Source organism: Eleginops maclovinus, chromosome 23 (genome assembly GCF_036324505.1).
Source record: "Eleginops maclovinus isolate JMC-PN-2008 ecotype Puerto Natales chromosome 23, JC_Emac_rtc_rv5, whole genome shotgun sequence".
Classification (NCBI taxonomy): Eukaryota; Metazoa; Chordata; class Actinopteri; order Perciformes; family Eleginopidae; genus Eleginops; species Eleginops maclovinus.
In genome coordinates, this window is record NC_086371.1 from 13339416 (window position 1) to 13483594 (window position 144179).

Below are 144179 nucleotides of genomic sequence, written 5' to 3' on the forward strand. Positions count from 1 at the left end.
GTTTTATGTATATATTATTGCTATACATGTATATGGTTGTGCTTTAACTAATGTATTCTCTTCTGGGTAGTTAAATATACAGAACTGCATTATACTACATACGTATATCATATGTTTGTTGCGCTACTGTCTTCTCAGAACCACTTATTGGTAAAAAGTCAACTTCTTAAGAACTCAGAAAAGTAGCCTTTCATGAGTGAACAATTTCTTTACACATCGAAAGATCTAAAGTTACACAAAACACAAGTTCTTGAAATCTATACTTAACTATAGAGTTTGATTAAGGTACTTAGTAGCATTCAATAATTTGTCAGTGGAAGACAATATATTAGCTACTTGTCCTGTAAGTGGTAAGCTTCCTAAAAAAGCTAAAAGGCTGTGATTTAAAGATACAAAGGCTATTTCAAACGTTTAACAATTTCATAGCTTGAAGAACATGTGTTTCCTATTTGTGTTTTCAATAGTTAATGTAATGATAACATGTAATATTATTGTGTAATGTTTAAGTTAAGCTATTTTGTGGTGTTGCCTCCTGTCCATTTCCTTCCATTTTGTAACAGGCTGGCTCCCTGCGCGCGCACTCTGTGCTCTCTAATTAGTGCGCGCACTCTTGTGTGAAGGTGGATGTTCGGCTTGTCGAGCTGTGCGGCAGAAGAAACTTGTGCAGTTAAAACTTTGATAAACCTCGTTAAAATTCTCCCACATACCCAGACATATATGCTTCTCAAGAACTCTCCCAATGTTTGACGAAGGAGAGGAAAACGACAACGGCGAGAGACCCCGTCTCCCTGAGTCTCCCTCCCCGCCTCTGACTGTCTGTCTTCCCGGAGGATCTCCTTCCTCACCGCGGCCCCTGGACCTCTTCTCCTCCGCCTGTCCGCTGCTGGGGGACACAGACCAGCATTACCTCGCCACTCCGGAGTGTCTTCACCTGTCCCCGGAGAAGCGGACCGGGGATTCCCCGGACTTCTCGCCGCCAAAGTTCTGCCAGAGCATCGGGGACACAGACTCTCCGTTTGGTTCGCGGCACGAGTTGCGGATAGATGATTTGTACGACCGCCATGACCCGTTACCCAAGTGGAGAGGACGAGGCGCAGCGAACGCTGAGCGCCTTCAGCACCGCGGACAGAGACTGCAACGGGCTCCGGAGCTCTCGGACCATGGGAACCACTCCACTGAGCACATCGACACCGGGTTCAACTCCGAGACCAGGCAAACGTGAGTCATCCTGTCATATCACCCACAACTTTTGTTCATCCCCCAAAATACTTGATAAATGAGTAAAGTCGCCAGTTTTCAGGCCTTGTGTAGAATCTATGTGTTTATTTATGAAGTCTGCAATTTGCTGTTATGCAGAGAGATTGCTGAGTATTGGTTTAGAAATGCCAAAGCCGTTTTGGGTTGAAAGGATTCAATCAACAACTAATCCACCTTGGTGTCAACCATAGACTGTTGGTCAACAAGTAGAGGTCAGGGTTAGAGTGAGTAGAGTAAAGCAGCTGCATTCACCTGTCTGTGCATGGGTCACTGATCTGCTCTCAGCAGGTCCTTTATGGATTAAATGGACCTGTAAGCAGTGTATAGAATAAAGAATGGATCATTCTTATAAGAAGGCTGTCATGCTCTCATGCACTGCTCTCATTAAATCAGATGTCCCTTTTAAATTGAACATCTGGCATACAGTGAAGTTTGTGTGTTTTGGGTTTTTCAGTGCTGGGATCTTCCTTATGTTGATAGAAAGGTTATTGATTGGTTCAGGTGCACAAATTCATAAGCAGCAATCAGTGGGGAGTGTGGTCATGTGTGCATTGTTGTGCAGTGTTAGTCTGAGTAATGTAGACAACAAGGTGAAACCATGTGTCACTGAAAGGACTATAGAAATGATTGCAAAGCCCTAACCCTAATCACACACACTTTGCAAATTGCTGATGTGTCCTATATCATTTATTTCTATCTTTTTCTATTCATTTAACTTCCTTACAGTAAGATATGTGATGATAAGAGAATTTGGTGGATGCTGTCCATTGCATTCAGGAAACATAAGCAAGGAAAATGGGGACACTTAATGGATATTCATGTCGCACTGCCAGCTCAATTTTGACTTTCAGATATTGAGAATGGCAGGACTCAGAGTTGGCTCTTTGATCTTCCCTGGTCTGTTACTTTGATACGCCAGTGTTCAACTTAAAAGGCTTTGCATGGAAAATAAGCATGTATGCTCTCATCACAGATGCCTGACTAAATGTCGGACGCCTTTTTGTGTGTCTGTGTGTGAAGGAGAGCACAAGAGAGAGTGAACATGCCTGTTTCTCATTAGCAGTGAAATATGGTGAGCAGCTCACCTTTGATCTTAAAATTGGCAATTTACTGCTTGAAAGAGTATCCATGTGTGCCTGGGTGAAAAAAAGAAAGAGCTGAGTGGGTAACTCTTCTAAGATTCCACTCACATCCTGATAATGTAGTCACCCCCTTCCATAAAATAAAGACAACAGTTATTTTTCACCTTTATCCCTCAAATTTTGATTTCAAACCTGATTCGATTTCTGTTCACTCTTTCCATTTCTCTAGTTCACCGGTAACTGACCTAACCTACTTGATTGCTTGAACTGAAAAGAATGAACGTAGTGGCCCGACCTTCAGCTCTGGGGTGAACTGATTGTACAGTTCATGACAGAAAAGCTCACAGCTAGTGATACATCTTTTATTCCACTACATGTTTCTGTGCTCTTAAAACTATTTTCCCATCACTAGAATGTATTGATTTTTAAAAGCACTTTCTACATGCTCATATTCCTCGATTGGAGTAAGACCGTAAAAGAACGCAACTGCACCTTTTGTTAGAGTCAACGTTTATTTGATGGGGAAAATATGTAGACGGTTGCACTACATGTATGATATTCAATGTATTTGAGCATTTATAGATACTGCTAATCCAGGGCCCATCCCTGTGAGGGCCCAAGAACTAGCATGGCCCATGTTTCTATAGATGGGTGTACAATCCCCCATCTAAGTATGTTTTACAATCATTTTACTGCAACGTTTATTTTGCAAGTGGCCACTCAAAGTTTTCTTGGCTTGATACTTTCACAACATAGCTTATGATAGCAATTACCTTCTGACTGTCAGCTCAAAAGCTGTAACCAGAGGCATGGCTGTCGTTCTTTCATGCATTTAAATCCTAAAGTATTAAAAACCAGAACTAAACACTAATATTACCCCATATTGAAGTCATATAAATCAAAGTTAAGCCCGTATAAAATAACATCAAATACAATTACATTGATATAAAAGAACTACAGTCAGCTGAGTGAGAGGGTGTTCTGCCACTGTGTTGGAATTGAGTTGTGGCAGCAGCAGGGGTGCAGGGTAGGTTCTCCTTTCTCTGACAGTTTGTGTTGTTAATAGAAGAGGGAGCTGCTTGCTTGGACAGGGTCTCTGAGTGATTTGCAGCAGCCTCTGCCTTAGATAAGGCATCACAACGAGAGCTGTGCAGTAACAGAGTGAGTTGGTGCAGTGTGTGGTTTAGGGATTAAAGATGTTGCCACATAATCACAGTGCAAGTTCGCATCAAACCAGTCCATTAACGGTGAATCAAATGAGATATGAAAAGGATTGTTTCCCCCCAGGTGTTTGTGGAAAAGCAGGGATTAAAGCCGGCTGAATATTGGACTAATATTCAACAGGTAGGCCGAGAGGGATTGCATATAATGTAGGTTCATTTTGTAGTGAAAGGTCTCTTCTCCCTGTAGCGTCAAAGTCTGGTCATCCTGGTCGCAACAATAGTTTTATATGACAATTAATTTAGTCTTAAGAACAATATATCATGTAAGAATACAAACAAGCAGGCAACACATGCACACTCATACACATACAGATACAATATGTAAACAATCCCTCCTCCCTTCTTTCACTCTATTGTCTTCTAGTTCCTCTATCCATCTTCTACACACACACACACACACACACACACACACACACACACACACACACACACACACACACACACACACACACACACACACACACACACACACACACACACACACACACACACACCCTTGTTATCCATCCATCTCCATTATGTCTGCCTCCTCCTGTCTTTGCCACTGTAATTCTGCACAGACACGATGCAGGTAAATTCTATTTGAGATCAGAATCACAAGCAGTCAGAGATGGATGGAGAGGAAGATGGAGAGGGATGGAAGATGGCAATTGATTGCCGGGCTATAAGGTTATCTAAATGGGCTGGCAGCCAGGCTGTCCCTATCGTGTATGAGGAATATTCCAGATGCTAACAAACATATCTGTGAGTGTGTGGGTGGGTTGGGGTTGGGGGGGGATATAAGGTACAACCAACAGCATTGTGCATTATAATACACCAACTCAAACTCTGGCTTTAAAGACAGATACCTTTCAAATACTATATATTATTTAAAGCAGTATTCACTGGTTGATGGGTTAGTTTGCGTGAATAGTGATGGTGTCACACACACGTTTGTCCATGGGTTCAGGACAAACATTTCTATTGTTTTATTGGTCGTATGAGTGGTTATGAAGACATCTTGATTGGCAGCTTAAGGCTCACAGCTGATTGTATAAATCGAAAATCAAAACTGCAGACCTTTCTATACCACTTCATCTCACATTGGCAATGACTCTGAATCTATCTCTCTCTCACACACACACACACACACACACACACACACACACACACACACACACACACACACACACACACACACACACACACACACACACACACACACACACACACACACACACACACACACACACTCTCCTATAGTGACTTGCCTTGGTGAGCTCTTTTCATCATCTCAGTTCCACATCCTTTCACGCCCCCAGGGAATATTTCCACCATGAACAGGTTTCCATTTTCACCTTTCTCTCAAATGGACACATGTGTGTGAGTAGGCCTTCAGTGCATACACACACACACACACACACACACACACACACACACACACACACACACACACACACACACACACACACACACATAACATTTAAACAACTAAAATAGGTCTTATCCTTTGTAAGGTCACTGCGCAATTCAGATTGCCTACAAGGAATGAAAGCCATTTGATGGACAATGCTCGGACAAATACGAGCACATTGCTTTTAAAGTTCTTCCAGACAGCAAGTCGTTTTGATATAATATATAACGTTTTGATTTTCTTAATAGCATTCTATATAATTGATCTCAAGTCTCATTTGTTAGTTATTTCCAGAACCAAAGTGTTATGGGTAATCATTTCCACCAATACTGTAAATGTTCCATTCCCACTTTTTATTTTAAAGCTTACCCATATTCAGTTTGTTATCCTCTGCTCAAACACAGTCTTTTTCCCCTCTCATTTTTCCAGCTTTGGGAGACATCAAGGCATTTGTTCAGTGTGTGGGTGGGTCAGAGTGTCAGGCCACACAGCAGTAGCAGACATTGTGGCTCTCTGTGTCTCTGAAATACAATAGGAATACAACCATCAGACAGAAATGTGTTTTTCAGTGTGACGTGTGATTACCGCGGGTTCTTGCTTTGAAAGGTACAGCTGGACCTATTGATAAAGCAGATTTTTACCTGCCCTGACTTGCTGAGATGTGTCACTTAAAAGGAGCTTCACGGTCGTGAGAAAAACAAATAAAGATATATTGAACTGATCTGGAAGTGCGTGTTCATGCCTGTGTGTGTTAATAGATAATGACAGATTGACCTCGGACCAAAGAGGGGGATGACCACTCAGTCTCACTGTAGTGTGAGTTTGATATGCCAGAGCCAATTACGGTGACAGCCTTATCTCTCTTTTGCATAAGAGCTGACGACCTGAGATGGCCCCACGGTAAGCTTTGACCCTGCGAAGAGCTTATTGATTTGACTGGAGACCAATATATCACCGATGTCTTGGGGTGGCTTTCTCTGGGGGGTATTGACTTTTGTTATTATCCCCAGCAGATAATGTTTCTTCTTTTTCTCAAATATTAGCTTTTTAGCCCTTCGCTTTATCTTTTCCTCACCCTCCATCTCTTCATCATCGTTTCTCTGATTCAACCTTTATCTCCTGCTTCCCTTTTTATATCAATGTCATCCTTGTTTTGATTGATTCTCCCCCCTCTTTGCTCTCTTTACTGTCTCCAGGGAAGCCATGCATCGCCGTCACACAACTTTGAGAGAAAAGGGGCGTCGCCAAGCCATACGGGGCCCGGCGTACATGTTCAATGAGCGCGGCTCGGCCCTCACTGCAGAAGAGGAGCGTTTTCTGGATGCTGCTGAATATGGAAACATTCCTGTGGTCCGCAAAATGCTAGAAGAGTCCAAAACCCTTAACTTCAATTGTGTCGACTACATGGGCCAGAATGCTTTGCAGCTCGCAGTGGGCAACGAGCACCTAGAAGTGACCGAGCTGCTCCTGAAGAAGAACGGTTTGGCCCGAATCGGAGACGGCCTGCTTCTGGCTATCTCCAAAGGTTACGTTCGGATTGTTGAAGCTATTCTTGCCCACCCTGCTTTTGGCGGAGGTCTCCGACTGACTCTGAGTCCTCTGGAGCAGGAGATGCGCGATGATGACTTTTACGCTTACGACGAGGATGGAACGCGTTTTTCCCACGACGTCACCCCCGTCATCCTCGCCGCTCACTGCCAGGAGTACGAGATCGTCCACATCCTTTTGACGAAGGGGGCCCGCATAGAAAGGCCTCATGACTACTTCTGTAAGTGTTTAGAATGCGAGGAGAAGCAGAAGCAAGACTCGTTCAGTCACTCTCGCTCCAGGATGAATGCGTATAAGGGCCTGGCCAGTGCGGCGTACCTGTCGCTCAGCAGTGAAGACCCCGTGCTCACCGCCCTCGAGCTCAGCAATGAGCTGGCACGGCTGGCCAACATCGAGACAGAGTTCAAGGTAAGGCGTTTTTATTTTCTCAAAATCTCTGCCCCTTGGTTTTTAGTTTAGTAATAAAACAGATAAAATGTAAATCTATGTCCAGTTTTTGCAAACTCTTTTGTCATCTAGTCCACCTTTTTTTGTACTGCTTTACTCTTTCATGAAGTCCAGGCAGAAAAGGGACAGAATAGAGATTGTTTGATCTTTCTCCGCCAATGTTTTTATCTACTGCTGCAAACGCTTGGGCTTATTGAATAGATGTCCCAGGCCCTTCTTTTTATAACTCCTCTGATCCACCTATTACCCAGGCAATCTCTCCTCGGGATGTGGTGAAATAAGAAATTTGAAATAGATAACCCTGGTATCTGATGGAAAATGTATGAGATTTGTGTGTTTCTACTGAGAAAGGATTGCATACTTATTCCTGCAATCGTGCTGCTGTTGGAACAACAGTATTATAGAGTGTGTGTATTCAAAAGTTAACTAATTTATGTAAATCTAAATAATGTTTTTTGAGTGGTTAAATCTAAGGGCTTTACTTTATTACTTATTGCAGGCCTTCTGTACTGAAGCTGAAAAATGTACCCTTAAAAAGTGTTATTCACCGGGAATCTAAACTACGTAGACGGGTCAATGACGTGACGCAATTTTTTTTGTGTTCCTATGGTTTAGTTAAATTTAAAAAGGTTACTCACAAATTGCTTTAATACATTCTCTTTTTGAAGATCTAGTCTAAAATTTCTGGATTTGATCCATTTTGAGAGAATATTCAGGGAATGGTAAAAATGTCAATGTGGTGTAACCATAAAAACATTGTACCAAATACTTAAACTTGTCCAAAAAAGGTGAAATTCTCAATAAAATACATTATCAACTAGTTTGGCACAATCCTACATTTGTGTTGTGTTAGAAATGAATAAAATAAGTGGAACACCATTGTACTGAATATTATAACTTATTTGGGGAATTGTGTCTGTCAAGTCAACTTCCTTAATTGTCAAGGCGGTGTAACCAATATTCAAGGAACATTTTGTTCATTTGTGCAAGACCTTTTGGCGGGAAATTGTATCACAAAAATGGACCCCTGATCAGCCTAACTGCTGCATGCCAAGGTTAGTATCCCTCTTTAAAATTTTGATAATTTGACAGTTTTAGGGTATGGTCAGGTGTGCTTAGAGTTACATGTCAAATGGTATGACCTTAGGGAAACATTTATAATTCATAGTAACTGTAAAAATAAGTATTTATTATAAAAAATGTGTTTGAAATCTTCACATCAAGGCTATGTGCTTACATAGCTGTCCATCATGATGCCAGTTCAATTTGATTTTAAATGTAAATGTCAAATGGTGTAACCGGTTACACCATTTGACATTTATTACATTCCTTTCGGTTAGAGGCTGATTTTGTCAAATATCAGAAGTTTTTGATGCAGATTAAAGATGTAATGTGAACTAACTTACTAAGTGGAACTGTTTTGAAGTGTTAAGTGTTATAGAAAAAAGTGGCAATTTATCCACAACTTTATTATCCAAGCTCTGGAAGTTTAGGATAAAGTCATTATTTTTGTTTTCATTGAAAATAATAAAAAACACAAGTTCAATGGACCTTGTTGACCATCATGCTTGATTTTTAGTGTCAGTTTTTTTCTGTGAAAGCAACATTGTTAGATGAAAAATATTGGTGTAACCAGTATTTTTCATAAAATGTTCAAAAGCTATTTGAAATTACATGAAACCAACAGAAATACAAACTATACATTTTTGCAAAACTGGTGCAAGCTTTTAAAACTATTTATTACAACATGTTTTAATTGCTTATAATGCAAACTGTTATCTGTCACTGACCCAGATATGATGGAAACTGTCTGGAAGCAGGTTGATTGGCTCGGGCCGCTCCCTCGTACTGTGAGACCAGTTTGGGCCAGTTTGGGCATGCTTTGGTTGCAATTAGAGGAAGATGATTTCCTCATCTGTGCCAGCTGGTACACTTGTCCAGAACCCTCACCAAGTGATTCAACCAAGAAAAAGTATGAGCCACAGATTTAAGAAAAAGCTTAAGTTAAAAAAGTCATCATTCAATTCTGTTTGATACAATTTGAATGTTGCTTAGTTAACTTCAATTCAAATTATATTTTTAAAAAATCTAGTTTTTCGCCAAAAAGGAAATGTTACAAAATCACATTCAAACACTATTATCATTCCAACATTATGGTTTACCTTGGCCAAATACGCAACGCCCGACCTGCTGACTGCTAATAGCTTACGTACTAGATCTCAACCAGCTGACTTCAAAACTGTTTCATCCTTTACAATGAGTTCCCTGGACTTATCGTAACTGAGCTACTGCTAAATAATCACTCAAAGTAAAGTGTGGAGAAAGTGTTTGCTTGAGTAAAAGACAGAAAGAGGTTGATGTGCTCCCTGTCTATATGCTAGGGAAACCTGTAACAAGCCATTCTACTGTCCTGTATGCATTGGTCATTTGTGGGTCCAATGTCATATTGTCTTCAAGGTCTGCCACTCTTCCACAGGGCTTATTTGCCCATCATTTATTGCCCGAATACTGCAGTGTGTTTGTTTTCCATCAGTTCCTACAGTCTGTATATTGCATATACTGTTTGTGATGCGGCTCTTTTTTTAATTAGCATCTGGAGAGGCCAGAAGTGCTCGGCTCACGTTGATGACATATTGAATTACATTTATAGCCGAGATCATTAAAAGTGAAAGCATGATCATGCAATGAAACCAATCAGTTAACAATAGTCTGATAACAATACAATTTCCGTCGCTTATTTGTCTCCCTTTGTTTGCCCATCTGTTGCTGCATTCTTTTCTCCGCTCTCTGTTCATTTCTGTCCTCTCTTCCCCGGTCTTTCTGCCCACTTTTGTATTTTCCAGGCTTTTCTGCTTGTCATTCTGTTCCCTGTCTCCAGACGAGTTAATGAGGAGGGCTCACCTGAGGGACTGGAGTTGTGTTGAAGCTCACCGGTCTCATTAACATCTCATTATCACCCCCTGTCTTCTGTCTTTATATGTCTCCTAGCCCCTCTTCACATCATCTCCTTATTACATCAACAATCTAAATAGCCTGAGACATTCTTCTTCATAAGGGGACCTTAAAATGGAGATTAAAAACTAGGGTGTAGATCACATTGTACTAATAATTACACCAATGTTTACTTGTTGTTCAGTTGTTATTGTTTTCTGTGTTTGATGATCTGACAGTATCCTTTGGAATCAGAAATATCTTAGCAGCTTTAAGATATTTAAAAGCACATGAATACACAGTCAGTCATACAAAACAACCTTTGATCTCCCTTTGTTTTTATTGATTTAAAGCATTCCTCCACAGCTCCAGGTAATGTGGGTTGTTCCCAGAGATAAAGTCAGATCAGAGCATGAATTACTGGGTCCAGGCCTCCTGCTGTGTGTGCTCATCGACACAAGAGCATCGTGGCTCTGAAAATGGTAATTGCAGCAGCCATGCCATTACATTTGGTACAAAATTCACTTTCCCTAAAAACATATATTTTGTTTTAATCTTTGGTAATGTTTTTTCCTTCACAATTGAGCTCTCACAATTTGTTCACTTCATTAATCTACTCTATTTTAAACTAATAGTCAAGGTTGCATGCGTTATCATGTAGGAGTTGTTGACATGCAAATACATTCAATGCATGTCCTTTTTAGAAATACAAATACATCCCTGAAGCACAACTTAAATTTAATGAAATTAGGCTAAGAATTATTTCGGAATATCCCTTTGCTGCTTACCCCCGCCACCAAGTGTTCAAAATAATATGGCAAGATAAATGTGTACAAAACAAATTGACAGGCCAACAATACACATACAGTGGGGCAAAAAAGTATTTAGTCAGCCACCAATTGTGCAAGTTCTCCCATTTAAAAAGATGAGAGAGGCCTGTCATTTTCATCATAGGTATACCTCAACTATGAGAGACAGAATGAGAAAAAAAAATCCAGAAAATCACATTGTAGGATTTTTAAAGAATTTATTTTCAAATTATTGTGGAAAATAAGTATTTGGTCAATAATAAAAGTTCATCTCAATACTTTGTTATATACCCTTTGCTGGCAATGACAGAGGTCCAACGTTTTCTGTAAGTCTTCACAAGGTTTTCACACACTGTTGCTGGTATTTTGGCCCATTCCTCCATGCAGATCTCCTCTAAAGCAGTGATGTTTTGGGGCTGTCGCTGGGCAACACGGACTTTCAACTCCCTCCAAAGATTTTCTATGGGGTTGAGATCTGGAGACTGGCTAGGCCACTCCAGGACCTTGAAATGCTTCTTACGAAGCCACTCCTTCGTTGCCCTGGCGGTGTGTTTGGGATCATTGTCATGCTGAAAGACCCAGCCACGCTTCATCTTCAGTGCCCTTGCTGATGGAAGGAGGTTTTCACTCAAAATCTCACGATACATGGCCCCATTCATTCTTTCTTTACACGGATCAGTCGTCCTGGTCCCTTTGCAGAAAAACAGCCCCAAAGCATGATGTTTCCACCCCCATGCTTCACAGTAGGTATGGTGTTCTTTGGATGCAACTCTGCATTCTTTCTCCTCCAAACACGACGAGTTGAGTTTTTACCAAAAAGTTCTATTTTGGTTTCATCTGACCATATGACATTCTCCCAATCCTCTTCTGGATCATCCAAATGCCCTCTAGCAAACTTCAGACGGGCCTGGACATGTACTGGCTTAAGCAGGGGGACACGTCTGGAACTGCAGGATGTAAGTCCCTGGCGGCGTAGTGTGTTACTGATGGTAGCCTCTGTTACTTTGGTCCCAGCTCTCTGCAGGTCATTCACTAGGTCCCCCCGTGTGGTTCTGGGATTTTTGCTCACCGTTCTTGTGATCATTTTGACCCCACGGGGTGAGATCTTGCGTGGAGCCTCAGATCGAGGGAGATTAGCAGTGGTTTTATATGTCTTCCATTTTCGAATAATTGCTCCCACAGTTGATTTCTTCACACCAAGCTGCTTACCTATTGCAGATTCAGTTTTCCCAGCCTGGTGAAGGTCTACAATTTTGTCTCTGGTCTCCTTTGACAGCTCTTTGGTCTTGGCCATAGTGGAGTTTGGAGTATGACTGTTTGAGGTTGTGGACAGGTGTCTTTTATACTGATAACGAGTTCAAAAAGGTGCCATTAATACAGGTAACGAGTGGAGGACAGAGGAGCCTCTTAAAGAAGAAGTTACAGGTCTGTGAGAGCCAGACATCTTGCTTGTTTGTAGGTGACCAAATACTTATTTTACCGAGGAATTTAACAATTAATTCATTAAAAATCCTACAATGTGATTTCCTGGATTTTTTTCCCCATTCTGTCTCTCATAGTTGAAGTGTACCTATGATGGAAATTACAGGCCTCTCTCATCTTTTTCAAATGGGAGAACTTGCACAATTGGTGGCTGACTAAATACTTTTTTGCCCCACTGTAAATGGCTCTTACACTGAGAAAACTGAAAGGTTGTCTGTATTAGGTTAGTTGAAAGCAATAATATTGAGTTAAAATGAAAAATATTAGGTTCAACTTAATATTATTGCTTTCAACTAACCTAATACAGACATGTGGCATCTGTTGACAAAATACATTTAATTAAAGTCAACGTTTCAGTTTTTCTCAGTGTGGACTTCTAAAAGTAAACAATAGGATACAAATGTTAATTGTTTTCAAGCTCAGACATGTGGCGCCCGAATAAAAATCTGTTCCCGTTTTAATATGCTAAGTGTATGAATTGAGAATTTGCAGATGTATCCAGTTGTGCTTACAGAAAATAAAATATAAACACAAAAAAATATAAATGAAATGTATATAAAAATCTAAACGCATATTCCCTCACACAGCACCTTTTAAACCTTTGGCGCACATACGCAGCCCGTCGGTGTGCAGAGATAAGTGTGCTGCTTGTGATGCACGTTGGCTGCTTGTGTGGAGACCGCTAAAGGCATATCTCCCTCACAGCCTCACATTCATCTTAAAACATCTTGCCTTTTAGGACAGCCCATCAATTTCTCAAAAGAGCATTTGGACACACACAGACACACACATACACAAGCCCTTGGGACAAAAGAAGAGAGAGGAGGAGAGATATTACCATTTAATGTATTCTAAATCATTTCTTTATCTATTCTTCTGTTGCACCGATTTCAGTTTAATTATCTGTAAATGAAGATGAGCAGTCATCAAGAAATGTCCACTGGAGTGCAGAAATACAAACTTTTAATTCAATTTTAGTTTAATTTGCTTTGTCTGCACCTTTGTTGCCAAAGCAGAACAATCGATAATATATTTAACGCCTCTCATTACATCCAACTATAACACATCCTTTGCTTTTAACTGATGAACTGTTAACTGAAGTGAAAAATAAATGACATTTAAATCAATAATTTGCTTATACTCAAATCTGACCTGGATGGTTTTAATTTAGGATTTGATTTAATATGTTAAGTGTTACAGACTGTGCGGCCGGATAATAAGAATTGTGGTTTTTCTGCTAAACAGACTTTTATCAGGTTATCTTACTACTCCCCCCCCCCCCTCCCTCAGTGCTACACGCTGGGCTCCTGCCCCCTCAGTTCACTGTTCTGTAACCATTCGCACTCTGCTTCACGCTGCTCTGTCCCCATTTTCAATCTCGCTACATCATTCCCTCTCCTTTATCTCAGCCTCCAAGGCACAAACCAAATACTCCGAATTGTGATTGGATTTCCACATCTAGCCTACTGCATGTGTGTGGCGGGTGTCCTCTGATGTTTTATGCCATGGTGTCTTGATGGATTAAGAAAACATTCTTGTACATTTCCTACCCTTAAGCGTGCCTCTCCCTGAATGTTACCAGACACAGGTTTGTTCTGGATTTCTTTCGCTTATCATCCTAAAGGTCAAACACACCAAATGCAACCTTCTCCTTCACGTTCCCGACGGGCCAATAGACGCTTGCTGCCGTTTCTTGATGCCAGGGATTTGCTTTTTAATTTGCAGATACCGATGAGACTTTTTAACAAGCTTATCTAACATGCTGTTCATATTTTTTACATATGATAAATCCAAAGCCTGAATGGCTGGATTTTAAAATGTATGACTCGCATCACAGGTATTTGGGTTTAGAGCATGAATGCACTGTGATTTCACAAAAGGATTAAACCCTTTTAAATTCAAGACAGACTCTCTCCAAGTCATACCGGAACTACCTTACTTAAAGGGTCAAACACTGGAGGAATGCAAATCGTGCTCCAAACTACAGGACATACTTTACATACATATTTCTATCATACCTGCTGTCACACTGGCTCCAACAAAGGCAGGTGAACAATTGGTAATTTCCCACTGTGTTAAATATTGCTGAATGGATAATATTACTGGGAAATCCTGTGTAAAAGTTGGTTTGAGAGCAGGCCCTATTAACATATTGTATGGTGATGGAACACAGAGCAAACACGGCTGTGAATGCACAATGAGAATTACTCCCTGGGGACTGAAAGCCTGCCAGAAGCTCCAGTCCACTGACTGCTTACCTCCTCGGCCAAATGTTCAAACAGAACAAGCCAGAAGGGAAAGGGGTAATGGTGTAGGAAACAAGGGGGCTACATGATGGGGGAAGACAGAGAGGCAAAGGGTTGAAAACTGGAAGTAAAGGAAAATATTGGAGGAAAAGGCTGGACAGAGTTTTATCCAACTACTAGGCTTCAATAAATAAGAGTCCAATTGCATTTTAGTGTTTGATAACGGTAATTGACTCTGTGAGCCGTTTCCAACATTCGGAAGAGGAAGTAAAGAGACTCCTTTTCATATCATATTTTGTATCTGGTTTCTAAGAGTTATTATCTTGTGTGCACAAGGGAGGGGGGGTTTAAGTGCCCTTCTGGTTTTGTTCCTTTTTCTCAAAATGCACATCTTCTTCATGACTTAAGAAATGTGTGGCTTTCATTTTAGCTTCAATCCATCAGGATCAACTAATAAAAAAAACCCTAGAGAAAACATGTTTCCAGTAAAGTACAGTACTGGCAGGCAGACATCTAAATACAAGTGTAAGGCCACAAACTACTACTACTAATACATTTGTTTCAGCATTTAAAGTAATCCTTTAGATATTCATCAATTTGTCAATGTTTTTGACGTCATACGTTTCAGGTTTTCTTGTGTTCTTGATGCTTTTTGAAATGTTTTAGGCTTTCAGAGGGATTGCCCTTATCACAAGTCTAGTCAAAATGATCAAAATCAGTATTAATATTGAAACAGTTACAGTATGTCAGAGATTACTTTGCTAAACATACATGTATTGTGTTCCTGTGTTCACATTGTCTTTCTTCTCCTTCTGTGTTTTCTGTCTTTCTTTATTTCTCTTATTTTTACTTCTTGTTATTTTTGGCGGTCACCACGCAATATTGGGAATTTTTCTAAAGTTTCATCCATTCACAATGATAGATTTTTATAAATTCGCAGAAAAACAAGTTGGATGGGAGTGTACTTAATGAGCATTTAAAATGAGCACAACCAAAGCAAAGTGCATCCTTTAATTTAGCTATTTTGTGGGGTTTGAGTCTATTCTGTTGTACCAGTGGCGTTTCTGGTGATGTTAGCATTTGGGGATGTAACAGATATTTACCAATGTGAAATTATTGTGCAGATGACAATTTTTGATTTGTTTTATTAATTTGCTTGACGACTAGGATAAGGCAGGTCAAATGTACACTCTTCATAGGAAAACTACAATTATTAAGGCTAATAATACACTGACTATATTTGCAGAGTCAAGCTTATTTATTTAAGAGGAAAAGTCATGAACAAAATAACAGTATCAACCTTTCAACATCAAACTCAAGACGTATTATAATTGCTAATAAATGTCTGTATGAGGTTGACATTTCTCAAGCCTTAACAAAGACGCACGTAAGGTGAGGAGCACACAGCCTGGCTGGCACAGAAGACAGGAAAATGATTTTCAAGAGATTTAGAAAGGACATGACAGCATGACACACAAAGAGTGTTTTGTTAAAGTTTGATAAAGGCCTGACGTGAGAACTTCTGAGGTGCAGGGAACATGTCAAAAGTTTTGGGGGAAAATCAAGAGCGAACGAGGACAACTAAAAAAGACAGAAACAGGAGGCAGCTGAACGCTCATTCATATTTGTCTAAATCTTTCCTCCCCTGTTGCTTACATGTATACATTTTAGAATGCTGCAAAACACATTGTTTAAATGGTAATCTCAAAGTCAAACTCAATTCCATTTGGTGTCTAGCTTCTCCTTCCCTCTGTCCTCTCTTCCTGACAGAATGACTACCGTAAGTTGTCGATGCAGTGTAAGGACTTTGTGGTGGGTGTGTTGGATCTTTGTCGGAACACAGAGGAGGTGGAAGCCATACTGAACGGCGACGTGGACCTGTGCCCCCCGAGCGCCTACAACCGACCATGCCTCAGCCGCGTCATACTGGCCATCAAGTACGAAGTCAAGAAGGTAAGATGACCAAAAAACAACTGATGATTCAACTATCTGCTGCACGTAAAGACCAGTGGTAGTTTCGGTTATTTGTTTTTCTTCACAGGCTGTTAAACAAGACAACATAAAAAAAGTCAAGAATCTATTCCTTTAGGACGATTAATAACCCTCTGTGAATCTCAACTGCGTAAATCTGACATTAGCAGTCCTAACACTGGGCCTGATGTAAGATAGGTGCCTTTCTCTCAAAAAACAAATCAAGCACCAAACACTGGGTCCTTCTTTCCTATAATGCAGCTTGAGGCGAACCCTGCGTGTTTGATAAATTCCCTTTCAAACTCAAGGTTGTGACATACTGTAGTCTGTCTGTTAGAAATGTATTGTAAATCTCAAGCTCAGGCAAGCCGAGATAACCCTGATGGAATCAATATGATCTCATCATGGGTTATTCCTTCAGGCGTTTGTACGCTCTTCCAAAACCACAGGATGTTGTACGACTCTTTTCAAAAGCTGAGTAGTACTCCCCACAGCAAATTTGAGACAGTGTTTTAAAAATAACCTTCACGTTTTGTGTGTGTGACTGTGTTTTGCGTGTACAGTATGGTTTTGTATTTTTGTGCGTGGCCTCAGAGGGCCCCTCTAAAAACAACAAATGGGCCCCTGTTTCAAAGAGCTTATCTCCGCTTAGCAGAGGTGTGCTAACTAAATGTCAAACAGAATGTTGTCTCCCCATTTCTCTCCACCATACTCTTCCTCACTCACACACACACACACACACACACACACACACACACACACACACACACACACACACACACACACACACACACACACACACCTGTTTGACCTTCATGTACTGCATGTTTTCTCTAGTGTGTGTGTGTGTGTGTGAGTTGGGGCTGTGTGTTTGTCCTGTACAAGAGAGCGTGACCAGGGGGCTAATTACCCAGGAGGCTGGGAAAGAGGGAGGGAAGGATTGCCATGGAAACCAGGTGATGCCTGACTATGTGGTGCATGTGGCCGGATGCAGGCAGGGTTCATTGAAGGGGTCATGGGATTGATAGACTGGTCACTGCACACTAGTGGGAAACTATGTTAACTGCAATTTAGTGTGCATGGGGGAGCTTTATGGCTGTGTGAGGTTTCTCTCTGAATGTACAAATGATTGAGTGCAGACAAACACACACACACACACACACACACACACACACATTATTCGTGTGTGTGTTTCGATTGGCGGATGGGAGCAAAGGGTTGTCATACATCAGCTCAGATAAAAGCTCCCTGAACACGATGGCCAGGGCTGATTGGTGAAGGGGAGAGAAGGATTGATGGTGGGAGAAACAAAGAGGCTAACGTAAATCAAGGTAGAGCAGATTTGAGTCGATGTAATCTGTTGCTCACATCTTTCAAAAAAAAACGCACAAACAGTGTTTGATTGCTAGACTAGTTGACCTCCTACTGAGCATCGATTGCCCGCTTGTCCACATCCTTCCTGCAGCTGGAACAAAAAGATCCATCCTTTCCTTCCCCAAGAGATCAGTTTTCATTTATCACTTCCTTTCTTGGAGTTATGTCAGCAACAAGACCAGACCAAGCCTTATTTATGCAAGTGAATCCTCTTGAGTAATGAATGTAAACTCTTAGTGCTGCCTTCTTTCTTTTTGCATACTGTATTTTAAATTGATTTCACAACCTGCTTGTTGACATTTTTTTTATTCTGAATGAAAAGTGGCACCGTGAATACAAAGGTGTTTGGAATAATATATATTTATTCTACTGAAAACACAATATACAGTATGTGCTCTGAATTGAAAAGCATGTTGCACACTCTGCTACTTAAGATGATCTCGACCACCATTTTTTTTATTTACACACATTGCATTGATCCTCTTGAAAAGAACAAGAAAGCAGGTGTGGCAAATGGTTCTTTATGTTTAATACTGTACAGAAATGGAATAAATACATCCAATCTGCTGCTTTTCACAGGATTCTGGAGTGGGACGATATAAGTGAAAATATTGTCTAAAAGATAGTGCATGGACCACAAAACAACAACATCTGGAAGAAATACACAGGCATACCATAACACTTACTTCAACTTTGGTTACGTTTTTTTTTATTGATGTAAAAACAAACTGTAGTGGAAGATATATTGCGATTGTTTTCAAAACTTTCATAGAAGAACAACACCACAATGTAAATATCTTTATTAAATCAAAAGTCATATATGTACTTCTGTTTTATCTGCAGGAAATTATTGTTCTGAATATTGAACCCCCAGACAGTAAGCCTCTGCAGTCAGATTTTCCTATAAGCCACGTCCTTTCGTCTGACGCTGCTAGACTATTTCAGTGTGTCTGCCAGTGTTGCCCATGCACAATGTGCTGCTGCTGTAAACAAACCCCTCGAGAGATCAGTTCAACAAAGAAAAACCTTCCCCGTGTGTTATGTAGATAGGAAAGCAAATGTGTATGGTTTCTATGAAAATCTCCATTTTGATGATTTCCTGCTAATTCCTCCCTCTTCCCCCTTCTGACTTTCTCCTCTCTCACATTTCCTCCCCTCTGTCCCCATCTCGTCTTTGTTTTTGCACATTGATTTGAACTTACTGTCCCTCTCTCCTTCCAGTTTGTGGCCCATCCTAACTGCCAGCAGCAGCTGCTGACTATCTGGTACGAGAACCTGCCTGATCTGAGGCAGCAGTCCGTCGGCGTGAAGTGCTGGACGGTGATTGGTGTCGCTGCAGGTCTGCCCTTTCTGGCTGTTGCCTTACTGGATTATGCCATGCAGCAAGGTATAAACACCCATCCGTCCTCCCTGTGCCCTGATCTCCAGCTCTTTGTCCTACCAGCAAAACTACTAGCAAAAATGTCAGCCTGTTGAAATGTGCTTAAGAGAATTCTGTGGCTTGCTCCCTCCTTAGAGAGTTTGAGGTTATTTTGGATTCACCTCAGCCACAATAGTTAAAATAAATTATGATAAAAAAAGAAAAAATGTTCCAAACTCCACAGACAGTTCTCCAAACACTGTCGCTGCATACTGTACTCACTCTGCTGGGAATATGTGTGTTTACATGTCTAAAAGACTATTCATTAAAGGTATTGAGATTCTTTATCTGGGCACCATGAGAATGTAGACATCGGAGCTAGAAACACAACTGTTTTATGATTTTAAAAGAACTGTTAAATCACTATTTGATTATAGGGCCATAAGACCCTCTACTACATGTTGTTAATACTCCATCAGGAATATTATAATCGGGAAAGTGACACAGACTGGCGCTCAGCGGGCTGTTATGCAAATCTGCTCATTAACCTGGATAATCCTCCACCTCATCAGGGTGTGTGTGTGTGGTGTGTGTGTGTGTGTGTTGTTGTTGGTGTGTAAAGGTAGACTCAGAAGCAGTATTGAGGTTCCTCTTTAGTGTGACTGATGAATTAGTCATTTTGTGGAGTAAGAGAGAGAGAGAGCAGCTGGTGTCAAGTGTAAGAGGATGGAGAGCATCACAAACCGCTCCTGATCACGAATACACCTGTGTATGTTAATTTGTGCACATGCCAGCATGCGTACATTTAATTATGAAATGTTGTTCAGGAAGTGGAGTGGTTGTTCATCAATCAGAAGTTCTATGGTTCAATCCCCAGAACTGTAGTCAACATGTCAATGTACCCTTGGGCAGAATACTTAACCCGATAATGGCTGCCCATGGCTGACAGTGTGTGTGTGATGTGAGTTCCCCTGAGCAGGCTACACTTTGTATGGCAGTCTCTGTGTGCATTCATGTGTGAATAAACAGGTGAATGCTGACATATATGAAAGGGCTATGAGTGATCGCAAATACTGTAAAAGCGCTAACTATATATGCAGTCCAATTAATTTACCACAAACCGATGAGCCAGCCATGCTATTTTGTGACGCAGCACAAAAATTAAGGAATTGATAATGAAATAGATAAATACTTAATTGCAGGTTTCAGAGAAGAAGTGGAAGTGTTTTGGTCGAGTGTGTGTAGCGTGCCCTCCTAACCCTGACACTAGTTGTGTAATAACTCGGTTTATCTCTTCAGTTACTCATCTCTTACAGCTCTTGATGTTATCCATTTTAAGGTCATCCCAACAAACTATAATCTGAACCCCAAACTAAATTACATTTCATATCAGTGGGAAGGGATGAATAAGATATTCATTCTTGGGTTTCACAAAAAAGGGTAGTAAATCAGAAGGCAGACAGAAAAAAACAGATATAATGGCCTTTGAAATCTCTTTGAGAGCTTTGGAGGCGATAGAAAAACTAATGCAAATGATAATAATGAATGTTCTTTCGATTGAAAAGGGTAAAAAATAAGGAAACATGCATGGTGATGCACACCTGCACACACAGCACCTGAGAGACAGAAACATGAAACCTTCTGAAAATATTCTTGAAAAATAACCTCGGGAGCTTCTGTCAGGATGCTCTCTTTAGGGAGTAAGCTTCATGCTTCTGTAAAGGAATAACTCGATCAATATTTGATTTCATTTATGCAGCGAAGCATACAGCTTCCCTTGAACGGTCAGTACTTGTATCATTTCATTATTGAATTAACTATTGCTGAACGTATTAGTGATTCAGTCAGTGATATAGCTTAACTCAAGAACTGTACACAAGGGCAGTTTTGAGTTACTACCTATCTTTTTAGATATTTCCATGTTAAGACACTTTATACTTCTGCTTTCCTGCATTTTAAAGCTTAATGATATACTATGTTTAATACGATACAGCTGTAGTTAGTAGTTACTTTTCAAAATGAGTGCTCTATACACGCACACAGGTGTTTAATTGCTGGGGCTGATTAGCCTTCTAGTCAGGGTGCAGTCGGTGAAGCTGTGAGTGAAGGACGTGTTTAATCAAACTCTATGCTCCAAGAATGAGGATCAAATCCATAGAGATCTGACGGAGATGCTGGTCAAACAGCCCTGATGAGGCATCAGTGGTTATGATACCCACAGCAAAACGTATATTTTATTATTGATTGATCATCAAAACAGTATATTAGATGGTGTGCATTTGGTCCACCATCTCAAGCTACTAAATGATTATGATGCTTAACTTGTATCAGTCGTAACTAACCTATGATATTTAAAAATACAACACACAGGGTCCACTCTGCATAAAGAGTGCTTTTGCTTTTAATTGTCTAAATGTTTGTTAATGTGCCACACTAAAACCACTTTTACTTCTAACTAAGTATTTTTACAATGTGGTGTCACTACCTTTACTTCATTCAAAAAATCTAAATCAGTTAATGCCACCTGGATAAGCAATTATTTCTAGTTTTGAACTAAGACAATGTCCTTAAGGGATAGACTAATGCAGAGGAAGGGGAAACCTGTTCTGAATGTTTTGGTTAACAATCCAGCTCTGCTATACAGTGTAGGGCTACTGATAGTAATCAGCTTTCATATTCACTTCTGCCAAGAAGGGTATGTTTTTGCCGCGTTTAGTCTATCTTATGTCTGTTTGTCTAAGTCACAGATTTAGAGTGAGACATTGCAGATGTATGTGAATCAAGTGTATTAAATAAAAACATACTAAACTCACAATGCAGAAATGATGGGGAATGTGGTCGAACTTTTAGGACACACCAGGTCTTTATTTATGGTAACCACACTCGCTATCACAATCAATTTGACAATTGGTGAATTTGATTCAATAATAGTCAATCAGAAGATTTCTAAATGCCACATGCTGTTCTCACACTGATCCATCCTCTTTAAATCCTGTTTTGCAGTCTGTCATCCATTTAATTTGCGCAAAAAAAGGGAAAGAAATGAAAATAGATGGAAAGGAACAGAAAGAAGTCCCAGTAAAAAAGGGATAATGCATATGCTTATTAAGACAACATTTCATTTTGATGTCTCTCAGGATGAAATGATTGAGTGATCAACTTCGCTGAGACATCAAAATGTTCTAAAACCATATTTTTTGGACACCATCACTCAGGAACAAAAGGAGGAGATTGTGACAATATGTAACATTTAGCAGAATACTGAATTATCGACTGAGACACACTGTGAAACTGGGTGATTATACAGGTGTTATTTGCTGGTGGATTGAAGATGTGTGTGACCACATTTTAAAATGTGTAGTTTCTTTGCTGTAACGTAGCATTATCTGTTTCGACTTGGCAGAAAAAGTTAATGCATACAAGCTATTGACTTCGTTTTAATAAATTGCTAGAAGCGGCTTCATAATCTGCACAGCAAATGGCATCATCCACCCTCAGACCCTGGACTCCGATGAGGAAAAACTCCTAGTCATTGAGCTTGTCCTTCATTCTTCTCCCTGCATAGAGCTGCCGTAATTTATTGTAGAGAGGGTGAGAAATGTTATCTGAGATGGATTTAACTTAATCGTCCTTCTCTCTGCCACTCCCTACAAACTATTCCCTTCCAACATAGTCAACCTTGCTTTATAGCTTGTTGAGACTGCTGACCTCCAAGCCTTGCTGCCACCACCACAATAAAAAGAGTAATGGATGCTACAGTCTGCTGCAGATCTGTAAAGAAAAGTCTGGAAGTGAAGATGGCTATGGCTCAGGGGCAGTGGTTCAGTCCCCCCCCCCCCCCCCCCCCCCCCCCGCAGTCGACATGACGGTGTGTCCTTGGGCAAGATACCTTACCCCAAACTGCTCCTGTAAGCATGTCTACGGTTTGAAGTGTATCTTAGTTGATTTAAATAAAGGGGTTCTCTAAATACCATGTATTATGATGTAAAGACAGCATCACAATGGGAATTTTGCCATTCTGTACCTGTGTATATGGGATGGCAAGTAAATAATCCTTATTGGTTAATGGGATATTGTGTCAGTTCTTTTAGTCACAGACAAAATAACAAACTCAAAAAATTATGAAAATGTCCCAAATGATCTATTGTCATTTAATTACAAACAAGACATACATTATGGTTTTGGTTCATATAGATAATAAATTATTAACAGCTGATATCTATCCGCACACAGTCAGGCTTGCTTTTCCCAGGTGGGAAGATGTTAGGAAGAAAAGACACAGCAACTCTATCCTGGCTTTGTGAGATTTCATTTCTTACCTTCCTTCTTGTATTAAGTCTGGCGGTGCATTGCTTCCAGTGGCCACAGTTTTGTTGGAAGAGAGAAGATCAGCTTTTGTCACCATCACACAGATAAAAAAAAGTTCTCACACAGCAGTGGGCCTCACCTAGGATGACCATCTCGTTTAAGCTGAGGCGTGAAATGGATGGTCCTTATCAGCACAGAGGCAGAGTCGTCCCTGTGGCAGGAGGAGGTTTAGAGATGTCGCAGCGTTGAGATTCACCAGACGACCTCTTTTCCCCACGGTTGAGGAGTGTGTGTGTGCCACGTGGAATGCTATTACACTTTCAGTGCCACTGTGCTCCCAGAGAGTAGAGATATCCTGTGGGTAGTTAATATTGAACCCAGCAGGTTTAGAGAGCAGCAAATGTTGGCATGTTAAATGTCTGTATGAGGTTGGCTGTGTGTGTGTGTGTGTGTGTGTGTGTGTGTGTGTAGGGGGTTGTGTGTGCATTTGTGAGTTTTGGCATATTTCTCTGTTATATTAAAAGGGTGGTGGCATATGTACCTGCTCCTTGTGCAGACCACCTCGCATTCCGTTCTCCCCATATGGTGCAAACTCCGCTGATTGTTTGGCATCTCGTTACCCTGGCATTATTTTTCACTCTCCTGATTCAACAGCTGCTGTTTGCCTGTTAAGATGGTTGTGAAGTGATGCTGCTCAGTTTTGTCTATTTATCTCTGAGGACCACCATATTGGGAACTTTCCATGAATGCTGATTTATCCCTGTAAATAAAAACAGATGTTTTGTTTGCCTGCAATTTTACTCTTGAGTATTGTCACTTTTTTTAACTGTTCAAAGAAGAATCAACTCAAAGATGTTTCAACAGCCTGATTCCCTGACAAGAAAACAGGTTGTGGTAATGGCGGAATCAAAGAAACTCAATAATATACAATAAATATTAATAATAATAATGTGTGTTGTCATTGTACACCACTGCTGTTGGTGACCAAATCCACTTTTGACAGCTAGTTGTGCAGCCTCCGAATGTTCACAACTACAAAAAGTGCATGCGTAGACAAACATTACTAATCTCTTTATCCTTCTTTTATCACGATCACACAAACAGTGAAACATGCATGTTATTTTTATGCCCTCAATCTTCTCCCTTCCAGATTGGTCAGATCCTGAGAAGCCCCTTCATGAAGTTCGTGGCTCACGCTGTGTCCTTCACCATCTTCTTGGGTCTGCTGGTTGTAAACGCCTCCGACCGTTTTGAGGGGGTCAAGAACCTGCCCAATGAGACCATCACAGACCACCCACGACAGGTGTTCAGGGTCAAGACCACCCAGTTCTCCTGGACAGAGATGTTGATCATGAAGTGGGTTTTGGGTGAGTCGTCTTATCCAATATGGTAGTGTTCAAGTTCTTCAAAGTTCCAGTTGTTTAATATGCAAATAGATTTAACATAGCCACTGTCGAGGCAGATGTTCCATCATGATAAGAAATAACGTTGATACAGTAGCGTCAATGCTTTACATTTCCTGGTGGATTTTCTTTATACATTTACTTTCAAATCAATGTTTATAAACTTCATCCAGATGCAAGTTTATATTGATTCTACCACCGAGGTTATCCAAAGGAGAAGCTACAATGCAACCTTTCCCCATTAATCACTGGAAAGGGTCTGTGAACCTTTTTTGCTCAACTTTGATATCACGCAGAATTACAGATGAATGCAGCACTGTACCAACTGAGTGAATGAAAGTCAAGGCTAATAATAATTATTTATTTTGTATTCATTCTTTTATATCTTCAACAGATTAAAAACAGTGATTCCCTAGTTGGTTGCAGCACCGTTCAGAAAAAGCAGTGTCCATACTGAGGCCACTTTAAGCAGTGAGAACATTCGGAAGTGGCTGAGGACATATAAGAGGATGGGATAACTACACAAAAAAAAGGAAGAAAGGCGGGAGCTCTTGAGGCAGATGGATGAAAGCAAGGGGGGGGGGGGTTGTGGAGTGTATGAAGCAGAGAGTAGACAGCGGTGACAGAGAGACAAAGACAAACTCAACAGATAAATAGCCCATGGCAATATCTGTCAGACCTCAGCTGCCTCCCATCTGCTAATGTTCTTCCTTTCATCTACACAAACACACACACACACACACACACACACACACACATAATATCATTATATGAGTTGTCTGTTTATGTTGGAGCACATATGGTTCTGTTTTTATTTGTTTACGTTCAATGGCATCATTTTCTGCCCGTCCATGGTAATTCTTGCATGTGTGTGTGCATGTGCGTGTGTGCGCAGGTAGAACTGGGGAATTGTAATTCCAGCAGCATGCTTGGAAGGCCCAGTAATTGCTACAGAGATGATACTGATCAGGGCGCCTTTTCAATAAGCAATTTTCTCCTTGTTTTGGCTCCAAATAGAGAATGACAGAGGTTGCGTAGGAGGAATGTGTGTGAGTGTTGAGATGCACCTGAGCTATAAGTGGAGATGAATGAATGGTATAAATTATAGTCTTTGTGGACCACAACTGTGCACATGTGTGAGTGTCAGTTGAGTGCCTGTTAAAGCCTCCATGTTATTTTGATCTTTATTACGCATATTTTCCATCTCTTCACGATGTATCCATGTGTTTATTTGTGTGGTTCTTCAGGTATGATTTGGTCAGAATGCAAGGAGATCTGGACTGACGGGCCCAGAGAGTACATCATGCACCTGTGGAACGTTCTGGACTTCGGGATGTTGTCCATCTTCGTTGCTTCCTTCACTGCACGCTTCATGGCGTTCCTGAAGGCGTCCAAAGCCCAGCAGTATGTGGACATGCACGTTCCAGACGATGACATCAGCAATGCGTCTCTACCCGAGGAAGTCGCCTACTTTACTTACGGTCAGCATTTATTCCAGGAATAAGATGGAAGGTTTTGGGCAGCTCATTTTTCATTTGACCAATTTATCTTGTATGGCCCGTTTTGATTTGTTTTTGTAGATCTTGTGTCTGCCACTAATCATAATAACAGAACAAATCTTTTTTTAATCTGAAAGAAAATATATTTTGCTCCTCAAAATGTGAACCCTCACTTCTTATCATCATACATTTTTCATGGAAAAGGCCAATTTGACACCACATGATGAAATGTGTTAGCTTTTATGAGTTTCTTGAATCATTGTTTTGCGAGTATCTGTCATCTGATAAGGTAATTCAAAATAAGGACCTCAATGATTCGAATCCCCTACCCTCTTTTTCAAAAATGTTCGTGATATTTTGTTTTGTACACTCAAAGTTCACAAATATCATAAACTTTGAATTCACTTCCAGAACCAAATCTGCCGCAGGTTACTGAACTGTACTCTTCTTATTAGCTCACCAAGGTAACCTTCATCAGTGCTGTCATCTGGTGGTGTGACTCTGTCATGACACATAAGCAAATATAGATTTCAATTTGTATTACTGGAGTGTCAGTTTTTAGTCCATCGGCCTGCTGAGCCGTTCTGCATACTTCCCTTTATATGCACTGAACTGTGCACACATTTTGTTAGATTAATGTATTCCTTGTCCTATAGTGTCACAGTTTAACCGTTCTTCTTTTGTCCTTTATTTTTCTCTGTCTCTGTTCTTACTTGATTTATCCTTAGTGTATCTAATTTTAGCTGAATTATCCTCTGCGTTTAAATGTCTGACTCTTCCTCATTAGCTTCCATACCTGTCCTCTCTTTATATCGTACTTCTCCTGTGGCACACCATCCCTTCATCCTTTTTCTTTGCCTTCCCTTCTCCCTCATCCTCTTCCATCCTCACTTAATCCATGTCATTAATGTCCTTTTTCCTCCGTCCAAGCACATGTTGTTATAAATCCAGATTATGCTTTCTAAGAACGTCTTTTAGAAACATTTAAGAAGAAGAAGAAGACATGCTTTTATTAATCCCTTACAGGGAAATTGCTTTCTCTACTCTGTTGTGTTGACACACATTAAACACACAGAGGATATACATGCACAAACACAGAGGAAATACATGCACACACAACCACATGCAGAGGAGAGGTGGCAGAGCAGAGAGGCAGCCAGGTACCCGGCGCCAAGGGAGCAGATAGAGGTTAGGTGCCTTGCTCAAGGGCACCTCGGCAGTGACCTAGGAGGAGAACTGGCACCTCTCCAGCTACCAGCTCACTCCATATATATATTTTTTTTTGGTCCGATCGGGACGTGAACCGGCGACCCTTCGGTCCCAAGACCAAATCCCTACTGACTGAGCCACTGCCGCCCCATTTAGATCCCGACGTTACAAAAACTATGCTTTGTACATATCCAGTATCAGGATAATAGAAACCAATCATACCAATTGTTTCACTCTGATATCAGATAGACATTTATATCCTAAATCCACTAATGCAAATGTAATTTCAACATGCATTTTGAAGCTATTCTTCCATACCTGATGAATCAGATGGTATTTAGTGTGAAATGTGAGCTAGATCAAATCTGAACCGGGGACCTCTTTTATTGTCCAATGGAACCAGTTTCCCTCAAAATCTGAGAATTACTCGACCATCCTTGTTGGATTATGGAGTAGCTTGTTCGGATGAAATATTCACAGCTTCTCTGCCGCTTGTGCTCTCTCTTTCTTCTCCTCCAGCCAGGAACAAGTGGCGCCCCTCAGACCCCCAGATCATCTCAGAAGGCCTGTACGCCATCGCTGTGGTGCTGAGCTTCTCCCGCATCGCCTACATCCTGCCCGCCAACGAGAGCTTCGGCCCTCTGCAGATCTCACTGGGGCGCACGGTCAAAGATATCTTCAAGTTCATGGTCATCTTCATTATGGTGTTTGTGGCCTTCATGATCGGCATGTTCAACCTGTACTCGTACTACCTGGGAGCCAAGTACAACCCTGCCTTCACCACGTGAGTTGTTGTTATTCATTAATTTAAGAAGGAAACGTGCATATTCATTAACATGAGCATTTGGGTCCATCATTTAAAAGTAGCAGATGTAGTTGTACAGGCTCATTTTCATCTGCAGTCCCCCGATAGGCTGGCTGCCGGAGTGTTTTGGCAAATGTGTATGACAGCGTGATTAGATGGTGGTTGTGTTTACATCCTCATGCCTCCATCATCATTAACTATCTTACAAACATCGTAATTAACTTAAAAAGGGAAGCACAGTGTGGCGGCAGGATGGCCTCACTTTAATTATGTATCATATACAGTCCATCGATATACAATCATATCCAAAGGGTCTTCATCTGGTTTCCTTGCTAATGCAATTGTGAGATAAGACCATACAACGTGAATAGAGACAGTCAGATGTCCTCCTTTAAGACTGTTTGCCGGGATTATTGGATCCTCAGAGATCGAACTTTAATCTCGCTTTATGAAGGCAATCATTCTATTGGTTAAACAGCTCCAATACGGTGATTGAATACTGGTGAGTTGTGTTTCCAGCTCACAGCTTTAACCATGTTATGGGTAGTAAATGTAGCACGCCCCCCCCCTGCAGCATTTTTTGTTTCTTGTACTTTGGAAGATAGATCTACTCTGCTGTAACTCCCACATGAAGGAGCAACCATTTCTAACTGTATTTATAATAATAAGAGAGACGGGAAGTGTTCGTAAAAAGTGTCAATCTGTCTGAGCTTTGGAAAAAATGAATCAATTTTGATTCGGTTAAATGCCTAGCCTTTGATTAAAAACATCTTTACATCCTGTAATGAGGAAGCAAATAATCTTGGCCTATTGATTTGAAATCCATTTAATTTTAGATCAATATAGATGTTAATGAACCTAAAGAGCAAAAGGAGCTTCGGGACGCTGTGTCAAAGTTTTGATGCCAGTCCAAACTATTGGGTAAAGTTTCTCTGAAGCATGAGAACTAAAGAGCTGGGCTACAGTCAGTGAATTCCATCGGATCTGAAACAGGATTTAACACGCCACCAAAGTCGTTGACAGCGATATGATGGAGCCCATTGTACCAAATGAAAAAAGTCGACCATCTGGGCTGACTGCTGACGAGTGTCAAAGGAAAGTTAACGATTGCCAAGGCCACAGTAAGCCCCATGGAGACAGTATCCACGACCGGATGTCTCTGGCTCATTCAACGCAGTCAGATGCTAAGAGAAGTTCTGTAAAGCTCAGCAAGATTCCATATTTAAACACATAGACCTCATTCAGCACATAGTGGACCCTTCCTAAATAGGTTCACATTTTTTCCAAGTCTATCTTTATACAATGTTCACTTCCCATATTACATCATAGTTGAGAGAACAATATCAAGTCCAAGGGAAAATAGGGTATTCATAGCTCCCAGAACTCCTATATTACCTCAACCTGCTAAAGGACTGCATTTAATCGAATAGTCCATTTCACATTTGAACTGAGGAGTCATTATGTATCTATAGGCTGCAGTGCCTTCAATATATTCCTTTAATTTAACTTTAACATCAGTAATGAGACATTCAAAGTGTGTTCTATGAATTGAACTGCTGCATTGTTACTGACAAATTGTTGTGTCTTATATCAACCTGCATGTAAAAAAACAAACCCATCCAAAATGTCCCACAACACATCAGTCTGAATATCACTGCCTCTCCCTTCTTCATTCATTTGAGCTTATCCTTGTTCCTGTGTTTCTCACATGAGATGCAGTGATGATGGATCTTTCTGTCATAGTCTGATGTATGTAGGAAGGCTTTCCATTTCTGGCTGCTGACAGAGTCTTTCAGCAAGTCTGTTGATCGTCATTCATCTCAAATTGAAAACCCTCTCTGAGGTCTCTCCCTGTCGCTTATCAGTATTAGTCTTCTCAGAGGGAGACATCTACAGATTTAAACAGATGACATAACACAATTTCTGTTCAATCCAATAGAGCAAAGCATTGCTTTACAAGTTAGTCAGTATTTAAGTTGTCATATACTGTTCTCTGTGCTGGAAACATATACAGCTCCGGAAAAAAATGAAGAGACCACTCTACATGTATGGCAATCTTTCCAGTGTCTGTTGAATTCCAACACAGAGAAAAAATGTCAGTAGTTTAAAGAATACAATAACAAAATAATAATAATTAACTCAAAGACATATCTATAAACAATAAAAAGAGAGGAAATTATAATGCTATAATGTCTTACGCGACTGTATGTTAATGCCGTCTTTACTCTGATATGTTTAGGTTCAAATGTTAGGGTTTGTTAAGGGAAGAAGTCACCGCATCAGATGAGAGTGATGGACAGATTCAAACCAACTTGTACCTTTAGTGGAGCATGATGTTCATGCTGATTTGCATAATTCACATTACATGTTTTTGATGTCAGTGCAGAATAGTGAGACTTGAATTCTTGTCCTCAGATAGTGTTTTATTAACAGGCTTTCCAACCATGAACAACTGCCTCCAGGTGTCAACATCTGTCTCCTCATAAGCATAAACCTTTTGCTGTTGACTTGCTTGCTGTTTTTGGTTTAGAGTCCTCCCATTAAACCAGGAGTCTGATGCCTGCTTTGTGACTAAGAACTGCCTTTTATAAAGATTCATTTTGTTCAGTTGTATGTCTTTCATCTCAGTTCCCCATCCACAATAGAACCAAACTAAATGATCAAATAACATCAGATCAAAATGACCAGGGAGCATTGCCATCGTTTGTATGTCTCTAGTTGTTTTGGAAAGCTTTGTAGTAATTGTGATTCAGTTTTCTTATCAGACATTACCGAGCCTTACTGCTTGCCTATTCATCTGTCTGCCTGCCCATTCCCTTAATGTGGTTATACACCTGCCCGCGCTGGGGTCTTTATGTCTCCTTCATACTGTGCCATTTCTCTCTAGCATCGCTAAGCTTAGTCTTTAAACAGTGTTACATTTTAGACTGTGTAGTATAACACACTTACAGTTCATATGCAAGTAGATGGGGTCGAATACCAGATGCAAGAAAATACAATTCTATTTTATATTCCTGCAGCCTCAGTTGTTTCATTTAAATGCATCAGATGTTTATCCTTACATATTCAATCACCTTGGAGTTATGGGAACCCTGGGAGCAATTTCCATGTTTATGACCTGCTGAACCATCACCCAAAGATACAAAAAAATCACTGGTCATAAAAGGTGTTATTGGACTTCCGCTGTGAGTACTCGTTTGCTTTGATCCTCTGCTGTGCATATAGTTCCTCTGCTGAGCGGCAGCACAGGGATCTTAGAGGCTGTGAGTTCTGCTCGGCTGCCCACATTGAGCCACGGATCCAGGAAACGTGATGTGCAGACAGACAGTAGTAATGAGACGGAGTTAACTTGCAGAAAGACAGTAAGAAGCAGAGAGTAACGGCGACGGAATGGAAAATCAGACTGATTGCGATCACAACCCGAGAAGCAGACAAGATGAAGCAGAAGGACAAGTACAGAAAAGACCCCGGGCCTGGCACAAAGACGTGCCTCATCATCTTCATCACACACTCATTCCTATCATGAATTCATCCAGCTTTGAACGATGTCCCCTTACCCCTTCTACTCTGTGCTTTAGAAATACACATCCAGGCTGGTTTCAAAAATCAGCATTAGACCAGCTGTAACAAAAACAAGTATATATATACCCTATTTATAGTCATATAGAAAACCTCGACTGCATCTTTTGTCACGGTGTTATTTTCAACAACAACATGTCGCTGCCTCTAAATGAGCCACACTAATGTTCCTCTGGCAGTTTTTCAATTTGCTTACTGAGCTGCATAGAGCAATGGTTCTAGCAGGACTGAACTGAACCCCTTACACTGTGTTGTTGTTGTCAGTCTTGCCAGCAGGGGTCAGTGTGGCTCTAAATCCAGACCTGTCTGTATAGTGGTTACAGAGCGAAAGACTTGACTGAACCATGATATGAGACAGTATTGGATTTATTTTTATTTAATTTTGGTGTAAATCTAGTCAAACCTCTTGTCCAGTAAGTGTGTGGTGAAGTCCGTGCACTGTTTGTCCCTGTTTGGTTTCTGCATGTTTATTTTTCCGTTCCATTCATTTATAATTTGTAGGAGTGACTGCACCTTGTTTAGAATGTTTATTGAGAATAGTCTAGCCTGCTGTATGATGTACACAAATTGTGAATTCACAAAAGCTGAATCTCCAGTCCATCGGTTTTTCCTCCGTCACAGCAGAGAAAATTAGCCTGTGTGTGTGTGTGTGTGTGTGTGTGTGTGTGTGTGTGTGTGTGTGTGTGTGTGTGTGTGTGTGTGTGTGTGTGTGTGTGTGTGTGTGTGTGTGTGTGTGTGTGTGTGTGTGTGTGTGTGTGTGTGTGTGTGTGTGTGTGTGTGTGTGTGTGTGTGTGTGTGTGTGTGTGTGTGTGTGTCTGGGCTTTGTGACTTTAACTGTTTGATGGAGGGCAGAAGAAAGGGCTGGTATTATGGCTCTCATAGTGGAAGATGAGGAGGGAGCCAGGTGTAGGAATTAATGATAGCCTAGGAGGAGCCACTCAGGCTGATGGGTCGAGGGAGGGATGTGAGGGGACAGAGGGTGGGGGTACGGTAAAGGATAGAAGAAGAGGATATAACTCCCTCTCACACTTAAGGCTCACAAGATAAAACGTGCGCACACACACACACACACACACAAACATGCTTGCACAGCTGGATAGGGCTTAATGAAGACTGAGCAGTAATAGCCATACAAACCCAATCCCTGAGGCGCAAAGACACAGACAGCTCTCTGACTCACACACTTTAAAAAAAGGAACACACACCACATGGCCTTTGTTGAGTACCCACGCATTAACGTGCAAACACGCTTAAGCAGTGACACAGACAAGGGGCGCACACGTACCCACATCCTTTCTCTCACTGTTTGTTCTTGCATAAGCTCTAACAGATGCTCAGGTGGACGTCCAAACATCTATGTACAGATCAATTTTCACCCGCTTATCAGGGGTATAGTTTGGACAGAAGTGGACCTGTCTAGGCCAACAATGCATGACAAATTCGCACAGAGAAAGAGCGATGGAGAGGACAGGGGAGGTACGGCCAGGACATAAGGATAGTTGAAAGAAAAAGCTGTGTTTTTAAAATAGTCAGTGGTGGGAGATGGGCATGTTTTGGGGCAGAGAAAAAAAGAAAAGGACACAGCAGGGGTGTCAAGGACCTTTTTTAGGTGAAGTGAAATCAGAAATAATACTTAATAAATGCAGTACAATCAAAGGAACAGCTACAAACACTGCAACAACACGTCAGGAGATAAAGTCAATCGGGATTAGGAGGAGGAGGACGGAGGATATGGAGGGAATGAGGGAGGAACAGAGAACCACAGGGAGCGATGTGTATATGCAGGGGAGGATGTTTCTGGTTCAGGTGTTTGTTCAGGCAAAATATGGGAGAGCAGCCAGAATGCAGAGACAAAGGAGGGAGAAGGAGGGAGAGATAGAGAGAGAGGATGAGAGAAGGTCAGGCAGACAGAATCACAGCCACAATGGCTCAGCACAGATTCAAACTGCACACATTTTACATGTAACTATTTGAAAGGGTGGTAGGAAAAAGCAAATATCTCTCATAGTAAGTTTGGATAATCTGTGTGTTTTTTCCAGCTGTTAATTATTGTGCCTCTTAACTTAACTGCTGTCTATGTTTTATTCTATGTTACTTTGGATGAACATTTTTCATGGCACTGTTTGAGCACTGAGACCATGCTGGCTATACGGTAGACATATCTGGTTAAAGCCAAGGACAAAGCAGTGGAATGCAATGTGAATGGAGCGAGACAGAGAGAGAACACTGATGCTAATACAGACAAAAGAGAAGAGAGGAGCGGATAAATGATGGCACACAGAAATGCAGCTGATAAAGATTCAGACTGAAATATAAAGTGGAAGTGAAGACTGAGCGGAAGAAGAAAAAGCCAAGAGTGTGTGTTGTTGAGTCTAAAGTGACAGATACAGTAACTCGAAGTGAACAAAAGAGAGAATTCATGAGCTCTGAAGGCGAGGCAGAGGTGTCGGGCTCAGCCTTTTCCTCTCAGGCACATCTGAATGTCAAAATGAGGAGAGGAGGCACAATTACAATTAAGGCGAGACAGATGGAGATAAGAGCAGATAACAGGGTGAAAAAGTGCATTCATTTGTTGTGGCCAATATGGACTCAGTGCTTGGACCAGTAGCTTCAGGATTTGGGCCATTATTCAGTATTTTTCAATCCATCCTTTCCTTATCATGACAAATGATGTCAAGCATTCAATTTCCCTCTTGGAGTGATGAAACCCCCCTGAAATAGCACTAAGTCTTTGAGTAAAAATGCATTCCTTTAGATACAGTTAGAGTAAAGAGGCTCCACAGTAGAGAGATCCCCCGCATGTGGTCATTAACATACTTCAATCCTGTTTATTGCACCATCACATGAAGAATTAATTAACTGTAGAGATATTGAAAATGAATATAGTAGATTTTTTTTAAGAAAAGATCTTTCAGTTTAGAGAAATGTAGATATTTGTATGATTCTAATTTTCCTGTCTGCAACTTTCATGAGCAGATGTTATCGGTTTTACAAAGTACTTGGTACTTTTACACAAGTCAAAGTCGTACAACCACAATGTAGAAATACTCTGTTACAACTGATAGTGATAAAGTGATATAGTAAAAGTATTAGCAACAAAATGTTTTTTAAAACACCAAAAAGTACTAATTACTACAACATTTCAAAATGATTATATTACGTATTATATAATTATCATTTATATATATTATAAATTATAATTATTCATGCATGGATGTGTTTATCACTTTGAGGATTCAGCTTATTGTTTTATTTATAGTAATGAAATCCATGACATTTGATTAAGGAATAAATTAAGTCTAATAAAGGAGTATAAATCACACCAGTGTAAATACAATGTGCTTCTGAATTGTAGTGCAGTAGAAGTATAAAGTAGCAGGAATTGAGAATACTCAAGTAAAGTGGCTTCAGATTGTATTGAATGACTGTACTTGAGTAAATCTGCTTAGTTAATATCCTCTAGCTATAGCTAATAAAGCTAACATTAGCTCCTTACTAGCTTATGAAAACACTGTTTTGAATATTCCCAGTAAAGGGGTCTTAAATATACACACAACAAATATTTGTATGGCTATACTGTAGAACTCACACTCCTTTATCAAGTAGAATCCCAGCCAAGCAATCTTTGAACAACTTCTGTGTGCTGCGGAGGTGTTTGATGAATGGCCTGTCCACACTTTAATTCATAGATGGAAGTTTCATCAACAAAAACCCCCCTTTCCATCTGCTTTTCTCGAGGGCCTCAGCGTGACCGGCTGATATCACACATAATAATATCCAAAGTAAAGAATCAGCCCACCACGATGGTGTAGTGTTTGTTTATGTAAAATGAACTCAGAAAGATTGAAGACAACACATAGACAACAGAAACCGGCTGACACCGCGGAGCAGGCTCTATTAAAAAAAAAGTTGATGTCCTGCTTGAATTAGTATCAAAACACTCTTAATTGCTCTTCTTGTGGAGTGGTATTCCCTGCTTAATAAGATTTCTCTCACAACTTGCCTGAAGACACACACCAAAACTGTCTCCTTTCACATTCCTCTCTTTCCCTGCCTCCTTCTGACCCCGCTGTCTGTCACACAAAAATGCACACACACATAAACAGGCACGCCATGAGACACACACATCTCATTCAGTTCCTCTTTTCCCTTTTCCTACTTTTGTTTCTTTATCAAACACACACACACACACACACACACACACACACACACACAGGCGGGCAAGCCTCTCTCAGGAGCAACATTCATTCATTCATTCATTCATTCATTTAAATGCGAAATGGGGAAGGCCCAACCCCTGCTGTCACCATGGTGACTGTTCCTTTGGTGCGATAGATAGAAAGTTAAACTCAATTCAATATTTGAAGACGTTTTGACCAAAGTTGCCTGTCCTTCGGACTACCTGTCTGTCTGCAGGAGAAGAGAGGAAGAGCAGAGAGGAGGGGATGGAGAAGGGACATTTTAATATCTTGCTAATGACTGAAGGGCAGAAGGCAGAGTCACAAAGTCTATTTACGTTCGACCAATGTGAGAAAATTGCTGCACATTAAACAAAGAGGAGAAAAATATGAGGGGAAAAGTAATGAAAAAACCATAAATATAAATCTTAGGAATAGATTGAGTGACAGAAATAGCTAAAAGCTGTTCAGAGGAAAGATGGAAAGGGCTTGAGGGAGGGAGGAAGGAGGGAGGGAGGGTGATGCTTTGAAAGATATAAAAGCAACAGCAATGGGAATATAATGAGAAAATGCGTGAGAGAGAAAGAGATGGAGGAAACGAACAAGAGGCAAAGAAGATAGTGAGAGAGAGAGAAAGACAGCTAATAAGACAGAGAGAAAAAAAAAAGACAGACAGAGTCTCTAGGGGGCGGGGTGGGGGGGTGATTTGGGTCTGTTGGTGATTGGGTTTGGACTGCTCCTGCAGAGCCGGGTGACTCACCAGTCCCCCTGTGTGTGTGTGTGTGTGTGTGTGTGTGTGTGTGTGTGTGTGTGTGTGTGTGTGTGTGTGTGTGTGTGTGTGTGTGTGTGTGTGTGTGTGTGTGTGTGTGTGTGTGTGTGTGTGTGTGTGTGTGTGTGTGTGTGTGTGTGTGTGTGTGTGTGTGTGTGTGTGTGTGTGAGTGAAGCATGCAGCCTATCGGGGAATGTCAATCTTAATAACACACTGTCCACCTCTGTCTCCAGATGCACAGTCCCTGCTGATTCACTGCCTATTGTACAATAATGTTATCACACACACACACACACCCACATACACACACACACACACACACACACACACACACACACACACACACACACACACACACACACACAAGTTTCAAATGAAATAATCTGATGCTTACATTGTAAAAAAGAATCCCAGTGCCCGGTGCATCCAGCATCTCATTCGTCTCACTTACAGGTTATTGCATAATACAAATATGTCCAGTACCTGGGCTCACATTAGCAGAAGACAAATTTAAATTAATCAATGTTACTGATCTCCAAGGATGAGTTTTAGATTTTGTATAATTGCACTCCCTCCCAGAGAGGCCTCTCGAACACATTTAAGTGAATGAAATAAGCCGAAAACAAGGTGAGCTAAAACAAATGATGGTGCACAACAGCGCCGGCTGCTCATGCATCAGCATCATCCAGAGGGGGGGAAGACCTCCTGTTTGCATGTGTGCAGGAATAGTTCATCTGTAAAAACAGCTATCTCCATTTTTCTGTGTTACTTTATTACTTTTTGTGCTCTAAGATGTATCTCCCCATATATAAGAACACAGGTGACTTGGCCGGTGCTGTAAGGAGAGTTCACTTCAATTAAAGCTGCTTACACATAAAACAAATGTTGAATCATTATTATGCTATCAATCTGCCAAAGCTACCAGATGAACAGTGGGTAAAAATAGCCAGAGGAGTGGTGAGTGTATAATTGTAATTGTGTGTGAGCGTTTGTCCCTGCCAGTGTCTGGTTTAATGGAACATTAATGTTGCCTGGAACCAAGCCCTCCGTCATTATCTGCTCTCACTTGTTTTTTTTTGGGAACATAAAAATGTAAATTGGGTGAGCATCTCACACGGGTAGGAAGGAGAGCTGGGAGACAGATTAATTTGATTTAAAAGATAATTTGGATAGATGGTAATAGAGACCAGATAATTTTCCCCCTTTTTGTTTTGTTTCATTTTTCAAAGCCACAGGAAATCTACTTTATCTTTTAAGAGACGCTTCAGATATGTGACAAGACATTATTTAAAGAAGGCTCAAAATAACAGCTCTTCAAGGCAAGGCAACCAAAATCCCCTTTCCTCCGCGCTCCTGATTGCATGACAGGCTGGATGTGCGTGATGTGAATAGTGAGACGGCATTGTTGATATCAGCTTTTGGTCGCTGCTGGTTTCTCAGTATTGGTCTGTCTGTTGCCTGGGCCATTTTAAAGACAAACACAAAGAAGAAATACTATTAACACTTGTGAATTTGTTCCTGTGTACAGATGCCTCCAGTGTTGAATGTCTCACATTAAAAGGCTTGTTTTCAAATTCGTCATTAAGTAGCATAACCCGATCAGGTGTTTTTTTAACAACTGTTATTCTAGTTCAGAACAACATGTAAAACATCTCAGTTTGAAGCACTTGTTGGAGCAGTTAATTGACGAAGAAGAAGAAGAAGAAGAAGACATACTTTTATTAATCCCTTACAGGGAAATTGCTTTCTCTACTCTGTTGTGTTGACACACATTAAACACCCAGAGGATATACATGCACAAACACAGAGGAAATACATGCACACACAACCACATGCAGAGGAGAGGTGGCAGAGCAGAGAGGCAGCCAGGTACCCGGCGCCAAGGGAGCAGATAGAGGTTAGGTGCCTTGCTCAAGGGCACCTTGGTCCGATATTAATGACTAAGAAAACTGGCTCATGTCCTTACCTTCAGCTAAGTGGTGGTCCAAGGGTTAACAGGGATCCGTTCATCTTAAAATAAGATAAGATAAGATGTACCTTTATTGATCCCCGTGGGGAAATTCAGTAGTTTATGCAGCAACACAGAGAGAAAGAAAAACAGTACAGATTTACACAAGGATAAATGAAACAAACTGTTAGAACCAAAACAATTAAGAATTAAGTGAGCATATTTACATTTTGTATTGTTATATACAGTATATATTTACAATTTTGGTTCCGGACCCCATCACTCATAGTAAGACAATGATTGAGAACATAACTTTTCAAGGCTTTTGAGTGTGAGTAAAATCTAAATAGTTACTGATTTATGGTAGCAAGTGTGCCTTTTGTATGTTCAATATTTCATATTTGAAGGTGAGCAGATTGTCAAAATGGAGAATACATTGAATACCTTTTCGTGTGAGAGTCATAGAAAATGTTGTATTCGGGGGTTAAAAGCTGTAATACAAGGTACCATTAATCATGCCACAAAGTTCAGGGACGCACCGAGAATACTGTCTGCAGGTACAGCAAGGCCACTGTGACGCAGGGTTTCTAAAGAGCAGCACCAGTGAATCAGGTTGTTATACGCTTAATCTGGTGTGAGGAAAAGACTGCTAATGGGTTTTCATTATCTAAGTAATTACATAGTTTTACCTGTATGTGCATAGCTTGGAAAAGCATTAAAGCAATGCATTTTTCAAGTGCATGTGTTTAAAGGTACCACATATTCTTGGATGCTATGCGAGTGAACACACACACACAAACAGGTCTGCTCTGAAAGGTTAAAGAGTGTTTCGCTTTCTGCCAGAAAGGTTAAAGCTGAAGTACCCAGAAGTATTTCAGTTTTCAAGTGTTTTTGTGAGAGAAGGAGGTGAGCGTCTGTACCTAGTGTGTTTTTTGTGTGTGAGGTTGTGTTTCTGCGCCTTCACCCACCTCTCTGCCTGTCAATGCTGTTTCTCTCTGAAAGTTGAGAGACACAAAGAAACTCAGACCAGGAGCCTATAGATGTTCACTCCCCACAGCCTCCCTCCATCTCCAGCCCCTCAAGCAATCCACCCAGGCGGCTTCTTCCTCCCTACTGAGCCCGCTGTCCTTTCAGGCCCATGCCTTCCGCTCATGGAATATTTAAAGACAGACATGTACCTGAATGTCAATGTTGACAGGTCTTCCAGGTTCATGCAGTTTCACCTTGGGTCAGTGTCAGGCTGAGCAGTGACTTTACTTTAGTCCTCCAGGGAGAGAACACTTCATTTTTTTTTGGATGTAACAATATTTTCTGAGTTTTATATTTCATATCTTAAAGACAGGGGGGACAGAACAATACATGTGAATGTGTGAAACATGTTTAATATCCTATTAATGGGTTTGATGGGTTGAAATCTTTCTCCATTCACCTTTTACCCCAAGAAGTAAACATTAAGGTTTACACGGATAAATGAAGTCAAAAACCAACCTGTTTTGTTTCTTAATGAACAGCAGTGACTTTTTAGTTCAACATAAGAAAAGGCTACAGGCTTGAGTCTCTTAAAAGCTGAAGTCGAGTCACTTCCTATCTTTTCAGATTCGCAGGAGTCACCCATGTCTTTATGCACGTGTATGTGCAGCAAATGTGTTTGTGTGTAATGGGGATAAAAGGCATAATGTGTTCAAATTGGACATGAGTCATCAGCTATCTCATCAGTGCTACCTCATAAACTGCTCCACAGTGAAATGCTTTTTGTGTTTTTGTATGTTGGTGTGTTTGACTGAGAGAGCAGTTAGCTGCTAACACGGTGGGCTTTTATGTGTATTCACTGTCACGTTGTATGTTATTCCTGCCAAAGCTTTCTCTCTCTTACCTTGCAGGGTGGAGGAGAGTTTTAAGACTCTTTTCTGGTCGATTTTCGGGCTGTCTGAAGTGATCTCAGTGGTGCTGAAGTACGATCATAAGTTCATTGAGAACATCGGCTACGTGCTGTACGGAGTCTACAATGTCACCATGGTGGTCGTCCTTCTCAACATGCTCATTGCTATGATCAACAACTCCTACCAGGAGATAGAGGTACATAAATAAGATGGTTAGTCAATACAGAAAGGTTATGATGTTGTCAACAAGTCAATAGGAATCATTGTATGATCACCTCTGAGCCTGGAGGAGAATTAGAGAGTGAGTTGAAATACCACCATCCTTACAAAATCAATTCGCTGAACACCAAAAAAAAGGCTCAGAATACAAAGTAAAAGCTTGAGCCACACTGGGAGGTGGTCACTGAATCGTATAAGAACTAGAAGTAATAAATAAGTAACTTCTTTTTTCAAAGGTTTCTACAATATGTTGTGTTTTTGCAAGTCCTCCCAAGCCCTGCTCATTTCTAATCCCCTCTCTGTCTCTGCAGGAGGATGCCGACGTGGAGTGGAAGTTTGCCCGAGCAAAGCTGTGGCTCTCCTACTTTGACGAGGGCCGAACCCTGCCCGCGCCCTTCAACCTGGTCCCCAGCCCAAAGTCTTTCTACTACATGGTCCTTCGCATCAAGTCCTGCCTGATACACCTCTGCAAGGCCAACAGCCGTCGCCATAACAACGAGCTGGAGCTGGGCATGCTCAACTCCCAGGTTAGTCCACTGTCTGATTCCTTTTCTGGTGACGGTTGCAGAAAGAAACCCAAAAGTATTTATTTATCTTGAATTCATTACCCTTTATGACAACTTGGGTTGATACTATTTTCCAAAATGTGATAGCTAATGATTTTCGCAGTGGTAACTTCATTATCTTCACATCATTATTATTATTGTTATTATCTCTCTAAGTGCTTTGAGTCAACTATTCCTCCATTTCTGAGAAAGTGTGGTGGGAGCCAATAATTACAAGCTAATTAATGACAACATGTAACTTGTTTTTCTTGCCTTCCATTCAGTAAATTACAGTGTCAGCAGGAAAAGGGTATTATGAAGTGACAGTTTACACAGAGTAAGCAAGTTACAATCAGCACACTGACACACTGATTACCAGGAGATTTATTTCCCTCCAGATATTCCTCTTTTGCAGGCTCTTTCCTAGTTTAATGTTATCCTTTTTTCCCCCATGAGGCTTTAGTGAAACAACTGCTGTAATTAGAAAAGGGGCAAAGGACAAGCTCAATAATTGCCCCCACATACATCTGCAGTAGTCTTCCCTTTCACACTATACAATATGACCAGCAGCTGGGATGGCCTTCGCTTAAGACCCTGGATGCATGCAACTGTCATGTTCACACGTTCTTCCTCTCAAGGATTGTCCATCTAAATAAAATCCCTTTTAATTAAAAGAAAGTATTGCGTGAAGAAAATTGTATAGGTCATTTAACACAGAATCAATCTTGGCACCGGCCTTGTCCTCGGGCATTTCCTCTATCTGATTCCTCGGCTCATATTGCTCGCTCCATCGCCTCGGCTAAGCTATTAGCCAGGCCATTGGCTCTGCCTGTGCCTCCTCAAAAGCCTGGGCAGGTTTCGTATGGGGACAAGATGCGTTACACCCCACTGCCTCTCTGAGCTCCTGAAGTTCTCTGCAGCCCTGACAGTTTAACTGCAGAGCCAAGCAGGTCCAGCAAACAATCGATACATAAACTCACAGTGCAGCGCCGAGAATGTCAAGAGAGATCTGGAGAAGACAGCATGCTCTTTCTAAATCAGTAATTATTTCATGCTAGTGTTTCGGTCCATGTTTATCATGTGGGATACCCACTGTTTGTGATGAGTAATACATTTGATTAAAGCTAATGTGAAAGCTAAAAGCGGCTTATGTTCAGTAAGATAACGAAGTCATGGTTTGTGAAATAGAAAGAGGATCTGACTCAGCCTGTGGTTATATCGTTTTAATTAACATTTGGTTTTATAAATAAGTAGTTCACGTTTGTTCAGTTAATATTACTGCCTGTGTGTGTGTGTGTGTGTGTGTGTGTGTGTGTGTGTGTGTGTGTGTGTGTGTGTGATGATTAAACACGGAAAGTACACATGTGCCTGTGTGTCTTTGCTTGTCTGCAATAGTTGCATGCTCAAGACTTTTAGTGAATGTGTCTTCCATACACTTACTGTAGTTAATATCTGGCCAAAAGCAAGTGAATTAAATTTCAGTTGAATGGAGGCAGCAGGGTATTCTGAGTGACTACATCTATTCTCTGTGCAGCACAAATACATTTAAGCTTGTAGGTTTGGCTTTGATTAACTTTTGCATGAAATTTGTGTTGCTAAAATTCATTTGAAGTTGAAACAGTAGTTACCATCTGGTTGTGTGGTATAATAAACCGTGACTACACGTGGACCCCTCTTTGTTTTCCATAGTTTGTACTCGCAGAATGTGCTCTCTGTTCTACAAATCATAAACAGTGAGTGTACATTTTGTTCTTTCAGAGGGCACACGTTTCCCTGCAAAACGAGAAATATGATAATATAAACCCAATGAGAGTCCAAATGAATAGGGTCTGTCCTTTATGTGTCTCCATTTAACTACCGCCCAGTGGCAATAACTTCCATCATCATCAAGGGCTTTGAGCGGCGTAGTCAAATCCAACATCATCTCCACCCTCTCTGACACACTGCCCTCTCCCAACTGAACCAGAGAAACACATATGTGAGAATGCACTTCATTCAACTACAGTTCATCTTTCAACACTGTTGTGTCCTCCAAGCTCGTCACCAAGCTCAGGGACCTCCGCCTCAGCAGCACCCTCTGTAATTGGATCCTGAACTTCATGACGGGCAGACCCCAGGTAGTGCGGGTGGAAAAAATCACATCTTCCACCCTGAACCCTCAACACCGGAGCCCCTGAGGGCTGTGTCCTCAGTCCTCTCCTCTACTCCCTGTTCACACACAACTGCCTGCCCACCGATCGACAAACAACCTTCATCTCAACGTCAGCAAAACCAAGGAGCTGATTGTAGACTACAGGAAGCAGCAGAGAGAGGGGCACGCCCCCATCACCATCAACGGGATTACTGTAGTGTCAGCCGCTTCAGGTTCCACAGTGTTCATATCACAAAGAACCTGTTATGGACTAATCACACAAACACCATCACCAAACCAGCTCGACAGCGGCTCTTCCTTTAACCTGGTGCACCTGTAGAAGATCAGGATACTATATCCTGACCGGCTGCCTCACTGGTATGGCACTTGCGCTCAACCATAAGACTCTTCAGAGGGTGGTGAAAACTGCCCGGCACATCAGCAGAACAGAGCTGCCATCCATGGAGGACATCTACACCCAGCGGCTCAGGAAGAAGCCCACCGGATTGCAAATGTCCTCTTTGACATTAAAGAGGCCTAAAACCACCAGACTCAGAGACAGTTTTACCCCACAGCTCATAACACTGCTACACTCCTGAGCTTGCACTATTATTTTATTGTTTTTTTATATTTTCTTTATACATTTGTACCGCATTGTTGAGAAACCTGTGACCCAAGTGTTTCATTAGACAACGACACTGTAGTGTGTATGACATTAAACCTTTGAAATCTGGAAATCTTATAAATGACTATTATTATATTATATTAATGATTGATTCTCTTTACATCATGTAGAAATGTTATAGCATAAACTTGAGTCACATTAAGAAATACATCTGTTTTTGGTTAAGTGTAAACACAGTTGTGTTTTTTTACATAGATACAGTGCTCAGCGTAAATGAGTACACCCCCTTCAAAAAGTAACATTTTAAACAATATCTCAATGAACACAAAAACAATTTCCAAAATGTTGACTAAGTTTTATATAACATCTGTTTAACTTTTAACATGAACACATTTTTCAGTTTTACTCAAATAAGGGAGATGCAAAAATGAGTACACCCTACTGAAAGTCTCTGGAGCAAAGCTAAATTTTAGACTTCAAATGTCTAATTTAACAATAATCAACCACGGGTGAGTCTACTTATTCATAATATAAAAACTATAAATGGGTGCTACTTAAAGAAAACCCCTTCCCATTTCATGTTAGCAATGGAAATACATGGAAGAGAAATGTCACAAGACCTGAGAAAGAAAATCATTTCTTTGCACCGCAAAGGTGAAGGCTACAAGAAGATCAGCAAAGCTGTACTTATCAGTCAGAATACTGTAGCAAAAGTGGTACAAAAACGTAGAAAAGATGGAACTGCAACCATCTCACAGAGACGTCCAGGTCATCCACGGAAGTTAACACCTCGACAGGAGCGTCTTCTGATGAGAAGGGTTGAAGAAAATCGGCATGCAAGTTCACTGTAGTTATCTAAGGAAGTAGAAAGCCAAACTGGGGTGACTATTTCCTGTGACACAATACGGCGTACACTCCAGAGGAATGGCATGCATGGGTGCCGTCCACGAAGGAAGCCTCTCCTAAAGCCCTGGCACAAATAAGCCCGCCTAGAGTTTGCCAGGGCCCATGATGACAAAGATGAAGACTACTGGGACTCTATACTCTGGAGTGATGAGACCAAGATAAATGTTTTTGAACTGATGGCTTCAAAACTGTATGGCGTTGCAAAGGTGAGGAATACAAAGAAAAATGTATGGTGCCTACAGGGAAACATGGTGGTGGCAGTGTCCTTATGTGGGGTTGCATGAGTGCTGCTGGTGTCGGGGAGCTGCATTTCATTGATGGCATGAATTCACAGATGTGTTGCTCTAGTCTATACTGAAAGAGAAGATGCTACCATCACTGTGCCCCTGGTCGTCATGCACTTTTCCAACATGACAATGATCCTAAACACACATCTAAGGCCACTGTTGGATTTCTGAAGAAGAACAGGGTGAAAAGTGATTCGGTGGCCAAGTATGTCTCCTGATTTGAACCCAATTGAACACCTATGGGGAATTCTGAAGAGACAAGTTGAGCATCACTCTCCATCCAGCATCCGGTCTCTAAAAGAGGTCATTCTTGAAGAATGGAAAAAGATTGATGTAGCAAAATGTTTCCAACTTGTTCATTCCATGCCTAGAAGACTTGATGCTGTCATTAAAAATCATAGAGGCCATACAAAGTATAGATGTAGTAGCTTTTGTTGTGGGGTGTAGGCCTACTCATTTTTGCATCGCCCTTATTTGAGTAAAACTGAATAATGTGTAATCTAAGTTATATTATTAACCTTACTTTCATGTTATAAGTTAAATAGATGTTATATTAAACTTAGTCTTTGCAACATTTTGGAAATTGTTTTTGTGTTCATTGAGATATTGTTTAAAATGTTACTTTTCGAAGGGGGTGTACTCATTTACGCTGAGCACTGTACAGTATGTTGTATATTCCTAAATGTAAACAATTCAAATTGAGAATTATGTAATTAGGCGTTAGCTTAAACTGTTAAACTTAATAAGTTATTCTTCAGAAAAAACTCAAATGTGTATGTTTCTTATTCATTATTAAACTTGTATATAATACAGCTCTAAAGTTGATATGGCATCATGCCTCAGCAGCTTTGGAGCCTTTTAATCGCAGCTGGTTGTGTGTGACCACACTTAAGTTAAAACTCATTTTGACACTGCAGCGCTGCAATGACACACAAGCTACAAAGCAAGGTCATGGACGTGAACGGCATCTAGAGATGAGTTAACAGAGTTTTACTTAGTGATTTTCTTTGAAAACATCTGTGAGCACTAGACACAAAAACTAGTGGTGTCTTTTCCCTGACGTTTTGTTTGTCAATGTGTTGCCTTTTCTGATGCTTTCAAATGCTTTCAATATAAAACATTAATCAAACCTGAAAGGTGACCTTGACACTATGTGTTTCTCCCTTTTGCATCAGGATGAACACCTCAGGACTTATCCCCGCCCCGGTGAAGAGTTCATCCACAAAAAATCGAGAAAACACCCGACCAGATACCAGGTAAAAGAGAGAGTGAATTATATGTGGAGCAAAGTTTAACCAAGCAGATCAGGAAGTCTGAGTAATTGAGGAGGAGGATAGAAAAATGGAAGGATAAAAGGATGACAGGAAGAGATGTGAAGCAAGAACATTTGATTGATGGAAGAGGTAAGACAGAGGTAAGGATGAGATAGTGAGAGAGTTAGGGAGACAAAAGGAAATCATATTACAAGAGTGTAGACGAAACACATCAACCGAAAAGAAGGAAACAAGAAACAGAGTAATGGAGCAAGGCTGAAACTGCCTCTAATGAGCTGTTTCAGGGAGATGGAAAGCAAGCACTCAGTAAATGAGCTCAAAGTATCACACTGAGGAGGGCAGACATGCTCCTCCCGCGTCTGCCCCCTCACTCATTTCCTTCACTGTTCCTTTTTTTTCAACATCCATCAGACAATTACACAAGATCACACAGACGCCAAGCATCATGATGCTACTTGATCAGACATTTTATTGTGAAGTGAAATATAAAGGCTTATATCCAGAGAGCCTACATGTTTGAGGACCCTTTTCGGTACATATCAATACTCCACATTTCACACAGTCTCCAACACAGAGCTGTTATGTATGTTGCTACATCACCCCATCACCTACTCTCTATATGATGTTATCTTTTCCTCTCCCCTGCCTAGAATATCATGAAGCGCCTGATCAAGCGCTATGTGCTGAAGGCTCAAGTGGACAGAGAGAACGATGAAGTGAATGAAGGTAAAATGTGCTGTTCATTAAGGCCCATTCACATTGTGTCATTATTTGCTCAGGGCGTGTGTGCGCTTCAGACGTGCGGGACAAGAGGTAGGGGTTTGTGTGTGTATGTGAGGTGTTGTGTAAATCATTGTGTCGTCTGTGGTGTATGCCTGCATATACTCACACGTGGTAACTACAGCACAGCTTTGTGTTTTTTAGGACATGCATTCAGGTCTGTATTTGCTCTCACTGTTGTGTCCGTGTGTGGCTGTGTTGCAGGAGAGCTGAAGGAGATCAAACAAGACATTTCCAGCCTCCGTTATGAGCTCCTGGAGGAGAAGTCCGACGCCGCCGGAGAGCTGGCTCTGCTCATCCAACAACTTGGCGACAAGTTTGGCAAGAACACCATGAGACACTGACAGGACTCATCAGAAGGAGAGAGAGAGAGAGAGGCAATGAGGGAGGAAGATGTGAAAACGGGGGCAGAGAGGATTGGTCGAGGAAGGTATTTTAGGAACATGACGGGGAAGAAAGAGGAGGAAAAGACACTGGGCATGATGAGTAATGTTGCTGACTGAAAGCAAGTGTTTTGTATATGCAATGACTAATGAGGGAGGAATGTGGAAAAGAAGATAGATGCAACTGAGAGTGAGCAGGAGGTCAAAGGGTCAAAGGTTAAGTAAACTCGGTCAGAGGTGGGTTGTGTTGACGGTTGAATTGTAATTAAAAACAGCAACTACAGGAAGTGAGAGAGGAGGAGAAGACAGGCATGCAGGATGGGAGGGGGGGGCGGGGTAGAGGGAGACGAATAACAAGCACTATGAGATATAATGAAGCACCGCAGGGCCGAAGACTGAGGCAGTGACCCACTGGCATCCACTGCCAAGAGATATCAGCACCTCACCAACTCGGAGGAAGGTGAGAGAGAGGGAGAGAGCTGGAGGGTGAGTGGGTACAAGAAAGTAGGATCTGGAAGAAAAAACTCTCACTTGTTCACAGCAGACTGGCTTTGCTTCTTTGTCTTAACTTTGTCAGGACCAGCGTAGCGACGCCTGTCGAGAAACTCTACTCCGCTTTAATCAGCAGGCTATCTAATTAATGCATTTCCATCCACAATGCACAACGACGATTCAGGAAAAAGCGGTGAAACAATGTAGCATTTATGCACTCATGTAAAAGTCATGAAAGCTCCCTGCTCAAATGCAGTCAGTGAGCTTTGTCACGAGGACACAGTGTGTTGTAAAAATGTTCACAATATATCTATACAATGCTCACAGTGCTGCAGCTCTATGTGAGAACTGTTGCCAATAAATGTTATCTTAGTAAAATAGAACTTTGTAGGGTTCCAAAAAAATTTAAGTTTGGATAAAATTACTCCAGACAATATGTATTTTACCTTGGTTATTTCAAATACAATCTAAGTTAGACCTATATGTTTTATTTACCTGGTTCATTAAATGTTTAATTATTATTATTATAACAGTAATAAAAGCACATGCTGCCAGAAAGTATACAAGTGTGGGTCATTCATGACAGTTTATACAAATATATATTTTCCACAACTCTCCTGAACACGGTAGCATGAACAACTTAAAGCCAATATAAATGTTAAACAGGAACTAGAAAATGTTTCATTGTGCCTTTTGTAGGAAAAAAAATATTTCAGAAACACGAGGTCACTACACAACTCCTTCTGATGGCTTTAGGCCAACCAGACGTAAAGAGGAGTAAACGTGTCAGATATAGAGCGATGGGTTTTACAACTTTTGAAACTGCAGCCAATCATATGGCTATAAAAAGCAAACAGGGATTGTGCTGCAGAAGCTGTGTGGAGTGATTTTATGTTGTTGTTTTTCTTTTAGAGACTTATTTGACAGTGTCCCCCTGCACTAGCTAACTGGCTGAGATATAATTCACCAGTTATCTGAATTACATACGATCTGTAGACGAATTGTTGCTTTAACTAACAATACATTTAGAGGAAATGTGTTCCCAGATACATTGACCAGATAAAATGCTGATTCTGTCCATTAGAATTGTTATTGTGAAGTGGAATACACAGGGGCTGCTAAAGATAATGTTCACCTGTTGGATCTGAGGTATATCTTGTAGCGATGTTTGTGAAGATGATGAAGAAGTCTCCGGAGACACCAGCTTGTTTATAATAAGGTTTATTGCAACAGCATAGTATCATACACCAACACGGGCAATACGAGGTTCCCAGAGCCAATTGTGGAAGTCCACCCAAACTGCCTTTGTGCATACAATTTATAGAAGAAAATGTGTGTGCTCACAGGAGGTGACAATGTATGCCTCACTAAATGACATGTGTCCGTTCATAGGGGCCCCCTAACGTATTTCGGACGTTGTTTTGCGTCATCCGATTACCCAACATATGGCCCCTGAACGACATCTTCTCTGCACTCTCTATGACCTCAGAGAGTAACTAACTGAACAGATTTAATACACCACAGGTCAACCACAGTATGCGTTTTTGGTGGGAAGTTGACAACAAAAATATATTAAAGCATTATTTACACTCTGATCCCCAATCCTGAACACACTCAGGATTTTGCAACTTGAAGGCCATTCACTCATATTATTGTATTTCTACTAAGAATGCTTCGGTAATCTCTAAAATATTGTTTCTTAATGCCATTTTTTCCTGTTTTCTTCTGGCAACCAGCAACATTGAATGTTGTTCTTTAAAATGTTCATGACTAAGGCAGTTTTAGTATTTTACATTTGATCAAAAGAGCATAAATTGGTTCCTCCGGGGGTTCTTCTGAGGATTCAGATATTACTTTCCCTTTACATCCCTTTAAAAAAACAATAGGAAGAAATATTATAAAGCTGTGAGATAAGGATCAGCGGGGGTCGTACTAACACATTGAGAGGGCTTGCAATTGAACTTGCAGGACTGTGAGATGAGTTATTGCCATAACACATGTATCTATATTGGAATGCTTACAGGTAGTTTTTAAATCTCCTAAGGTTAAAAGCCAAAGCTCACATGTAGGTGCAGTTTCCACCCCCACATTTCTTTGCACCGTAAACCGTTGAATTTTTAGAAATATGAGGTATTCAACCTTAAGTGACTATTTCTTTTCAGGTACACACATGTTTAGAGTCAAGTATGAATTTAAGTAAGTAATGTGATCTGTGTCTTATTTATTTGTTCTGTATGTGTCGGAGACTGAAAGAGCAGCTAACTATTTTCTGTGTGCAGAACCAGGCTAGGAGTCAAAAGCCTCCCAGAGAAGGTTTTATTATTCACACTGCTTTAAAAACAAAGTCACCCGAAATACTGTATTTTTCACGCAAGAAATATTGATTAAGCAAGATCTTGTACTGTATATTGTCATATTTTTGATCCTTGAAATAAAGACAGTACGCTCTGAACTGGTGGTTTGGATCACTCTGTGTGTTTGTGCTGATAGTGGAGAGGGGGATGTTTAATGAGTCCAAATATTCAGTGTTTGTCCCCAGCAGTAGTCCTCAGTCGCTGACAGGCGCTGGAGCAAATCCAAACATGTGGCGGCAGTGTTCGTTATGCACTCTGATGATGGTATGCACACACCCACATACACTCACAGACACACGCAGACACACAAATGTGCTTGAAACAATATTTGAGCAACCGGCATGATCCAAACTGCACCCTCCATACACTCGTAAAAACTGTGAACCACAGGCGCTAACTGCACTCATACTGACCAGCAAAAAGTTTATATTGCAATACAGTTTTTAGAGTTTTCTTTTACAAACAGTTACAGGCCTCCCTTTTTTAAAGCCATATACTCCTCTGAACTGTTACACAAACACAGCCCAAATGCGCATAAACCAACAAACCACTTCCAAAATTTAATAAAAAGTAAAAGTAAAACATATTTTATGACAAGGAAACTGTCTTGGATAATGCAGGGATACCAACGATGAAAGAACAGGAAGCATTTGGGTTTGAAGAGTTTTTTTGATCACATAAACCCCCATCCAGAAAACAGTACATGTCAAGCATTTGTTTTACCCGATTATAAATACACTGTCTCAGTGGGATTTACAGCTCCACAGTAGCAACTGTTTCTCCATGCTGTGCCACAAAATCCAAAGACACAAAAAGCCTGTGGAAAATATGGCAGAACTTTAGAACAGTTTAAAAAGAAAAACCAAAGAAGATCCTCAAAAACGTTATTTAATTCAAACAAAAGACAGTGCAGGAAACAAAGCATTCATGAGGCTCGAGTTTGACCAATCAGGGATGTTTATCGGTGGTGAATCCACTCAGTTACATACTGGATCTAAGAAATAACCAAGGCAAAAGCTAAGGATCAGTAACCATCCCATAAACTAGGTTACTTTTAAAAATGAAAGGTTCTGAAGAAATAAAACTGCACATACATATAAAGTTTATTTCTGCACTTTGTGCCAAAGCTGTTAATAAACTGCCCCACATCAGTGACTCTGGATCAGCTCAACAATGAGTAGGAGCAGCTAGGCTAGGCTAGCAGGTACACTTGTTAAACATAACAACCCAGACTAAAGTGCAAACCCCTTCACCTGCTAAGCAACTCCTACTTCAGGAGTCATTCCTTAAAGACAGTACTCTGCATTAAAAGCATTACACAAAGTCCTAAAAGCCAAAGAACCCCTCTGTGAGTGAGAAACTGTCTGTCAGTGTGTGTGCGTGTGTGAGCAGCTGCGTCATGCACCTGTATGTGTTGACCTCTCCAAAACACTTGGCGTGTCAGAGACATCCTGAGAGCTGCCCTCTAAAGCAGCAATGTAAACATTGCGTTCCAACATGTGTCCAGATGTTTATCAAACCTCACTTTGCTCCATACCATTTATCCAGCTCTCGCTCTGCATTGTTTCAGGCCGTCACGGAAAGACTTCCTTTTATTGTCTGGTCTGCCATAGCACATAGGGCCAACGGACCCTGTAAATGTCTCCCTTAAACTTACCTTACATGGTCATCCTTTAGGATGTATGTGAGCTGGGTCGACAGGGCATCTTTGTTTTCACTGCTTTTTGTTTTTGATACAGTTATACTAAAACAACACTCCAGGAAATGTAATCAAGAACCGATATATTTAGTATATAAAAAAAACGTACAATGTATAAATTGATGGCCTCTTGGTACAGCTGCAGGTAGGTGATGGTCGACTTGAATAATGAACCTTTAAACTGTGAAAACCTTGGTCTCCTTTGTGTTGACAATGGGTGAAGGAGATCTGTTTTTCCTTTAGGTTCAGCCCTCATCAGCGAGTCCTGCTTAATGCAGAGCTCACGAGAAGCTCCAAAATAAGGTTGCACTTTGTACTTCAACAGCAACCAGGCACTTTCTGATTGTAGATACCTTTTTGCACTTTAAGGGAAAAGTATAATAATTACAATTCCAGGCATAAAAAGACCCTCATTTCTTTGCTTATCAGGCTTCTGAGTTTATTTATAACCTTTGTCACCCCCTCTCTTTCTGTTGCCTTCACTCCTTTTTCCTTTCTATCCTTTTTCTGCAACGCACTGAATATACAAGTTTGTAAAGAAGAAATGCCAAAACACTGTTTCAATAGAAAAAATACTGAATTCTGTCCCTGACACTCTTTACCCCGAAATTAACCAAAGTTGAGAACCTTACTTGACCATCTCCATAGCAACAAAGTTAGTCTGAGGCAGACAGGCTTTTGGAAGTTCACAGGAAATTCTATTATCTGATTTCCTTCAGTACTCTCCCGCAGACTTCCAATATGAGTTTTGTCCTTAAGGGCATTACTCAATAACACAATCTTACAGTGTGTGTGTGTGTGTGTGTGTGTGTGTGTGTGTGTGTGTGTGTGTGTGTGTGTGTGTGTGTGTGTGTGTGTGTGTGTGTGTGTGTGTGTGTGTGTGTGTGTGTGTGTGTGTGTGTGTGTGTGTGTGTGTGTGTGTGTGTGTATTTGTGCACATGTGTGATTGTTTGTGTTCTGTCAGTTATAATCACAAGATACAATTGTATTGAGGGTATCTGCTCTTGCTTGTTTGTGTAATACCTGACAGCAGACTGTGTGTGTGTGGAGGTGTAGACGTGTGTGTGTCTGTGTGTGTGGTAAAGCAACACAGTATAACTGATATCCCTTCTCTGGTGTAATTTGTCCCAGAGGCCCTGAGGCAAGGAAGTGTTTCCAGGCTCTCTCTCTCTCTCTCTCTCTCTCTCTCTCTCTCTCTCTCTCTCTCTCTCTCTCTCTCTCTCTCTGTACTCTCTCGCCTCCCTCTCCTCCTCTTCATCCTCCCTCTCTCTCCATCTGTCTCTCTGTTTCTGTCTCTGTGTGAGCGATGTGACCTCCTGCCTCTGAAAAACAGTGAGTCCAGAGATTAGACTCGCTCTCCAACACGGCTATACCACTGCTGGAAGCCAACTCAAGAGACAAACTTACCAACAGGCGCACGTATAATAAATATGCTTTCTCGCTCGTATAAACACAAACATACATAGCAGCTTAGCCTTCCTGGTATATTTTTAGAAGTGTGAACACACAGTAGGTGGGCTCAAACTGTCCTGCTCTACCAGAAATCTGCACACATTACACACTCAGTGAGGCGTGATTACTCACATATGCATGCGCGCTCAAACACCAGACTGTCTGTCTGTGACGCTCTCATTAAAAATTGGGGATGCTAAATTGTTTGTACAGAAACAAATAAAGGCTCACAATCACATATTAATGGATGTATTACTGTAGGACGGAAGAAGTCTCAAACTTAAAGTCTTGCTGTCTTGTCTTCTGTATCACTTTCACAGATGAGAAAATGTCTCATCTTTTTTGGGCACTCACACACATAAAGCTCTTATCCAAAGCATCAATCATGCCCTTGAGCCATCTCCGTCTATCATCACAGTATCTCATTAGAAGAAAGCCCTCTGGAAAGGAGCTCATCAGGACAAACCTCTTAGACAAACCAAAGGACAATTGTAGAGCGCGAAGCTGCCACAGTCTTACAATCAGATCCATTCAAAGCATATTCAAATTACAACCTTACTTACAGTATACCTGTAAGTATACCATTAACTACATCCAAAATCATACTTACTTCTCTGACATCACAGCTTTTTAAAGAAACTATGGTGGAGACTCTTGAGTCCCATCATTGGTGAAACGCCAATATCTAATTTCTGGAGCAGTCAGAGGGCTGATGGAGTGGAGAAGAACGAGGCTGTAGGGGGGCTTTCAGAAAAAAAGAAAGATCTGTTGAGTGTTCATGTATTTCGCAAAGCCACATGCACTGGTTCTCGATGGATGGAGAGTTTGATATGATAACTCCCTGACAAGCCCTCCAGGTGGCTCAGCCGGCCCTCGCAGCCGTGAGAGAAATGAGAGAGTTTCAGCCATGAGTGAACTCATAATTGCAAGGGAAGCGCATGAAAACACACACCCAAGATTAATGTGTCTGGTGTGGTTTTATCTTATGGGATGTTTTTTCCTCATCATCACTTTCATCCCTATAAAAAAAACATTGCCGTTTTCTGTTTTTATCCTAATGCAGAACATGGTGCTGAGGTTCAGAACTTCAGTATTACACTTTTGCATTTATGGCGGTTAGTTCATAGAGCCTGATTGTTACGAGTGTGATGCTTCTTCGTCTGGTTTAATCAAACATGCAGTCAATGTCTTGCTTTTCAATCTAATGTAATGTAATGGCCAAATGCAGCTTCCTATACCAGTGGGATGTCTTCCTATACCAGTGGGATGTATTTCCTTACTGGCATTTCAATGATATTGCTTCTAAATTCTCCTACAGATTGAGTTTCAGTGACACTCTTACCCCTATTTCCCAAATTGGGAACAGCTGAGTCAAAGTGAGAAATATGAAGCAATGTGTCTGAAAACAAATTCAATTTTGAGTCACTGTAGGTTAAGGTTTAGCTTGAAAAATTAAAAGTTACACGTCATCAAGTGAGAAGATTTGTCCAGCTTGAATGGTGTAAAAATTATTGATGTCTGGATTCACCTTCCAGACATCATCAGCAGAGATTATGTGGCACCTTATTACCTGAACATTGTAACTACCATACAAAGATTTGACAATATTCCAGAAAAATACAAAGAAATCACAGGATATTATATTTCCAAATCGTGCCTCCCTGATACAGTTTAGCATGTGATAACACAGAGGATATATTGGCCATATTTAGCCAATTGGAAGATGATTTCATAAAGCGGGTACAAAAAATGAACTCCGAAAGCCATCCCCACTGTATAAACAGCTGATAATCTGACAGGAGGCAAATTCTTTTTCAGGGCATGACTCAGTATAATCATCATCAACACCTCCTGCATCTTTACACCTTTGTGTCAAAGCATTCATCATTTTTGACATCCATTTGGCAGCATTTTACTCATTGCGACAGTTCCATCACCATTGTCATCTTCAGTGTTTCTATCATATCCGCTTCTGCATTTTTATCACAGTGTTACCGACGGCCGAGAATAACGGCTATGATGTACTGTACAGGAACAGCTAAATCATTTACTGGATAGCAAACACTCTTTCATTCCCTGTGTAAGAGCTGTCTGTGAGTATGAAAGGAGAATGAGTGAGACATAGAGAGGAAGTTATGTTTATAACAACCTGAGCACTGCTGCTTGTCATATAGAGCAACAACTCCTCTGTATTTATGTACCTACAACATAGTTTCCCTTTTATGGGCTAGCCATAACTGATGCACCCCCATTCATCTTCTGACTCACTTTGCGTTTCTCTCCTTTGTTCTGCTCCGTGTTCTGTTTGTTTTACCTTCACCCTCTCTCTCACTCACTCACCCACCCTCCCAGATTCTGTTTGTTTCTCCATCTTATTTTGATCTACTGTTAGCCTTATGTCAGTCTCAGCAACTTCTCTGTCACTACCTGTTTGTTTCCATCCTGTTGCTACTCCCATCATTTTAGGTGACTGTTGGGATCTTCCTCCTTGTCACATCAGCTTTGTCTGAATCAGAGGTGGCTGTGACCTTAGAAACCCTGGTAACCGGATGTGGCTGAGTCATGAGGTGTTTCTGATCGTTTTTTTCCCCCTCCTCTCATCACCCAGATTCAAACTGCAGAACGTCAGCATGTCTTACAGGGAACACTGGTTCTGTTATTTCCCTCTTGATCCATTTAGTTTCCCATCTAACTCCCCCTCACTTCTACACACCGCCCTCCCCCTCCATCCATTTCTTCATGTTTTGAGTGTCTAGGGCTTCTTGGGTGAGTCACATGGCTACTGGACCAGAGACCCTGCCCACACTCAAACAAGCATCCATTTACTTGGGGCACACCCTCTCCTTTCCCTCTCAAGACCCCCTTCAGTGATCCTGACCCCAACCTCCCCAACATGATTCACATTAAATATGCAAGAGGAAAGAAGGAAACAGCTGAGGCTCAGCTTTCCTGCTCCTCTCCTGCTGTTTGTTTACCGTCCTGAAGATCACACTTCTAATACCCTGGTGGTCGTTACAGGCTGAGTCTGCTTTGTTTGCTCTTGAGCTGAGAGGCCACTTGACCTTAACTGAGGACTGAGCGTGATGCTTCCTGGTCTGGCTTAATCGAGCATGCAGTCTTTGACCTTCTGTTTAACCTAATGTAAGGACCAATTAAATGTGTTTGAAATCCTTTGTGAGTACACCTACCTGCCATCTCAGCCGACTTCTGCCCTTACCATCTGAGTGAATTTCTATCCTTTTGTACTTACTGACATTTAAAGTTTTATTCTGCTTCTGAATTCTCCTATATTGGTTTTTGATGGCACTGTTCCACATCTGAAAATCTACACATCGCAATAAGTCAGAGACAAAAAAGAATCTTGATGTATCCCTCTATTTTAAAGGTTTAAACGTAAAAGGAAAGGTGAGTGAGAGAGACACAGTGTGTTCTCAAATTGAAATTGAAATGTAATCCTAATAAATAATAGAGAATTCATTATTACATTTGCAATATGTTTCAAACATTCACAAAGAAAAATTAGGAAAATGGTTCATTTTTCTGTGTAATTATATCTGCAAGGTTGAGATATATTATGGCCTTGTGAAATATGATTTGAATGATGCTAATTTTAGCATATTTAGTGAATGGGGGTTCTTTATACTTGTGTGTTTCATTGGTAACATGACAGCTCCTGCCTATTCAGAGTATTCATTTGTAATTTTTTACAAGGAGAGATGAGGAGCAGCATTTGGTGTTCTGGAGAGATAATCAAGTGACTAATTGTGGAGTGTCTGATTTCTTCCAATGGGGGCGTTTGATGCGCTGGCAGGGACAAATCCTATTTTTCCGGGTGATTTTTACATGGAAGTTAAAGAGGGGATAGGTCGAAGAAAATGAACACAATTATAGAAAATGACAGAGGCAAAACGTTTGTGTGTCACATTTTTGATGTGTTTGACGATTTATGTTGGAAATCGGTCAGACAGAAAATGGAATTGTATTGACATTGCAGATAAAGGAGTCCTAGCTGCTTTGGTAGCCATTAGTGATCATATTGTCTATGCTGTATGAGGTCTGAACGGGTTAGATTTCCTTTGTGTGTCTTTAGATTTGCCTTTGTGTGTGTGTGTGTGTGTGTGTGTGTGTGTAGGTTTTTGTGTGCTTTTGGTTTATACACAAATGTCTCCTGTGAGTGTGTTTGTGTGCGCACATGCTTCAGGGCAATCCGTCTCTCTCTGGCTTTGTGTGTTTTTGTCTGGAGAGTCTGTCTGGGAGTATCACTGTTATCAGATGCTACTGTACGTGTCTTCTTGTGTGTGCTTGCAAGAGGGGACGATTTCATTATTTAGAAATATTCATCATTTATTGATATGGGAGATTTGGTACCATTGTTTTTTAGGAGCCATCCTGCGGTGAAATGCAGTTTGTTTTGCTTGATGTTGGATTTATCCCACATGTGCATCGCTTCAGCTGAGGAGAGTAACAAAACAATATTACTCTTTCATAAAGCAAAAAATAAAATAAACTAAACTCTGTAGACTGAAGCAATTTTGTCTCAAAGGGATTAGTGATAATGTTTGAGCAAAGCGATGCTGTGAGAGCATATTACCAGTGCTTTGGTTTATGCTGTTTACTCCACACAAACTTGATAAGGTTTGAATTGAGGGGACTGAAACTTAAAGCTAGGGTTGGTGGTGTTGTTTTGGATTTTTTGTTATATTTCTTTAAATATTGTTTACAGAGCTATCAATATGTTAATTATGATATTTTAACGTTCATAATTATAATTTGGGAGAATGGTTTTGGAGGGAGACTGTCAGCGTTGAAAACTTTAGTGACAATTGGAGCTAGTGCTTCTGGCTACTTATATTGGAAAGGAGATGAGGACATACCCTTAATCGTCCCACAGAGGGGAAATATACATTCTGCATTTGACCCATCCTAGTGTTAGGAGCAGTGGGCTGTCATTGTGTATGGCGCCGGGGAGCAGTATAGGGAGCTTGGTCTTTCAAGGACTTGAACTGGTGACCTTTCAGTTCCCAAGCCAAGTCCCTAAGGGGCTACTACAAACTGTTTTTTTTGGTGGAATAATTTTTTAATTCACGTTGAACAGAGTAAGGGAATTTCTTCAAATTGTCTTTCCTTCCTGGAAATAATGTTAAATAAGAGTGAAATAACAACCCCTAAGCGAAGAGAGGGAGAGAGAGAGAGAGAGAGAGAGAGAGAGAGAGAGAGAGAGAGAGAGAGAGAGAGCGAGAGAGCGAGAGAGCGAGAGAGCGAGAGAGCGAGAGAGAGAGAGCGAGAGAGAGAGAGAGAGAAGAAACAGTTTTGTGTATGTAGGCTACGCAACATAATCCCTGTTGACTTGCATGACTTGCCATTCCCTTTAGATATGTCTCATCAGCGGGAACATTAAGCACTTCTCCGTCTTCCTTTTTTTATCCTATAAAATAACAATGTTAAAGAAATTCTCCAACTTGTAGTTTTCTTGTTTATCTACTCAGTTCTTCATAGGTGAGTTGCCTTTTTCCCTATGTTTTATGGATTAAACAGATTAAGGAAAAGAAATGTAGAAAGGAGTGTGCAGAGAGGCAGGAAAACATGAGGAGGAGTGGGAGAGATGGACCACACAGAGGAATGAGAAGAGACGTGCGAATTAGAATAAGTGTGTGCATAAGCTGTGAGCAGTCATTGGGCTGTGGTGTGTGTGTGTGTGTGTGTGTGTGTGTGTGTGTGTGTGTGTGTGTGTGTGTGTGTGTGTGTGTGTGTGTGTGTGTGTGTGTGTGTGTGTGTGTGACAAACACATAAAAGGTGATAGGTCATTGTTTAGTGTGACATCATGGTTGACAGGCTGAGTGGAACGGCCGTTGGTTGAGAGCCTTAATGAAGTCTATAATGGTGCAGAATAACAATCCAATATTCCTCATCAAAATTCCATTGTCGTGGTTTAGAGCTAATGAGCAGAGCCTGAAAACTCTTGCAATTAGTCACAGAGCAAGGCATCAATGGAAATTTACATCATGGTACTGTATATCACAACCCATCTCTAGCTTTCCCTTTCTCCATTTTCCTTTTAACTAAGCCACATCAACATTATTACGAGGGGTGAGTTAGGTTCGGACACCAACATTGCAGTGGGGTGTTGCAAAAATAACACTGATCACTGCTTGAAGGCACTCACAACGATTTTGGCAAAATGTGTCAGATTTCCTTTGTGTGTATTTGCCCTTGTGCATGTGTGTGAGTAAGTGAACATTTGGTAGGGATGAGGGTTGCAGCAAGCCTGTAGCAAAGCAGGGAATGAGTGCCACATCCAAAAATTCAATGATAAACAGTAATCTCCTTAGCTATTACAACCATTGTTGTCCCTCCATGTATGAAAAACTAATCTTCAGGCTGTATTTAGATTTCTTGTGACTTGCATATTCCAGCAGACCCTGGTTCACTGTTATCCTCTTTATTAAATATGGTTGTTTGTGGGACACCAGTATAGCACAAGGTAATTGTAGACTAACTTGCCTCAAATTTGTTCTCGTCTGTTGTTGTAACATGTGCAGGTTGAATCCAAGTTTCCAATTTGAGGATAGTTTGAGTATTTTTGTTGCCATAAGTTCACTTCATCATGCAAATGTTTATTTTATGAGTCTGTGTGTGTGTGTGTGTGTGTGTGTGTGTGTGTGTGTGTGTGTGTGTGTGTGTGTGTGTGTGTGTGTGTGTGTGTGTGTGTGTGTGTGTGTGTGTGTGTGTGTGTGTGTGTGTGTGTGTGTGTGTGTGTGTTTGGGAACCTCTCCTTCTTGCTCTATGTCTGCCAGCCGTTCCATTGTGACAACACAGGTGCAAATGAATATGAAACAGTTCGGCAGAGCTTTTAGGGTCTGGCCCTTTGTATGCATGCTCAGGTCTGAGACACCTCGTAAGAGCAAGCTGGCTTCCAATCTCCAGCTTTAGCACCTTTTTTACAGTGTCACCAAGCACCAATGTCAAATCTGTTTCACAGAGAGCTAGTTATGTCCTAAACAATCAGACGAGGTCATGTGAGACCCAGATGCAGAGCTGTTGTGTTGCTTATTAAGTGTTTCTTCAATAAAAAGGACTGCAAAGGTGTCAGGCTCTATCACTCGGACAAAAGATTACCTGGTCGACCTTTTCTAAAATGTAATCACCCTCTATGAGTTCTTACACACACTCACCAATATCACACCCTTTCCTGTTTTCCCATCGCCCCAGTGTGAGACAGTGTGAGACATTCCCCACACTGACCCAGAATAAATGGACTGATTCAAATTTCTCTCATCCCTTTGATGTAACAATAATATAAGAGATAGATAGATAGATAGATAGATAGATAGATAGATAGATAGATAGATAGATAGATAGATAGATAGATAGATAGATAGATAGATAGATAGATAGATAGATAGATAGATAGATAGATAGATTATTAGGTTTTTTTGTGACTCTTAAAAGTAACACACATCCCTGTCTTGACGTTCCTCTAGCCCTCCCTCATTCTCCTTCCCTTTCCCCCCTCTCACTCTCGCCCTGTTTCCTTGGCTTTGTCATACATTAAGAGACACAGGGCGAAGAAGGGAAGCTATTCACGAACAAGTGTGCTGCTGTGTTTGGTCCTTTGCTAATCCCTCCTCTCGTCTCATTTTAGTCATACGGAATCGATATTCCCGTAAGGGCAGACCTACAGCAGCCTCTATCCGTATCGACACTTTACTGGATAAAAGAGGAAGCGACGGGTTGGGAAACGGAGGATCCGGAGTGTCCTTCCTCTGCGCTCAGTACGCACAGTCAAAGGAGACCTTGTCGATGCGCACCAAGATCCGCAAGAGGACATGATGTATGCGCACCAGGGAGCAACGATGAACTTCACCTCCTCTGACAGACCCTAGAGTCATTTGGATGTCACTACTGTATTCTATTGCAGTTTGTGCTTGACCACATGCATGGCAGGAGGATTTGGATTTAAACAGCAACAAGTGAAATTGGTAAAGTGCTCGCTCACTGGGTAGCTGGACTGGCACGTGGATTTGATTCGTAAATCTTGGAGGACGATGCGTTAATATCCCACTCAGCGACATATGGACACTTGAAGATATCAACCTGCTGTGTTTCCACAGAGCGTCCTCTGGGGCAGGAGCGGACAGAGCAGGGCACACTGAGGAATGCAGAGCCGGGATTTTGTCTTTTACAGCTCACCTGCGGAACTACTCGCAGCGCAAACCAAAGTAAGTAATTCTCTAACTTGGATTTAATACATCACACTTGCTCCTATATGGTTAAAAACTGTGGACTACAGATTGCACGTAACCCTGACCTGTCTACTGGAGGGTGCTTTCATTTGAACTTAAGGGATCGCCATTACCTGATTTGTACTAAATATAGTATACTATGTGACACTCGATGTTTATCAGTGACCTTGTAAGATATTTTTCTTGCAATGGAATGACTAGAGTTTTTGTATTCCTTTCTTAATAGGCTGTTCCAAAATTTGTCAAACAGGAATTGCTACGGATTCTTCTTTGTCGTTGCATCATCAGAGACTGGACACGCATACTGAACCCAGACGGGGTCAGTGGGCTGCATAACCTTCTCCGTCTCTTTGTAATCCTCCAGCCGACCCACGCAGCCGGTGAGCACACGGGGCGCCATGCTAAGGCAGATCCTCCTCAACTCGACCCACACCCCGGACTTCGACTTGGTGCTCATGGCCCAGTCCTCTACGCACGCGCCTTCCTCCCTGAACGCCTCCCACGAAGGGTCGGTGAGCGTGGCCGCTCTCCTGAGACCCACTGCGGGGCGAGGAGGAGGAGGACTCCGGGAGGGCGAGCTCCACAAACCGGACCTGATCACATACATAGTCATGTGCCTGCTGCTCTTCCTGTTGGTGTTGCTCATTGTGTTCTTCATCAACTGTCAGCTGCGGAACTCTTTCTTCGCTTCCATGCCATATGACAGGTCACTGAGAGAGGCCAGGACCTCCTACAAGTAAGCTAGACCCCCAGGACAAATATCTGGGACTCTGAGACTGTTGTTGGGGTTTAATGATTAACTGGTCACCCCTGAACTGCTGCAAGTACTGGACTCATGAAATTGTTGCCTTTATCAGTTGTTTTGAACTCATTGGAAAGCATAAGTAACCTGGAATCCCCAACAAAACCCCAAATTATAGGTCCAGGTGATAATTAAAGAGATGTTTCCCACATTTTTCACTTTAAGGCCTAAATCACCATCCCAAAGAAATGCCCCTCAGGCCGTGGGTGTCATTTCAGAAGATTAATGGGGCTTGGGCCTACTTCAGGTGGAAGGATACCACTATAACTCCTGATTAAATTAGTGACTTGTATATTTTCTGGTAATGACTTAATAAAGTGTGAAACAATCCATCATCCTCTGCAACCCTCCTCGTGATGCCACACTGCACTTTGGAAACACATTACGTATTCCTTTACATTACACTCCCAAGCTTGTATTTATTCGTCTGGCTGATACGAATTTGACCTGGTGTCTGCAATCTGCAGAAATTCATAGTATTTCACACAGGCGGGAGTGTTCCATGGTAAAATGACTTATGGTAACAGGAAGAGTCTACAGTAGATTGTATATACAATATTTTGTATGCCTGTAATTTAACTGTCTTGTCTTGCAACATTATGAAATCAACACAAAATGTCCCTCTGTCCATTGTAAAATGCTGATTAAATGCCAGAATATAGGCCCATATCGTCCCATAAATATATTCAAATGCACTTTCAAGTGGCAAATCTCCATCTTTCCACCTGTTTATAAAAGGCTATGCTGGAGATGCTGCTGCTGATGTCACTGAATACATTCGTAAAGGCCCTTCCACGAGTGCCATAAAGCTGCTAACCTTACTGTGCACTTTCACTTTAATTAACCTCTATCCAGCCATTTATAGCACCAATAACCCGGAGAACTAATAACTGATGCTGAAGTTTATGACGATATTTGGCGATAAATCAAAGTGTTGTCGGTTTCAGTGCCACTGGTGATGCGCAAATCCTCTCCAATCTTGTTGTTGGAAAACATGTCTCACATACCAAGACAGATAGATGAGCCTATCTATCTAATCCGGTGCCTGAGTGTGTGGTCGTGTGTGCGCACAGTTTTGTGTATAGTCCACGTCTGAGAAGTAAGAGAAACAAACCTCGGTGATTATCGTTCTCGGTGGTGCGTAACCAAATATTTACTAAATCTAGAAATCGCAATAGCCTTTCAATCAGAGGAGAGAAAGGCAAACACTGCCTGTCGTTTTGAATATATAATGACAGACCAACTACATGCTGTTTTTGGAAGGCATTCCGCAAAGAATGGGTTGCTTCAGTCAGCATGTTCAGGACAATATGTGCCTTCTCGACTCAATCATTTGCTGCAATTGTCTTCTTTATTCTAATGTCTTTTTCCATACCTCTAACCGCCAGTCAGCGCAAATTACATCTGCAAATGCAGATAAATCATCTTAGGGATCAAAAACATCATAGTTGCTTCCTGGTGGTACATTAATTTTGCTGGATATGCTGTTTTAACTCTGGTGACACTGCAGCGCCACGCCAGCCCTGCTTGGTGGCGCCACAATCCAGATCATGTTTTGGTACCGTGTGATCGCAATATAAAATAAAAAAGTGCACGAGCCACACGTGTCGAAAGATCCAGTTTAAAATATACACAACAACAACAACAACAACAACAACAACAACAACAACAACAACAACAAAACTGCACAAGAAAGACAACCAAATGAAGCGGCACCCCCGGTCTTATAAGTTAAATAAGGAAGATAATGTGACTGATGATGAACTAAATAGTTTATACATATTCCACTCCATATGTACACTTTGACATTGGATCCAATGTAAAAAAGTCTGCTTTTACAAAGAAAAAAGAATCATAGTCATAGAGCTTTGACATTTTAACAGTTTTCACAGTAAAATAATTAATGGAAGAGATGTTGTATTGAAACACAAGGTGTACCCAACAAAGTGGCCGGTTGTCAATGTTACACTTGACAGAGTAAGATATAGCTCAGCCACATGCAGCAAATGCCTTTAGAAATAAGTGAGATATGATAACTTGTTTGTGTCCTAACTATGTGCAACATTAGATGCCTGAATAGAGGTTTTATGGTCAATTTTACATTAAAACGTAATAATCAAGGAAAGAGAAATGTGCAAGATAGAAGATTTTTCTAATGTGGAAAGGATAGTATGGAAATAATAGCAAGGGCTGTAGAGGAGATCGCAATACAGTGTTCTTTAGCAACAGGCAATACATTCTTGTTTCAAAAGCTTTTGTTATTAATAAAATAACAGGCAAAGAAGTATATTGTTACATTGGAAACTTGTTCTCATTTAAACTGATTTAGTTCTGCACTAAAGCTATTTCCAGAAATGTCAGTGTGTAGAGAAGGGATGCCAGAGGTTACTATTGAACTCATACGTACTGTACAGCTGTGATATAAGTGGTTACCTTGATAACTGTACTGGCTTGTACTGCCTACTGGTGGTGGTTTATTCTACTACACTGCTCTTTTGACTTTTTAATTAAGCGTATGGGGTTTTTGTTCTTCTTGGTTGATTCTAGACATTCTAGATTCTACATTATGACACAATTGTGACATAGAACACTGTTTCATCATGCGAACCAAACACACACACACACACACACACACACACACACACACACACACACACACACACACACACACACACACACACACACACACACACACACACACACACACACACACACACACACACACACACACACGCACACACACACACACACACACACACACACACAAGCAGGATTGATGAGTGTCGAGTTGTGATCCACCCCTGCTGCTCATTCGCCCTCAGTGTGGACAACTCTTCCTATCTCTTCTTGCTTCATCTGTCCCTCACTATCTACAGCCATGGCATCCATCCTCTACACCTATCAGAGGTCACGACCCCTTGATCCCTTCCAGGACTGGCCGCCTCACCCTCTGGGCCAGGAGCTTTCATTTCACACCTCCATCTGTCCATCAATTTATATATCTATACATCCTACTGCTCTATACTTCAACACATCTATTACCAGCTATCTGTCTCAGTTGACGTGATGATCCAACAATAACACACTAATGACTAAATGTTGCTGTCTGACCGATTTCCACCATAAATCGTCGACAAACAAAAAAGTGACACCCTAACATCTTTTGTCTCATTATCTGTAATTGTGTTGATTTTCTCCAAACCACCTCCCCATTTAACCCCTGTGAAAAAAATCATTGCACAAAATAGGATTTCTTCCTGCCAACTGCCCCCTTTGGCAAAAATCAGACACTCTTGCAATTAGTCACTTTATTATCTCTCCAGAACACTAAATGCTGCTTCTCATCACAGGGAGGATTTAAGAAGAGCCATTTACTTTCTATCGCAGAAAAATGGACAAATGCTCAAAATGAGCAGAAGCTGTAATGTATCCACTGAAACTCTCATTCAGAGCGCTATCATACATACATTTAATATGCAACTTAATTTAATTCAATAAAGTGAAACATTGAGCATACTATAAATCCACAAATGTATTTATTGTAGGATAAAAGACACACTTTTATTGTACTTTCAGCAGAGCAGACTGTAAAGACCACTTGGTTATCAAATGTGTGATCTTCAGGATGGTAAACAAATAGCAGGAGAGGAGCAGAAAGCTGAGCCTTAGCTGTTTCCTTCTTTGCTTTTGCATATCTAATGTGCATAATTTTGGGGAGGTTGTGTTAAGGATCAGTGAATGAGGTCCTTGGAGGAAGAGGAGAGGGTGCCCCTCGTAAGTGGGTACTTGTCTGAGGGTGGGGAGAGTCTCTGGTCCAGTAGAATGTGATAGGGCAGAGACTTGCACCAGAAGCCGTAAACACTCAAAACATTCAAAACCAGATGAAGAGGGAGCACGATGAGTAAAAGCAAGGGGGAGTCAGGAGGGAAACTAAACGGATAATTTGGGAAACAACAGAGATGCATTCACACAGGATGTAAATAGAAGAAGAAGAGGAATACAAACACATATTACACACAGGCTTGATATACATGAAAAAAGGATATGTACTGCACAAAAAGAACCACATACAGGATAGAAGAGGTGCCAGTAAGCCGGCGATCGGAGTAGTCGGGGGATTGCTGCCTTGCTCAAGAGCACCTCGGCAGTGCCAAGGAGGTGAACTGGCACCTCTCCAGCTACCAGTCCACCCCACAATTTTTTGGTCCAAGAATCACAAAAAATCAAATGTTAGTAGGCCTCAATATAGGTTTAATGGCTATAATAATAATAATAATAATAATAATAATAATAATAATAATAATAATAATAATAATAATAATTTATAGAGATAAATAAACTTTTTTTGTGTATTGAGTTCTTGACGAGTTTTTTGGGCCTAAATGCAGTCTTAATAGATGAGTTTTCAGTTTGCAACGTAAGATGTGCAGTTTCTGCTTTCCTTCTCTCGGTGGGCAGTTGTAGCATCCTCTGTTGTAGCAGGACAGCAAGTATTCAGGCTCGTCCTCATTATACTAGGGTCCCTGTAACTCTTTCATGGAGCTGTAATGATGTCAGTACGGCTGGAGCCACAGCTCTGTGCAGTGCTGGCAGAACTGTCAGCTAGATCCTCTCAGGTGTAGCTGCAGAGTTCAGGCTCCTCCCAGCCAGCTCTGACCGGCCTGTCAGAAGAACAGGAAGACTCCTCTACAGCTAAAGCCGTAGTCGATCGCTTCCCCCTGTCATTTAGGGGATAAAAGTTAAATAAATTTGTAGCAGTCATGGAAACTAATTTAGAAAACAAGTCGGGCCAAGTCGTCTGTAATACCATCTCGTCACCCGTGTTGTAGTCGCCGAAACAACTGGTAGAAGTGGGAAGAGCGGAGTTTTTTTTCTTTCCACGGGGCATTACCTACTGTTGTCAGAAGAGCTAGCCTAGCTGGAGCTAGCAGTTAGCTCACTTAGTATCGCATACTTTCGGGACTCAAAGTTCACTTTGTTTAACTTATCGGTTCGTGTCTCACGTGGATACAATACGAATCAGTCGTTGTTTGTATTGTATTAACGCAACAGGCTGTTTTCGTACTTTTCCTTCCGAGAGCTTGGGCTGTGCTTTGAATTTCCCTCCTTCTGTGATACAGACAGGCGGCTTAGCGAGGGGCTCGTTTGGTATATTTGGCTCTCTACCAAATCATTAGCAACATTGTGCTAATTGTGGCTAAGTTAGCCAAGGCACTAGCTTAGGCCCAAGGGAATCAACAGTTGCCTTTTTTTTTACAAAGTTTTGAAACACCACCAGAGGAAACGTTTGGTATTTTTTTTACGTTTGAGTTTGTTGAGATTACCGTCAGACGGGTTTATTTTGACTCCCAACTCAAGGAAACGGATCAAATTATCAGTATGGATCCAAACACGGGGAACTCTGCTTCAGCGGCTGGTCCCAAGAAGGACAAGAAATCAAAGAAGAGCAATGACGATGGAGAGAAAAAGAAATTTGTGAGTATCAGGTTCACTTTATTGATCTGTACGTGGGTTCAAAAGTTTTGCCTCAAACTCCATAGAGGGTTAAATATTCTTCCTCTCGTGTTTCAAAGTGAAGCTACAAAGCAACTAACTGCCACTATACCTGTAATTACCTTTAAAGCCAAGAACTGCACCAGCTGTCAATAGAGCTTAAAATGTTACCATGTTTCAGGTCAAAGTAAATGACAACATATGAGGAAGTAGAAGGTGGCTCTCCAACTATGAAAACATAAACTATGCATTAAACTTTAAGTTAATTCTGTCAAATTGCAACATGTCAACAAATGACTCGGGTCTACTTTTTTTTTTTAACGTTGGAAACACTAAATGAAGACCCACCATTATACTGTTGTGTTATTTTTTGTAAAGAAAAAAGGACCTCCTGTATTGTAAACACTATACAAATTAAAACAATTTAATATAATAGTTTCAAACAAATGACCTTACTGTTTCTAGTAAGGTGTGGCAGTAGAACATTGCATTTTCCCATGCTGACCTAATCATTGGGATGGCGTCATATATGTTGTCTACCTGGCTGTCAGTTTCTGTGACTCAGTGTGGTGTCTTGGTGAGAGCAAAGCAGTAAGAGTCACCTGTACTTATGTCTGTCTTCAGCCAGAGCAATTGTGCGTAACATAACCCTTTGGCCATGTGTAGCAGCAAGTGAAAACTGATATTGTAAACGGTAACCAAAGATGATGCTCAAAAGACACATCTGGTCACAGACACACATACATACATACACTGTGCATGCTTGCTGTTGAGAACCTTTAATTTAAATAGTATGCAGAGACATGCCATTGTGCTTATGGCTAGGCCTACTTGCAGTAGGTAGTGTGTTTTATGTAAAAAGAGCGACAGATATGTTTCAAAGTAAATAAAGTACTTGTTAAATCGCACATTGTTACGGTTACTCAATTGCACGCACAGGTTAAGTCAACATGTCTCATGGACATGAATTGTGCAATGTCCTTAAAGCACCGCATACATGACTCTGTGTCAGTCTGCTTGCTAGTGTGAGTCCATGTGCCTCCAGAAGGACTGTCCACCTTAAGGAGAGGTCTTTTTTTCCCAACAGCCCAGTCAGAGTTCAGAAAGAGGTTAAGGGGTGTGTGCTGTCATTGATCTACAGTGTGCCATCATCTCTCTCAACTATCTTGACTTCATCACGCTGCACTTTCCCCTCCTCTCAGAGATACCAGTGATAATATCATGATAAGATATTTAAGACTGAAGGATGTGCGTGTTGTCAGCATGCTTGGTATTTGGTATACAACCCAAAACCCTTGTGTGAGTGTCTCCATCATGCCGCCTGGGACTGAATGGAACTGTGTGGGTGGGTTATCCAGTTTTAGTTATTGTGTCTTTTTCGAGACACGGGTACTGTTTTTGGTTGACTAAGATAGGGTTGAAGGTTTTTTTTGTTGGAATAATGTCACTAACAAACTTAGCTTACTATGGCTGTTTTTAGCATGAAGAAGGTGTGTATTTTTGGGGGATTTTGGTTTCAAAATATCAAAAATAAGGGATAAGCCAAATCTCAATTCATTGCATTCATATGTACTCATCTTTACAAACACATTTGGTATTGGTCTCATGTTTGCTTGCTTTTTTAAGCATGTGTGTAATCCTGAGCACATAGGGCCTAGGTGAGCCTGTGTGTGTGTGTCTCAGTTCAAACACAGGTTGTTTGACATATGTGACCTTCACAGGAATGCTTAACAGGACCCTGACAGGTACCTCTGTAACTGAGCATGATTCATGTGTTAAGTTTGAAGCCATAAGCTGCTCTGTGCTCTGCCAGGCGCTATCTGAGTTCTTCAGAGCCAGAGAGAAGGCAGCAGCGTCCGTAAAGACTGTTGACACAAACAGGCTGGATCAGCCAAGCAGGCAGTGTGATTATCCTCGGATCACTGCTTGGACAGTTGTTTGCGATACAAGGTGAACGGTAGATCACAGATTTTGGCTCTGGGAAATCTCTTTGAATTTGTCAGGTTACCATTTTGTAGGTGAAAGGTTCGTTGAATTCTCTCGTGTAGAAGATCTCCTGGGGCTTCTGGGAAATTTCTCTCAGACTTTCATGACCACTTATTGGCATTTCTTAATATTTATATTTTAACCTTTCTTTAATCTCCATTGGTTAGATTTTCAGCCAGTGTTGCATAATATTCCGCTCAGGCACATACAGCTGTGTCTGCAAAAAAGGCCCTCTAAGTGATGAATCTTATTTTTATTTTTATTCCAAGCAGCATATATTTTTCTCTTTAGTTGAATATTCATGAAGGGAAGTATACTTACTTGCTCATGCTTGCAGCATCAATTAACCTGTTGGATTACTTCTGTTAAAATGAGATAGCTATTGCTTATGATACTGTGAATGTGGACTAACAGTAAGAACATCGTTGGAAATGAAATCTTTGGGTGCATTAAACATTATTTAGCAATTGGATTGTAGATCTCTGAATTTTAACCAGATCTTATAAGATATTCTAGTTTTAGATTTGTATTGATTAATATTGTGACCAAATTGTTGTCTTGATTATTTTGCGCATCCTGTCACTGAAGGTGTGTTGCAGCGAAAAGTACTTTCAGTCACAGCAAGAGCAATTCAAAAACATTTTTACCTTTCGTATTTATGTGGCAGTTGTTTCTCTTTGTTGGACTGACATTCATGCGACTTTTTATTTTGCAATGGTGCATAAATGGCCTCTTCCATTTGGCACGGGTTAAGGTTACCATGCTGGTGTTTATCATGATTAATAGCAAGGATAAACGCACCTTCATTCAAGCAGGAAATCTTGTGCCTGCATGTGCCTTTGTGCAGCAGTGCACCCACTTCCTGGGTTAACCACCTCAGCAGATGCTTAATGTAAAATACGTCCTTGAATTAAGCCGGGTCACAAGTCTTTAATCACAGTCTGACTCAGGTAGTCTGAGGCAAGAAGAGAAGTTAAAAAGTGCTTTGTTGCACAGTGGGTTGTTTTATGTATGTCTGTTCTAGACACACACACACACACACACACACACACACACACACACACACACACACACACACACACACACACACACACACACACACACACACACACACACACACACAGTTCGTACTCTCTATATCTCAGGGGAAGAGGAGCATACTGTGAGCTGAAGAATAGGATGACTGAGTGCCAGCATGAAACTGGAGTGCTTTATGGGCTGCTAGTGGCGGGGCCCCTTGGCTCGTAGTGAACAGAGTATTTCAAAGCAAGGCTGAGCAAGGGAGCTGCTGGGAGAGACAGAGACGGGGAGGCAGAAACAGAGAGACAAACTGAGAGTAAGAGAAGAGAGGGTGACAGAAAGCAAAAGGGAGTGCAAAAGAAGCTAGAAAACAGAAATGTGGATTAGAGGATTAATGGAGGTAGAAAAATGTGGGGGTGCAGTCAACGATAATAACAAGTTACTGGTGATGTGATGGCTATGAAAAGCTAAAACTACTGAGTTTATCCTCAATAATTCCGATGGTTGATATGTTCAAGCATGTTGCTCCTGTGCTCAAAGCCCAAGTCAGGGATTTAGTTGCAGGTGTTATTATAGTTGGGAAGATGGGTGTGACATAACTGATGTAAACAAAGGTGCAACATGAGTAAAACATTTTAATTCCCAGGAGCAGGTTTGCTCTTGTGGATCTTATACATGTTTAGCTGTGAGACCTGTGATAGATTAACATGTAGAGAATGTCTAGAAACAATTTAAATCAGTGATGAGTTGAAATGAAGACACTTGTAATAATTAAGGCTGCAAATAATATTATTTTCCTTATCTTTTTCTCTGCGGATTCATCTTTTGGTCTGTAAAATGTGTAAATATCTATCCCAGATCTTCAAATTCCTTGGTGAGACCATCGTCATCACAATAGTTTGCAGCCGTTTGTCTGTCGATCGACTAATTGATTGGTAAATGGACTGCAGCTCTAGAATAATCTGCAATGGACGAGCGCCATAATGATTAACTCGTACAGGAGGGCTCTCTGTTCGCTATGCTCCTGCTGGGCTCTATAGAACGAGAGGAGAGCAGCTGATCCGAAGAGTTTGGTTTGCTCTGAAGCCTGTTGTGACTGGATGTTGGAGCTGAGTAATGAAAGTGCTGTAACATGGAGGAATGCAGAGTCACCATGCCACTCAAGACCATACAGAGGAATCACACCTTCACCTGGGGTGGTTTTTAACTCGTACCTTTTGCTTCGTGCACCTGTGTCTAATGATCAAAATACATAAATTGTCTGATAGCTGTTTAGTTTTGAGACATCTCACTTATGGGTTTTTTCTATCTATGTAATGGTGGCGGTCCTAGCTTTTTTGCTTCAGGCACCAAAGTATCCAAACCTTCAGTAGCTACCTCTCCAACACTGCAAATGCAAACGTGGAATTCCCTCGTAACAACGCTGTAATATAATTCCCACTTAAATGCACCTAATAACTCAAACTGCTGAATAGTCACATTGACCTTGCTGAATGTAATACATCTTATCAGGACTGGCACCATGGAGCTAATGTGTTAGGGCAACTGTGAATAAGAGCTTTACTGAGACGATGAAGATCCCCTCCATTTAAGCAATGTCAAGTATTCTGCTAAAAGGAGACATTCCCGTGTGGTGTTTAATCTATAAATAGAAATTCGGATACATCACAATGTAGACCTTAGTGCAAAGATCATATATTGATTTATTGTTATTTATTAATCAACAGGAAAAAAGCAAGGAATCGTCTGATTAATCCATAATAAAAATGATCATAAATTGCAGCTCGAGTAAGGGTTGAATAATAAAGGATTTTACTCCGTTTACTGATTTTAAAATAAGAAAAAAACCCACAATAATCTTTTTGAATTTCAATTCATTTCAAATCTAAATACCTGACTGTGGAGAAGCAGCTATGCAGTTCATTATCTGTGTACCGTGAACAATTGACAGAAGGCAGACTAACTGTTGCTGTCTTGTTTATTCCAGACCACGGCAACAGCATGCTAAGGAGGATGTGTTTGTGTTGTTGCTACTACTGATGTCACAGTCACTAAATAAGCTGATCGGAGGCATCATATTTTTAGCCTGCTGTGCAAAGTGAAGTCGTACAGTTGTGGGGCCTGACATTGAGCAGACAGGAAGCATGAATAATGACTGAAGAGAGGGAAGGAGAAGCAGGGCCGGTCGACAGTTAACGTCTACTGATAAAAAACCGTCGGTGTCATAACTCTCCATTGTCCTTGTCAGAGTGCAGCTGACACGCTGTGTGTTACTGCTGTGTTGTTTGTGCATGTGGGGCCGTCTGTGTTTGCAGAGTAGTGTGTTATACTGAGAGGCTGAGGAGGAAACGGCATTCTGTTTCTCTGCATGTCATTCTTTGTCTATTTCCCCTTATTCTGAAAACAACATTCAGCGAAGGCCTGTGACGTGCGCATGTGTTGCCTTGAGCTGTTTTGCCATCGTCAGTTTCACTTGCTCAAATATTTAATGGATCTCACTAGGTGTAAGGTCTGAGCAGCTAAAACAAAAAGGGTAGTCCACACAATGGTGTTTGATTTGTTTTGTTGACTGGGGAGTTTTACTCAAAATAAACTGCCACCTCGGTCTATTTCTGGCACTTTATGTCATAGCTGGAGAATGTGGCTCCCTCTCCTGTACAGCTTTTCTGTTCTTCAGTGGAAAGCTATGAAAATATGAACATTTTAGTCATCAAACTTGTCTGATCTCCTAGATGTTTACTTGTTGTTCACATGCTCAATTTGTCAGCTGTTAAATCTTACTTCTCATTCTCACTCTTTGTAGTTGTGTGTGAAAGACACACACACACACACACACACACACACACACACACACACACACACACACACACACACACACACACACACACACACACACACACACACACACACACAAGTCAGCGTTTCCACCCTGTTTTTATTTCTTAATTTTGCGGGCTGTGACAGGAAGTTGTGCAGAAATAACGATCATGCTTCCGCATTATTTCTTACCCTTATCTCTTTCCTTCCCTGCTTTCCATCCATTGTACAAGGAGGTACCAGTGGTGTATTAAATATGTTTACACACAGCCGCACCCACATCTTTAGAAGCCTGGATGATGGTAACATACAGAACAGGGTTTCATCACAGGAGCTTAACAGACAGCTTTGAAACATAGCAGGCTGCTGTTGGAAAACTGAGTGAAGGTATTATTATTCTTGAGCTACTCAGGAGATTGCGTGGAGAAGTGGCAGAAAGTATCATCCCCTTTTAAAACCTGAGATAAAATCTAAAACTGTGGTAGTGGTCTCTTATCTTTTAAGCTATGTAACCCCTCCCACCATTTGTGCATCACAGGTTCACACATGACAAAGCAGGAAATCCCACAATTGATAAACTGGACCTATAATTGTTTGTAATGTTTAATAAAAAAAGTTAAAGACTATGGCTCCTAAGTAGATGAACAGTATGAGCTCATACCACATAACCCAAACGTTGTACATTATGTTTTTATGCAATACTTGCCCTTTGTATCCTGATACCGTAACTTTTTTCTCCATTCATTAAAAACACATACAGCTCTGGAAAAAAAAGAAGAGACCACTCCACATTGTTCTTACATCTTTATCTCTACATATATGGCAGCCATTCCAGTGTCTGTTGAATTCCAACACCGAGATAAATTGTCTGTAGTTTATAGAATACAATAAAAAAGCAAGAAAAGAATTGAACTCAAAGACATGTCTATAAATAATAAAACAAGAGCAAATGATAATGCTGAAGTGGTCTCTTCATTTTTTCCGTGGGTGTATGTTGCAAAGGCAATGCAAGACAGTGGATGGTGTGAAATACAATCACCCGTCTGCCTCTTAACAGTCAACTTTCCAATAAAGATGGAATTGCCCAAAAATAATATTAAAACAAGTTGCCGACTAAATACTGCTGAGTCAGCACACCTGCAGGCCGACCGATGACGCCTTCAGCAGAACATGTTTCGAGCATCCAAACTGCAGCATCTGTGATTCACTTTCTCCTCCGGTGCTTCTTAAAGACTAAGGACTTGCTGAAGGAGCATATGGCAGGCTTTTGAGTTGTGCTTTTTATTATTCTTATTCTTCCAGAGTAAATCGGGGTGTTTTGCTGATTTTATGTTAAAAAGTAATCCAACATGTCATTATTTTTATTTCAACTACTTCTAGCTTCTTGCCTTCCTGTCGTTAGCTTTTTGAATACTAAATCACTCAGTCAGTCAGCAATTTGTGTGTGTGTGTGTGTGTCAAGATGTGTGTGTGTGTGTCAAGATGTGTGTTTATGCTGGAAATGAGGCTGACTGAGCTGGCTAAGATATGCCGCTTCATAAGCTGCTGGTCCTTCAGAAGTGCTTGTTGGATGGTTGAATAGCTTGGAAATCCCCCCCCCCCCATTTGCCTGTTACCTTATGAGACTGCCAACTGCATTCAAAAAACTCAGGCAGATGTAAGCCGTCAGCTATTTGGATGAGAAGCCCTTTACATTTGAATTTATATTATTATTTTTCCTATTTATTTATCTACATCTTTTCAAATTAAATCTATTTATTTATTCTCACCTCATTTTAAATATTTCTTTAACCACATGTCGGTTACTTTGATAATACATACATTATATGACAATATGCATTAGTTAAAATATTTTCTGTACTTGTATGGTCAGCTGTATCTGGTCAGAGGACAGGGTTGTGATGGGAGGTTCCCAGTGCAAATGACCTGGGACTCTCTGTTTGACGTGTAAGCAGAGAGGTGGACAGACAGACCTGCAGACTGATTCTCACAGATATGAATGCTCCTCCCTTTGTTGTGTGTGGGGGGGCTTAGCTAGGATTACAGTGTCAGTCCTCCACTGACAGATTAGAACTAATCTCACACTGCTCTGTGCACACCACGACTGCAGACAGCACGGGCCTGATTCTCTCCCACACCAGAGTCTGCAGTACAGCCGTCTATTCCTGTAGGCATGGAGCAGGACGCTAAGTCCCTGCAGGCTGTAGAAGAAATGTAGCCGCTGGACACAAATCCACACCCTGTGGAGTCTTGGCGAGGACTGTAGGAAACTAAGCTTAACCTGAGATCTGTCATTACTTCTCATTATAATCACTCACTGTTGATGTACAGCAGAGTCTGGTGTGCCCACAGCCAGGTAACACGTTCATGGCACTGTGTCACCACGGTACTACGGTCAAATGTGGCAAAATCTTAAATAAAGATGAGTTTTATTTCAGGTTCTCATTACAACAGAACTCTCTGTGGCTTATTCTGTACAGTATGTTTTTATGGAGCTACTTTAAAGTAATAATAGCACTAAACTCCCTAACATTTATAGGCTACTGCCAAACTCGCCTCGGGGGATTTCTTTGGGTATTGTAGGAAATGAGGATTGGGTCATTTGAGTTGGTCTATTCCACCATGTGTTTTACATATCACAGGAGTCTGGCCTAACAGGAGCACATAGCAGGTATGGTTGGGTGGGCCGGGACATATCTGACACAGAAAAATGTGTGTGTTGCTTGAACAACTGTTTACATGTGTATGTTTAAATGTCCAAATGATATTTAAAAGTTAGTTGGAGGTTAATCAGAATACAATTTGGTTCCTGTTTGCATATTTGCCTGAACATATCAAAGATAAAGTCAAAGTACAAATGATGCAACATATTTTTGTGGAAATGAAAAACTCCAACAATAGAGTTCAGCTTGTGGAGATGACATTGGACTGTACCTTGTCATGTGAGCTAAGGTAAAGTAGGTAACCATCCTATTGTTATTTCCTCTTTGTTATACCGCTGTTGTATTTGTTTAAATAACATTATCGGTTGCTACTTGGGTAGTGGCTTGTATCAAACAATAATTAACAGTATATCTCAATCCACCATGCTTACCCGCCTGTGACTCATGGCGTTCAGCTTCTGCCTGAGTTCAGACTGCAGTGAAGACACGCCAAAACCCACAAACAGAGCGAGAACCTCTTAAGCTTCGTGCTGATTCTCTTTTAGGCAGTTCTCGTAACGCCTGTCTTAGGTCATAGGTATGTAATGAGCGGGTCGTTGTTGGGCCTGTACGCCATCAGAGGAACAACCCCTGCCTGTGTCTCTGTGGACTCAGAGGGCTGCAGACATCCGTAGGAGCAGTCAGTGATGCATGCATATCAGCCCGGTCTCTGTGCTGTAACAGTGGAGCGAGTGTGCGAGGGTACGAGGGAAGTGGTGAGAATGTGTGTGGGAGACACTTACCAGTTCATGTTCTAGTGTGGAGGTGAAAGTTTGAGATTTGTATACAGTATTTGAAGACTTGTTTGTGTGCTTGTGTGTGTGTGTGAGGGATCTACTGCAAAGTGCACTGATAGACGCTCCACTCTGCCTGTGAGGAGACGATGTGTGTAGGGGGAAGAGTTCAAATGGGCCTCTTCACTTCTAAGAATACAGGGGTTTATTTCAATGGTTCTTAAGACCTGTTTGAATTAAAAAATAGCAAAATATGTTTGTGGGGGGGGTTTGGGGGTTGACCATATTTTGTTTTAGTGACTAACTTGTGTCTGATGGTAAATGGTTATCTTCATGTATGTTGAAAATGTAAAATCAAAGTCGATTTTGAAAGTAACATCCCAATTCTGAAAACCTAATTCACTGAATCCTGGTGAAAGGAAATGCGATATTACAAAACAAATTAAACCAAGTTCAATGACATTTGAATATGAAAGTTTATTCAGTGAACAACAGCAGCGTCCCTTGTTTTAAGAAGAGGTGGGAGGGGGGGGGTGGCTTTTGTGTCTCCATTAACAACAGTAGACCAACGACGAGGAGCCGTCATGCAGCAAACATGCCCCACTTGCCCCGACATATACAATCACTGACAGCCAGTGCACTCAAACGCACCTTGGGTCGGAGGGTCGCTGAGGCGTGGAGAAGATCGGATGAGAAGGAATTGGACGAGGTCAGACTCAGCTGGTAGTAGTGGAGAGGAGAGCTGTGAAGTTTGGACCCCGTCTCTCCTTTCTCTTTTCGTGGCTGTTAAGCTTTCAAAGTTAATGTTTCTCATCGGTTGCTTGGAAGTTGTAACTACCCTGGTGTGTGTCAACAGACGGGATTCCTCTGAAAAAAGATGACAACATTATCAGAGCCTGCTCTTTAGGAGAGCACTCTCTGATTGTTGGCTCATCTTTTTCAAGATGTGAAAGGGCAATAATTTAAGGGGAATTGAAGTTGAAACTGAGGAACCTGTTTAGGTGTGTGTGTGTGTGTGTGTGTGTGTGTGTGTGTGTGTGTGTGTGTGTGTGTGTGTGTGTGTGTGTGTGTGTGTGTGTGTGTGTGTGTGTGTGTGTGTGTGTGTGTGTGTGTGTGTGTGTGAGATACATCAGTCATCATGTTAGTCATTTCCTGTTTGACAGTATTCATAGGCAACTTTTCTGCTGTGTATGGGTGTGCCTGCCCAAATGTCGTTCCCACTGTGTCATATCATGATTACACTGTGCTTGTAGCCATGGCAACAGTTTAAGAAATACAATGACATACACACTACTCTGTAGTTTTTAACGTTCACCGGCCAGATGTTTTCCTGTTTCATATACATCTCTAAACGCCCATCTTCCCTCCAAATACACAGTAGGGATAATGTGCTCTCTTTTGCATTACCCTCCATCTCCACCCCCCCTTTCACCCACCACCCCTGGCACTCTCGATACATACACCCAGGACCTAACCCACCCCCATTGCCTCCTCCTCCAGGAATGTTACCACCCCAGTACCCCGTGTCACCCATTACAAACTAATGCAACAGAACACACACAGAAAGTAGTCCCACATCCACCCTAACACACAGGTCCTTTTTGTCCTCTGTGTTTTTATGGATTTATTTCATGAAATATACTTTTGATAGGCATACAAATAAAGTGTTATGGGTACCACTTTACAATAAGACCATTTTAAAGGATTCATAAAGGGTTTATAATTAGGTTATTAATTAGGTTGTTTTATAAACCGGTTCTAACATAGTTTTCATACATCAACACAGGCCCACTATTTGGCAAGATGACTAAGCCTTATATTGGCTTCCTAGCTTTCACCGTCCTCTTCTTCAACCAACGTCCTCGGTATCTGTTGTTCACTGAGTTGATTGTTGATTTATGGACTTTCTTGCCTTTTATAACGAAGGTCCCCTGACCAGTCCCCAGCTGCAGACGAGGTCGAAACAGAATCAGAACCATTGAAATGTGGCTCACTAATAGGCAGGGCTTGACACTAATTCTGGCCTGGAGATCCCTGATAAATAACCCAGGTTGACAAAACAGAAAGATATGTAAATCCAGCTTAAGTCTGACTTTAAGACCACCAGTCCATTCATTTGATTGCAAATACCTTCTCAAAGTTTAAGTACAGAGTCCACTGGCTTTACTCCTGATTTGATAAGAAAACCTTACTAGTGACTCTAGGCTTTGATTGGTCAGCATCATCTCAGGGCTATCTGTGCTGTCATGACAATGCATTTCACTTTAATTTCCTACCTGTAGAGGCCTTTGATTATTAGAGAGATGTTCTGCTGCAAATAATATACCATGAGACATTAAGGCTTTTGTTTTGTGATGATGAATAGTAAAATATACAAACATCAGTAGACGCACCGCTATTAATATTTTACAGGAATGAAGCTATTGCAGGATATAAGATTGGCATGTTGCAATTATGATGGGCTGTTATTCTCCTAATTAGTAAATCAAGCCCTCAGACAAATACAAAACATGCCACATCCTTCTCACAATTCCAATTATATCGCTATTAATTGTCCCCATTGTACAGCCCAGCCATTAAAGTATTCAATCAAACACAATCAACACAACAGAGCTGCTGGAACTTCACTGGAACGTGCCCTCTGTTTTCTGTCAGTCTGCATTTACTTAGTTTCCTTGCTTTGACTGACATAATCTCTCTCACCACCCTATGTCACCACACACACACACACACAGAAACACACACAGAAACAGCAGCAGTGTGTGTCTCATTATATGGCTGTCAGTGTGCACCGGCTGATTTGTGTTCTCTTAGGCAGTCTGGTCTTAGAGACAGACGAAACCCCTTCCCCATCCTCCTTATTTTTGCCTCTGCCTTCAAGGCTGTGTACTAACGCCCCCTCTGGAATGCTTAGGCCAAACGTGTGTGTGTGTGTGTGTGTGTGTGGCTGTTTGAGTGTGTGGCTGTTTTGTAAAGGGCTTTTTGTCGGCACTGGACGGGGTTTGTCCTGCAAAGGAAACTGCAGAGAAGCGATCGGTGCATCGTGTTTGATTTCCTAATTTTATAAATATCCTATAACTTGCAATTTTGATTTCCGCCAACACCTCTCATAAACAATTACACCTACATTTTTTAAGGCCAACTTTTTTTTCAACCTAGTCCTAATTTAGTTTAGCATTTGGTCAAAATCTGTGAAAAGCGTTCTGAGACCAAACCAGGGACCTCTCATTATTCATGAATCTGTCAATGGATTCAACACAATGCCTTTTAAAATGCAACAACATAGTGAGACATGTCCATCACAGTTTCACAGATCTCAGAGAGATTTCCTAAGATATGAAATTGACAAATTTGAGATGCATGTTTGGCAGTTTTGCTTGATAAACGATTTGATCCATAATCAAAGTACTTGGATCATTTTTTGGCGATCACATTTTCTCTATTATAACGAAAGGATATTTTTGTTCAACTGCTATGTTTTACCTTTATTATTCCAGAGTTCTCTTGTATGCTAAATGCTACTCCGTTGTATTTGTACATTTTGATAGCACCAGTTTGTTGAGGCATAGCACTTCGACCACAGGCTCAGCGGATTATTGTTCAGTGTTAAGTTCGGGATCAATGTCACTGACACACACATTCACAGAGATTTTTATGAAGGTACAATTGAGCTGCATAATTGTTTAGTATCCTTCTTATGGACGGTCAGTGGATTATATAATCATATCATGCCTTCTTTTTACAAAATGTTCTTGAGTATACAATACACAGTTCTGTCTTATTTGATGCTTAACAGAGAAAAACTGTTAATTTCAGACATATTTCTACAGTCAATGGCTTTTCATCTGAGAAATATTGGTATTACTGTTGAGGTATGAAATTCAGCTATATCGTCCAGCTGTAAACATCCAGTTACACCAGCACTGGTCAATAGCTGGCATTGCCTCACTTTTATTAAACGGAGGCTTTGGTACAGTTTAAAATAATTCTGAGGTGTTTCACTGTTCGCTTTATGGTTCCTCTCAGACAGAGACAGTGCTTATAGGCCCATCTGACGCCCTCGAACACCGTCCCGGCTCTCACGCTGTGGTGAATTTATCTACAATTGCGTTTATTCTTTACTCGTGGGTTGAAAAGCGGAACTGAACACTTGACACACTTTTGTCTCTTCCGTCGCTTCTATCTCGATCACTGTGTTCCTTCCTCATATTCAGTTTTCTGAGCAATTACCCACAATCCTCTGTGCCCACTGTTGGCTGTATATTTCCATTCTGTGCTAGTAGCACCACAACATGTGTATGTGTGTGTGTGCGTCTGTTTCAACCCTTGTCAGTGTGCATGGGTGAGCAGGCTATTTAATGGCAGCTGTGTAAGCGGAAACATCCTTCCCTCGAACGCTCCCCCCATAATCAGTGCCTTTTCTCTCTCCCTCCTCTCTACCTTTCTCCTGCTCTACAAACATGTCCAATTAACCTGTCCATCTGTAGCTGTAGTAGAGAAAGGGCAGCCCACATTATTGTAGGTGTAAAGTCCCTGATAATGGCACAGGAATCTTAATGACTACACTAAGGTTATCACAAAACTAGAATTATTTAGACCAAATCCTACATTCCTTTTGCACCGGGGGTTTGTTCAGTGATCTTTTGGATGTGCAAAGACTATTCTTTACTTCGTACATCTGGATAAATCTGTTTGAACAAGTAAACAACAAACCAAAGTACCGTTATTTAATGAAAATAATGAAAAGATGAAACAAAATGCAACATAAATGGAACCAAGGCTTTCAAGCAGCAGATCCCACTTCAGCCTTCACTCATTGCATTTCTCAACATCATTTATTTAATTTAAAACATGAAATTGTTTTTCAAGGCTGTCAGCAGGCGTTCGCACACACACAACAACATTTTGATTGCCGCCACAGAACAGTAAAGCGTTAGTCATTCTTCAGTGCAAAACTTCAGTAACGGCCCAGGAAACATTGCTACTGTTTGGCCTTTTTCTTAATGTGATCTTTTATTATTCTAATGTTAGTTTTAATTACACTAATACAAGTCTTTTGATGTTGCAGTTTTGCTCCCTTAAGAACTTGTTAGGGCATGTGTGGATTTTTTTATGACGTCTCTGCAGGGTTTTCTAGGAAACAGTAATGGTTGTATCTAAGGCGTATGGATTAACGCCAGCACCATCAACGAGATACAAAGCAAATGCATCGCAGTTTAGGCTATTTATTAGAATGTTTTGTCCTATGTTTAGTTGTAAAACCTATTTTGATTCAGAGCTGTGAGGCAATGAGCAACCTGGAGGTAAAAGATAAATAATAAAACACGTTGCAAACGATGTCACCAGATATATGATAGTAGTAGATGGTGCCGATTTATACTCTTAAAGCTGGTAAGGTCTGTACTTTTTATCATTATATGAACCTCAACGAAACGATCATTTTTCAGAGAATATTAGGTAGGAATATATATCATCGGATCATAGTATATACAGGAAAAACAAAACAAATTCAGCAAATAAATGCCAACAGCCACAAGGGTATAGCATAGTAAGACAGACAAAATAAATAACTCGTACACTATATTATCAATGTTATTTATGTGCTTGCTTTCACGGCACAGCAAGATTCCTACTTATTGATTATTTGGTGTTATAATATTAATCTAAAAAGTCAAATGTGTGCTTTTGAATGGTTAACGTTGCAGAAACCTACAATCATGTTTATTATTTTCTCCTTTGGTCTTTACTTCAACAAGTCTTCATTCAAATGATATTCAAATTCAGTCATTTAATCGCATCAACTGCCTTTAGTATATCCACGAAGCTCTGTTCACAACAGAGTAGCTGATAAATGAGATAAACAAGCAGCAATGACAATGAAGTGTATCAAAGCTTCTCCTACCTTCAGTTGTTTTGTCTACAATCAGACAAACAGGCGAATGCACCTTTTCTACGTCGGATTCAGCAGACAGGAGAAGGACAGCATCAGGGATTCGCTCTGCTTTATTCTGTTTGTGTGTCTTTTAAATCAGAACACTTTGATAAGACGCTTTTCTCTCTCACCTCCTGATCCTTTGACCTCAGACCTCTGCCTCTGGGACCAACACCCCACGGTTAAATGCTTTTTGATGTATTGTTTGTTGTTTACAAAGTGAGGTACTTGGAAGAGTCTTGTGACTTTTGCTTTCCTCTGTCAAAATATTTTAAAAAATGTGAACTTGTATTATTACGACAACTTTCAACCAAGAACTAAACGCAGATCTCTTCCTACTTTAACTTCGATAATGTTCTTCAAAGCAGTGTTTCTCACTTCAGGTTCATCCCCTCTACTTTGTAACCTTAATATTTATCCTGAATAATATATCTGTGGTGTTATTTGCTCTGCTTGGACTCTGCAGGGCATGTGTTCTCCTTTTTTTGCTGCTAACATTGGGTTTCCTATGGGCACATAACTAGACCTAGCCTGACACCTTGTGGCCAAGAGATGCAATATATTATATTTGGCAATTTCCACTATTTAATGTATTAATGTCTCTGAGCCTTTGACTGACCAGGGTTGCTGATCTGCTACCTGAATGTCCCACATGTGATAAAGACCGTGGTGTTTTGACAAATTGAACTCCAATTTTATGGAATTGATTCTCTATAGATGTGTGTCAGTGACTGCATTAACTGTGATTTATTTCCTTCTGCTGTGCGGTTAATCACTGTAGACAGTTTCTTGGATCTGTTTCCTGTTTTATTTAATTTCTGTCTAATTGATTCTTTCTCTTTTTTTCTCCCTCAATCTGCCTCCCCTTGTCACGGCCTTTCCCTGCCGTTTGTTCCATTTTTCCTACCCTTCCATTCACTTTTTCCCCCCATCATCCATTCATCCTTTATAGAAACTCAAACGCCTGATTCCTGACGAGGTAGGTTTGTTATTGCGTTCGACCATCACATGTGTGCTTGTCCTTCTGTCATTGTTACCTAATAATCCAACTGACAATTATCAACCTCATCCACAATAACACACATGTTTTTGGTATGTGTGTTTTGTCCTGTATGTGCCTGCTTTGAGGATGCACGCTGACGGCATGAACATCTTTGCACATAGAACAGTGATGCTCTCATGGAGGATGCCACAATCATACAGAACAGATTATTATTCACAGATCATTTTCCAGGGTGACTGTCAACAAGTGCCAAGATTACATATAACCAAAAGTGTGTGTCCTTCAACACAAGGTTTAGCATATGACCACTCATGTATACGAGAGAATGTTCCCTTTCTTAATAATAAATGAGTCCTGTGTTGCGCTTCTGTCAGCGCTGACTGCATGTTGCCTTTGTGTGAAATGTCTGTTGGCATAAACATTTGATGTCTTTAATCCCTAATCATTTCCTCCCTTTGTTGAAAAGTTTCTACTGTTTTATTACCAAACATAAAAGGCTCAAACTAAGGCCTCGTGTATTTCATTTCTTTAAAGTTGTGAGTTGATTAGGGATTATGAGCTTGTTCTGTGGCCTTACCGTGATGGTTAAACTGTCCTCTAACGCGTGTCATGTTGTCTGATAATCCAGTTGGAGCGTTTCACCAGCATGAGGATGAAAAAGGACAAGGATAAGCCCGGCCAGGTCCCAGGTCAGCGGCACTCTTCAGCGGCCAACTATGAGATCAATGCCCAGAGTGCGATGCTGCACGACCTTACAGATGAGTCTGTCCTGGAACTCTTCGAACAGATGCTGGTGAGAAAGTGTGTGTGTGTGTTTGTGTTTGGAGAATGACCCATTCATCCTCTCCTGTGAACAGCCATGGAAACGTATAGATGGTATATTCCTCTCACAGATACCTTAATTATTTCTGTGTATGCTCCCAATAAGTACGCTCTAATGAAAATGTAAACACAAAAGACACATTTCTAAGTTATGTCCTATAATCTCATACTTGTCTTCATTATCTTAACACATCCAAACCTTTCACCTCTATAAACGGTGAAAGCATCTTTTATCACCTCACTCGGGCCTTCATATCCCTTGCTTCCAATGAAGTAAACTCTATATGAACAATCTCTTATAAAATACAAAATGATTCCTTTTTAGTATGCATTTTCAGTTTATTCATTGCATGAGTCTACAGATCAAAATGTCCCCATGCAATGATCATCCATCCTTCTTTTTCTCTTCTTCTAACTCCCTTCCTCCTGTCGTTCCTCAGGTGGATATGAACCTGAATGGGGAGAAGCAGCAGCCTCTAAGGGCAAAAGACATTATGATCAAACGCGAGATGGTCTCTCAGTACCTCCACACGTCTAAAGCTGTAAGTGCCAATATACATTTTGCTGATACAGAGTGCTGCAGGGAATTTACAGACTGCTTCAACAATCAGTAGGAGTAAACTGTTGGGCCATATTGTCCATTGCTAAACACATTTTGTCATATTCACTTTTAAAACCAGAGTGATATAATATACAAAACCGGAAGTGCTTTTTTTTAAAGGCCAAATAAAGAGAAGTGATCCAATCATTGTGAAACATTTATATTCGATTCAGTTTTTACACAAATGTGCCGTCAAGTGCCTTTCCAGGGCTCCCTTTGCTTATGCACTTGGTATCTCAAGACTGCTTTGTTTTAGACATTATACAAATAGATTCCCTGATGAATGTAGAATCAGTGAAAAGTCATTGGAAAGCTACGATTGTATAATTGAGTAAATAAAGCAGCAGGTGTAAAATAATCAAAAATAGTGAAAGAGTAGCTCGAAGGACCTTTATAAGCGAGCACAGATGCTTCCTAACAGTGTTCATTTAACTGTGAAATAAGCCTATTAAGAGAAATACCACACACAATACCTTTGAAATCTGCTAATCAAAATTTCAGTTTAGGCTTAACTGTTGCCCTCGGTGCCCTGCAGAGAACACCAATTACAACCTGTAACAAGAAGTATATAAATGACAAAGTGATTTTGTGTTTGTGTTTGCTGATTAGGGTCAAAACCAGAAGGAGAGCGCTAGATCAGCCATGATGTACATCCAGGAGCTAAAGTCAGACTACAGAGACACACAGCTGCTGAACTGTCTGGAATCTCTGCGGGTCTCACTCAATAACAACCCTGTCAGGTAACACATATGCTAACTTCCAGATACAAACAGTGTCTATTCAAATACAAAATTGAACCAGATACATGCATAACTCCTTCAAATGAACTGTGGTAATCTCCTTGTGTGAACTCCAGACCTCGATCCAATTTGTACTTCACTGATCTTTCATTATCACCGTGTAACTTGACAGAGCTTAAGCCGTTTTACAAAAATAAGCATTGCAGTGTCTTCAGGTGCAAAGGGGATACAGACCTATTTACATATGCTTCATCTGCTACTGAAGCTTTTATTTAAAAACATACTGACTGAGAAGGAGCAATATCTTGTTCTGTGCCTCACACAGCTGTGGGAATTATGGCTCTAAAATAATATCTCAGCATTTTAACCTTACAGTATTCTTCTGAAACATATATTATTGTTGATTTACAACACAAAATGACAGAGGCAATGCGAGTTCAGTTACTTAAACAAATCACTGTTTAGATTGTATCATGGATTCTTCTGTATAAGAGAGAGCCTACAGGCTACAGCATCAGCTACATGTATGAAATAACAAGTTAGAATTGAGCCAACAACACCCACAGGAGGGAATATTCTTTAAGCTTTATTTAACGGGAGAAAATGAAACAAAAAAATGCATCATAAAAAGAAAACACTGTCTTTTTTAACATTATGAAGTTTATTTTAACACCAGAAATTCAAGTACTTCATGCTAGTGCTACTAAAAATGAAACATGGCTAAAATGACATTAAGGTTAGGCTGTAGGTTCAGCGGTTTCTCTCTATTCAGTATGTTCAAAGGAGTACCATGAAGCCAAAAGAACATTGTAAAAAAACCAACACATTTTTATCATTCTTTCAAACGTACAACCCGGAGAGAATGGCAATGTGAAAAATCACAAAATAGAAAAAGTGTGCAATAAAATGTGAAAGAACAGTTCATCATGTCCTCTTGTCACTTCCAGTTGGGTGCAGAACTTCGGAGATGAGGGGCTGGCCCTGCTGCTGAATCGGTTAAAGAAACTACAGGACGACAAAGACGAGTGCTCGTGAGACATTTAAACACACAATAAGCAATTTTACTCTTTAGCAACGTGCTTGTAATGTCTGTTATTTCTTCTCTTTTCTCCACAAACTAGAGTGAAATGTCAACACGAGATCATTCGCTGTCTAAAAGCCTTTATGAACAACAAGGTAAGAAAATGTATTTTGACTTCATAGAGTTCTTTCTTCTGTTTTACATTCTTGTTTCCTGTAGTTGTAAAAGAGCAACTTAAAGAGTCATTGTAATCCCCCGTTGTTTGCTTGCTGCAGTGTAGCAATTATTCCACTAGAGGGCGTGAAGAAGTCACTGACTGTTCATTACATGCTGTCAATAATAACTCTCCCGCTTTTAATTCGTGAATGCATCCATGCTAGATAATTAGTATAAATCTCTCAGGAATCAAATTTTAATGATGACACATAATTTGAATGAATTTAAATGATGTGGAGCCTGCAAAAGAAAAATCGATTCTGATGTAAACACTATAATTTTAAACCTGAAAGGCTGATCGTTATCTTGCTGCAGACAATAAACCTTACAGCCCCTCATGCTGCTTTGTCTCATCTTACTTTCTTTCTTTAGTACGGCCTGAAATCCATGCTGGAGTCAGAGGAAGGAATCCCCCTGCTGGTCAAAGCCATCAACCCCCGGGTGTCTCACATGATGGTGGATGCTGTCAAGCTGCTCTCTGCCATCTCCATATTGGAACATCCTGAGAACCTGTAGGTATTAGGGACGTTCTGACACCATGTCTTTTAATATGTTGTACTGAAATGATGAGCCTTGAAAACCAATGAATTTCCAAATTTTAAAGTCTCAATGCAATGTTTTCTATTTTCAGTAAGAAGCAAGCCAGCATTTCATATTTATAATTGACCTGGTTTCAATTGAAGCTGTCAAGTAAACCGACATAATGCACTTTTTTTTTTCTGCATTCATTATTTCAAGGCTAATTTTGCATTTGTGTTTGGATATTTGATGTAACAACTAGAGGAGCACTTATTGTAGAGTCTGAGCCGACATTCTTTTAGTGGCTTTAAAAGCCATTTCCCCCTGCTACAACAACTACCTATACTTATTGCCCACTCTCTACTAATGATACTGCAGAGTGATAAAAGCATCTCCGCTCAGTCTATGTCTGTTTCATCCAAAATGTGAGACACACAGCTGAACAACTCCTCACTGTCCATGGAGCACATAATGCTGGAAAATGGAGGTGATTATTTCTCCAATAACCTAGAGGGGCCCCATTTCTGGAAAGACGTTGTAATACTCCCACGGTCAAAATGTTCTTTCATTTGTATACAATCCACATGTCCAGCCAGTGCCTTGTTCTCTGAATCAGTGGCTCTGAATTCCAGCGACTGCTTTACAGTCTCACTGAGAGAATATTTATCCCGTGCTCAATTGATGCAAAAAACAGATAAACTCAGACACTGCCATGGATGAATGTCATCTAATTTGCCAATAGGCTGATGGCAACTTGGCATGATTGGGCCATTTACAATAAGTCTGTGCATCTCTAGTAACAATGTTTTCTATGTTATGTATAACTGTGTGTTTTTTTTTGTTGCAGACATGAGCGTGTTTTGGAGGCCATTACAGAAGAGGCAGAGAGACAGGACATCGAGAGGTTCCAGCCTCTCCTTTCTGGCATGAGAAATCACAACATTGCTCTTAAGGTGCTCATCCACACACCTACTCTAGCAATTACAAACCTGCATGTTGATAAATGACACAGACCCAAAGACATTTGATAGGCAGCCCCAATCAATGCAACCTGCCCTGTAAAAGACTGACTCAGCAGATACATATTGTGTTTTGTATTATAGTTAATCATATTTCCCTTTAGTCTGAATTGTGAAGCTAACTTTCCGACGTTTTTTCAACAGGGTGCCTGCATGCAGCTAATCAACGCCTTGATAAGCCGGGGAGAAGAGCTGGACTTCAGGATCCATATTCGCTCTGAGCTGCTAAGATTGGGACTCAGAGAGCTGCTGACGGTACAGAAAAAACTCCCTTTTGATGTTTTCAAAGTGACTCTCTAACAACACACACATTTGCAAGTACTTACTCTTCTTGTCTCTCTTGATGCCTCTGTCTTGCTTATGCTTTGAATTTTTTCTCTCAACTGTCCTTACTCAATGTTTGTCACATTCTCCCTGTCATTCTCCCTCCTTCCTTTTCATCCCGCCGCCCGTATCCCATCGCTCTCCCTGCAGGAGGTGCGGAAGATAGAAAACGAAGAGCTGAGGGTGCAACTCACGGTGTTTGATGAGCAGGCTGAGGATGACTCTGAGGACCTTAAAGCACGTCTCGAAGACATCCGCATTGAAATGGAATATCCTTCCACTGGGCAAAATTGTCCCTCTGTAAAAAAATGTCAGGGTCAACTTTTTGACCTTGGAAATCTATATACGTGGTTACAACATAACTTTGCATGCTTGTGTTTTCGCTTTTACTTCATTTTCTAGTTTTACCAGTCAAAGGACTCACTTTTATCATGTTTTGAAAGAATATGTACCGTCCAACAAATAGCAAATAGCAATGCACATATCCCTTTTTACTATGAAATTAGTTTTCAAAGAGCAATCCACACAAAATATATATTCTTTTATTTCTAAGCCTGACCCCTTACTTTATGAAGACAATTTTCGTAACAGAAATGAATATTTTCATACTAGAAAAGCATAATCCTTCGGGCTCTAGGGGCAGTGTAACCCTATCCAACTTTTTTTTTTACATCTAAATCTGTTTTTGCCAATTAGCAGCTCACAAACATTTGCTCCTCATCTGCAGTGCGGTAAAAACAGCAAAACATCCAACCACTGCTGGACTTTGACATTGCTTTGCTGCAGGTCTGAATTATCAGTTTTTTTTACAGATAAGGGTCAGACCAATTACTGCTTAGGAAACGGCAACTAAATTCTTTGCAAATATGATAAGTCTATCATGATGTTGTCCTGATTTGAAAAAATGCGCGTTTACAGATTAAAAGGAGGCTCTGTGTTCTTTATCACACAGCTCTTAATGCTTAAGGCTCTTTGACTCAGTGTGACCTCCAGGATGGACAGGGATTTGAGAGAAAGCTATTCAGTGTTACGACAACAGAGCACTTTTAATAACGGCCTAAAAATAATTCAAACCCCTCCTGTAATTCAGTGTTCAGTTTATGGCTTGCAATTATATTTATCAACACCAGGTGTCTCCTAGGGGTACCAACACCTAAACACCGTCTGCCACCCTACCACAGCACTGAATAACCACTGATTTAATTTTGAAAACCTAAACTTGTGCGATAGAACTGGTTGTGGTAGTTGTACAAGACATGTTCTAAAGTTGTTTCTGTACAACCAAGCCTATAAGATGGGCTTAAAATTCTGGTCCCAATTACTGCCGATTCTGAAGTGCACAAATGGCATTCAGTGTTCAGGTTTGTTGCTCCAAGCCTTGTAAATGGTGTGTATACAGCATAAGTAACTGCAAGACTATTCAGAATTGTCACTGATTGTTTAAGATGTTGTGTGTAGGACTTTAATTTGATTGTGTTAATTAAGCCTTAACTGCTTTTGCTTCAATGATGTGAGGGAAGTGTTTGATATCCTAGTGAACACTGTGAAGGACTCCAAGGGAGAAACCCACTTCCTATCCATGATGCAGCACCTGCTGCTAGTCCGTAATGACTACTTGGCCAGGTAACACACGTTCATATACACACTCACACAAGTGAATTCCCTCTCACACTTGCACCGACCCAACCTTTCACATATGAGAGCTGAAATGTTGATATAGGTTTTGTGACTACATATATTTGATCATTTACACAAGTCCAATGCCATTTGTGGGTGAAAACTACAATAAGGCTAATTATTAATAATTGCACAGTCAGAGGAACACTGCATGTAGCAAAAGGCAAATATGCAAAGACTGACTCTAGAATAAGAATGAGGAGGCAGAATTCAGATCCCTAATTGCAGCCAGATGCATCCATATCATAAAGACAGTAGTTTTGTCACAGTCACTGGTAATTGATTGTCAGTTCCAGTGCAGTCTTATAAAAGTAAAGCAAAAAAAAGTAGTAGTAGTCCTCCTGTCCCTCCTCTCTGTCCGATCCTCAATTTGCTGTTTGTTTTCGAGAGCATCGTTCAAACGCTGAAAAATTAATACATGCAAAGAAGTCCAATTCCATTTTAATAGAAATGAGCGCCAACACCCCTTATCACCAGAAATATGCTAATGTCTCTCCCTGTGTCTTCCAAAGCCCTCGGGGGTTTAGCTGGGGAAACAGAGGAGAGAAGAAGAGTGAATAATTGAATGACAAGACGGGGATAGAATAATGTTAAGGAAGTGAGGAGTTGTTCGGCATAGTGCTCGCACATTTTGACATGCATGTCCACTTTCACAGTCAGCGGGAGGAATGTTTTGCTTTTCTGAATATCAGAGAAAGCAGCCTGCCCAGGCATGCACACATCTGAGTTTGCAGTGTTGATGGTCAGTGTTGCCTTGATGGTATCAGACAGGCAGGAAATTGTGGTTTATTTTTAACACAGCTTGGGGAATAAATTGTGAGGCTGGGAAAGGTACGTCGGACCAAACAAACGGTCCCAGCTGAGGTCTTTTACCCCCCTTCTCTTCCATCCCTCCCTCTCTCCTGTCCTGCTTCCTCCATCCAGGTGATCTGTGATCCACCACAGAGGTGGTCTGTAATGGACTCCACAGAGAGACAGGAAGTGAGGGGGAGGGAGAGCTGTATCGTGGCAGAAAATCCTGCTTGATAATTACAGTGATGAAGAGAGAAGCGAGGTGGAGGGCGAGACTATAATGAAGAAGAAATTGAGAGTTGAAGTAAATTGCTAGGTAGATGTTGAGGGAATGAGGGAGAGACGTACAGGGAAAAGAAGGCTTTGCATTTGTTTGGGAATAAATGAAAGAGCACCTGCTGATTTGCTCTTGCAGTTTTTCAAGTGGAAATGATTTCCTGAGAATCTAACAGAATACTTAAATGCACTTACATGAATACCATACCTCTAGTCATGCACATACTATAAATGTACACACTTCAAACAGCCTTATAGATTTAAAAATGCAATGAAACCTATCTGTATTTTATGATTTAGCAAATGTGTACAACGTCAGGCCTGATTACACATCATATGTCATCATTGAGTGTGGTCAGGCTTGCAATAAATGCCAGATGTAGGATGTAGCCAAACAAAACATCTCTTCCACTTTGACTCAGTTTCACAGAAAGACACTAGATGTCTCTCTCGCTCCACGGATAAATCTACGCTGTAGGGGAAAAAAACCTTGAAGTATATTGAAGGAGTGGAATAAGTGTTAGACAAAGGCAGAATGACTAAGAGAGACGAGATGCAGGGAGACAGAATAAATAAAGTATTGAGTTTGTGACTCTGAGAGCATCTAATGGGGTCAGGGAAAAAGACACCTCCAAAATTGAGTGTCTGTGTGAAGCTGGTTTGATCAGACACGGGGCGCTGGACATATACCAACACACTCTCAAGAACACAGTTGCACACAATCAATCATTGTGACAAGAAACTCAAACTGTCATGGTCACACAGACAGCCAATCTCAGCAGCAGACAGAGACAGAGTGACGAGGCATATGTGTTCACACATCGGCCTGAACAAATGAACCTGCTTTCTTCTCTTCAGCACCATGCTCTGCTCAACATAATGTGCCATATCTGTTATAAATGCAGGTTACACTGGCATATTTACCATAAAACTTGTGCTATGAATCTCATTTTGGACTAAACATGTGAAGTATGGTGTAGAAGTGACACATCTGTTATGTTCCCAAGCATTACATACTAACTCTCCTCCATTGTTTCCCTTTTTCCATCCTTCTCTCTTTCTGTCTTGTAATCCATCTCTCTGTGAATTTGTCACTCTCTCCATCCTGCAGGCCTCAGTACTACAAGTTGATAGATGAGTGTATTGCTCAGATTGTGCTTCATCGAAATGGAGCGGACCCGGACTTCAAGTGCCGTAACATCAGCTTCAACATTGAAGGCTTGATAGGTGAGTTTCATAGACCAGAGAACACATATAATCTACAAAATCTTTCCTTCTCTCAAGTATACATGACATCAACAAACAGCCTCCAACATGTAGAGCCTTATTCATTCTAAGAGTCATTAAACTTCAACGCTGTGGCACAGTGCTGTGCGAGGTGAACCTTCAACCATGTTTCACTTCTCACCATCCCCACTCCAAACCCTGACATGATTACTGTGTTTCTGTCAACAGTATAATACCTGGCCTGTGTGATTTAACCTTGGTCATAATACGATAACACTGTTTTAATTCCATGGTTTTCATGTGTAGTTGCACAATACCACCACAGGGTAGAGCCAGAAGGGAAGAGTGCGAGAGCTTGAGCTGAATTGTGCTACAGGTTTTACAGTCACTGGTTGGTGGTAAAAAATGAACTGTACTAAAAGGATAAAAGCTTTATGTCAAACTAAGCAATCCCAGAGTGTGATTTTACTGTATAGTAGATGAGATTCATCACGTATCATCAACATTTGATCCCTGACACACAATTGGTTTTGTTTAAACTCTTAGGCACACTCTGGTGAATGTATTAATACTAGAAGTAAGAATTCAGCAAGGCCCAGGTACATGTGTTTCGTGTGCCTATACAGTAGGTTCACAACTTTTGAAGTAGGTCTCAAAGTGGTCATTATTCCTTATTTTAATACCGCCCATTGAAAGATCCTGTCCTAAAGTCCTTTCAACTGGAGTGATGAGGAACATAAACTTCAGTCCTCCTGCAAAAAGAAAAAGAAATAAAATGGGCTAATCTTTAGCAGTTTGAGGTTATCAAATCAAGTTGAGTACTTTCCAAAGTCACTGCCTTTTCAGAACAATGTTCCCTCTTTGTGTTACTCTGCCTTTGCTGCAGCTCGGCAAAAAAACAGTTTCGGGGGAAACCGAAAAAAGGGAATTCTAGAAAGACTTTGGAGGGTTCTCACTTGATTTGATTAACACAGACTGCTGGAGCCTCATATTGGCTTCAGAGAGATATGTTTTTGCACAGAACGAGGACTCACATTTCCCTCTATCGCTTCCATTGCAAGCACATTTGGGAAAGATCTTTTAATGGCTAGTAATGGTTACAGCAAATTAAAGTCATTTGATGCACATGTATGCACATAATTCTAGTTTTAAGACAGATTTAAAAAATGGTTAACCTTGTAAACATATCATCTCAGCATGCCTACCAGCTACTGCAGTCACATAACACAGACTTTTCTTCGAGCATCAAGAAAGCACTGTGACAGCCACTGATCGGTGTCATTTCCTGGCACTGTTTTTTGGTATACACACATGAAATGCTGAACTTTGCTCTGGTGCATAGGTGTATAAGTGCATGTGGAATTGCGGACTTGAGTGACAGCACCAAACGCTGACTAGGATACACCTGCTGACTATAGTAAACCAAACCAGAGCATAATGGAGTTGCAGGCCGTGTCTCAAGAGTTCAATACTCCTTTATGGCAGGTCTCCGTTGCTCACCGCAGGAGGCTCTAATTGCACTGCTTCTAAATAGGTCCTGACATACACACAAACTGGCTGGCCTCCTTTAAGGCTGCCAGAGTTATTATCGGTGGAAAGCAGCCCAATTCTGCCCTGCATGCATTATTTAGTGTTTTTCTTTGAACTCTGAAATTCAGCACAGTTTTCTCCCCATATTCTGGCTCCCTTAGTGCTCTCTATTCCAAGTTTGTCCCATTTAGCCTTGCCACCATGACAGAAGCAACAGCCCCCCTTCTTCCATTACGCATCCAATAACCATGTAAACTCATACAAATGCACGCTCTGAGATTGTGTGTGGGTTGGCATATTATTGTGAAGTCCTTTCATCTGGCAAAATCTTCTCTCTCACAAAATAGATTTCCCATTTTTCTCTGCATAGCTTATCTAGATATAAGGAAACTTGGACTTCTTTTTCGAGCAGCCATATTTTCATTTTCACTCAAACTTTATCTCTTCACAATCTGTATATTTCACTTTCTATAAGTTATTCCATTGCTTGATTTAGTATTTTTGCTTTCGCACAGCTCTTCTATATGTTTGATCCCTCTCATGGGCATCGTGATTAGCTGTCTGTGATGCAGTGCCTTAATGGCATTCATCTTCATGCTAATTAGTTATTTTACTGCACCTGCTGGGTAAGCTCTTGGGCACAGAACCACAAGTATGCCCTGCAATTATTCTGCAAAGGAACCCTGGTGGTCAGCATGTGTCCTTCTCCCCTAGTCATCTACCAAGCAGAATCTCTGATAGAGGATAACTCCAAGACTGTTATTTAATGTTTCTTTTTTGAATAGAATAATCTATTATAAAATTGTGTCAGATGTATTCTGTGCTCCCACCTCTCTTGCACACACAGCCAGACAAAGGTGTATGTATTGAAAGGTAATGTTGCATAGAGGCAGAATGCAACAGATGGCATCCTGTTGTAATGAGATGCCTCCCCAATCTTCTCACAGATCTTGACTTTGAGCGTGTGATAAGGGAAGAACAGGGAGACCGATAGGATGCTTTCTTTGTGTGAATGCATCTGTTTGTGAATGTGTATCTGGGCGCACAGCATGTGCCAGACTGAAGGGTGCGATGTCTTCACTTCCAGACATGTGCAGGTGCATTGTCTGAAACCCTTATCTTATCCACCACCTTTATTTTTCCCTCTTTCTCTTTTCCATTATCCTGTCCTGTCTCTGTTTGTCCGCAGACAACATGGTGGACCAAACCAAGGTAACAACAAGCGAGGCCAAGGCAACTGAGCTGGAAAAGAAGGTGAAATACACTCCAAATTGTTCACATTAAAACCAGACATGCACACACACATGGCAACAGCAAGTCACACACAGACACATTTTCATGTCATCCCAGATGCACACAACCTCACAATCAAAAGACATTCATGTATTGTTAAGCTCTCCTGCTCACGCACCACCACACACACACACACACACACACACACACACACACACACACACACACACACACACACACACACACACACACACACACACACACACACACACACACACACACACACACAGTAATTTTGTTCGACCAGTGTCTGTCTGACATGAGATGACAAATAAGAAGAAAGGGAGGGAAAGAGGGTGACTAAGAAAATGATTATACGTGACGGACACATATTCTATAGGCTAGCAAATAACACACACACACACACACACAAGGGGGTAAATGCCTTGATTGCGACGTGCTTTTGGACTGATGGTCCTCTTCCAGTGACAGGATAATTGCAAAGAGAGAGCTGAAACTAGCCTTCATTCAGGCATGCATAAAGACACACACTCACATTGGATCATATCCATTTATCCACACCAGCACACATTACATGAACACACTTGGATTCATTGACACACACACACACACACACACACACACACACACACACACACACACACACACACACACACACACACACACACACACACACACACACACACACACACACACACACACACAGAGCATAGTGCTAGGGGTAATTGCAGGAAGTCTCTTTGGCAGGAATTAGGGATGAGGCTGTCAGGACGCTGACAGCTAGAGTAACGGAGCTGCTGTCGGAAAATGAAACGGCCATGTGTGTCTGTGTGTTGATGTTGTCATCTGTTTAAATACTCTTATCCTGTTTGTCAAGTGTTCTAGAAGAAAACACTTGACGATTTATGAAAGTGGTGACATTAAACTCGGATACAAAATGTTATTTTTTCTCTTTTTTTTATGCATAAGCTTAAAATGAAAGGGAGAAGTGAACTAATAGAAGTGCAGTAAAGCATCCTAACTCAATAATTGACACTAATTACCAGTGAAATTATATAATGAAACTGAAAGCACTAGACTGTAAGGAATGGCTTCTATAGGCCTTTGAGCTACACAAACGGCTGCACCTTCAAGAGGGAGAGTAAAAGCTTAGGCATGCTTTGCTCCCATATTTCAGTTGGAGAACCCTTGTGATTGGCAACTTTGGGATTGATATTAATGCATTGTATTTTATTTTGAGAGTTTACTGCTCTTAAGTCTTCCTTTTTAAATTCAATTGTTAAGAAAATGATCTTTCGTTTAAAGGCCTCTAGCTTTAACCTAATCCTGTAATATAACCCCTTCTGAATGGAGTAACGCCGTACCCATTCTTCATTCATTTTGCCTTTAAGATAATATAAGAGGTACTTTATTAATCCCAAACTGGGACATTTTTGGAAAATTATTTTATACTTAGAATGCTTTATAATATGTTAAGATATTGCTTTGGTAATTCATTACTAATACTGTTCAGTATTGAATTTGAATTCAAATATTCTGTTTAAATAATATTTGTTGGGTAAAATACATTTGTTGTCTTTGGTATGTGCCTCATATCCAGGAGAAGAGTTTTGTTTGCCAGGTGGATATGAACAAGTTGCACATGATTAGCTGAATATTCTTAAAACATACACATTCGAAACATTCTTTTTTTTCACAGTATCTGTGCAGTCCTGTTGCCAATTGGATCTTTTGTTAGTGCCTGAGAAAGTATGTTTTGCTAGCCTCGAGAGAATTCTTCTTGGAGTTGAGCACAGCACAAAAATGGAAAAGCCACCAAAAGGCTAATTTGCATTTCAAGAATACTGCAACTAAGCCTGTCCCTCTCTATGCCTTCTTCACACGTGTATTAGCTGGATTCAGAGTTGACAGCACGCCACGAGTTGCAGGTGGAGCTGAAGAAACTGGAGGGCGACTATGAGCAGAAGCTGCAGGACTTGAGCCAAGAGAAGGAACAGCTGGCCACTTCTAAACTGGACCGAGAAAAGGAGAACCAGGGACTGCAACAACAGCTAGGCACTCTGCAGCAGCAGGTACTCACACACTTGCTTCTCTTTCCTTTAACTGAAATCAATCCTAGTATAAAAAAAGAACTGTTTTGCATTTTAAGCAAAGTATTTGCTGTGTGAATTAATCTTACAATACACACCTACATCTGTTTAAAAAGTGAGCTGAACCTAGTATGACATTAGGAGTCAATATTGATTGAGTCAGATAATTGAATCAGTGAGTTTAATGGAAGCACACACCCACACAAAATGGAAACTTCTGCTAGAGCTGCAAGAACTGAACATATTTTGAGCCTTAGATAAATCAAATATTGCAGAAGTCTAAGCACCACAAAGTTGTCCAACAACCATGCACGCCCACACAAACACAGAAGCCCCCTGGCCTTAAATGATGTAGCCAACTGCCAGCATGGCATGAAAATAGGAAACAAACTAAAAGGATATCGTGAGAACAAGCCAAATCCTTTAGAGATTAACAAACTCAATAAAAAAGTGGAAAGTGGGGAAATTGGAGTATAGAGAGTGACTAAAGGGAGAAGAAAGAAGAAGAAAGGAAAATGATGGAGATGGCACAAACAGAATGTTTTAAGGCCAAGATACACACACTGGGTGTGTGTGTGTGTGTGTGTGTGTGTGTGTGTGCACACTCGTCCAGTAGGGAGGCAAGGATGAGGATTGTTTAGCTGTCAGTGTCCTGCTGCCACACCAGCTGGATTCTGCCTCACAGTGACACCCAAACCCACAAACACACCCAGTGACCCAGAACAGTCTACCTCTGTGCATGTGTGCTCATGACCACGTGAAGATGTTCCTCCGTGTGTGTGTGTGTGTGTCAGTCAGCGAGAGAACTACACAGCTTCCAAAATGAGTTTCATCCAAAGTGGCTGATGCCAGCAGAGTCATCTTCTCCCCACACTAAAGTCCAAACACGCATATGCACACATAGTTGTCCGATGCATCAACAGCATCCTCAGCCAGGCATCAGACGAGCTTCTCATACTAAGATGGCTCACTTCCTCTGTGTTTGAGGCGCTGCCCATCGAAGATTTCTTCACATGTAGAGATCTCTCACTGTCCTTCCGTGTGAAGCTGTGCCCAACTCATCATCTGCTGCCTCACTAAGAAAGCTTGCCTCGAAGGCCCTTTATGTCCATTACTGTCTTCTTTTCAAAGTCTGAGGAAACGACACAAACAATTTGCTCCGCTTCATACAGACACACTTTCACATGCACGCTGTTCACACTCAACACACCTTCTGTAAGGCGAACACACCCAGTGGATCAACTTCTCCGTACTACGCTTTGAATCACATAAAGTAAACTCCCACTCAGAGCGCAGTCCTCGCAGAGGCCGATATTAGCTGGCTCATTTTAATGACTTGGACAGTTCTCTCAAGAATTCTGCCTCACTGATGTAAATACTGAGATTAGTAATTCAGTGTGGAAATAAAAAAGTCATTTCACGCTCACTTTTAATTTGTTTTAGTTTGTCCTCTTAAAAACTTTTTTCATTTGAATTCCTCTGTGGACTTAATTCCCTCTGTTATGTTTTTCTCTTTGTGCCTCCATCCTCTCCCCATCTCTCACAAAACTCAATCCTTCCCTTGCTTTAATCCCTCTCTGTCACTCCGTCCCCTCTTTTGTATTACTTTTCTTTCTCTCAAATCTAATCACTCTGTTGGCACAGCTATTCTATTGAAATGGTGGAAATTGCCAAACGCTATACACAATAATGACAATTCAAGGAATGAACGATATACAGTCAAGTCGTACGTACATGAAGTGACAGTGTGTGGTGTGAAGGTCTCCAGCCACTCATATTATTATTAAATGTTTGATAACACACTCCATCATTCCTCTCCTGCAGATTGAAAAGCTGTCGAAAGATCTGGAAGAGGCTAAGACCAGAGTTGTCACAGTTACTGTTCCCGTGCCAACACCAGGTTTGCAGCCTCCACCTCCAGCCCCTACTCTCCCAGGTCAGAATGCAGGTATGCCCCCTCCACCTCCACCCCCCGCCCCCGCCCCTACCTGGCCAGACAGGCATGCCTGGTCCCCCACCACCTCCTCCTCTACCGGGTCATGCCTGTATTTTTACTCCTCCTCCTCCACCTCCATTACCGGGCATGCCGGTACCTCCCCCGCCCCCACCCCTCCCTGGCATGTTTGGACCGCCACCCCCTCCACCTTTACCTGGGATGGGACCTCCACCACCACCACCTCTGCCGGGGTTTCCTGGTGCCCCTCCTCCACCGCCAGGCCCAGGCATGCCTCCACCTCCACCATTTGGCATGGGGGGCTGGGCTGCCTCCGCACCACCCTCACTGCCTTTTGGACTCTTGCCTAAGAAGGAGTACAAGCCTGAGGTCCAACTGAAGAGAGCCAACTGGAGCAAGGTCAGTCCTTAGATGCTTCCATATATTATTCACTTTGAAAAGTGATCATGAAGTCATCAGTGATTAATCTGGCAGAGTCCAAATAGGAACATGGGGCTTTACAGCTATACGGCATCGGCCCCTAACCACTGGACTCCCCAGGGGCTCCTGTCCCTTTTTACTGGACGTGATGAACTGACAAAGTGCTCTGATTTGGATTGAAGCACAGTTCTGACCTGTCCACCAGGAATGTGGTGACATGCATATGCGTCATGGTTACCAAAACATTAGCATAATAAGGTTATAAACACGGCCTGACCTGTTTTAACTCAACAGGGCAGGTGTGAAATGGTGGAGATTTTGTGAGATATTTTATAATTTAGTCTTAGTTCGGTTAGTATTTAATGTCCTCAGAGATCTCTCTTTATTGTGAACAAACCTTTCAGCATAGTTTTGGCAATACAGTTAATATCAGTGTGAAAGCACCGTGCGTCTTTCTGCAACACAAGTTTTTTTAATTAGGCACATGAAATCCCCAGAAATGTCAAATCTAGCATACACGGTTTTTGTTTTGTATTATTGTTTAATTAGTTAAAATAACTTGTGGTGGCTTGTTATGTGATATTCTGTCTCGATGAGGCAGTTCTGTTTTTCAGCTCCTAATGAGAAGGTATGACTCCAACTTAATGTAAAGTTAAATGAATTTTAGCGTGTTTAGTTTCAAATATGTTTTGAAATGGTTCAAGGGGAGAGAAATATGAGCGGGAGCTTTACCAGTGAGAGTTTGACCTAAAGTGTCTCGCATGCAAACGTGTATCTCATGACTATGTGCTTCATGTTCTTCTCCACCCTCTCATCTGTGATGGTTAAAACATCAAAACGGCCCTCTGTCTTTCTTTAGCCTAAAGCTACTGTTTAATGGCTTCAGCAGACTTCATCAGCATTTAACTTCTCTCTCTCTCTCTCCTCTCTCCGCCGCTCTCTCTCTTGCTCTCTCGGGCTGGTGAGAGTGTTTGACGAGGATGTCACAGAAATTGCTTTTTAATAAGCCTTCTTCTTTTAACTGCGCCACTGAAAGATAATTAAATTGCTGCTAGAAAGGACAGTATTCTTTTGTAATTTAAATTAACTTTTTTTCTCTGGCTTGGTTTCATCCTCCTTTTTGCGCACTCTCTTGCTTTTTCCTTTCTTGCTCCTTCAGCTCATCCCCATATCACATTTCCTTTCCCTTCTCTCTGTCGTTTCTGTCCAACGCCCCCATCCCCGAGGCTTTGTCCATAATGAAAGGACTGATATCTGTAAATTTACTACCACTTCTTTCTCTCTCGCTCTCTCTGTTTCAGCTCCTCTCTTTCTCTTTTCCTTTTATGAGAACATTCAGAAAGTAAAGGAAAAACATACTAAGTTAATTGTGACTTTAGACCAGAATAGAGTGACGGAGGGAGGGAAAGGAAGAGCGATATCAAGACAAAGGGAGGGAGGTAGAGAATGCAGCTGGGTAGGGATGAAGCAGGAAAGAATGGAGGGTAGGGAAAAAGTGGAACCCTGTGTATTTCTTTTGATCCCTGTCTGTGAAGCTCTGGCGCATGAGATGCTTTGTGGTAGAGACAATCTGTGAAGATTAGAGGAAATAACTACCTGTTTCCTCCTCTTTCTTTCCTCTTTGTGTCTTGCTTCCTTCCTTCAACCCCCTCTTCTCTCTCCATCATACCCTGCCTCTTCCTTTTACAGCCCGGCTGTTTCTTTTGTTCTGCCGACTCCTTTATCTGCTCATCTCATTGTTTGCCAGGTGCACAGATGACCATTTTGGGAAAATTGAGTCAATTTGATGATATGGCTATCTAACAGATACAATATACCTCTATCTATTTCATTTTATCTCCCTCTGTCTCACCTTTCTCTCTCTGTCTATTCTGGCATGTCTCTCTCTTTAGATCGTACCTGAGGAGCTCTCTGAGAAGAGCTTCTGGACCAAGGCAAAAGAGGAGAAATTTGAAACCACTGAGCTCTTTGCCAAACTCACCTTGGCCTTCTCCTCACAGTCAAAGAGTGAGTGTGTGTCTTCGGCTTGTGTGTTATTTATTTTATTTACCACTGCTGTTATCATGTTGTGTTTCACAGTAATGAGCAATGTCTCACTCTCTCTCTCTCTCTCTCTCTCTTTCTCTGCCCAATTCCATGTCTATTTCAATCCTCGTGCTTTGCTTCCATCAGCCACTAAAGGTAAGAATATCCCGCACACACTTCCACTTAGTTATTTTTTCCCACATCCTCTCCACACTTTCTCACCCTTCACTTACTCTGCTTGGAGGACACACTATGCATTTACATTATTCAACAACACAGTGTCAAAACAGCATCTCACAAAAGTTCATGAATAAACCCCCCACACCTTTGTTTGTGTGTGTGTTCGTCTCCTCAACGCGCCCGCGACTTGTAGTGCAGAGAGGGAGCGCCCTGTGTGATAAATTGGGACTTGGGGACAGAGGAAGAGATTGACAAAGAGAGGAGGGTAGAGGGAGGGATAAGGAGAAGGTCACTGATGTCCTTTGACTAGCCACCTGCTGTCCTGGCACAATGCGCTGACACACTCTTGCGAGCGCTCACACACGCACACCTGTCCACTCCTCTCACCTTGTCCCACTGTCACTAAGCCTTCTGCTCCAACTCCTCCATATTCATATCATAACCAGGACACCAGGAAATCACAGACAGACCATGTGTGTGGATTTGTATATAATTCTGTCCGACCTTCAGACTTAGTCTCAACACACACACACACACACACACACACACACACACGCACACGCACACGCACAACACGCACACACACTGTTGCTTATGTCATATGCATAAACAGAAGTGCACATGCACACATGGCTAATGGTAGCCGGCGATGTCAGTTAAATGTCAGTGTTGGCAGCTGTCCCATCTGCATTCACCTGTATGGCAAGTCTTAACGTCCGCCTGTCACTCCTTGATTTGACCTCTCCACCCACCTCGGCCCGTGCACCAATGCCTCAACTTTTTATTGGCTGAGACAGCCGCCTGTTCACGTTGATGCCTAATAACCTTTTCTGAGAGCTGACTATGAAGACACCGTGGCCTTTTCATAGCCCTGCACCTGTCTGTATCTCTGCCTGTGTGTGTGTGTGTGTGTGTGTGTGTGTGTGTGTGTGTGTGTGTGTGTGTGTGTGTGTGTGTGTGTGTGTGTGTGTGTGTGTGTGTGTGTGTGTGTGTGTGTGTGTGTGTGTGTGTGTGTGTGTGTGTGTGTGTGTGTGTGTGTGTGTGTGTGTGTGTGTGTGTGTGTGTGTGTGTGTGTGTGTGTGTGTGTGAGAGAGAGAGAGAGAGACCAGGTCTAGTGCGTTTATTACTCTGTATGTTTTGTTCATTTCCTGTGTGTTTCTTGAATCTATCAAAGTTAGGAAGTTAGGAATAACATGTTCTTCGAAACGGAATTGGGTGTAAGCATCTTAGGTGTCTTCAGAGCATGTGTATTAATCCACACGGTGAGGATTGTGTGTTTGTGGTTGCACATTTCTACACGCCCAATGAGCAACCAGCTCTGGTAATGCAGATTGACCCCTCACCCCTTGTCCTTCCTTCTCTTGCTTAAACACACCGCTCAAGGCATAATACATTCCTTCTGACCTCCCTATCCTTCCTTTAATCCCTCCCTTTCTGCAAGCCCGGCTTCACGCTCCCTCATCCTCCTGTTCTTCTCCTCTTGCGCCTCCCATTCCTCGTTACCCAGTAAACAGACAGACAACACATCGAGCAACCGCTGACCCTTCCTGACCTTTCTTCCTGCTCTCCATCAGCTGCCCAGCAGCACAGCTGGAGCTGCGCACACACACACATCCACACACACCCACACATCACACAGACATGCAGTGGGGTGGTGTGCTCAGGGCAGGGTCAGGGGTGTTGACCTCTGACGCTTGGTGGAAGAGCACAGAGCTGATGGTGGAAGACACGCCCTCTGCCTGCACATGACTCTCATGGACGCATTTCCACACTTTGACAAACACAATGGCTCATAATCACACACATACACGTGTACATGTATTTTATACTTTGCTCTCTACTGTATGTTTCAGCCTGTAAATATCTGTTCTCTCATTGAAAACAGGGTCATGTTCAGTAGTGAAGATCAGGCCAGTGATTCTTCATCCTCCGTGTCCTTCCAGCTGTTGAGCATATAGGAATTTACCTAAAACAAATCCTGGGAAAATCGCAGACAATCTTTAATTGTTTGTCTCCTGTTGATGTACTATTACTTTTAATGTTAAGATGGATCAAGAGCAGATTTTGGGAAATCCTACTTACAGGAGACCGCCCCTTGAGCCACTGAAGCTGTCTTCAGACTCACATTCACTGAATATTTTCAACCATTGACAGAATCTTTTGGTAACAATGAGGGAAACATTATCTTCCCTTGATTTTACAATTGAGAATACTGAGCACAATCTACTTTACTATAGGAAACTACATTTTAAATGTAATAATGCATCTGCTGGAATTGAGCTGCGTTTAACTTTACAAAAACCCTCACAGACTTTCTTTCTCCTGATAAAATTGTATTTCAGCCGTCTTTCTGAGTTCAGGCGGGAAGATAACATGTCCACACTTCTAATGGGAAAGCTTCACATAACTTGATTTATTCCAGTGAGGCCCTCTTTGCCTGAACTATTTTCACCTTTATCGTCTAAAACTACTTAACTTGCCAAACAACCATTGCACCCAAGGCCAGCGTTAGTAGTGCGGTAATGCTCCACATCTTATTAACCAGGGTAAAAATACAAAATTAAGCTGACAACATGAAGAGGAGAGGTGTGCATTAGTCTGTCAATAAATCGAGTTAGTTTTGGATTAGTGAGGATGCAACCTGTCAAAGTTACCAGAAAGTGCACCACCTCCAGGAGCAGTTTGGGAATATTCCTTCAGAGATATTACTGTAGTGGATGCCGATGATACCGTTTGGTATTCACGGGAATCTATAAGAACATACCGAGGCAGATTTCCAATAATTGTAGTAGGGTTAGGGTTATACTGCTATCTTTGTTAGAAATCTATGGAAAATACTACCATTATGTCACCCATTGTTGTGCTTTGCGTGTGTAAGGACTTTATTATTACACACCTGATATGACTATTTGCAATTTTTAAGAGACAAATTGTTTACATGAGAAGTGTGTGTGGCTGAAAAGCGTATTGTGTGTGGTTTCAGACGGGAGTCTTATCCCCACTTTCTCCCTTAAGCTACTGCTTCTCATTTCCTCACTTTGAAGTGCCTGTGTCTGTTTTCTACTCTTTAGTATTTGTTTTCTTCTCTCTAATAGTAATACTGGGTAAAAGGAATCTGGGAAAACACAGGAAAAGTGCAGGGCAGTGACAAGGCTAGAGCTCATACACTGTTCATCTAAAATGGGAATAGATACCCTGAACTGTTCTCACTTCTTCAGACTGTGTTTGATAGCAGATGCCTTTTGAAGTCGGCACCTCAGATAGCCCAATTAGCAAAAGAATGAGAGAGAGAGGAGGAGGTGGGTGAAAAAAAGAAGAGAGAGCAGAGGGAAAGGCTGGGCTAGAGGGAACGTTGGTGATTAATTTGATCCGGGAGAGAAAAGGGCCAGGAGCATATATGATTATTAATCCTCATAATGTGAGCATCATTTTCATATCCCAATTCTCCAGCCTTTACACCCTTGCCGTGTTTCTACGGTCTGTTGTAGAACGACGACCTCGTTTTCTTTTCTTGTAGAGCCCCCCCCTCATTCCAAGACGTCACTTTGGGATGCCATCCACTGTGAATCTCCCCTGTAAACACCTACACAGCTCCTACCTGTCTCACATTTGCTCCCTATAAAAATACAGACGTGTTTACTCCAGATGAGTGTGTGTTCCCCTGTATGCTGGACTAGTGGATGTGTTCGAGAGTGTGGGTGGGTAAGCTCGACCACATTTACAAACCAATTATAATAAGCCTTTTGATCTCCCTGTGTTCTGAAGAAATCAATTTCCTTCTCTGTAGGTGTGTGTGTAATTGTGATAGTTAGTTTCATCTTATGTCTGTTCCATGCACTTTCTCCTTAATGAGCCACCAATCAGAACGAAAAGTGCCGTGTGTGTGTTCATGCCAGGGGCCTCTCACGTGTTGTAGACCAATCAGTTTAGGGCATGAGATATTTAATACATTAGCAATAAAAGACAAAGAGGCATGGAGCGGTATGCTGCAGGGTTGTTGATTAGGTTATTACAGCATCTGCTAAACAGAGTTCACAACATTCTGTGACTTGTTTTTCTTGCAGTACACTGGCTCAAGGTCATTGTCAGCCCAAGAAAAATGTCCAAGGTAATGAAATAACACACATCTCCTGGCACTGTTTTAATTTTTACATTACAGCAAACTGATTGCAGTGCTGGTGCAAACATGTCAGCTGAGTGATCCATCGACAGAGTAGATATACCCCTGGGTGGCTCATAAGGCATAGTTTATACACAATACATCATGCACAGAAATATGCAGTTTAATGTCTCTTCTGATTCTGAACCTGATGGCAGGGCCTTGGCTGCTCCACATTTGACAGGTCTGATAAATGACTTGTAACTTGTTGAAAATGACCACAGGTGAGGAAGGGGAATACCTTGCTTTTTACTTCAATGGCCTCCGTTTTGCCTCCCTCCCTCTCTCCTTCTCTCCCTCCGTCTCTTCCTCTTCCATCCCAGTTTGCTAATCCCCACACAACCTACTTCTAGGAGATGTTTGTTTTTCCACTGTTGGATCCCCTCTGGGTCACAGCCAAGAAATATTTGTGAGATGTGTGTTTGTGCATACATTTGTGTGCATGAGTGTGTATAATTAGGGAGAGTTTTAGATAACAGTTTATAGGATGTGTAGACTCAGAGACAGTCTCCTGAGACTATTTTAAATATGTACTAATAAAGCACTTAGATGACTAAATGAGGAATGGGCTCACTTTATTAAGCCATAAGAGTGTTTGTGTGCACTTGTGCGATTGTGCTAAATTAGTATTGGTTGAAGTTTATAATTTGTTTTAAGTGTTTCTGTGTGTTTGTTTGTACTTTAGTGGTGCACAGTAGCAGGCCCTGTGAATAAATCATGCAGTGTTCAGGCTGGGACTGCAGGAAGAGAAACAGGTTAATGTAGGGGTCGCTAATGCTGGACAAATAAGCTCGGTGCACATCACACTATTCTTTCCTATTCTATTCTCTCTTATTCATTCCATTTCTCGATGCAGCCATTTCTCCACTTATATCAGTAATCCCTATTTTCGCTCCCTCCACCCTTTTGCCAACAACAAATGACCACAAGATTGGATAACTATGGGTCTGGGCACAGTGGGGTCTGGCGGAGACAATAATCGAAGCAGCACCTACAGCCCACGCATAGATAAGCTTTTCAATGTGCAGGTACAATCTGTAAATACAAGATTTGATGCTTATGGGATGTGTTTGTGTGCATGTTTATATGTACCAATACTTAAGTTGAAATCCTAACTATACCTCTTAAGCCCTCAACAGTAGAGATGCATTAGGTTGGCTCTGCTTGCTCTAAGCCTCGGTGTGTATTCTCAGTGCAGCAATACCAAGCGTACCCTCATTCACCGGCTCTTTATGGTTTAGAAACCGCCGCAAAACGCCGCTCATTCATCAGGCCTTATCAGGTTCAAACACATCTGTGTGTGCTCACATTGGCTCTCACTGCCAAATGCAACAGCTCACTCACATGCACAAGCGGAAGCATACACATTTAAGCACGCACATACACACACTCAAACACGCTTTTGTCCTACTCATTCTCTTCATTCCATCCCTCACTCCATCCCTCCCTCGTTATATCTCTCTCCTCTGTTTTACATGCAAATGAGCTAAGTGTACTCATGCTGGAGCATTACCGCTGTGTGTGCCTAATCTCCTTGCTGCCTTTTCTCTTTCCTGAAGATTATCCTGTTTTTAAACGGAATAGGCTTTCTTCACTTCACTGGGCTCCTCTCCAACAGCCAGCCAGCCAGTCGGTCAGACAGCCATCCAGCCAACCAATCAGCCTACCAGCGTTCAAATGTCTCATCCCAACACCATTACCATTTCAATGTTCCCAGTGATATGACAGCTGTGCATGGACTGACAGAACCTCTGTGTGTGCGTGTGTGTTTGTGGGGGGTTTTGGGTGTGTTTGTAGTCTTGATGAGTGTGTGTCTTTAATTGGGGGATTGGCTGATAGACTCAAAAGCTTGCAACAGATGCAAAGTGTCCCCAGTGTTCGTGATTCTGTCTCTCTTCACCCTGGCTAAGAGGGAGAAACATGAACCGAGATAGTGGGATGTGGTAACGGAGGGATAGATGTATGCACACCTACACACATTCCACCCACTCTTCCTTCCTGTGTTGCTTGTCTTTGTAAAAGCAGCTCTTTTTCCTCCCCCTCCTGGATTTATTATACATGTATAATTATTGTGCGTGTGTGCATGCGTGCGTGCGTACAGTATGTGTCCTTGCATGTGTGCCTGCCTGAGTCTCTGAGATGCCAATTGTTTGTGAAGGTAGAGGTGTTTTTAATTTTTCGCGTTGATGGGTTAAGGAGAAGGAAGGGAAGTCATACTGAGGCTGTATCTATGATTAGACAGCATTTAATCATGAGAACGGGGGAGAGATAAAGAGAGGAGAAGAAAGAGTCAAAGTGCGATGCAGCTAAAAGTGCAGATTGACTGTGGATGGCGTCTCTTCCCCGCCTCAGCGAGTCCCTCTGTTTATTTTTTGTAATATTAGCTACCTATCCCTGAGGGCAGTGACACACAAATGAACACACACACACACACACACACACACACACACACACACACACACACACACACACACACACAGGAGACTTAGCCCACTTTGATGTCACTGATAGCATAAATAAAAAAATGGAGCAGTAAAGAGCAACAACTTCAAAGATGGAGTTGACAAGATAGGAGCATTAACCCCCATCTCCCTTCCTCCTTTTGCTCTTCCTCTTCTCCCTCCTGATTTCCTCATCTCTCTTCTCTTATCTCTGCTCGATAAAGGGGTTCTTATGAAAAGAGACAATGAACAAGGGATGGAACCGGAAAAATGACGGAAGACTGTTGGGGGCTGAAGATAAAGCAAGCTGTAAAATGAGAAAAGGCGAGATAGATGGCAGCAACAGAGCCATTTGAAAATGTCCTTTAAAGTGGAAAGCCCCCTATCTCAGTTGGACTCTTTAACAGTAGCCTTAAGCTGCTACTACCATCGCAGTGTTAGCTAGCTTGTGAGTTATTAGGGTGCTATTAGACTCTCTACCCGATTATGCTGATGGCTCAGACCATGTCTTCAGGGTTTTCACACAGTCGCACATATTAAAACGATCAATTCCCCCAAAGTTTGCACACACTTGTACAAACTTTCTTAACATGAACAGCATCTTGTTTATATCCATGTATCTGTGTGCGCCCAGTCTGTGCTTGGCAGAGGTGTGTGTGAGCTCTGTGTTGAAACGTGCCCAGCTTTTATTGCCGCCGGTGTAACATGGCTCCCTGTTCCCTCGCTGCTGGAGACTGGATAACCCAGTGGCATTTACACCCAACTCAATGGTATTTACAAGGTTTGGTGGAGCAGGCCGTGCTCCACTTTCTGACCTTAATTTGCTTCCAGTATCCGTGTAACAGTGTGTGTTGACATGTGTTTGTGTGTCGTGGAAGTGTACACACAAGAACTCAGACTTGTATGCATAGTTTATGAGTACAACAATGCTGTGTGTGTAAAATGCTTCTTGGTCAATCACAGTTGGTTTGCTCCTATGTCTCCTTGCTCGTGTGTGTGTGTGTATGTGTGTGTGTGTATGTGTGTGTGTGTGTGTGTTTGTGTTTGCATGCCGAAGCCCCGGCTCCATTACTCAGTATCTGCATGTGTCGTGTTCTGTGAGACGTGGGTTCTGCTTCGCCCTGCAGGCACCTTAATTTTTCACCATGCTGTGTGCTACACTACACTGCACTGCATGAAACCGTATGTCTACACCCTCTCCTGCTCTCTCCCCCTCTCTCTCTCTATTCATCTACCACCCACGTCCTCATACTCTCCCACTAACACCACCCCCCACTCCTCATCGTCACACACACACACACACACACACACACACACACACACACACACACACACACACACACACACACCTAATCAAAGCGAGGAGCTCTCTAGATTAGCACTTGAGAAAACTCCCTAAAGACTTTCCTTCATTTTGACCATTTTCAGGTACTCTGTTTCCTCCCGCACCTCCTTCCTCATAGCTTTGAATTTTTAACCTCCCTACTGAATAAGATATGTGTCCATCCTCGTGGGGAAAGGAAAGTTGGAGGGAGGGCAAGAAATGAAGTAAAGGAGAAGGCGGGGGAGGCAGAAGGGAAAAGGTTGTCCCTAAACATGCTTTCACATTTATCCCCTTAAAAACTCCACTCTGTATGCTCAATAATGCATGGCCATTGCTCATTCCCCTCCCCCCTCCTCTCATCCCCCTCTTCCTTCATCTCCTTCATCTTCCTCCCGTTGGTTCCCCAAGTGCTCATCACTCCACCCAGCAGATTAACTGCAGGGTGAAACTGAGACTGGCAGAGCCGGGTGATGGTAGCAGGGCATCGGGGACTAACAGTAAAAGAAAGGGAGAGAGAAAGCAGATGAGTCATTTGTCATCTTGTGAATGGAGTTACAACTCTAAGTATTGATCCGAGTGAGTGAACTTTGAAGTTGGACCATTTCAGAGGAGTCGTAGAGCTTGACTGGGCCTGAAAATTGGAGAAAGGAAAAACACAAAAAATTCTGTCTTGAGTTAAACAAAGCCGGGGGTGTGAGCAAAACTCCATTGAAGACTTTAATAGTTTGTTTGCTTGTTCCTGAACACTTTCGGAGACAAAACATTTCCGACCTAACCCCAATTCTGCCTATTCATGTTTCATTGGAGCAAACAATATCAGTGTAGAGATAGAACAAACTTAATGTGTAGTGATGTTAGAAATCAATCAGTAGGAGGATTTAATGACACCATCCAAAGCAAGCCACTGTAAACAAGTAATGTGGTACCAATAGCCACCTGTTTTTATTTACTGTACATACGAGTCTGCGCAAACTGTTACAGTGTAGATGTGAGGGAGCAGAGGGAACCTTTCAGGCCTCGTTGTGCATGCACACGGCAGAACTTCCTGTCTGTCCGGGTGAGCGGCGTGCTTCACTAGAGACGCCTAAAGATCTCTGAAAGAATGCTTTTTAAGTCTCTCGCGAAAAGTTTTTGAAGAACCCAGACAGTTTTTTGCTTTTAAAGTTTCATGTTGATTTTTACTTTGAAGCTTTAACTCCTCACTGTTTTTTTGTTTTCAGCCTCAAAGGATGTAGTAGTTTTAAAACAGTAAGCCCGGCACACCAGCAATGCAATAATAATACTAATAATAAAATAAACATAAATCAGGTGTTGGCGGGCTGTGAAAGGAATATAAAAAAAAATCATTAAAGTTTGGAATTTTCTATTGAAAGACGCACCTTTTTTTGAGCAAAATGTAATTTATATAAAATCTGAAGATTACACAGTGTTATTGGAAGTGAAGTTTTAAGGATATGCAGGGCTGTAAAGCACTCTGCATAGAACTAGAAACATGCTGCCTTCCTTTTCTTCAAGGCTCTGAAAAATGTGGGTAGCACTTGATGCAGCACTTCTGCTTTTAAAGGAGAGAGTTACTGAAAATAGTGTTGTTTGTCGACTGGTAAGGTAGTGGCTAACCCAAGAAATACATATTTTTGGTAGGTGGGGTGATGATAACAAGTATGTTGCTTGATTGAAGCGAGTTGAAGGAAACAAACATGAAGGCAACTGCATTGTTTGGCAGAAAGAACAAGAATTAACGTACAGTGGCGGATGAGAGTAGCAGGTTTAAACTTGAATTCTGAAACTCAAGACTGCAATGAGAACCCTGTAGATTTATTTAAAGTTTCAATAATGAGGCTTTTGTTTCTTTTGTTTCTTTACTATATTCAATTACTCAGAACTTTGTTTTGCAATCTGCAACTCAGAAAACAGTGTGAGAGAGATGCTGATGGATGGAGACTAATCTTGGTTCAGTAGACGAGAAGACGGATGGCGTTATTGGGGGGGGGGGGGGGGGGGGAGAGAGAGAAGGAGAGAGGCACAGAATGAATGAGGCTCAGAAGAAGGACGAATTGAGACAGGAATGATCTGTGTACGAGTGAAGAGAGCACTGAGGGAGGAAGGAAGGAATGACAAATGATCAAAAGGTGGAGAGACGTGAAGCGACAAGAGTGATTGAGTGTTTGAGATTGATGCAAGGTAAAATGAGGAAAAAAGTCAAGTTAGGTGTGAGATAATTTGAGTGAGGAAAAAGGTGAAATGAGAGAGTGAAGGTGTTCAGGTTGTTCATGGTGACCTAATGCTGCAGGAGAGATGACACTGCTGCTCTTTACAAAAGGGGGCTTGATTAACATGCGCGCCTTTTCCTCTCAGTAAACACCGTGCTTTTTAATCTTTCTCTTTTGTTCTGTGCCTCCCTTTATCTGTGGCTTTCCTCTCTGAAGACTGGAACACGTCGCAGAAAGCATTTGAACGCCTCGCTCTTCTGACAATGTTTGACTCTCTACAGGGTCTAGACCTTCCTTCTGTTCTCCAAATAGGTTATTTAGAGCTTAATACTTTACTGTACAGAGTTAGCGGTCAGTCTACACCACACACACACACACACACACACACACACACACACACACACACACACACACACACACACACACACACACACACACACACACACACACACACACACACACACAATAACACACGCATACACTATACCACAGGGATTTTTTTAGAGATTGTCTGCTTAATACTGCATAGCACTTAGAGGCATCAACAAGCCCCTTGGTGTTCCACTGAGGTGTAGAACGCATGAAAGCATGCTAATTCCTCCCCAACACACTCTATCTATCCCTTTGTGACCCCCCACCCCCCTCCACCCTTCACTCTACTTCCCCTTTCTACACCCCCCAATTTACTTTGCAGCTAGCATGGTTTAAGGAGCAGCACGTAGAACATAGCATCGTACACACTGTTACACATTATTCATTTATGCTGTGGAACAAATGTAGCTTTAGTTCTTTTGTGAGACTTTTAGCCAAAATCCCCCCTGCAATCTATTTTATTTATCTACTTTGCACAAGCTTACACTTCCTGCTGTTTTGCATTTGATCAATAACCCCGTCGACATACATGTAGTTATTGTTGCGTACAAAAAATAGCAACCGCATTCTCTCATTTAAAACCAGTCGATAAAGCGTCATCATGGTTGCCTACAAACAAAGTGCGTATGCAGCTGAGGAATTTCACTATGGTTAGATTTCTTTTGCATTTTTGTTATTCTACCAAAAAGGGATAGTCCGGGGTTGTATGTGGAGAATGGTCTGGAGTGTGCAGAGAGAGGGTGTGCAGCAAAGGTCCAAGACCAGACTCAACTTTGTGTGGTTACAAAACTACTTGATTGTTAGTTTTCACTGATATTCAATTAGACATACCAAACACATTCAGATATAACGATTAGACATATCAGAATATACTGTGTGGACTTCGATTTCAAAGAGCAGTACGCTGATTTGATTTAGCAACAGGATAAAGTGATTTAAGAAATAATTGTTCAGATCTTTGGGTTTAAATGGAGGCAGAAGTTAGTATTCCTCGTCTCAAACATGCAAAGGAGTTAGAACAGTAAGACATTCTACTCTTTTAAAAAAAAAAACAGGAGTGAGCAGAAATGGAAGCTTTTTTGCTATAAAACAGACATCTCAGTACAACAGAACATAAATGAATTCATTAGCATGGGTGTGTGTGAAGCCCTCTGGTTTCACTTCAGACTGCAGTGTAATGCAGAATACATCACAGGGGACAGTTTGTGTGGCAGCTTTCAAACCAGGACAAGTGTGTGTGTCAGGGGACTTTTGTCTGATATGTGAGTAAGCACATATCCCCTCTGAGTCCTCACTTAAAATGTGTAAAGTAATGCTACGAGCTCTTGCGACTCGCCACAATAATTCATAAGCTTTTCAAGACTTGTAGTCTAGGGACTCCATGCGCGTTTGTGTACGTGTGGACGAGTGGCATTGCATGTGTGTGTGAGAGTGAATGTGTGCGTTTGTGTCATAGGGGACCAAAGACACTGTCAGCTTCATTTCCCAACATCATGTACTCGACAACAAGCCGGCCTTATGAGACCTCATGCTGAAAACCAGTGAAGTGACATCTCACACACACACACACACACACACACACACACACACACACACACACACACACACACACACACACACACACACACACACACACACACACACACACACACACACACAGTCACAGGGCTAAGGGTGGAATCCTGGGCTTGTCATGCTCTGCGCCATAATCCAGTTTAGGAGGATTAATTAGGAATTAAGGAGTGTAATGTTATCGGTGCGTGATCCGTTCACATGCGCGCACGTTCACATATCTCACTCTGTTTGAATGTGTATGTAGGGCGAGGATCATTCAGAACTAAGAAAGAAAAGTAAAGTATTTCTTTATGATTTTTCGTACTTTTTCTTCAGTTTTTCTCCCTTTCGCTTCCTGTCTATTCTCTCCCCCTCCTGCTCTGACTGCCTTATTTATCTTTTTCCCCTTCAACTTCCCTCCGATCGTATGCTCTAGGAACATCCATAAAATGACTTTTTTCAGTCTTCTTTTCGCCCTTGTTTTCTGCTTCTACTTTCTGCTTTTTGTGGCACCATTATCCTGTCCCTTAAGGTCCCTTGTACGCTTTCATTCAGGGCTTTCATCCTTCTAGACTAGCTTTGTCAAAGAGAATAAAGAGTGTGAGAGAGATTTCTATAGCTCTGCAGCTCTTTCAAGAAGGCTACGGTATTCAGGTGTGCCTCTCTGTATGTCCATTTTCTATCTGGCTTCCCATTTTTCATAGTTTGTATTTATTTCTGTTGTAAATGAATAGTGCGACTGGGGAGCCGCGCTTACCTACAATTGCTTGACTCGGGTCTCAGCCCCTTTGCTGTATGGAGCTGCTCTGCTTTCAGCCCAGAGATGAGTGGCTTGCCTTTGTCCTTGAGACGATGCCTTCATTCTTCCTGCTTTTTTGCTCCTACACCCATCTAGCTGCTCATTTGTGGATGTATGTGCCCTTCTATGTCCATAATCTTTATGCGTTATCTTATACAATTATTATAAAGGTAGATTGAAAGATGAAAGGCAATAAAAAAGTGGGAGGATGAGGAGATGGGAAACTGAGTGATGACGTTGTTTATGTCTGCATGTTCCATGGACTGTAATTTTGTGTGCCTGCCTGCCGGATTCAGTGAGGTGTGTTGATAATTCCTCAGGCAGACAGTAATGATATTGTTTTTATTAATGCCTGATTAAAGTTTTAGTGTGTTGCTGCTGGAGCTTTTAGTGCTTTAACAACACTCTGCCTCTATCGATGTTCAGTCTTCTTAACACACAAATACAAAATGCTGCCTCTTCAACTTTCCTTCTGTTGGCTTTTCTCATCATGAGCAACAAGTGGTCAAAACAAGCAATAGTTCCCTGACCACTCTGCTCGACATTATCCATCCATTTCTCTTTTCATGCCTCTGGTTTATGCTCCCTTTCCTTGTCTCCTTTCTCTAGCACTTCCCCTTGTCTTTCTCACTGTCTGCCACCCTCCCTCTTGCTTGTTCCCTCTGGCACTATTGGCAGCACTCCGTCTCTGTCAGGTGTGTGTGAGATAGCCTTCACGCCATTGACTTGGAGGAGATAGGCTTTTGGATGCCTCAGCCTCTATTCGACTGGTTCCTTAACTCTTCCTTTCCCAACCGATAAGAAGAAATCACTTGTTCTTGTCTCTCTCTGTAGACTTTATTGAAGGTTATTAGACATTTAATAGATCCCACTGGGAGCTCCGTGTGTTTTTACCCTACAGCGAATCATGTAGCATAAATTGCCACCATCCATTTTTCGTTCTGGGTTTGATTGGGTTTTTTCTTACCCTCAAGGCATCTATTTGTTTCTGCACATTACAGCATAGTATAACAAATCAACATGTAAAGATTTAAAACTTGGTTTAGTTAAGTAATCCATGAGTGAACTCTCTGAACTTTGTATTGTTAAAAAGCAGCTAAAGTTATGTCAGTTGTAGGTTGCTACTTGGAGACAACGCCAGGAAAAGCATAATGTAAAGATTATTTGAGTTAATGTGAGTTATATTACTTCTCTCCAGGTCATAAACACATTACCCTTTCAGTTTTATAGCAGTTTCACGGATGACAATAACATAGCTCAAAAGTTAGCTTTGATGGATTATGTACCTCAAGCAAGTTTCAACTTTAAGCAAGTTGACGTTCTTCCTCTACTGAATCAAAAAGTTTGGAACAGAAAACCCTTGGTATACTGTCAACTTATCTAATTCTTATGACTTAGAATTCCATATTTAAACATGCACAAACCTCAGAGAAACATGGTAAATTCAGGTGTGTATGTTTAATATACTCACCTTTGCCCTAGTGCAACTCACTCCCCAAATAAATATATTGTCTTTTAGCTCATCAGATGTTTCACTTTGTCCAGCCACACTTTTATTTTGCAACCACAGTCTTTGATGACCTGATAACAAACAATCGAGCTGCCTGCAGTTTTAGGCAGAGGTCGGTTAGGACAACATGACACAACCCCGGTGAACCACAAAAATGAGATGAAGGCTGCACACAGCGCTCAAATGAGTAGGTAATTCCCAGATGGATCAGCAGTACTGCAAAATAGAAAATCCTTTTTCGTTGCAGGCATTACAGGATTCAATATTAATGTGAAAAATATCATGCAATACAGCTTTACCAGTGTAAAGCATGCAAACCTCTGGCATATGGGACCGAAATTATAGATCTGCACAATAATTGCTTGTGGGACATCAAAATATATTTAAATAAAATGTATCAGTTAATTTAAAAACAAGCAGATATTCGTTCTTAATATTTTAACATCTGTTAGCACTATTCTAAAATGAGGTTTAATGTTTAAATGCTCTGCTTGTTAGAATGAGAGAGAGAGAGAGCGAGAGAGAGAGAAAACAAGGCCAGCTCTGCCTCCAGGCTGTTTGGCCCCAAACTCTCATCAGCCTGCTGGTGCTGAAACAGAGAACCTTCTGCCCCTTGCCACTGTACAACCACACACCCACCACACACACATTAGAGTACTACAAAAATATTCACAAAGAAACAAACCCACATGCATTTCTAACACACACACACAAAGTTTGTGACTAAATCATATCCCCCATCTCTCGCCGTCATCCCTACTTGTTTTATCAGTGCATCCCATCTTCTTTTATCTACCTCCCTAATCTGTCTGTGCCTCTATCAGACACTTTCTATTCCCATATCTCGCCTCTAAGACAAGCTCTCTTTTCCTACTCCTCCACTCTCTTCATCCTTATCTTGTTTTCTCGCACCCCCATACATCCAACAGCTTTAGATTACTTTGAGAATGTTTTGTGTCCTTTCTCCCCACTTTTCCATTCCTCTCTCTGTGTCTTCATCCATCCCTCTCTACCCCCCCGCATCTTTCTCCACTCCTTTCCATGTCTCCGTCTCCTCTCAGTGGTGGTTTTAATGCATTATGAAAATGGACTGGGGCTATGAAAGCGAAACAGGACAAGTTCTGCTGTTAAATGTGACTCCTTTCACTCCTCATCTGCCTCATTGGCACCCTGTGTGTGTGTGTGTGTTCATACTGCGTTGGGAAGCTGTCTGCATATTGGTATGCATGTGCGCACACACACATGCACATCATTTGGCTGCTTTTTGCTGTGACCAGCGCATCAGCAGCTCTTCACACATGTAGCGGCATGTTCTAGCTTTTTAGCGTGAATGTGAAGCCCTTTTAACGCACACATACATGCACACACTTTGGGCAGCATTAACATTCATGAATAATAGAAAAGACAGGCAGACAGCGAGGAACACATGTTTCTCCAAGGCGTCGGTTAATGGAAAAAGTGTTGGTGCATGGCTAGAACGAAGAAGGCAGCTGGAAAGAGGTGTTTATGAGATGGTGGATACTATAAGTTCCAGGGTGGTGTGACCTGGATGTAAGTCTATACAACCTCTCTTGCTCCTTCTCTCTCACATGCATGGCAACTTCTCCTTCACGGCCTCCACTATTCCCGCTTTGTTAATTTGTTCAAAGTTAAGGCTCTACCTCTCTGGAGAGAGGGAGATGATCCTGGGGAGTGATGGAGCCCGATGAGCTGATTAACTGATGGTAAATGATGAGTGGGAGGAATACAACTGATGGAAAAGTGTGTGGGGGGGGGGGGGGGGGGGTGAAAATGATGTGGGCATTGAAACGAAGGCCAGGACATTTGAGGTTAGCTGGTGTTTGATGGATAGATAGATGGCTGGATTGAAGGTAGACGATGTGTGGGTCCGAAGAGGTCACTAAAGCACCTTACATCTGAATGTCAGCGTGCCGTATTTAAATAGATTTGATGAAGCTGATTGTGTTTGAGCTGGAAGTTTAATGCACATTCACTGTGCTGCTTGACACAACCGTAGCATTGATTTAAAATAGCCTCAGTCTTTTCTTTTCTTGTCATTTCTTTTCTTTTCCTTCCCAGACTCTCCCTTTCTGCCTCTCTTCCACCTCCCTTCTTGCCTGCTCTTTCTCTCTGATGTTGCAGAGCGCGTGTGTGTGCGTCTGTATGTGTGGCTGGTGATGGGTATTCTGAGCGCGGGCGGCGTGTGTGTGTGCATCAGAGTTTAATTGCGGTGTGCATAGAAACGAGTGTAATTAGCCAGCGCTCGCTTCCCTGCCGCCCGGCTAACAACCAGCATCCCCTCTGTGCCTGCTCTTTCTCTCTCTGCCTTTCTTCTTTGTCTCCCTCCCTCTCTCTCTCTCTTGTCTCATGCCTGTTGCCACAACGAAAAGCCCCACTCCGCCATTGTTCCCCGCTGTTCTCCAAGAACAAAGGAGAAGGCTATTAGCTCCCTGAGAGAGGAGTGGTGGAAATGGAGGAGAGGGATAGAGAAAGAGAGAAAGGATTGCTGTGAGGGTGGGATGATGAGATGAGAGTGTGAGAGCGAATTGGCTGACAAGTGAGAGAAGAAGAGAGAAAAGCATGGAAGAAGTGCACAAGGAGACAAAAGAGAGTTAGAGACCAAGAGTTTTGGGAGATTTACTCCAAGAAGGAGAAAGAAGGGTAGGAAAAGCTAGAGGAGGAATACGAACAAGACTTTGAGAGAATTAGTGGAGGAGAGACAGATTAGAGGAGCAGAACAGGTTTGTGGGGCCGCAGAGAAAGATTGGGTTTTTTCCTCCATCAGGAGCAAAAAGTGAGGTGGAACAAGTTATTTAATTTAATTCTGAGAAACATACTTAGCCTCTCTACACAGAGTTTTATCCAATCTTTACAATCCCCCTCTCCCCCCCCCCCCCCCCCCTTTTGGCCTTTTTCACTCCATTACAGCCGGAATTTAAGTCTTTGTGTGTTGGCGTGTGCACATGCAAGCGCACGCCTATACACTTTGTACTTTTTATACACTCGTGTGTCCTTGCTCTCCTCGCTCGCTCGTGTGTGTGTGCTCTGTGTGAGGGTCATTAGTAGCAAGTGTAGGCGGGTAATGCTCTGTCTGCAATGCTGGCCATCTGAATGTTAACAGATTGTAACGCAGGACAGAAAGTGAATTTGGTTTCCCAAGGAAAATGGAGCAAATTACACTTTTATAGCTCTCTGCCACTATCCTTTGCTCCCGCCATTACTCACTGGGTGTAGCGAGAGAGAGATGAGATGAGGGGAGCGAGAGAACGGGGGAACAAGTGATTGGGAAGATGTCCTTACTGAGGAGGACAGTTTAGGTGCGAGGCTGAAACCGTGGTTTATGGGGAAATGCAGGAACAGCTTTTTAAGTATTTGATAACCTCTATCTCTCTTTGACCTTCTCACAGAGATACAGCTCAGGGATGAAAGCATCTGATTTTCCCAGGGGAAGTTTAGATAATTGTCAAGATTCCAATCCCATGGTGAAATTTGAAATACCCATTCATATTTAATCCTTAAAGTATAATCCAAATGTGAACATGTACAGTAAAGTTATTATATTTGGATTAAGATAGCAACGTGTGAGCAGGTTTTATAATATGTCATTACAGTTGCAATGAAAATCCCGACGCTGTGGCTCTTCATACTTTGACCCACTGAAATATATTGTGCAGGATTTCTCATCTTCAAAACAGTAAAACTGCAGAAGATAACAATTAAAGGACATTTCACTTCAGTTGTATAATTGATGAAAGTGAAAATATCATCATGACATTTCAAAAAATGATTTGTGACAACTACATATGCTCTCCCCTGATAATGACAAAGTACTGTGAGTTTGTGCTAATATTGACTGACGGGAACAATGCTGACATATGTAAAGCGTAGCAGATTGAGCGTTTGGAATGATACTCTGACAGCACAAGCTGTGAAACCTGGAGATCAGAGTTAGATAAAAACACACAAAATGCTTTAAAATGTAACTGCCACCTGTCGGTTATTTGCACTTGACAATAATCTTAATTGCGTATATAACTATCTAAAAATGACTATCTGTAAAAGAATTGGCAAGCGTGGCAAGTTCTCCTTGATGGGGATTATCAGACGCATAGATCTTCTATAAGCCTTAACTTTGTGTTGTGCAATATCTCTATTGGCTCCGCTGTAATGAAGTCTGTGATTCACGCTTTTTAATTCCCCTGCCTCTACACCAGTGACCTTAGGTATCTTTAAATAACAGTGTGACTCATTAAACTTTGACTTCCTTTTTAAGATTCACATTGCTAATGTTCACCCTAAAAGAATGCATACATTATCTAATTCACCACTGACCGTTGGCTGGCTTTTTGACACTGTTGAGTGTTTGAATTTTAAACACTTTGACCAGAGTTCAATATTCTAATAAAAGCATAATAGAATTGTAGATTCGACACAGGCATATTATATTTCAGTTTTCTTCTGGCTCTTAAAACATAATGAAGTCCTCTAGTATATTATCACATTTCCAATGCTTTGATGTGTGCACTCCTGACAATCACAGTATCTATTTACTATATACTGTAAATGTTCTTTAGGTTACATTTATTAACTGTATAATGTGAATGCATTTTGGAAGGGAAAGTTACCTAATGAAGATATAAGTAACATCAATATGTTTAGTGGGAGACCGTCCGACCCATAAAGACAGGAGGATTTAACGTGGGAGAGAGGAAGAGATCCCTTTTGATTTGGGAAATGAAGCCTAGCTAGAGTGGAACCGCAGTCAAGGTTGGCTCAAGGGCAACATTTCCGCACGAGGCAGTGAATTCGTTAGTGTACAAGCACACACATTTATGCACACACGTATACAGCATCATGTGAGGATTCACCCGCCTGACCTGGAGGCTCTATTTCCCTCCAGTGGGAGACGGGGAATATCTTTCCTGGCGATAGGTTGCTTCTTAGCATCACAAAGATTGTATTCCTTCCTCCTGGAGTGAGCAATGATGGGGAAGTGTCTCCATCACTCCAACCCCACCTGTCTCATTCTGAATGTTTCGTTTCTCCTCTTTTCCTCCCCTCCCTCCTCGTGTATCTCGCTCTCGCTCTCTCTCTCTCTCTCCCTCCATCTGCTACCCTCCCTGAGCTGACATTTGCTGTCAGGCAGCCTTATTATTTTGTTCTTCAGGTTTCTGATTAGGATTCTCTCTTCTTCCTCTGGCCCTCCCCCACAAACAACTCAGTCCAATAATGTTTTCTTTCCTGCTCGTGCTCTCACTTTTTTTCTTCCTTTCTTTGCCGCATTGAATTGGGCATAATCTAATTCAGTCCATATCCCACTACCCCATCTTCCATTACACCTTTCTCATCTCTCGCCTTTTCTCTCCGCCTCACTCTGTGTTTTTAAAGGTCAGTTTTCCTTTTCTTTTTTTTTTGTTCCTCCCTCCCCTCTTTTTTCTCCCCATAAAGTTATTGCTGCAGTCGCTCCCAAGGACTCTGCGTCTCTGGCTTTTAATTATTCTCCGTGGGCCCTCACCCTGTCCCTGTAGAAACACGTGCATGGACATGGAGCAGTCGTGCGCACAGTAAACAAAGTGAGCTCCACTATGAGTGTCCAGCTGTTGTAAGTTGTTCCTTATTACACGCACCTCGTTCAAAATGAGTAATTAAAAGTACTTTGGAACTTATCACTGCTCATTATTTCACCAAAGGTAGATTTTCGGGCTGCGATACTGAGTGAGTGGATATTATGTCCGTGCTGAGGTCCATTAAAGACGGAAGAGTTCATTATGCAACTGGACAGCAAAGGAGACAGGAGAGGGTTGCCATGGTGATAAGAGTCCCATGAGGGTATATTTCCCCCCTTATTCTTGCCACAAGTCTGCATCCTGTCTCTTTTTCTTTCCTTCTCTCTTTTTATTGCGTCTTGCTATTCCTTGACTTTCTGGGCTTGCCGCGCTCTCTGTATGTCTCCTGCACTTCACTTCATTTTTTCAGGCTCTTTTCCTCTCACTCTTAATGTGTTCTTTGTTCCCATCTTTATTCTTGTTTCTCTTTCTCCTTTCCTCCGTCCCTGTGGTCTTCACCTCTTGTCCAGCCGTCGAGGGAGGGAGAAGCAGCGGAGGGAAAGGAATGCTAATTTTATCACCACCGCAACAGAGTGCAGAAAAAGAGAGTGAGAGAAAATGTCACTCGTCTGAGGAAATGAGATGGCCATTGCTCTGTGTGTGTCTGTGTGTGTGTGTGTGTGTGTGTGTGCGTCAGAACTGAAAAGATCAGGATGACAGTATGAGTGACATTTCGTGTATTTTTCCTCCACTTTGCCTAGCTCTCCTGCAGAGTAAATGATATACTGTATATTTATATATAGGTGTACGTATTTGTTTGCAGGGGGCAAATGCTAATGCATGTACGCGTGTGTCTACACATTTCTGTCCCAGCCGGTGCAAGGGCTGTTTTCTAGCGTCCTTGTTTTTCCAAGTCAATCATCTGTCTCTCTTACTTTTTTTCTTCATTCCTCTGCTCTCTCTGTTCACCCCTCACTCATGTCGGAAATGTAATCACTTTCAGGGGCTGTGGCGAAGGAAACAGGGGGATCATGTTGGGAAGAAAAGAGGGGGGGTAAAAGAGAGACTTTGAAGCGAACGTGGGGAAGAAGAAGAAAAAGGCATTTGTATGTGTACCCAATTACCACTCCAGCCAGCCCAAAGTCACCTTCGCAGAGAACGGACGCACGCGCTCTCAAAATAGCAGCTTCCATCCCGCCTCCTTTGTGTGTGTATGTGTGTTGCTTACAGTGGTGATGAGGTAGACTGAATAATGTAATGGCCTTCCTCTCGTCCGTGAGCTCAGGGCTTATTACGTGTGTGTAATTGTAGTTGTGTGTGTGTGTGTGTCCTGTGTCTGATTGCGGTAGCTGATTGAGTCCTAGTCCCGCAGATTTCAACCCAGGTCCTCAGCCTCTGATTAGGTGTTGTGATGTGTGAAAGAGGAAATCGTGAGTGTGTGTGTGTCAGTGTGTGTATGTGTGACCTGAGTACAATGGTCTTTAACAGCGTCTGTTGCTCCTCTTTGTGAGCATGTACTGAGTTCTTGTTACCTTCGCCAAGGATGTTATCTTTTTCTGTCCTTCTGGGAGTAGAATTAGGGAAAAACTACTCACCTGAAATTCATTGAACTAGCAGGAAGGGTAGAACCTGGGCCAAGAGAGAATCGAGTACATTTTGGAGCTGATCGGAATCACATGTTGAATAAACAAATTGTGTTACTTTTGGTAAATTTGCTAATTTAGGTCATTTGTGCTTGATTCCTTTGGTGCCAAAATGATCCGATATATACGTTCCAGTGAGGGATAACAAAAAAAACATTCAGTTATTTCTAACAACCCAAACACTGCTATCAATGTGTCATTTAGACATCTTATCTGTAGGGTTCATGATGTTTCCACCAAAATCTTTTTTTCCAAACTGGGGTAATCTGATGAGCAGTCGGAACACTATAATGCTTTCTGAATTCCAATCCAGTTCACATGTTTGTCTATTCTCGTGCTCAAACAAGTCGGCAATTGGTTCCTCAGTTTTTCACTGTGCAATTTAAGGATTGGGACTCGGCTTCATGGTTTGGATTTGAATCAGTGTTAGAGGGTCTGGGCTCATGTCTGCCTTGTGGTGATGGTTAACTTCAGCGCCGTGGCCTTTAGACAATGTGAGTCCTTACAAGTAAAGCAAAGCAAACGTCTGTGTGTGTGTGTGTGTGTGTGTGTGTGTCCTTGTTAACTGTGGCCTCGTTCCGCCTTGCTTCTTAATTAAGAGACCATAGGCCTCCCAGCACTGCCTGCTATCCCACACTCCACTGGGGCAGAAAAGGACAGGAACAGAAAGAGCGAGGGAGAGCGAGCTGACAAAAAGTGGAAATGTAAAGCGAGGACAGAAAAATGAAAAAGCTATGTGTCAAAAAATATTGAATGGAAAGAGTGATAGTTTTCTAAAGGAGAGGGAGGGGAACTAAAAGAAAGATTGCCTGGGAAGGAGTGGTAAGCCAGAGCTGATGAGGGAGAAAGTAATAGAAATGTGGATTTAGAGAGAGGGAACGTGTAGACTGATAGGATGCAATGCCCGTACACGTTCTCCATTTCCCCCCGCTGAATTGATGTCACTCATTTCCTCCGCCATCTATGCATCAGATGTGTGTGTTCGTGTGTGATTTTCAAGCAGTAATCTGTTCCATCTGATTCTTTACTTTCCATCTGTATAGGATCTTTCGCTCTGTCGCTTCTCATTGTTTGGTATCACCTCTCACACACTCGTTGGGATGTGTGTGTGCGTGTAGTTGGTTACATGCCTGTATATCCTTGTATGCATGCCTGCCTATATCTGCCATTCTCTCCCTCTCTTGTCAGTGTGTGGTGAGATAGTGGGTTAAATTTTAATGGTGCTGCCATCTCTCAGTAGCTTCTGAAAGAGGGCCAATGCAGTCTGACACACTCACTGAGCCGTGAGAAAAGACAAGATAGAGAGAAGAGCAATAGCTCGCTAGACATGCACGCGCCTGCGAGCTAACAAGTCCACAGCGCAAACAACAGGTAGAATAAAGAAGGGACGGCACAGCCTAGTCCTACGGTATTTTGGGGAGCATTTTATTGACTTACTGTCAAACCTTAAAGGCAAATTATGTTTCTTTACAACTTGTGTGCTATTGTCATAGTTTTGTCTACTGTGTTTTAAGTAGTCACTCACTTCTGCTAGTGTAGAGATTGGGGATTTGAGTGCTCTACTGTCCTATTCTTTACATTATTAAGAAAAACAAATCACATCCAGGTCAGCCCACAGGTTAAACATGGAAATAGCTCTGCAGTGCAAAGATAATTCTTACATTATATTCATTTTGCAGACGCTTTTGTCCGAAGATATATGCAGAGCGGCAGTGAATCCTAAAACACTGATTATTTTCCTGAATATGCCGCTCTTACCATCAATCATTTTTTAGTTACAGAAGACCCAGAAAATCTTTCCACACACAGTCCCCCGAGAACGCAGTGGTTGAGCAAAGAGGCTGGTCTCTGGTTGGCATTATGTGTGTATAAATATCTGAACTCAATCTCACACACACACACACACACACACACACACACACACACACACACACACACACACACACACACACACACACACACACACACACACACACACACACACACACACACAGTCACAAAAACATGTGCCAGTCTCTTAGCAATAATGTGTGTTGTTCCTTGATTGTTTTCATTCGCCCAGCCTCACATAGCTGTCTGATTGGCAACACGTCCCCTGATGGCTCACTAAGCACATGTTGGGATTAGGTGTGTACTTTGTTGTGTGTGTTTTTTGTTTGTGTATTTGTGTGCAGGCATGCTCATCTTTTTCTGTAGCCCCCACTACAGACAATTCCTTAGAGAGGCCAGCAGACAGATGTTCTCAGAGAGGATTTGCACGGCTGTCCCTCTGTTTATATATCTGTTTCTATAGTGTAGTTTATTTGAGGGGGGGGGGAATAGGATAAAAACTGATTTCTTAAAATATAAACCCTGCAGCACCCCAATGGATCTCTGATGAGAGATACTTTTCCCCAGGTTCCCACGCAGAGGTGGAGGTTGCCAGATCATGGTTGTCATCCCCCTCCAGCTACTTAGTTTGACTATGATCTAGCGTTATTGATGTATTTCAAACACCTGCAGTAGTTTCCCCAAAGCTACAGCAACAAAGAAAAAAGGTTCACATACACAAATGCAAAGAAGTGCTCACCGAGTTCTGAGCAGTGTGGATCGCAGGATGTGTATACTTAACATTTTGACAGTGATTCAAAGCTGTAAATAAAACACCACTATATATGGATGACTGTGTGTCTGTCAAGTGTTTTAATCATCGTCATTGAGGCAAACTCTTGCTGAAACTGGGCTCTCATGGCCTCTTTCTTCTTCCTCTATTGACCGTATCACGATGTCTTTCTCCTCATCATCGCCTCTCATCCCTTTTGCTCCACGACCCCTCCTCTCGCAGCTTCTCCACTTTGCTATTCATCCCCTTTATATCTCCTACCGCCTTGCTCTTCACATATCTTTCCTCCTTTTTCCCATTATTTTTCCAACTCCTTTCCTTTTCTCTCATCTCCTCTTCTCTCTGCTTTCCTTGGCTTGGTCATTGTTGGCTGAAAAAAAAAAACAGTGACAAGCACCAGAAAACAGCCCAATCCTTCGCTCCCAGTCAGATACACTCTCTCAAGTGTCCATGAGTGTGCATGTCCTTCGAGCGATGGCTGACATTAGAAAAGGCAATACTCCCTCCTCTTCCCCAGCCCCTTCATTGTCTCTGGGCCTTGCTCAAGGGGTAATTAGACCTAGCAAAACTGGCCCTTGTCCCCCTCTTTGCCACATATGTGTGTAAGTGTGTACATACATGTATGTGCATGGTCCTGTGTGTGCTTGTGCATGTGTGCCAAATGTTTCCACCATGCGGTCAAGTCACAATTGCTAATCAGGCCTGCGAGCCATGCCCAAAGAGACCAAGAGAAGGAGAAAGGAGGATGGGGTGGGGGGTGGGGGTGGGGGGCAATAGGGAGGGAGGGAGGGAGTAAATGAGTGAGTGCTTTCTTTTGTCCTCATCACTGAAGCAGAGATAAAGACGAGTGAAGGGATGGATGGTTGGAGACGAGAGGACAGAAACTGAGGGATTAACAGAGGATGAGTGTGTGCTCCGGCTCTGCAGCGAGCTTTTAACTGTCCTCCATGGCATGACACCGTGTAGACCTCCATTTCTCCCTGTCCTCCTTTCATCTATTTTGCTTTGCATAAGTCAGAACTGCTTGTATTCATAAAGTTCCTTTCCATCACTTACTCATGCTCTTTTTTTGCACTCTCCGTTTTTCGAGCTCCTTCTTGCTCCCACTCGCTCTCTGCTGCTATCTTTCCGTAAGGTAATAATGAATATTTGAGGGGCTGACAGGAGCGCAGCACCTAATCCTTTTTGCCCAGGGCAAAATGGGCCTCATGGGGTGCATGTGTGTTACAGTTCATCTAACTTTTTAATTGAGATGGAAACCCAATTTCTAAGTTTTCATTCCCACCTCTGTGCTCAGGAAAATGAGACTTTCCGCATGGTTGTGCATATGTCATAGAAACGGTCAGACGGACGGTAAACTTGACAGGCAGGGAAATGTCAGTACCTTTGGCAACATGCACTGTACAGAGAGAAAGTAGCTGCAGCAGCCAAGTTCAAGCATCTGACAAGGTGATTGGTCCATAAGCAAAGAGCTTGTGGACCCCCCCCCCCTAAAACGTAAAGGTGAGGTGGGGCTGTAAATACATCTTTCATCTGCGGGAATGATGGAAATATCAAGTTATTCGCTGCTCTTAATTGCTTCTCGTTGAGGATTTATTCAAATATCAGAGATTGTAGGATAGCTGTAAGAATGCTAATCTTATCAGTCATTCTACACACACACACACACACACACACACACACACACACACACACACACACACACATACACACACACACACATATGTTAAGTATGCCTGCAAATGTCACTGCATGTCAGCCACAGCTCTCGGAACAAGGATTAGAGTTGATTGATACCCGGCATAACAACCAGCGAGTGACTGTAATTCCCTCTCCTCCCCGTAGAGGGAGCATTGTGCTGTGAAGGCCAGTGCAGCTTCAAGGACGTTCACACTGTGAATAACAAACACCAGAGCGCCACATAGGCTACCAGAGTACCACAGAAAAACAACTTGCATACACAGTTGGTCACTAAGTTATTCTGTCAAGCACTCACACAGCTGGTTTGTAAGTAAGAGCATTAAACGTTTATGTTGTTCTGTTGTCTCCCATGTTCTCCACTCAAGGCTCAGGTGTTGAGGCTGGCTCCAAGGTCACACCCATAATGTCTTCGTCCTTTAAACTTACTTCTCTCTATCTCTCTCCCCTTTATTTGTTCTCTCATCGTCTCAGTTTTCACACCTTTATTTGCTCTCTCTCCTTTTGATTTGATTCCCTTCTCTCCTTTACACTCTGTAGCTCTCCCTCACTCCCTCTTTCTCTTCCTTGTAATTAGCCAGTGTAATTGCTGTAGTAAATCTTTTCTGCTGTCCCAAGGAGACTGGCTGATATAGGACTGATTTAATAAGCACACCAGCAGCTCACCTCTCTGCGTGCGTGCGTGCGTGCGTGCGTGCGTGCGTGCGTGCGTGCGTGTGTGTGGTCTGTCTGTGTCCTCTGTTATTTGCTATGGGGATTTATGGGCTGTTTGTGTGGTTTCAGCAAGTGCGAATTTGAGTTCAAGGTATTGCTGTGTCGGTGTGTCGACTGTAGTGCACCTTATCAGCAATGCAGGCAGCATACTCTGTGTGTGTGTGTGTGTGTGTGTGTGTGTGTGTGTGTGTGTGTGTGTGTGTGTGTGTGTGTGTGTGTGTGTGTGTGTGTGTGTGTGTGTGTGTGTGTGTGTGTGTGTGTGTGTGTGTGTGTGTGTGTGTGTGTGTGTGTGTGTGTGTGTGTGTGTGTGTGTGTGTGTGTGTGTGTGTGTGTGTCTCTCATCGGTGATGCCGCTACGTGCCATGCGTGCGTCATCGCTGAAGACCTTCATGGCCAGAAGAGCATAGAGAGGTCAGAATGGCCCTGAGAGAACAACACTGACACACACACACACACACACACACACACACACACACACACACTGCCCCCACAAACCTGTCCCATCTACCACTTCCACATACCCTTTCCACGTCTCCCCCTAAAACCCCACGTATACTATTACACACACACACACACACGCAAATGTTGTTTCTTTTAGCTTTTGTCTTGTCTCTCTTTCACACACAACACACACGAACACACACACACACACACACACACACACACACACACACACACACACACACACACACACACACTATGATGTGAGTGGAGTGTAAAGGTACCAGGTGTAGGGCCATCCAGCTGCAGTACACCAGTTTCTCCAGTGGAGGGCACTGTGGCTCCACAAGTAAACAGAACCCACTATGAAGGATACACACTTTCTGCCTCCTGTGTAGTCAATACATTTCAATTTAATATGCTACTCTATATTACTTAGCTACAGTATAATAATACCTTTTAATAAATGCAGAATAAATATGAAATTATGAGTTTTTAGTTTTGAAATCAAGGCGAATAAAGAAAGGTTAGTTTAGGAGAAGTAACACTGAAACTCAGTGGTAGTGTATCGTAAGTATAAAGCTCTTCCAGTTTAAAAATATAGAATGATCAAAATTCAGAACAAAGGTTTGCAACCCACTTGTCTCCATGATAACTCATTGACAAGCAATTTAATACACTGAGTAATGATAACAGTCAAAATCCTTAAATAACCAATTTGTATAATAATGAATATAAATAATGTTATATTCATTACTGATTGGACCATAAATGAGTTGAACACTGTAAATGCTATGCTGCCAACAATAAAGGACAGACAGTGGCTATTTGATTATACATTTTCTATTAATAAAAGTAATAATAATAAAAGTACAATCTATTCTACTTACATTTTTAACATCTTAATTCTGAAATATGAAAGAAATTACGACTCATACAATTTAACTAGCTTTATTTTATAGGCTTGAGATAAAAAAGATAATGTATTAAAAGCCTTTTTAGAAAGAAAAAAAATCTAATATGCATGGTCCCTTTCATTCTTTGTTTAAAGTGTGTTAATGAATGAACAGTGTGGCAAGGCAAAAGGACCAACTACATTTTGTATTGGAGAAGCTCTGGATATTTTTAGTTGTTAAAATATTGACATTTTTTATGTTTTTAAAGCAAATATAGTGTGTTTTTTATACAACTTAGTTAAATGCAGGAAAATTGAGCTGCAGTAACACTGTTCATGCACCAGGGGAGCGCAAGTGAGCACGGCCTTAGCCACTCCCACAATCCCTCCCCCTGCATTCTGGCCCTCCCACATCCTGCCCCCGTCCCCCCTCCTCCCCGCCCCACCCTGCCATCTGGTCCTTTTCACACAGTCACACACAGACACAAGCACACATGCACATACACACTGTCAGGAATTTTTTTTTCTCTCCTCATTTCCTTTCACAGTGGAAAAACAGGATGAAGGGGCTCTTTCAAAACCCGAGGTTACCGTGGAAACCCCCTTATTCTTCTTCTGTCAAACCTGCTTACATTGTAACACACACACTGCTATAGAGAATGACAGAATGTTGGACATTTAAAGTTTAAAGGGACCGAATCTACAGCTGTCCTTCTGTCTGCCGTAGTTTTTGCCTTCTGTTCAGTTCAGACAAAGAACTTTATGCCCCCCTCCCCTCCCTTGCTTTGTCTCATTCCCCTTTTAATACTCATACTTTCTTAAAGCATTCTGAAAGTCAAACTTTTTAAACCAAACACATGGTCTTATTAAGTGTCCCTGTAATGTGGTTGGTCTTTGTTGACGTCAAAAGTTGGCAAAAGATGTGTTTGTGTCTATGTGGTTCTTTCTGTTGGGCAACCTCAGCAGCTTTTTCCAAAGAACTGCTCACCCCAAAAATATTGATGTTGAAATTGTAAACCCTCTCTTCTGTTCCAGTGTAGACAATCTCTAGCCCTGGAATGCTGAAGGGAAAAAAGTTAGTTTGAAGTTATATAAAGTTAATGTTTTGCTTCTCTTCGATCTCTCCACCAGAGGGCCCGTGAAAAACACATGTGACGCCACAGATATACAATAGAGCACATCATCTGAAAGCTTTTAGTGGGTTAAAAATAAACTAAAGCACTCCACAAGCAGGGAGTGGTGATGTGAGGATGAAAAGACCACATGAAAAGACATAAGAGATTGAAAAGAGAAGAGCCTTTAAAGTGAGGCTACAGTTCAGAGTTGTCAGGGATGAAAGTGTGCTTTCCTCTTTCCTTTGTCTCTTTTTTTGTTCCTTATTTTCTTTTTATTCATTCTTTCCTTCCATCTTTTTTATTTTTTATTTCCCTTCTCGCAGCATGGCTACCTATCACCTACTCCTCCACATATTTCTTCCTTTTAAGGAGTTAGGGAATGAGAGAGAAGGAATAGATGGGAGGGGGGGTGAAAGACACTCTCAGGTCTGCTGACTGATAAACAGACTCCTCTTTGTGCAGAGACAGACACACACACACACACACACACACACACACACACACACACACACACACACACACACACACACACACTTGGTTATATATTGACAGAGACCCCTGCATGACTTGGCTCCTCATGATTATGTGAACCCCTGCCATCCCTCCTCTCTCCTTCCAGTTTTTTTCTTTCTTTCTGCTTAATTAAAAACAGAAGTTAGAAATGGAAGAATTTAGTTTTCCATTCAAAACACACACATGCTAGTCTGCGTGCACAGGAACACACACTCAAAGACACCCCCCCCATCATCTTTCAGTGCCGAGCAGCTGTTGGGGAGAGGAGGGGGGTTCCAGGAAAAGAGGTGTGTGTGTGTGTGTGTGTGTGTGTGTGTGTGTGTGTGTGTGTGTGTGTGTGTGTGTGTGTGTGTGTGTGTGTGTGTGTGTGTGTGTGTGTGTGTGTGTGTGTGTGTGTGTGTGTGTGTGTGTGTGTGGTAGTAGGGGTTTTGTTTCCACCAAACGACCATTCTTTGTGAGACAGTGTAACAAGAAGGCAGCTGGGACGATAAAACATGTGGATGTTAAGATGTCGGCTCTCTACTGGTGTGCTCCTATGTGCGTGTGTATATGTCTAGCCACACGTGTGTTCTCCCTCTGTCATCTCCTCTCCTCCCCCACAATGACTAAGTGTAACCTGGTGCGGCGCCTCATAGCCACCACTAGAGGTGCCATCAGCTCATAAATGGAAGGAGCTTTCCATGTGGAAACCACAGAGCAGCCATTTTACAATCTGTACAGGAGACCCCATTTTATGAATCAGCCATGATGACAACATAGCTGTACCTTATTCCATTGGCTATAGAGCAGCTGGGACTGTAGCTATTATACACACACACACACACACACAGACAGACACAGGCACACTCTGACCTGGTGACATGATGCCGTCACTAGGTCAGCAGTCTTGTCCCAGATTAACTGGATGGCATGTCCTTGAGATTATATTCCCTCAAGATTAGACTTCCTTTGTAGCCCATATTAAATGTGTGTGTGTATTCCCATACTCATGATGGGTATTTTTCATATCTGGCTCAGCAGAGTTGTGTTAGCAGAGTATGGTTTAGGTATATGAGAGCCATGAGATAAAATGTGGTGCTATAAACATTTTATTTTTATTTAATTCAATTATTTTTTATCATCCTCTTATTTTTCTAGGTTTCAGACTTCCGTATAAATTTGTTATTGTGGTATATGTCTCAGATCTCTCTTCTGTACCTCTCCCAAGATGTTTATTTGTAGATGCTTGTCACTTCCTTTGCATCTCTTCCTACCCTCTCAGCTGTGACTTGCTGTGTTTATGTGTTTGTGTGAAGATATTTATGTTGTTTCCTCTCAGATATCCTGATGGATTTTCCTGCCCTGTGTGTGTGTAATGCTTGACTTCCCGCTGTGGTTTCCTGCTCTCGGCTCGAGTGTTGGCCACATAAAAGTATTATTTATTCATGGCGGTGATTCACACAGCTGATATCACCCAAATGATGTGCAGACGGTAGAAGCACACAGTTCAAACAGATAAGATGCCCCCAGGTTTGAGTCAATCTTTACACGACACAAGTGACGGCAGATTCTGAGAGAGGAGTTACAGAAAGCTGAAGCTGACACTGAGGGAAACAATGGGACTTATTGAGGCCAGAGTCCCCTGACTGACTGAGTGACTGGTTTGTGTGTAAGTGTGTGTTCTGACTGGAGAGATGAGCAGCTCATTAAGAGGCCTGGACCCGTTACCAGGCTGGCTGGCCTCTCAAATAGAGACAAAGCACTGTTTGACTGGACATATGGAAGGATGCACAGATGGGGGAATGAGTTGCTATGCTGCAGTAGATATCTCTGTGTCTGTGGGGAGAATGATTTCTGTGTTGCTGTTTGAATGAGACTATTTTTCAATTAGCTGGCAAAACTGCAGTTGAATGCAGCCAGATTGTGGGAAAAGATGGTGGAATGACTGCGTTGGAGTAGATAATAAGGCCACTCTCTAGTACAAAGAGGTCGGGGTTAGATAAACCTAAATTACAATGGATAATGAATATATTTCTGGTAATAAGGCAAGTAGGCCTGTCTTCACAACATCTAGTCATTATTTTGCAGTAGTTTCAGTCCGGATGACCCTGTCTGCTCTTGTTTATTTTCTGTTCTGATGTCATTACATGAGGTCACCCACGGGCAGTGGAAACAGGTGGGCTGCTCAGCGCACAGGGGCTGATTTAGATTTATATTGTTTGTCTGTGTTTCAGACAAAGAGACACAGCATACTCACACTGTACATCCTGCACCAGCGCTCCTGCTGGCTGTTTTCCAGACAGTGATCCTTGTTTCCTGTTACTATTGGGTCTTAACAAAGATAAGGCACGGACATTGCCATATAGAGAATCAGAAATAAAAAGGTGGCAGGTTCACATCCTTCAGGGTTTATCAAACTTGTAGCTTTAAAGTTTGTACTGACGGATTGATAATCATTGAGGTCAAGCATTTATTTGATAATGGGTGAACAGGAATAGTTATTTATATTACAGCTATAAGGTCGAACAATTGTTTTATGAATTTGGTTGTGATTTAAAACAATATATACAACAAATACAATATTTACATTATTAGTATTGTGTTAGTCAAGAACAGGAACTACCTTTATTTTTACCAGATGATAAGGCATTTTCTTTTATAATAGAGAAAGAAGCCTCTTATGTTTGAGAATCTACCACAACCAAGTGGTTGAGTAATATATAAATTGTGCATTTTTTGTTGATCGACTCAATTTCTGCACTCATCATGACAGTATTCGAACTGATAGATCTAGTATGAGTGGTTAGATAATATTGGCAATAACAAGGTGAACAAATGTGACACCAGTAATCTACTGACATTAGGTCTGTACAGTGGGCTGTCATGTGGTCAAACCCATGTGCTTGTTCATCTTTCGCCCCTCGTTCTCATCACCCCCCACAGGCTGACACATCCTTACAGTCCCAATCCTAACCTTGTCAGAAAGAGTTAATGTGAAGTGTTTCTGTCGTGTGTGTGTGTGTGTGTGTGTGTGTGTGTGTGTGTGTGTGTGTGTGTGTGTGTGTGTGTGTGTGTGTGTGTGTGTGTGTGTGTGTGTGTGTGTGTGTGTGAGAATGTACTGTACATTCTAATGTGTGAGCTGGTTCAAAGTTGTTATGCCTTACAGCCGACAAATGCCTGACCGTATTAATCAGACACACACACACACACACACACACACACACACACACACACACACACACACACACACACACACACACACCAGGGTGTTGCCCCCAGCCCTTTCATAGAAGCTCATCATACCCGAGGCCATTGATACAATAATCCTAACACCTCCATGACACCATATGGTTTGGAGGGATTGAAAAAAAGGGAAGGCTGTGCCAAGTCTGTCACTTTTTGTAGCCGTCACATAGACCCTCTATCCATTATTCACTTTTCTTTCTATTACAGAACCCACTGTACTTCTTTCCAACATCATTTCTATATACTGTATATCAAGCTTTAATAGTCATCAGACATTTAGAAAGTTACCAAGAAGTGCAAGTTCTAACAAAGTGTCCCCTTTCTTCTATCTTTTTCTGGATATTACCACCCCCACCCCATTTCTCGATCCATCTCTCCAGCCAAAAAGGAGCAGGATGGCGGAGATGAGAAGCAGACGCACAAGAAGAAAGTGAAGGAGCTGAAGACTCTTGACAGCAAGTGCTCACAGAACCTTTGTAAGTCTCTCACCACCGCCTTAAACCAAGTGGTGTGGCTCTTTAAATGCATTCAGTACACCTTCATTAAAAGGTCCACAATAACATTTGTTTGATTCAGTTGTGTTGGATTTAATATAACTGGTTTTAATTGTGTTTGCTCAAACAGCCATTTTCCTGGGGTCGTTCCGTCTTCCTTATATGGAAATGAAACACGCCATCTTGGAGGTTAATGAGAAGGTCATCACGGAGTCCATGGTTCAGGTACAGAGCTCAGATCTGCCCCAGTTTTGGGGTAAAAGGTTGAGTCTCCTCCATGCGTTCATGTTAAAGCAGTATTGTCTCAGATGGGAAAAGTCTTCTTTGTATTTTTCTCTACGTTGCATTTCAGAACAGATGAGTGAGTTAAATGTTTGTTGAGCTGTATTTATAATCACATGAAACTATAAGGAAAATAATACAGGTACAATCAGCTCATAATAAAGCCTACAGCAAACCTGTGCCTTGTTTAATTTAATTTTTCTTAACCAGGAAGTCTCTTGAACTACATTATCTATTTAACATCTGAGACCCTGCAGCGTAAAATAGGCCTCATTCACAGTTGCATATGAACCCAATATCTTTAGGATTCTTCACACTTTGAATCCTTAAGGATACTGCTCAACACACAGCTGATTGTCCTTCACTGTGCATGCCCAGACACAGGAGAAGAAAGTTGTCAATAAAGATGCTTTTCTGTAAACCAATGTCCCTCAAGGAGTAGTTTGATACATAAGTGTCTTAAACGGGAGTGTCTCTACATCCTGTCACATATATTTTATTGTCACCTAGAACCTGATCAAACTGCTGCCATCAGCCGAGCAGCTGAATATCCTGGGGGAAATGAAGGATGAATACGACGACCTGGCGGAGTCCGAGCAGTTTGGAGTAGTGGTGAGAAAACACATTCACACAATATCACATTTTGTTTTTCTGAAGCTCGTCCCAGCTGACTAGGGCCTGACTAACCTCAACCATTGCTGGGAAATCAGTGTAATGAGCGATTGATAATGTTGATATACTGATATAGAGTCACACAGTCGTTAATAAATTAGACGCAGGATTCCTCATGCTGCTAAACACAGACTTCTTTGTTCAACTGTGGTAGATGTGAGTAATGGATGAAATCCCCTTCACTTACACACAACAACACACACAAGCGCATAATCTGTGTTGCGAAAAACACATCAGGAAATGAGTCCCTCTTTTCTCTCATCAGATGTCCGGCATAAAGCGGCTGATGCCACGGCTTCAGGCCATCCTGTTCAGGCTGCAGTTTGAGGAGCAGCTGAACAACATCAAGCCAGATGTGGTGTCTGTGACAGCGGCCTGTGAGGAGCTCAGGAAGAGCCAGTCCTTCACCAAGCTGCTAGAGCTCATCCTCCTCGTAGGAAACTACATGAATTCTGGCTCCCGCAATGGGAATGCATTTGGCTTCTCCATGTCATACCTGTGCAAGGTAAAAGGAGGTTTAGACATAGTACACACTCGAAACACACACACACACACACACACACACACACACACAAATGTATTGAGTGGACTGGAAAAGCCTTCAGTCTTACTTTTTGTGTACCAACTAGAAATTCTATTAAATTACATAAAACTGGGTCTCATAATCGTTAACCCTTCACTTAACATGGGGACAGTGTGAAGTTGAATCAATTCATCGTTCATATCTTTGATTTCACTTATTTTCATTATTACATTATTGTCGTGCCCTTCACAAAAGCAAGAACTATTTCTGTGCCATGTTATTCCATTTCATGCAGGCGAGTAACATAATAAGAGATGATCATCAACAATAACAAACAAAGTCTTGCACTTTGTATAAATAAGCTATATGTATGTAGTATGGCCATGTACAGATGGCCCTTTAACTCATTTATCTGTACACATGTCTGTAAACAGAAAAGAGAAAAACACTGACAGTGTATGCCGACATTAAATTCTTTTTTATTAATTGTTATTTCAGTGTGCAATTTCTAAATCTATCACTCTCCCAATCAGCTTCGTGACACCAAAACAGCTGATCTGAAGCAGACACTGCTCCATTTCCTGGTTGACGTGTGCCAGGAGCAGTACCCTGAGATCATGGGCTTTGCAGACGAGCTCATCCATGTGGAAAAGGCCAGCAGAGGTACGTGGCTCATTTAACTGATCTCTATCCATCACTACATAGTATCATCCATCACAACCCCTGATTGCGCATTACATTCATTTTTACGAGTACATTGCCATAGTCATTTGAAAAAGCAACAGTCCATGATGAGCATTGTATGTATGTGCTCTGTATGAATAATGTTTCCCTGCAGTTTCGGCAGAGGCACTTCAGAAGAGCCTTGAGCTAATGGGCCGTCAGATCAAGACACTGGAGAAAGATCTGGAAACCTTCCCTCCTCCTCAAAATGACAAGGACCTGTTTGTGGAGAAGATGACAATATCCTCTTTATTCAGTTACATATTTCCTTAAGTTGTTCAGTAATTACCTTTTTATACAAATGATTCAAGCATCCTTATAAATGATAATCAAGGCTTGTTAACATACAGAGATATATTTTGTACATTCCTTAACGTCGTGTTTCCACAGCTTTGTGAGTTCTGCCCATGAGCAGTATGAGAAGCTGGATCTGCTGAACAAGAATATGGAGAAGCAATACAGCGACCTGGGAGAGTACTTAGTCTTTGACCCGAGAAAAATCTCAGTGGAGGAATTCTTTGGAGACCTCAACACCTTCAAAAACATGTTCCAGGTGTGTTTTTCTATGGGAATTATCTAACTCAAGTTCGATCTGCAGCTGTTGTTTTCATTCAAATCAGGCCCTTACCCATACAGTACAAAGACATACACACAGGTGGAGTCCAAAAGTAGATGAAAGAGGAAAAGATAAAAGACTGAATGTCAAATAAATAAGAGGAAAAAAGGCTCTGTGCGCATGTTTGTTTTGACAATAAAGAACGAGAGCGACAGTTTACACATCAACTGTAAATGTGCCGTTTGAAAAGGCTCCCGCAGGAGGTTACCTGTTTACCAGTTAATATGGATGACTGCCATTCCCTGGGTTTTAAGTTATGTTTACGTACACAGACAACCATCAGATCCATCATTCATCTCTCTTGTTCTAAAAATCACTTTAATACTTTTCACACTTACCCTCCCCGAACACCCAAACTCAATACAGACACTGTCTTAATACCTTTTCCGTTTGTTTCCCCACCAGCAAGCCGTAAAGGAGAATCAGAAGAGAAAGGAGGCTGAAGAGAAGATCAAGAGGGCCAAACTGGCAAGGGAAAAGGCAGAAAAAGAGAAGGAGGAGAAACTCAAGAAGAACCAGCATCTCGACATCAACACAGGTCACACTTGCTTGATCATTTCTGTTTACCTGACTCTTTGTGACTGAAAATAAGGGAAGCACTCCACATCTCTGAGTTTGTATTTCCCTCAGACTCCAGTTGGGGGCAGTCAGAGTCCACACTTCTGCTGAACGTGTGTGTATGTGTGTGTGTGTGTGTGTGTGTGTGTGTGTGTGTGTGTGTGTGTGTGTGTGTGAGAAAGCACAACCCATCAGTATTTATAGACCGTAGTTAATCTAATATTGATGACCTGTGTTTTGAATTTAAACTGTTACAACGGGCTCCTCAGATACAAGGAGGATGCACATAAGGATCCGGCCGACCTCTGTTCGCTCCTCTGCTGAACCGGGGATTTGCTTGCATAAAAGAGAACTGAAAGAGCGCCTAAATCTCTTTATCGCAAAAAACACATTTTCACTCTTCTATGAGATGCTGTTATCCTTAAATAAAGGCTAGCAGCATATTGTCCCATGTCACGCACACACACACACACACACACTCTCTCACTTTCTCATCCTCGTATACAGTTAACACTCAAATCCTGCCTTGCAGACACACATTAATGCACCGGCACTGTTTCCCCTTCTCTTAGACTGACCTAGTTTCAGAACATTCCTCCTCTCTCCGACTCCAGTCATGTTCCCCTGGGACTTCACAGTCAAAATTAGCTACAGCCTTCTAAGTTCACTTAGTTTCTAAGTGTTTGTGTTACAAATGATGTCTTTTTTCGTGTGAGTGTTTCTGTTTTGCTTTGCTTATGTGTCACAGAAACCCTAGTTTCGGCCAAAGAGTTCTCTGCATCTTTTTAGTGAACCTCTTTTACAAAAAGTCTTTCTGGCCTTTCTCCTAGAGCCCCATGTTCCAGCTGGCTTCTCCTCTCCTCTCTATTCTGCGTTTGTTCCATTACTCCTTCTTTTTTCCCCCTGTTTCCCTCCCCCTGTCGTTCATTTAAAGGGCTCTTAAAGAAACAGCAAGCACAGAGGGCCCCACTCTGAATATTTTGTCTCTGTGTTTAAGTACGGAGCTGACATTTTGTGGTAGAAAGTGAAGTAGTCAAATGTCATGATCAGCTTCTAGAGGCATGCACAAATGGAACATTATAGTTCTTCAAACATGTGTGTGTTGTTCATGATCATTAGTGGGCTAGAGATCATTTACATACAGGTGGCATATTTGGTTGCCCATGTAGCCCGGAGTCATTCAATACCCCCCCATTCAAATTCAACCACGAGCAAATGTTGGCATACACACACACCTGGCCTTTGTGTTGTATTTGCTTATACCATCACACTGGATGGCTTTAACACAAAGGTTGTTTAACAGCAGCTTCACTTTCTCACACCACCATCGTCCTTGTTCCCTGTTTTGATTCCCCACGCACATACCCTCATTATCTCATGAATCCTCTGAATGTTCCTCTCTCTGTCTCTCTGTAAACATAATATCCCAGTTGTTGGTGAAACCCTGGAAGGTCAGAGTGTGTTTGCACTTTGTGGCCTTGTCATTCCTATGTGAGCCAGACAGGCAGACGCTCTCTCAGCGGGACTCACTCGGCATGTGATGATAGTTATTGTGAATAATGGAAACCTCTCAGATTCTTTCTAGATTATAACTTATTTAATCTTCTGATCACTATATCATTACTAGCTTTTCCTTGGCTTTATTTGGCCCTCATAAAACATAGATTTTAGGCTCCAAGGAACCAGACTGACACACCCAAAAGCCCACATTCACGTTCTGTGCTCTACGTTAGACCTTTTGCTCTAATTCGATCTGATAAATACTGCATACTGCTGTAATGAAAAATCTATTACTGGCTGTCATCCTTGGAAAAATGCCAGACTCCTTAGCAACCGGCTTTTCCTTGTTTCTACAGCTAGGTGTCAGTACTGTCTGAAAAAGGTTGAGGCTTTTGTGCATGTGATAAAGGGTGTGTGCATGTGTGGTTGCACTCCCACACAGATGCTGGTATGGGAACTGCCACAAGGAGTGCTCGTGCTCCACACAGAGAGCGAGTAAAGGGCGTAATGTGGGGGAGGGAAGGTAGTAGGACAGCAGATGCTCTCCTGAGGATTAGACTGTGTTGTAAAGAGGGGGGTAAGAGGAGGAGAGGACAAAAAGCACATGAAGAGAGAGAGGATGAGATGGGATAAGCCTGAGTAGCCTGACTCAATCCAGACCACTGTGAAAGAGACATGATCATGGCACATGAGGAATATAGAAATGATGCCTGTACCCCCTTGAACACCATCTTTTAATGAAGAATTGTCCTTTTCTCTGCTTTTCTTTCAGCCTTATTTGTTACTTCTTTGTAAAATATTGCATTTGTATCTGGAAATGTTATTGTGTGAACGTCCTTCAGGGGTGCTACTGCTCCACACAACATGATGTCCTCACACAACAGTTCAAAAGAGACATCTTTAAGAGCTCATGATCCAACCCAATTACACTAATGAATCCGTCTTATGTTCTTGTTTGCTGCAGCTCATTTAATACCTGGCTGTTTGTATCCTGCACTATAGGATTGTGTGTCTTACTACCAAGCCATGCTATTGTTGCACTGATTCTGCCACCACAGTTCTAGAGGTCATTTCAATGTTAATGCTGAATTGATTCTGCATGATGACACCATTAACTTGATATCTGTCCCACATGTATTATCTAAAGGTGGTTTAACGCATCAAGTGTTATTCCCCGCATGATTAGCCCTTTAATAACCACTTACAAACCAAACATTGTTAAGCTTTTTCGAATGACTCATATAGCTTTCTGAAAGGCTGTTGCCCGAGGCCACACTCACACAAAAACACTATAGAGCTCCGTGTATAACGCTATACAGTGCACTGGCCTGGGACGTTCTAATTTTAGTTGAGAGTTCACTCTGGCTTCAATCAGCCTTTTTTATTCACAGCCAGGTCATTGTTTGGGCCCTCAATTGCCTCCAGTGCATCTTCACAAATAGGTTTGTGTGTTTGTGTGCTACCACCAGTATTTTAAGATAACCATGTGATTAGTTTGAGTGGATATGTGCCAGATGTGCTTTCCCCGGAAGGAGAAAAACATGGCCTACATCCCTCTGATCTATGTGTGCAGTTGCAGAGCATGGGCAGGGAGGGGTGTATGTGAGCTGTGGAAGTCCTGTGGAGTGTGTCAGAGAGACTTTCTCTGACGTGACAGGCGAGACCACAGGCCATCTGCTTCATGGCTTACTGCAGGATTAAATATTGTGTGTATGTGTGTGAGCTGAGCTATGTGTGTTTTTTTGTGTTTGGGGGTTGGGGAGGTGACGACATAAACCTTTAACCCCCAACCTCACTGCCCCCATTTCCTGACGCCTCTGTCTCTTTTCAGGTTCAAATAGAAATAATTAAAACCATCTGCTGAGTGCTGAGCCGTGCCTCTGAATCCCGCCCACAAAACAATAATGACAACAGTCATACACTTATAGACAAAGCCCATGTGGATGTAAACAAACACACAAACAGGAAGACCACGTGTACAATCTGAACCTGTACTCCCACTCAAATACGAGGTTACTTTCTAGTTAGCATCTTTTAGCCATCAGCAAAAAATGACTCATTCATTCTGTAAATGTTTATGAGGAGGTTTGGTCTCTGTCGTATGTGTGTGTTTTTAGAGGTTACCTCCCTGAATGTGCAGTGTGTAGCCCCTAGCAGAGACAGTAGCAGAACTAGGTCACTGCCTATCTGGGTTAATGTAGCTAATATGCCAACATGGCTGGTAAATAACCTCCATGCCCACGTGTGTGGGTGTGTCTGTGAGAAACAGTGATAGGTAGAGGGTTTAGAAAAACCACCAATCACTCCCCTGTTGTTGAGAGAAAAAATTGTGTAAATGTCAGGGTTGAATTGATTTATAATAACATGGTTGTGATAAAAAAGTGGCGTGTGTGAGACATAAATACAATTTAATTGTGACTCTACATGTTGATTTAATCCAGTGTTTTTGTATGCATTACTGATGTTTTCCTTCTATGTTTACAGAGGGGGATGAAACTGGTATCATGGATGGCCTAATGGAGGCGCTGCAGTCGGGCGCCGCCTTCAGGAGAAAGAGAGGACCACGGCAAGCAGGTACTCATACACAAGCAGAGAAGTAAATCTTTGAAAAACATGCAGATGTTTGAAAGTGCCAAGTCTTACTTGATTTACAGATTTCAGTTTCCTTACCCACAGTTGTGGTATGCATACTATACTGAAACATGTGGAGGATATGAGAGTCATTTGTTCCATCTCCCTGTAACTCTGTCTCTATGTTTCTGTCAACACTCAACAACATATTT

The 144179-nt window shown here is 41.7% G+C and overlaps 4 protein-coding genes across 5 annotated transcripts in view; all 4 read left to right on the forward strand.

Moving 5' to 3' along the window:
- The first annotated feature begins 626 nt into the window (after window positions 1–626).
- Window positions 627–48162, forward strand: trpc7b (transient receptor potential cation channel, subfamily C, member 7b). Its single transcript, XM_063875901.1, is given in 13 exon segments — window positions 627–1218; window positions 6152–6911; window positions 16189–16371; window positions 18985–19125; window positions 19127–19150; window positions 24582–24798; window positions 26082–26315; window positions 28062–28326; window positions 40702–40897; window positions 41232–41447; window positions 46590–46670; window positions 47339–47414; window positions 47673–48162. Coding segments are annotated over 13 exon segments (3012 nt in total). The 5' UTR covers window positions 627–739; the 3' UTR covers window positions 47813–48162.
- Window positions 48163–61414: 13252 nt separating this feature from the next.
- Window positions 61415–63564, forward strand: LOC134860024 (small integral membrane protein 32-like). Of its 2 annotated transcripts, XM_063876857.1 has the most exons (3): window positions 61415–61827; window positions 61960–62067; window positions 62318–63564. In XM_063876857.1, exon 3 carries the CDS (start codon window positions 62490–62492, stop codon window positions 62829–62831), a length of 342 nt encoding a protein of 113 aa, XP_063732927.1. In that variant the 5' UTR covers window positions 61415–61827; window positions 61960–62067; window positions 62318–62489; the 3' UTR covers window positions 62832–63564. The 2 variants fall into 2 exon arrangements, with proteins under 2 accessions (XP_063732927.1, XP_063732926.1); XM_063876856.1 differs by having other exon boundaries at window positions 61415–62067; window positions 62456–63564.
- A 3998-nt stretch (window positions 63565–67562) lies between these two features.
- On the forward strand, window positions 67563–103401 carry LOC134860124 (protein diaphanous homolog 1). The gene is given in 19 exon segments (XM_063876966.1): window positions 67563–68368; window positions 84530–84556; window positions 85209–85373; window positions 85843–85944; window positions 86613–86743; window positions 87691–87774; window positions 87865–87919; window positions 88353–88492; window positions 89347–89452; window positions 89663–89773; window positions 89993–90110; window positions 91348–91465; window positions 93699–93814; window positions 96534–96598; window positions 98491–98670; window positions 100513–100653; window positions 100655–101041; window positions 102955–103069; window positions 103235–103401. Coding segments are annotated over 19 exon segments (2424 nt in total). The 5' UTR covers window positions 67563–68272.
- Window positions 103402–133404: 30003 nt separating this feature from the next.
- Window positions 133405–144179, forward strand: part of LOC134860125 (protein diaphanous homolog 1) — a 21396-nt gene continuing 10621 nt past the window's right edge. Inside the window, exons 1-10 of the mRNA XM_063876967.1 lie at window positions 133405–133450; window positions 136409–136504; window positions 136653–136747; window positions 137315–137416; window positions 137742–137981; window positions 138533–138662; window positions 138838–138962; window positions 139111–139275; window positions 139744–139876; window positions 143881–143970. Coding sequence (XP_063733037.1) covers window positions 133405–133450; window positions 136409–136504; window positions 136653–136747; window positions 137315–137416; window positions 137742–137981; window positions 138533–138662; window positions 138838–138962; window positions 139111–139275; window positions 139744–139876; window positions 143881–143970 — 1222 coding nt within the window. The remainder of the gene's footprint in view (window positions 133451–136408; window positions 136505–136652; window positions 136748–137314; window positions 137417–137741; window positions 137982–138532; window positions 138663–138837; window positions 138963–139110; window positions 139276–139743; window positions 139877–143880; window positions 143971–144179) is intronic.

Excerpts from the sequence above, each read along its gene's own strand:
- LOC134860024 (XM_063876856.1), top strand. The coding sequence starts at position 62,490 with ATGCTAAGGCAGATCCTCCTCAACTCGACCCACACCCCGGACTTCGAC.